This window comes from Gouania willdenowi, chromosome 16 (assembly GCF_900634775.1).
Source record: "Gouania willdenowi chromosome 16, fGouWil2.1, whole genome shotgun sequence".
NCBI lineage: Eukaryota > Metazoa > Chordata > Actinopteri > Blenniiformes > Gobiesocidae > Gouania > Gouania willdenowi.
In genome coordinates, this window is record NC_041059.1 from 33,457,018 (window position 1) to 33,601,196 (window position 144,179).

General features: G+C 40.0%; 2 protein-coding genes across 2 annotated transcripts; one reads left to right on the forward strand and one right to left on the reverse strand.

The window, feature by feature from the left end:
- Positions 1-2,168: 2,168 nt before the first annotated feature.
- slc6a20 (solute carrier family 6 member 20) lies at positions 2,169-41,128 on the forward strand. Its single transcript, XM_028471598.1, has 11 exons — positions 2,169-2,627; positions 27,308-27,448; positions 30,697-30,788; positions 31,646-31,873; positions 32,689-32,799; positions 32,899-33,140; positions 35,284-35,446; positions 38,054-38,255; positions 38,332-38,491; positions 38,562-38,727; positions 40,075-41,128. The coding sequence occupies exons 1-11, from the start codon at positions 2,504-2,506 to the stop codon at positions 40,243-40,245; spliced, it is 1,800 nt and encodes a 599-aa protein (XP_028327399.1). The 5' UTR covers positions 2,169-2,503; the 3' UTR covers positions 40,246-41,128.
- A 1,931-nt stretch (positions 41,129-43,059) lies between these two features.
- Positions 43,060-76,192, reverse strand: sacm1lb (SAC1 like phosphatidylinositide phosphatase b). The gene is made up of 20 exons (XM_028471599.1): positions 76,071-76,192; positions 70,472-70,569; positions 65,696-65,770; positions 65,494-65,621; positions 64,093-64,242; positions 63,828-63,887; positions 60,842-60,875; positions 60,614-60,715; positions 60,188-60,273; positions 58,730-58,816; positions 58,587-58,655; positions 58,332-58,411; positions 58,126-58,224; positions 57,889-58,027; positions 57,015-57,084; positions 53,177-53,249; positions 52,941-53,034; positions 48,027-48,119; positions 47,864-47,921; positions 43,060-45,824 (listed from the first exon to the last, which is right to left on the reverse strand). The coding sequence occupies exons 1-20, from the start codon at positions 76,097-76,099 to the stop codon at positions 45,688-45,690; spliced, it is 1,761 nt and encodes a 586-aa protein (XP_028327400.1). The 5' UTR covers positions 76,100-76,192; the 3' UTR covers positions 43,060-45,687.
- Between the last annotated feature and the right edge of the window lie 67,987 nt (positions 76,193-144,179).

Consider the following 144,179-nt stretch of genomic DNA (forward strand, 5'->3'; position numbering starts at 1 on the left):
TGTGACCGTTGTTGTGTTTGTAGCAGTAAAATCCATAGTTCCAGTCAAAGTCAATGGGAGTGGCATTCTGTTTTATCACAAAGCAAATCGACACCTGCACAGATTGAGATTGCAAAAGGGTCTATTACAGGGATGCCATGTGTACGGGCCCGCATAACCATGGCAGATTGTACATCCATCTGGCCCGTGGTTGATATAGGAGTTTTTTTTTTTTTTAATCTAATGTTTAACGTAAGCTGTGTGATCGGAAACAGGAGCTGGGATGCCGAGCAGGGCTAGCAACCAAGCTCCAACCATCCTGGGTTCTAATGTCTGCTCCCTGGAGAACAAACTGGACTACCTGAAGCTGGATTTAAATGCAAGACAGGAGATGAGAGTGGCAGTGTTTGCATGAACACCAATAACAACTGGTGCAACAAAGGTGAGCAAGTCTCATGGTAAATGGTAAATGGACTTGATTTTATATAGCGCTTTATCACCACACTGAAGCAGTCTGAAAGCGCTTTACATACCACCTGAGCCACGGTCGCTCATGTCACTGCTCTCCTGATGTAGAACTACTGACTATAAAATGCAGACATTCTTCTCCCTGATTTGTTATAACTTTTGGCAGTCTATAAAACTCCGCATTTTTGACGATCTGACCGAATAATACAGCCAAAAACACGTCAATAACTCACCATTTCCTCTCAAAATTCGGGATTTGTGAACCTGCTCCTTATCTCCAAAATGGCGACTTCCGGTTGATGACGCTACGTGAAAACCCTCTGTATCGAAACATCTGAAAGGGTAATAGCAACACAGCGTCACTCTGTTGGATAGGCCACCTGTCCAGGGGCCTCATTTATGTGCCTAGGTAAGCACACTTCAGCTGGCGTATGCTAAAAACCAGGAAGTGCGTGCAATTTTTTTTTTTACGATTTATAAACGAGGGCACATGAACGTCCCACGCCGTTTATAAATCACAATCAACTCGAAGGTTGGTGCACGTGAAGAAACACCGTGCTCCGCCAATTTGGTGCCCATAAAATGTCCGGTGAACGCCCGAAATCAATATTCACTAATACGAATTTCATAGTGGACCGAGGGGGAAAAGGAGCAAATAAAACAAATTTCACTCAATGTGAGGTGGACGTATTAATTGTTGAGGTGGACACACGCAGAAGAGCGTAATTTGGTGACACAGTGTCCATTACGAATGATAGGAAGGCAGATCACGTTGTGTTGCATCATCAAACTGTGACAGGTGCAAAATAAACGATCACACATAAAAGCCGAGGAGAAAATGTGGATCAACTCTCCATAGGAAGAACATCTGTTCAACAGAGGAAGGAAAGGGGAGGAGCTCAGCCTCACAAAAAGCTGGATGATTAGTGGGGATCCCCTCTGTGTAACGGAGGTGGGGGACACGCAGAACCACCATATACAGTATATGCGCCAAAAACTTGGGATTAATCTCCGCAGCAGCTCATCTTCCTCCCATTGCAGCCTCCCTCCCACAGCCCCTCGTCCTCACGGGGGTCCTGCCTATAGGTTTTGCTGGACTCTGGTATCTTTCCCTCCAGAGTCTCGCGTGCACCATGTCCTCCAGCAGTGCCAAATACGCCATTGTACGTTTTTACGCATTAGATTCTGTTCCTTTTTATAACAGCTACAGGTGTTGCTGCCAATTGAACGGCAGTTTTGCGCAATGATCATGTGATTTTGATTACAATTATTATTATTATTATTAATAATAATAATAATAATAATAATAATATAATAATATAATAATAATAATAATATCTCGCCAGGTTTTTATTTTTTTTATAAATCCCAAACTTTGCTTATATGTGGCGTAGGCTTTCTTTTGTACGTACGCAGCGTTTATAAATGAGGCCCCAGGACTATACCTTTAACCTCGTGCCCTACAATAACTTATAGGGTTAGCAGACAGGTTTCAGGTTACTACTTTTATGATTTTACAGCAGTTTTTTTTTTTTTTTTTTTTTTTTTTACTACTTTATGACTTTAATGACCCATCCTTCAAAACGTTATATACTTTTCAGTGACACAAGACGCACATGATATAGTCCTTACATAACTTATCTCTACAAATGATGCCTTGGTGATTTATGGCTGCCGAAGAAACTATAAGAGCCAAAAATCCGAACAAGACTGTTAGTAATCGCACTTTTTTCATGTCCCCTCAGAGAGGTGAGCTCAGTGTGCAGGTGATCACATCACTAGGATTAACAGCCGCCTCAGAATACTCGACACATAAACAGGCAGTGAAATAGTTTACAGTAGCTCTTCTGCACCGAGAAACGGAGCATCACTCACTACACGTCCAAGAAGTCCCAGGGCCACGAAGGCTCCCTGAAGGTGTGGGCGGTCCTGAGGCCCCGCCCTCAGACCCTAAGCACGGCTCTGTCCTCGAGTCTCCGGACAGCAGCACCGGCAGAGCACGGCCTCGGACGCATGACACAAGTGCTTATTGTTCGACACTAACGTGAACTCTGGAATGGATAAAGAGGCAAGAGCCGAGTGGGGCAGTCCGATGCAGTTCGTGCTGGCTTGCGTCTCGTACGCCGTGGGGCTCGGAAACGTGTGGCGTTTCCCGTACCTCCTTCAGATGCACGGGGGAGGTGAGTGAGGTCCGCGCGCACTGTCACGCGCAGCCGCTCTACTCCTCAGTCCAGCTCGGCTTTCTGCCCCTCATGCTAAATGTTTCTCTTTCTCCACACTCTGTCAAGCTGCTGGAAATGTGTAATCAATCAATCAATCTATCTATCTATCTATCTATCTATCTATCCATCTATCTATCTATCTATCTATCTATCTATCTATCTATCTATCTATCTATCTATCTATCTATCTATCTATCTATCTTTAAACGGAACTTGTTTCCCCATTCCTAACTTGTAGAAAACAACAAGTTTGGCTTCAGAGTGACCTTTGATTTATGATAGGAATGTAGCGTTGGGCTTTGATTTTAAAAACACTTTATTACATCACAATAGAGTACTACTGTGCTATTGTGACCAAGCCGTTTATGGTCTACGCCTTTGATCAAGTATTCCAAAGGTAAGTCTATACAAAAATATTTTTTTAGTATAGTTCATAAAATAATATTGATATACTACATTTTCCTAATCAAAACAATAAATGTTTGAGGTCCTGCTGTGGGAAGCTAAAGACACACTGTGTGATTGCAGATGTCAACCAAGGCTTTATGCCAATGATTCTCAACTGGTGGGTTGGGACCCAAAAGTTGGTTGCAGACCTATACTGGGTAGGTCACAGTCAGAAATAAATAAATAATACGTAATGCCTCATGTTGGACTGGTCTTTTATTTTGGAAGAAACTTTTCTTTTGACAGGCATGCTGTGAAATGCATGTTGCTCAGGGAAAAAAAAAAAAAAAAAAAAAATATATATATATATATATTTTAACAGCCATTTTTGAAAAACTAACTTTGGTTAGTTGAGTTCTATATAAAAAAAAAAAAGTGTGTCGCGATTTAATGACCGTGGCAAAAGTGGGTCCCAAGAGAGACCAGTTGAGAACTGCTGCTTTAAGCAAAGTTGTGCTCATAATTGACATTGATGGTAAAGGTTTTAGTTTATTGTTTTTGTTTTGTTAAACAGTTGTTTGTACAGCTCTTATGTTCTTAACTGCATCACCACATTACTTTAATCACTTTTTACGGTGGCTGGGAAGTGTCAGGTGAATGCATTTAAAGAAATGAACACAAATGCAAAAAGGTCACAACACGAATGCAAAATGGCCACAACGGAAGTGTTTCCGACGGACCGGTATTACAGACGGACACGTTTCTGGCGGATGTTTTTAACCCACCAGAACAGAGAAGAACAAGAAGAAGACATCGAAATGCATATGAAAGTAAGTGAAAGTTGATTAGGATACTCTTATATTTTTCATATCGGGCTATCATATCATAATACCCGTCCGACTGTAATACCGGTCCGTCGGAAACACTTCTGTTGTGGCCGGTTTGCATTTGTGTTCGTTTCTGTAAATGCATTCACCTGACACTTCCCAGCCACCGTAACTTTTGGATAATTGGATGTTTGTTGGCAAATTAAAATGCAGGTGTGTTTCCATCAAATTTTAACCATTACTCACACAATGGCAGGAGTCCCATGTTGTATCATATAGCATTTGTTTTTGATTACATAAAGAGACACAAGGATTTAATACTAAAATTTATCATTATTTATCATTGTATGTACTTTCCCCTGCTGCCTAAGATGTATAATAGATTGGTAGAACTATTTGATTCTTCATCACAGTGATTGTGTCGGCTCTGTATTTACTTTGTCTTGTGTGTGTTCACTTTAACTGAAAAGTTTTGTCCTTCATTAGTAAATGTAGTTAAGTTTGTTCCTCTTCGTGCATCTCAGTAATACCTAGGGATGCACATTGTTAACCGGTTTCGTTTGGGAACCGGTTCTTTGTCAAATGATTCTTTGGAATCGCTAACAAAAAGTCTTTACGATTCCGCTATTGATTGTTCTCGGGCTTCACTGTAAACAAACGCACCCCACTCGAAAATTTGCGATGATGTCACACACACACAAGCTGCTGCAGAGCTGAGCTGCTTCATGCGATGCCACAGAAAAGGCCCCAAAGTTAAGATAAATACGTACTGTTGTTTATGGAGGTCTCCTTTATATATGTCTGATGTGTGTGGAATATGATATTCACCGCTGGTCATGCCAGAGGTGAACTTACTCACATGAGATCAGATCAGTATGATATTCCAAATGAGGTGTTACACAGAAAGCTATTGACGAGCTGACTAGTGGGCTTTGGCGGTGAAATGATAACTTAACTACAAGTTATGTGTGCGTAAATGAAAGCGTGAGTTCCCACTAGGGCTGAACAATTTTGGAAAATATTCTAATTGCGATTTTTTTCCTCAATATTGCGATTTAATATGCAGTTATTTTTCAAGGGCCTCTTGTCATGTATTTTTCAATGAACACAAGCAATAAATCTGTTTCATAATAAACAATTTCAGATCTATTTAAACTTTAGATAAATATAAATATAAATTTTAAAGCACAGATTACAACAATAAAGCAAACAAATCTGTGGTTTTACCTCTTCATCATATCTAACTAACTTCACGTTTCATGAAACATGTTAACATGTGGACTACACTCCTTAAACACTCTCTGAACTTAACAGGACAGTACAAGACAGGACCAAGAAAAAAAAACGCAGCCTTTGCAATTGCGTTTTATGATATCGCGAAATATCGCAAATGCAATTAATCGTTCAGGCCTAGTACCCAACTCTTGCATAGTTTGTCATATTGTTGGTGTTTAGGGCTGCCAACTTTGGTCGTTTAGTCGACTAATTGGTTGATGCCGTCGTGGTTGACCAAGATTTTCATTGGTCGACCAGCAATGGTATCAGTTAAAATACCGTTTAAAGAAAAAATACAATGTGCCTATATTGGTGATAAGGATTAAATATCAGTATAATTTATTTAATGCCTAAACATGATTCTTTGTCCAGCAACAGCTCTGTGTAAGTGCGTTCTGCGCTGGCAAAAAAAAAGAAAAAAAAAGTGTTGTGCTTCAGCTGACAGTGCGCTGTCCTCAGAGCAGATCAGAGAGGGAATGAATTAAGACAGGCTTGAAACAAGCATCCACTGTTAAATCAATCCTTTTTCTGCACAATAACATAAATGATCCTTATATTTGATATGTGGATTGTGTAAACAGATCCACTGCTGTCTCTGGCGCAGCGGGACACACTGCGCACTTGTGTTTGACGTGCGTTTGTTTCCCCGTGCGCTGATCTGATGTTGACATTGTTTATTAAAAAAAGCAGGCTTACCTCTAAAACAAAGTAAATATGCCGTTTGTATGAGGGAAAAATAGGTTTTAAATGTCGTATTTTCAGGTCGGGTACAAATATAAATACCTAATGTCTGTCGGGCCTGTAGGTTTCACTTTTACTTTGTCGGGTTCTGGTCAAAGCTTGAATAAGGTTCATATTGTGAGCGCTGCAATTGGTACTGTGTTGTTTTGATGCGCCGTGTATGTGTGACGTCATCGGCGCGCGTCGGCTCGGGGAAGAAGTAGTGTGTGTGTGTGGGGTGAAAATAAACGGAGACGTCTGCCCTGGCGTTCCAAGAGTCTAAGTCGTGTGTTCTTGTCTACAACAGCAAGTGAGAGCCCCTATAACTCGGACGTTACATTGGTGGCAGCGGTAACTGGAGAGTGTGCTGGCTTTGACTGTTTATTTTGTGGACAATTGCTGGACTTTCTAGTCGGAGTTTTTTTTCTGGCTAGCAGTGCTCGTGTTTGCCCGGGTAACAACATGTTTTCGACGCGGATGCCCGAAACGATGGACTGTGACATGGATGAGGATTATTCCAAACCTGCTGCTTCATGGGCTGCTGGCGTGAGTAGTGTCAAAGTGGAGCTCCCGTCGCCATTTCGTGGGGACGGTCAGAAGCCATTCAGCACGTGGATTAAGCAGTTTGAAGCCGCTGTGCGCGCCCAGACGGGACGCGCAGGCCGCGGTGCTTTTCATGCTAATTTGGTGAGTCTTCTGCCAACCAGACTGGATGGAGTGGCTTTTCTGTTGTGGGATAGCTTTGCCCCGGATGTACAGTGTGACTTTGAACGGATGAAAGAGAGATTAAAGGAGGCTTTTGGACAGAAGCAGTTCCTGTTATACTTTCAGACGTGTGTATCTGCAAGACCTCGCCAGGTGGATGAAAGTTTGGAGGTCTATGCTGCTGACATCTCCAGGCTTGTAATGGAGGCTTTTCCAGACTATGACAAAGCCGCACTGAACGGTGAGAAATTCAGACGTTTTCTTGCCAGACTTGATCCTGCTCTCCAAGCTAAATGCCATGAGCAGGGAGCGACGGACATGGAGGAGGCACTGATAATAGCTGGTCGCTGTGAGCGGGCGAGGTTGTCCCTGAAGGCGACCGTAACTGCTGCACCTTTTCCTCCATCTCATGTTGCTGTGGTTTCCTCTCTTGATGGTGTTGTGGGCGCTAATTCTGGTGGTGCCGAGTAGCTCTTCGATGCTGTTGAAAAACTCACATCCAGGATGGACAGCTTGCAGATGGAGGTGAGAGGCCTGAAGGCACAGCGATGTGAGGATGAGCGTGGTGGTCGTGGTCCATCCTCCCTGGGCGATCCACGGACACGCAGGGACTGGCGGCCCGTCTGTCACTGTGACTGTGGCAGAGTTGGTTGCAGGTCTGTTGACAGAGATTTCCAGAGGGATGATCAGCCAAGGGGTCGTTCTCCACAACGCGGATATCGGAGTGGATACAGGACCAATGAATGGTCGCCTCAGGAGCAGATGCACCGGGACGCCGCCGCGAGCTTCTCGCCACGACGGACGGAAGATCGAAGCTCAGGAGCACCCCTTCCTTCCGAGACACGACAGCCGAGACGGGAGGTGAGGTTCTCGTCTCCTTCTCGGCGCACTCCATCTCTTTCCCCCCACCGGCCGGAGAGGGGAAACTTCCAGTAGCTGGCATTGAGGCCCGGATACCAGCTGCTTCGCCGCAGGGTCGACCTGAGTGTTCAACTGTTTCGGCTCCGGATCCAGTGATGAACTCATGTATGGTGAGCGAGTCCAAAGTTACAGCATACGTTAAAGGTTTGGTGGAAGGTATGGATGTTACTATGCTGATTGACTCTGGGTCTACTGTTTCATTGATTTCTGAGGAATTTAAGATGTCTGTCCCATCACTCCGTAAACGTGTGTTACAGACTCAGTACACATTTGGTCGGGCTGTTAATGGAAATTTACTGGACACCTTGGGGACTGTGACTCTCTCTATACAGTTAGGGGGGAAATGTTATGAGCAGGTTGTTCATGTTGTGCGGGGATCCACACAGACTGTCCTGTTAGGTTTTGACTTTTTGCTACAAACTCATGCTATTTTAGATGTGGGTCGGGGTTTTCTCCGCTTCAGTGACACTGATGTTTCTCTTATGTTGTCTGTGGACTTCATTCCTATGTGTTGTAACATTTCTGTGTCTGCTGATGTTATCATTCCACCTTTCAGTGAGATGATTGTGCCTGTGCAAGTGGAGTCTTCTAAATATGTGGAGCCTCCCATTGCCTCTTACTTGGGCTATTTGGAGCCTGAGCTTCGGGACAGTGTGGGTCTGGTGGTTGCACGTACAGTGGCGCCGGTTAATAATGGGCACACTGTCGCGCGGCTGTTGAATCCTACTGACCATGAACTGGCTCTGCATCCTGGCTCGCATTTGGGGGTGTTACACCATGTTAACGAGTGTGACATATTTGCCTCCACGGAGTTTGTTGGTTCTCATTGTGTAACTGATCCTCTACCAGATTTATCTGACTCTGCTGCAACAGATGGGCAGAGGCAGCAGCTGCGGTCCTTGCTGGAGATGCATCGGGGCGTGTTCCTCCCTGGTAGGAATGACGCTATTGGGACTGATTTGATTAAGCATCACATCAACACAGGTGACAATCTGCCAGTTAGACGACGAGCTTATAGAACATCCCCAGAGAAAAAAAAGGAGATTGAGAGGCAGGTCCAGCGTCTTCTGGAGGACGGCGTCATTGAGGAGAGCTGTAGTCCGTGGTCTTCCCCTGTGGTGCTGGTGAGAAAAAGAACAACGCATGGCGGTTCTGTGTGGACTACAGGGGCCTGAATGCTGTGACAATTAAAGACTCTCATCCGCTGCCGCGGGTGGATGACACACTGGACGCCCTGGCGGGGACCGCCTGGTTCAGCACACTGGATTTTTCTGACGGTTACTGGCAGGTGGAAGTGGCGGAGCAGGATAGATTCAAGACTGCGTTTACCACTGGCCAGGGCCTTTATCAATTCAGGTCAATGCCCATGGGTCTCACCAATGCGCCTGCGACGTTCCAGCGGGTTATGGAGTTGGTATTGAAGGGGCTGCCATGGCACATCTGCATGGTTTATCTCGACGACATTCTGGTGTACAGCAAAACATTTGAGGATCATCTGGGGGCCCTGGGGCAGGTTTTTCGGCCGCATTGGGGAAGCTGGACTAAGACTAAATGCCAGGAAGTGCCATCTTGCGTGCGACAGTGTTGTCTTCCTGGGTCATGTCATCTCAGCCGAGGGGCTCCGCCCGGACCCTCGAAACACACGCAAGGTTATGACCTGGCCGGTACCCCAGTCGGCAACAGAAGTGCGTGCGTTTCTGGGTCTCTGCTCCTATTATCGGAGATTTGTCAAAGGTTTTGCTCAACGTGCCGCTCCTCTCAGTCACCTCACGGCAAAGAATGTCCCATTCCAGTGGACGGGGGACTGCCAGATGGCATTTGAGTTCCTTAGAGACGCTCTCTGTGCAGAACCGGTCGTCTGTCACCCTGACTTTGCTAAGCCTTTCAAACTGCACACTGATGCATCTCAAGTAGCAGTTGGTGCTGTGCTGGCGCAAGACTCTGACGGTCAGGAGAGGGTGGTGGCTTACGCTAGTCAATCTCTCACAACGGCTGAACGCCGGTGGTCCACATTCGATAGAGAGCTGTGGGCGATTGTGTGGGCTGTCCGAAGTTTTAGACATTATTTGGGACTTCATCAGTTCACTATTGTCACAGATCATCAGCCCTTAATGGGTCTTCGGAAACTCGTTATTGACAATGACAGGACGGGGCGTAGAAGTCGCTGGGCCCTGGAGCTGGACCCCTATGATTGGGTGATTGTGCACAAAAAGGGGGCCCAACATACCAATGCTGATGCTCTGTCACGCAGACCCGGGGTCGATGAGGGGGTGCTGGACAATGGTGCCCCGTGTGCCTCCACCACTCTCAGAAGCACCAGCACACAAACAACATGGACAGTGACTCAGCCGTTGTGTGTTCGGTTGAGTCTCCCCAACCCGATTCACCCTCGGATTCGACACCACTCCCGTTAGTTGTGCTGTTGATCAGGATCAAGCCTTGGTGTACGCCTGTCACATGATGGCTCCAGTTTGAGAGAACTCCAACGACAAGATGCGGACGTTGGCCAAGTTTTGGCCTGGCTGGAGGAGGATCTGAGACCCCCTCGGTGGAGGCTGAGAGGTGCGAGCCGGGGTTTGAAGAAACTGTGGCACGAGTTTCCACGGTTGAAGTTGGTTGATGGTCTCCTGTACAGAACTGTTTATCTTTCTGAGGCTGGCTTGGCCACCCAGGTAGTGGTCCCTTCCACCTTGGTCCCTGAGGTCCTGCAACTTCTTCATGGCACCCCTCTCACGGCTCACCTGGCTCATGAACGTGTTTTGGCGCGTGCGAGAGCTGTGTGTTATTGGCCCTACATGCACACGGACATTCTTGCATGGTGTGAACAGTGTTATGCCTGTCAGAGGAGAAAGTCCCCGGTGCCAAATCATCAAGCCCCCATGAGGACTTCGCAGTCTGAGAGACCGTTCCAGCGTGTTGCTGCTGACATCCTGGAGTTACCTGTGACATCTGGTAACCGCTATGTGTTGGTCGTTGAGGACTATTTCTCCAAATTTGTCAACCTTTACGCTATTTCTGATCAGAGGGCGGCCACTGTCGCTGAACGTCTCTTTAAGGATTATGTCCTGGAACATGGGGTTATGGAAACATTGCACACTGACATGGGCAGGCAATTCGAGTCGGAGGTCGTGAAACATTTATGTTGCAAGTTGGGTGTGAGGAAGACCCACACCACGCCTTATCATCCGAAGTCTGATGGGATGGTTGAGAGGTTCAATAGGACCCTAATTGATCAGCTCGCTAAGACTCTTCTGTCATGTGAGGGGGAGTGGGACTGTTTCCTTTCAGAGGTGGCCTTTGCCTATAACACCAGTGTGCACTCGAGCACTGGGTTCACACCTTATTTTCTCACGCATGGCAGGGAGGCCCGTACTCCAGTGGATGTGCTGTTGGGTCCTTCGGGGCAGCTCTACGCGGGGCCTGTGTCTCCTGGAGGGGTTTGTGGAGTCCCTCACTCAGCCTTGGAGACATCGTTTGGTCTGACACGGGACAATAACCTTTGGGGCGAGTTTAAAACAGAAGACTTTTTATACAGCAGGATGAGGCACGAGCCCTATGAAAGTGGGGGATCTGGTGTGGCTCAACGACCCCCACGGAGAGTCGTCGCAAACTTTGCTCTCATTGGAAGGGTCCTTTCTTGGTACACGGCCACTTTTGGAACACGGCGATGGCATGGTGGTGGTCACGTATCGGATAAATAGCCCTTTTGCCGAGGACCCTCCTCACCAGACTGTTCATTATAATAGACTCCGCCGCTATGGCCTGCCGCTGCCGTGCCTATGGCTGGTTCTTCGGAATCTGGTCACGCCCCTCTATGTCCCCTTTGCGGCAGGAGTTGGTACCCCCCACGGCAGCCCGGGTGCTGTTCCTTTGCCTGGCTTCCGCTGGGGGGGTGGCGGCATGGGGCAGGTTGGTGTTTCACCTGGTTCCCCTGTGCCTGCCCTGGGTAAAGTCTCCCGGGCTGGGAGGCAGTCACGGGTTCCGTGCTCGTTTCCGGGACTATGTCTTGGAATGATTTTGTTTTATTTTATTGTTTTTATTTAGGAAGGTAATTTCCCGTGTTGTTCGGTGTGAAAGGGGTGGGTTGTTGTTTTTTTGATTGTTCTGTTTTTTTTTTTCTCTTCTTCTTCTTTTCCATAACGGCATTGTGTGTTTTCTCAGGTTGGTTCTGTCATGTTCATGGTGCCTTGTTTTCCCCTCCTTGGGTTGTTTATGTTTTGGGGGTGTACCCACTGTTGTTTTTTGAAATGGGGACATTTCTTTTCCTGAGGGGGGACGCATGTGAGCGCTGCAATTGGTACTGTGTTGTTTTGATGCGCCGTGTATGTGTGACGTCATCGGCGCGCGTCCGGCTTCGGGGAAAGAAGTAGTGTTGTGTGGGTGTGAATAAACGGAGACGTCTGTCCTGGCGTTCCAAGAGTCTAAGTCGTGTGTCTTGTCTACAACAGCAAAGTGAGAGCCCCTATAACTCCGGACGTTACAACTATCATAACTGGTCTGTGGTTTAAAAAAGCAAATCAGCACCACAAAGCCAAAACATTTTATTTGTCTTTTTTTTTTCTTTCTCCTCATCCTCTTCTGCACCTGCTCATGTTCATTCTCCCGTTTTTTGTATTTTTTTTGGTCGACTAATCGCTACGTGTGCCATAGCCTTGGTCGACTAACCATTTTCCTTCGTTGACTACAGCTTAGTGTTCACTCATGTTATGTAGTTTGGTTAGTTATGTGAATGAAAGCGAGCCTTCCGTGCTCGTTGTATGTGTGTTCATGATAGCGCACCCTGACTCAGTACGTCAGTTCTACATTAAAAGCATTTTTCTTTATGCACTTATAGCATAGTGTTAGGATGGTTCATGTTTGAGCTGTAATTCGTAGTGGTTAGTGTGTAGTGTTGTTACTTTAGGCTGCTATTCAGTTAAGCTAATTTGGTGACAGGATGTATAGCATACCTGATATTTACAATAAAAGCAGCCAGCAGGTTTCGGCAGTTAGCAGTAAGGGATTTATATATTGGCCAACGTGTGAAGGTAAATGAACAAAAATTAGGTTAATTTATTGTCCTCAGCCAATAAACCACTTGACTTGTGGACTCATTTTTATCATTTGAGTATTGGTTTATTTGTTTGTTGAGGACTCATTTAGGTGTTGTTTATTCTGAGCGGTGGATAATTAAAATGTATATTAATAAACCTGATATTTATTTTAATAAACCAGGCTTGTATTCTTTTCTGTACTCATGTACAAAACTATGCAACACTCATCACGCACTCCTACATACAGAGCCTAGCAGTTCACGCCTAACTTTAGTGTGTACATGGTAAATGGACTTGATTTATATAGCGCTTTATCACCACACTGAAGCAGTCTCAAAGCGCTTTACATCATCAGCTCATTCACCCAATCACTCTCACATTCACACACCAGTGGGACAGGACTGCCATGCAAGACGCTAGTCGACCACTGGGAGCAACTTAGGGTTCAGTGTCTTGCCCAAGGAACTTCGACACATAGTCAGGTACTGGGATCGAACCCCCAACCTCTCAATCAGAAGACGACCCACTACCACCTAAGCCACGGTCTGAAGCTACACATGTTTCTGGTGAAGTTACAAACAGGGAGGCAGGGGCTGAGCAGCCTCCGTTAGCTTCACCTGCTCAGTGTTTTAATATAACAACATCTCATCAGTAATACAAAAGATCTGTGGGAAACAAGTTTTGTGGACAAGACTAATTCCAGAGATGGTAGAATCTGAAACATCGTAGGTTCATGATAACTTCATAGATTTTTATATTCTGGCCCCGAGTGGTGAAATAACTGATGCATCTTGTCTATTTATTTTTTGTCTAATCATCTGAGGTGTATTCCATAAAGGAGGGTTAACAAACTCTGAATTTATTCATAAAATCAGGGTCAACATACCCGCGATGGAAAATTCTGAGTATCTGATTCCATTACATAAATAATCAATAAAAATCCATCATCAATGGATCGAAGGTTAGACGAACTATCATTGTAACCACCCAAAAAAGAGTGATTTATTCACTCTGATGGGTGAAATAAGCCATCATAATTCACTGCGCCACTATAACTTCAAAGTACAATGATCTATAGATCAGAGTGTATTATAAAATATAAATATAAAACATTCTCCACAGGTTTTTACAAACGTCAGTCGGTGTTTTAATGCAGATGAACCTCTCAGTGTCTTTCACTTAATGATCTGTATCCACAATGTTATAAGAAAACAAAACGTTTGCACAAAAAAAAAAAAAAAAAAAAAAAAAGTAAAGCAACACAACATTAGTAATGATGTGAGCACATCTGTGGTGTGTGATGTTACTAATGTGTTTCAGAGAAGAGTGTCAAGGTACATTAAAGTGTTAAGAAGTGGTCTTCAGGTGGGCGGAGCCAGTAGAACCCAGGGTTTCTTTGATAAAACTGCCAGCGAGCAGGACAATGTGCCATGGTAACATACTCAGAGAAGAACATACCTTGCGTTTAGGAATGGGATACTCAGAGTTTCCCTAATTTGAGCCTGAACATACTCAGAGTTTGAACATAAACCCGCTTTATGGAATACCCCTCTGGAATGATATCATCAGGATAATTTCAATCAGGTTATTTTAAATTAAGTTGATCTAAACTTAGTAAACCTGCTCAGACACAATACCTTCAAACTTCTTTGAAGTAAACCTGCCTTGACACAATACCTTCAAAACTTCTTTAAAACTGTTTTAAAGTCAATTGTGACTGATTTGTGTCATCTCAGTCAGGCCAAAATCGCTGGAAGTAGCTGCTGTGAAACCTTTGTTAAAAAAATAGAACACTGTGATGCCTCTATAACTGACCATCTATAGACCATCAGAAACCTTCCTTAATGGCCAAGATCATTGAGAAGGTGATCTTCAACCAACTGAGACAATTCTTAACATAATATTTGATAAATTTCAATCAAATCTTCTCATCCCAGCACAGCTTTTATCAAAGTTCTAAATTACATAGTATTCCCATCCTGGCTGCTTAAAACACCATCTAAACCACCCGAAACACTGTCTAAACTGCCAAAAAAAGTTGTTCTGTTGTTGTGGACGAGACCAATTATGCCAGGCATTGTAGATTCTGAAACATCGTAGGTTTATGATAGCTTTTAATACTGTAAAATATTCTGGCCCCTAGTGGTGAAATGACTGAAGCATCCTTGCGTCCATTTGTTTTCCTTTAATCATTACGGTCTGGAATTATGTCAACAGGACAATTTAAATTAGGTTAATTTAAAAAATTTACGTAGAAAACACGGAATTTGGTTATCCTAATCTCTGACCTGATAGTCCCGTCCCCTGCACCCTAATTCTACAAGATATGATAAAACCATGCACAAATTGGGGAGTGAACCCTTTATTATTTTCTGAGAAGGAGTTTTGTGAATATTTAAAATCCGAAATGTATCTTTATTTCAAGACAAATGACATTCCAGAAACTAAGCCATCCATTCTGTGGGAGGCATTTAAAGCTTTTCTCAGAGGCTCTGTGATATGTTATAAGGCCTCCAAGAATAGGAAAAATAAGGCCAGACTATTTGATGAGAGAGTCAGATCAATCTCCTAGATGAGGAAAATACCCATAAACCTTCTACTGAATTACATTGGGAAATATCATCTCTGAAATATGAATACAATAAAATACTCTCAGTGAACGTCCATAAAGCCTTTATATACACTAAACAGAAATACTTTGAATTTAAAGATTCAAAGTATTCACAGACTTCTTGCATGGCAACTAATAAAACTACAAAATTATTGTACAATACACAAAATTAAGTCTGACAAAGGTAAGATTTGAATAAGACCCAAAGACATTAATGACCGTTTACTTCAGTATTACAAAAACCTTTCCAAGTCAAAAAAACAATACAGACTGTGATGTTATGCATGACTTCTTAAACAATTGTAATCTCTCTTGCTTAGAAGATAAGGAGTCTTCCCTGAATTGTGAAATTTCTGTTTTAGAAATACAAACGGCCATTACGTCACTAAAAAATCCCCCTGCCCAGATGGCCTGCCCGGAGAGCTTTATAAAAAGTTTAATAATACCCTCTCACCATATTTACACAAGTTTTTAACTCTTCCATGTCAGCCATTTTCAAAACGGGCTACCCCCTCAGTGCCAGCCATTTTAGAGCATTTTGACTGATTTTTAAAAGACACAGAATATTTTCTACTATGACAACCTATAGATTAAAGTCTCTACTTTCATCAGAATTTTTTTGTTTTATTTCTGGCTTGTTTCCTTCTTCCATAATCAGCAGTTGAATAGAGGCATGTTTCACACAAATAGCCAGTTTCTGACCATAAGCTGGCTGAGAGTATCCGTCTTCTGACCCCTTAATTCATGGTTTATAACACAAAAAACCCATGACAAAATCTTGTTGTATGCGGATAACGTTTTATTGTACATCATCAATCCTCGGTCTACTATTCCAAAAGTTCTGGAGAGAGTTGACATGTTTGGAACCTTCGCGGGTACAGGATTAAAGTGGAATAAGAGTGAGTTGATGCCTATCTATGTGAACGATATACCCTGGTTACAGACCTTTCCTTTTTGTCTAGAGAAGTTAACATACTTAGGGATTCACATAACTAGAGAATACACTTCACTATTTAAGTCAAATTACAATACAGTTCTGGAAGACGCTCCCAATATCTTTATTTAGCAGACTAAAACTCAATTATACTACCTTTTCTGTGGGACTACAAAATGCACAAAATTACAAGAAACATCTATGCAAATCTAGAAAGGAGGGACGCGTGTCATTACCAGCTTTTTTTTACTATACTACTAATATTGAAATGAAGGAATTTTGGCTTGATGAAGCAACAACCCCGCCTAACTAGATCTAGAATGAGAAGCATGCTTCCCTTATTCCATAGGTGCCATTAGGGCTGGGCGGTATGACCAAAAATGTATATGATGGTATTTTTAAAAATTCTAAAGGTTTCACAGTACAGTAGTCCCTCGTTTATCGTGGGGGTTATGTTCTAAAAATAACCCGCAATAGGCAAAATTCGCTAAGTAGTCAGCTTTATTTTTTACAATGAGTATACTTGTTTTAAGGCTGTAAAACCTATCACCACACACTGTATACACTTTTCTCAGACAGGACTGAACATTTCTCTCTTGTTTAAACACTCTCAAAGTTCAAACCTTTATAGATTTTAGAACATAAACCTGTTTTCAAACATACAGCACTTCAGAGTCACACTGCTAACGATCAGACATTGACGCTGAACGCATTCAGAGTCTTTGTTTTGATGATGACGTCACGTCAACACGGACAAGGGTCTGTTCACATATTCAACCATGGAGTAGAAGCTGTGTGTGACCACCTGGAGCTGTATGACAAAGCCTTTATAACCGGGACCAGACTAGAAAGGATTAGGTGTGGAGGAGAATCAGCGAGGAGGTGGTAGTAGCAGCTAAAAGTTTTTTCTGTAGCACTGAGCTAGGATAGCATAAGCCGCTAATCACACCAGCTCACCTAGTTGGATGTGTTGCTAGTGGGTGAACGCAGCATTAGCCAATCAGGACGCAGAACACAATGCGCGTTCATACACTGTAAAACAAATGCGAAACACCGAGGCCGCGAATGGTGAACCGCTATATAGCGAGGGACTACTGTATATTTTTATATATAATATATATATATATATATATATATATATATATATATATATATATATATATATATATATATATATATATTTTTTTTTTAAAATGAATAATCATGGTGTTCATAGCAATTTTTTACTAGTTGAGAGAGGAATTACTGCAGTAGATTTACTTAGGATGGTCTATTTTACTGTCATGATGAGTGAATTTTAAGTTGTTTTTTTTTTATCACATATGACGGTATTTTGAGTGTCCACCAGCACACAAAATATGAAATAAAACCATCCAGTCATTTGTTTGTGGTCGGTGTAAGTCTTTTAACACAGATAAAATGGCTCAGTTTCAAATTTTCCTACATTTGTGACGTCACAAAGTAAAAAGTTGCCAGATCAGATCATCTTAGAACCCGCCCGTTCCAATAAAAACAGCTCAAACCTGAACCACAAATCTGGCACACCCCTGTGTTTGTGACACAAAGTGACCGCTGTGGCTGCACAAAAGAGTGAACTATTATTACCTTGAATGGACTATTCCTGTAATTTCTACATGAGATGGATGACAATAAAGCAACGTATCAGCTCTGGTAAGTGTTTGAAGCAGCTGAAACAGCTCCTTTTACTGTTGAAGCTGCTGTTGCTGCATGGCGCTGCACTGCGCATACACGTCACAAAACATGTTTTTCTGACTCACAATCGCAATACCCACCTTGAATAGCCATATGTTTTACTGTAATGTGGCAATTTTTATGGCTGAAAACAATAACAAGAGTGTCTATATTGCAAAAGAAAGTTGCTAGTGATCAATTGTTGTGTGGAGTCCGTGGTGCATAGACACGCCAACTCAAACAGCCCAGTTTCAGAATTGGTCAGAAATGTGACTTTTCAGAGGGCTAAACTCCAGAAAACAGGCGCGTTTGGGAAAATTAACCTCAAATACTATGTTTTGGGGGTCTTAGAACAAATGGGGATGGGTGGAAAAATAGCATAATATGCCCCCTTTAAATGCTGCAGTGGTGTGGTGGTTTCTTATGGTGAATAAAGTAGCTTATCCTTTGCTCTCTTTTTTGTGTATTACTGCCGAACTGCCGACATGCTATGGATGTTGACATTTTGTAAATAACGTGTGAATAAAAAGTTTCTACACAGCTAGATAATCGTATCTCATCTATCAAACTACAAAAATGGCCGAACAGGGTGGAGTTGAACCGGGTGTCACCTCTGCAACCTGGAGAGGGGGGGGGGGTATGAAGTGTCTCATTTGCATTTAAAGAGACCGCACCAAAACGAGTTGCTCTCAGAAGCACATCAGAAAAGGGGTAGAAAAGAGGCCTGTGGAGCTATAATAATGAGGAATTCAGACCCAAGCATTGCAGTTCCGCTTTATATAGACCACAACTGTATGATTATATGTAAAAAGGAAGGTTTAAAGGCATGATATGTCTCCTTTAACAACCGCATTAGATATTTTGTTTTCGGCCAATCGTTTATATTTTATTCGACTTCGGTCACAAATTTTCATTTCGGTGCATTCCTATCTATAATACTTCACAGTCCATAATACCAGGTTGATTCAAATTTAATTAAAGCAAAATGGGAGGAAGAGATGGGCTTACAGATCTCAAACTTACTTTGGGAAAAAGAGCTTGAAATATGTCCATGCTCTAACAATGTCCGACACTGTTTCATTAAATTCCAGATTTTGCATCATCTTCATTATTCTAAGATAAGACGACACAAAATCTATCCTGAAATCTCTTCCCTGAGTGACAGATGCTTAGTCGCGGACAATACTCTTGTACGCAGTTTTGCATTGTTACCCAAAGTATACAACTATTGGATTAATATTTTTAGAATATTATCTGAAATCTAGTTCCTGACTTAAAGATTATTATACTCAGAATAATATAATATTGTTTAGTTGTCTGTTTTACTTGAAGAAAAGAAGACCACACAAAAGTTGATTAATTGTATGCTTACAGTGTATGTTTATATACTGCCTAAAATGCTCTAATAAAAACATTTGAAACTAAGTTATGGTTGATAAATAGCACTCTGATTTCCTATAATTAAACCAGATTAGTTTTGATGATTAAAACATTAATCTACCGAGAGCAGTATTACCAGGATATTTTGGTGTAATAATCACAATAGTTACGTTACCGTTTAATGGGGCCAGCTTTGTCTTTTGAGCATGTTAAATATAATTAATAAATACTGCGTTTCACAAGTTAAGACGAATGAATAGTGACGCTAGTATTGGGCTAACATTTATTTCACACAACGTGTGACATGTTAGCTTTTAGTCTTCCATACAAGTTTTAAATCTTACCATAAACAAATCAGTGGCTCTTTGTGGTTTGATGACAGTAAGCCGTGTACTTTTACTTTGTCTCTTCCTTTTATAAGTCATTAGCGTGACAGGCAGACAGACAGACAGACAGATATGCACGCACACGCACACACAGTCGCGTTCGGTGTGAATGCACCCTGAGCCTTACATCATATTTTTAAGATAGTCACGGTAATACCGTATACCGCTGTGAAAAAACTACAGACAATGCCAGTTACATTATAAAGCATAATGACTGGCAAATATTGCACTGTTTTGGGCATGGACTTCATCTTATCATTGGTGAGATGAAAGAACATATTTTGAAACTCATTTCATTTTACTTTATTCCACTTTAACATACAAAACATACTATCTTTTTTAGAGATGCACTGGAAAGAAAATAAGTGGCCGAAATGGAAAAACTAAAATCAAGGCATACATTTATATCAATGCGTCAAAGAATAAACTAATTTAAAACATGAAAATATTAATTTTGCTCCGATATTCTAACAAAGCACAATATAAAATAAAATGTTTAATGTAATTGTCATGTGTACATTAAATAATAATGTACAGGCCTATAACTGACTTGACGGCTGAAAGAGTAAAATTAAAAATGTTATCATAAAAACACAAAGTGGATTTAAGTTGTTGATGAAGAGCAGCTTCTCTGCTTTTGTCACAGTGAAGTCTGTTTCTCTTCTCTTTGAGAACATGAGCTGCAACACTAAACAGTGTCTCTCTGTCAGCGATCTGATCTTTTCTCTGTCTCCAAGCGGGTTCTCCGCATTCATCCACATTCAAGGAATGATCTTTATAACGCAGATCAAGTACTGTTGTGACGAAGTGCAGAGGATACAAATATATCTCAGTGAAACACGAGTTGACAGACTCTAAAGCCTTATTTAATGCTTCAACGCAGAGGGCTATGCGTAGCCACGGCTTCACCTGTATCGGATGTATCCTCTGTGCTGCTCTGCAGAACAAAGTAGCTGTGTGCTCGCCCTGACCTGCCCTGGCGACAACATTAATGCCCTGGCAATTAGAATCTGATGTTTTTCAAACATTAATGGAATTGTACCTTTTTCTGTACAGGAATGGAAATGTATCTCTAGATAGAGCTTTAATCTGGACGTGCATTCAGTCTAGACGTCTAGGAATGGCAAAAAACACACTTAACTAGTGCCTGCTTGTCAGCTTTGTACGGGACTGCCACGTACTGAGACATACTGTACTCTTGGAAGTGCATGACCCAGAGAGGATTGTGGCATTTCTGACCTGTCTCCTCTCTCCCTGGGATGAAAATAATAATAATAATTATACATTTTATTTGTAATGCACTTTACAAGTGAGTACTACAGGATTAAAACATTACAACACAACATATATTAAAAGACAGGACTTAAAAAGAGGCATTAACTGTTAGAATAAGTTTCTGTAAAAAGGTGATATTTAAGTTATTCCTTAAAAATGTTCACCGTTTGCGGGGCCCTGAGGTGGTCTGGGAGGGCGTTCCACAGGCGGGGGGCAGCGGCTTCAAAGGCCCTGTCGCCCATTGTTTTGAGCCGTGTTCTGGGTGTGACCAGACGATGCTGTTGGCCTGACCGGGTCCTGGTTGACGTGTGTGGTGTGAGTAGTTCAGTGCAGACAGTGATGGGTGTGCAGGAGGATCTTATATTCTCTGCGGGACTGAATGGGGAGCCAGTGCAGTGTACGGAGGATGGGGGTGATTTGCTTGTGTTGCCGCACCTGGCAACACTGTTCTGCACATACTGGAGCTTTTGGAGGCTTCTGCCAGGGATCCCTATGAGGAGTGCATTACAGTAGTCCAGCCTGGAGGAGAAAAAGGCATGGACGAGCTTCTCTGCAGCAGGAAGGGAGAGGGAGGGTCACAGTTTGGAAATATTACGGAGGTGAAAAAATGAAGTTTTGCAAATGGAGGTGACATGACTGTCGAAGGAAAGGTGGGGGTCAAATTTAATGCCAGGTTTGTTACAGAGGGAGAGAGGGGAATGCTGTGTCCAGAAAATAAAACAGAGGTGATTGGGGAGGAGCAGAGTTGATGAGGGGTTCCACTTTGAATGACTTCTGTTTTTGAGCCTTTTAGCTGCAGAAAGTTTTGACTCATCCACACCCCTATCTCCTCCAGACAGGAGCTGAGGCCGGCAGCTGTGGCAGAGGGGGAGCAGGGGGGAGTGATTTTAAAATATAATATAGTTCTGTGTCGTCAGCATAGCAATGGAAATTAATTCCATGCCTGCTGACGACACGACCCAGGGGGAGCATGTAAATGGTGATGAGGGTTGGACCGAGTACGGAGCCCTGGGGGACCCCACAGGTGACAGTGTGGTGTCAAGATATTGCATCCCCCATTGCTACGCACTCGGCTCTGTCAGTGAGGCAGGAGTGAAACCATTGAAGGGCGGTGCCAGAGAGACCTGTGTAGTCTGGAGTCGGTGCAGGAGGATGTGGTGTCAACAGTGTCAAACGCAGCAGAGAGGTCGAGAAGAATGAGTAGGGATGTGGAACCGGAATTGGAGGCCATCAGCAGGTCGCAGGTGACTTCCTGCTACGTTGTGGCCAGAACTCCAAGTGCACTTGTACTGTAGAGGCACAGGATTTGACAGACGTGTGTTTACGCTAAGTTGTGGCTCGAGAATCTATCTATAAAAGCAAGAAAGTTCTGTGTGCGTGTTTGCGGAGTGAATATCTCCCCGAATATCTGTTCGACCTGAAACTTTGTTAACGGCTTCCAAATACCCCAAGTGTGTGCATCTGTTATTTTGGAGTCATTTGGTAATTTCAAAACCTTTATTTTCATTTTTGTTCGACTACTCGCTTTTAAGACCAGACGGACGGGAACTAAAAGTTATGACGGGATCCGGAAGTTATTGGGGACCAATGGCCACGGCTGTGTTGAAAGCGAACGGGGAAAAATGCAAATTTCTCTTATGAACAGCTGCACATACCCCAAGTGTGTGCATTAGGGCTGAACGATATGGACAAAATTTCATATCTCGATTTTCATGCCAGATATCTCGATTTCGATACGATATGATATGACAACGGGTTCGATGAAAACCAGGCATTTTTCAGAAAAATAAAAACATCATGATACAAAAAAATGTGGAAAGTGCAGTTTTATTTTTAAGAACTCACTGCCAGTCATCAACATTAAGATAAATTATGAAAAAATAAATTAAAAATCAAACATTTTACTGCAGCTCTGCTTTAACAATAAATAACAAATGCAGCAGCTGGTGGAACATTGAAAGTGCATTGAAGTGCAACAACATTTATATTCTTCAAAAGATCACATAACTGTATACAGAAAATGCATTTGCTACTAACAGAACAGAGGTAGTTACAGGCAGCACAACTTCTACAGATTCTTTGCCAAATAGATGTACAAAATAATTAATTATTATATTACAACAGCTAAATAACCACATAATAATGCACACACACACACACACACACACACACACACACACACACACACACACACACACACACACACACACACACACACACACACACACACACCCCTACCTCTTTCTGTCTGAAAGTAATTAAAAAATAAACATAGCAAAACGTACCTATTGCCAGGTGTAGCCTGTGTCCAAAGCACTGTGTCCAACCATTCACCTCCAAAGCCTTTATCATGTTCGATGCGTTATCAGTCGTTACACAAACTTGTTGGTCCTCCTTCAAGTTACAGTCTGCTAACGCACCTCTCATCTCCTCCGCTATATTATCCCCGGTATGCTCCCCGGGGAAGAATGATGTCTGCAGACAGCGGGTCTGGAGTTCGAAGTTTGTAGTAATAAAATGGATCGTTAAACTAATGTAAGGTTCGGTTGTCCGGCTCGACCACAGGTCCGTGGTTGTGGCGAAATGATCGATATCATGGAGCACGGATTCAACATTCATTTTACACTCATTATAAAGTTTCGGAATGGCCACTTGATTAAAATGTGTTCGGGATGGTATTTTATAACGCTTGTCCAGCGTCCGAACCACGACCTGCACAACACCTCACTCTGGTTAACATCGTCCTTTCTGAATCCAAAATACCTCCAAATTATGGAGGATCTATGTTTTGGCACCAAATCAGATTCTGCACTGCCACCGGCCGCATTATCTCCCGCACTCATTTTCTTTCTTTCTCTCTTTCTTTCTTTCTTTCTTTCTTTCTTTCTTTCTTTCTTTCTTTCTTTCTTTCTTTCTTTCTTTCTTTCTTTCTTTCTTTCTTTCATCCGCTGTCTCTGTCGTGTGTGCGCGCTGGCCTTAGCGGTGCATTCAAGGGCACTCGTTAAAGTGATGTTTGTTGTAACTGCCAGAGTTGTATGCAGGGCGAGCGGGAAGAGGAGGAATCTATATCGTCTATATCGTTACTTTTTTCGATATTCATATCTTGAAAGTTCATATCTAGATATAGATACGATAACGATATATCGTTCAGCCCTAGTGTGCATGCGTCATTTTGGACTTATTTGGTTATTTCAAAATGTTTATTTTTATGTTTGTTTGACCGTTCGCTGTTTAGACCGGACGGACGGGACCCTGAAGTTATTGGCGGGCAATGGCCGCGGCTATGTTGAAAGCGAACAGCGAAAAATGCAAATTTCTCCACGTATACGGCATTATAAATGCTGATATTTTCACCACATGCTATATAACCAAATGCGCACCTTGGATGTACATGCTGAACGCACACAGAGCCATTTAGAGGGAGCGTTGTGACAACGGAAGAGTTTCCGGAAGTTTCAAATAGTTCCCGCGGGTCAGTTTTTTTTCTCTACAGAAAAATACACCAAACGACAACAAAAATATGATAATGACTCAAAATACACAAAACTAAATATTTATACACAAAATGACAACAGAAATGCTCAAAAGTACACAAAAAAAGATTTAAAAAAAAATACACAAAATGACTCCAGAATCACACTGCAATGGCAACAAAAAAACAATAATTATACAAAAAATCGCACACATTATTTTACTTTGCACCTGCAAATATAATTAAGCCTCGATGATATGGACCAATATTCATATCTCTATATTTTTTCTGAAAATCTCAATAGGCGATCTAAACTCCATTTATTTTTTTCAATAGTTTTACAAGATAAACTCAAATGGGTCAAAGTCAGTGGAGAAAAATGCCATAAAGACCTTTTGGTTAATCACTAGCAGCACAATCACAACATTTTGTGTCACTTTTGACTTTTTCCTTCATTAAGGCCAAAATATGTGATTACATTCTATAGTGTTGCTTCTTTCAGGGTAGCTCTGAGTTGCTGAAAGTAGTTTTTAAAGTAAATCCCATTCAGGACACTGTTCCTTTAAGAATGTGGAAACAGCCCCGTGAGAAGCAGAGCTGCTGAGCGACAGAGAGTAACAGAAGAGAAACACGTGTAGTGTTTCCTCAAACGTCTCTCAGTGCTTCAACACTCAGAACTGATGGAGTTTTACAGGACAGACAGACATCTGCACTGAGCCTCTGACAGCACAGAAGAAGCAGCACACCTGTGTGTTCCTGCACTGGGGAGGGGGAGGGGGAGGGGAATGTACTTCTGCGCTGTTTAAGCGCTTAATAATTCTTCAGTGTCTGTAATGCTGACATGCTGACAAGCAAATGGTGTGATTTGGCAGTGAAAAAAACCTTTGGATGTGCTGTGTATGGACTACAGACATATGACGTAGGCACGGCACCGCAAGGGTTAAAGTGTGCACGACAGACGGTTTTACGATCTCCGTGATTTGGGAAATTGTCGTCATGTTGTAATCTTTAATGATCTAATATCGTCAGATCGCACACCCTTACTACAGAGTACCGAGTATGTACACCTCTTTGTACATCCAACCTTCAAACACTTACTCATTTGGCCATAATTGACAAATTTACTTAAGCCCCCACTATATGAATACATTCTTCCAACAGGCACTGTACTAGTATTACATTATTCTAAGAGCACAGCCTGTGGCAATCTAAATCAGCTCAGAAGCCACTCATCTTTGTCTGCAAATTATTCTGCACAATCTTTAAACATGTGCTCTCCTCTTAAAGCCTGCTTTGCCAATGTATCTAGAACAATAGGTAAGACATTGTTTAGATGTTTGACCTGTTAAATAATCCCAGGGCTTTTATTGTGGTGACTGGGTTCAATGGGACTTTTTTAAATAAAAAAGTGATTGCCATACTTTTTTATTTAAATAAAAAATTAAACTAAAATCCTTTAAGATATGTAATAATGTAAGTTAGACTATATTACGCAAGCTTATTTTGTTTCTTAAATTTGAAACATATGTTGTGATTTGGACAAATATTTATTAGGATTTAATGCCTTCTCATATCTCAGCACGAGTGCTCTCCCCCACTTGCCTAAGATAAGGAAACAAATCCCAAAAATCAATGGCAAAATCTCAGACATGAGTATTTTTTCTCTTATTTTCATTCTCGTTTCTTGCACGAGTCCCATTGTCCCAAAATACAGTATGTAGGTGTGGTCCAGCCCAAATCATATGGCTCTTTTCATTTCTGGAGGTAAACTCTGGTATTTTACAAACTTACATAGCACGAGAAATGAATGACCTTCAGGGGTTTCCTTAAAGGTACCATATTATACAAATTTTACTTTAGTTTTCTAACGGTAATATGTATCCCCATAGCCTCATTATGAGGCTCCAAAACTGAAAATGTATGATACCTTCATCCCTTGTTCGCTCCTCATTTTGTGAAATATGTGCTCAGATAGGAGGGTTTGAGTTTGCTCCATTTGTGACATCATAAGTGGATTAACTCCTCCTCCTACCCCTCCCACAGGGAGGTGGGCTCCACTCTCACTATTTACTTTGCTGGTAAACTGACATGGGGGAGGCAAGACGAGCCATGCACAAATTTATTTTTCCTCCCCTCAGCACCCCAGTGGATATATTTTATCTTTGCTGGTTGTTACCAAAATACATTCCCAAACGTTTGTATGTGTGTGTCTGTCTTTTCATTTCACGGAGGACTGCTTTGAAAACATTGGCTCGTACAGAGCTAGCTTAGCTCAAAGATAGATAAAGCACAACGCTCTAGCAACATTTTGTGTTTACATTGTTAGATTTGTAATGCATAGTTTGAAAGAATAAAATTGTTGTTTTAAGAACTTGCCTGTGCTTTAGAAAACCTGGGGCTTGATCATATGTCAGTCGATAAAAGCTGCTCAGCTGCATTGTTGGGGGAAGAGTGCTGCATGAACTGAGCTATGTTTGGAGCTCTGCACATGTTTTAACCTTGTTTTTGCCTATTTTCTTGTAAATACTTTTCTACTTTGAAGCAATTAATAAATACACTTTGGTCTGCACCTGGAAACGTGGCCTCAGCTCTACTCTGTTCCTCCAACCGCTTAAATCAAACGGCCTACCGATGACAGACTGTCAGAAAACAGAGCAGTTGTGACAACTTTCTTTTAGCATCCAAAATGAACAATTAACCTAATGAGATTGTAGTTTGTTAGCTTTTAAACATCCCAGCTGCCTTAAATTGTTTATTGTTCCAAAAAACATTACCATATAGCAATCATTCTAAAAAAAAAAAAATGAGTGAAAAATATTTAGCACCCCCAGCAAATTCAAACTTGTGATTGTTCTTCTTCAAAACTCATGAAAAACACAAGATGTGCAATCACATATATTAGAACAGCAATGATATAGTAATATGAATAAATATTACTAGAAGTAGAACGTGCACCATTTAGCGTGTTCAAAAAAACTGCCAGCACAGTAATGTGTCTTTTTGTGTCTTTCTACTTTCAGGGGGGTTTCTGATTCCATATCTTATCATGCTGTTTCTGGAAGGTCTGCCCTTATTCTATTTAGAGCTCGCCATTGGCCAGAAGATGCGTTTGGGAAGCATTGGGGCGTGGAATGCCATCAGCCCTTATTTGGGAGGAGTGGGTAAGTGCTAATTTATGATCGTCATGATGTTATTGTGCATAACTGCTTTTGGCTTTTTGGTAAAGTGCAACTAGTATAGACAACTGTCAGGAACATACTGTACTGTCATTAAAAATATATAAATATATTAAAATATGCATGTTATTACTTAACAAGGAGACTTGTTGAGACGTGTCTTGTCCTCCTGTATAGCCAGTCCCAGCAGTGATGTGTAAAAAGTCCTCTGTCAAAGCAGTAAATATATACTCAAGTTCGGCCAATTTTCTGTTGAGAAATGACAGGTCTTTATTTAGTGTTGGCCCTGGTTAGCAGAGTAAACACTTACACACCTAAACCACTTGGGGAAACATATTTTTATTGTGTTCTTTGGATCAATGAGCTTTTCCTGTTTTTTTTGGAAAGTTAATTTTACGGGGGGCTAACAGTGACCTAAGAAGCCACCAAAACATCACGAACTACCGTCCTCAGCCAACAGCAAAATTCTATTTTAATGGGTTTAATGGGTTTCAACCCATGGAGGGCAGTAACTCTTATATGTTTACAACAAAATACGATAAATGGAAAGACTTTGACTAAAATATTGGGGTGGGGGAAAAAATCGATTCACATAAGAATCGCGATTTTAATCATCCACAATTCTGAATCGATTCATAACCTTCCAAAACCGATTTTTTAATTTAATTGAATTTATTAAACAAAAACAAAACTCTGATTCAGAAGATCCGCTAAGAGTCTTTACCCAGGAAACACTGTAAACTGAACATACAAATACATATTAGTGTCCTTATAAACATAAACGTCTATAGGAAAACCCATGTATATGCTCATGCTAACATCTACCCCAATCGGCGGTGATTTACTGTATATAAGACATTGTTTATGCTTAACTTTCACAAACAGTCTTAGGAGTGTTATCAAGCAGTACACTTACAGGATCACGTGATCGGAAATCGGACCCAATCACATGGTTTCAGACTCGATCGGAATTGGACATTATCCCGATCAGGACTCGGATATATATGTATTTTTATTATCAATATACGGGTCGGCAGTATACCGGTTCATACCGAATACCGGTAAATATTTTTGTTATGATATACATTTTTAATATACCGTCGTACCGGTATAATGATTACACAACGTTTGGAACGCTATGCTGCGCCGAGTCAGACCGGAGCCTTTTCAATGTTGCACTGCGAAGGTAAACAGTAGTGCTCTGGTTACAGTGTAAATGGATGAGAAAGCTTTGAAGTTGCAGAACTAGTAGAACATGATGACACAGAAGAACTTGTGTCAAAAAGAGGAGCCCTGTCTGTTGTTTGGACGGCAGAACAAGTTGGATGCAGAGCGGAGGTGGAGAGTTAGACCGAAGTTCTCAGATGTGCTCCCACACGTTTGTGAATAAAGGAGTTCAACAGCAGGTAAATCCCTACAGCATTTATTCTGTTTAGAAGAGACCAAACGTATCGTTAGCCTCTCTGGTAACTAGCCTGATGCTAGTGTGTGTGCGCACTGTGCACAGATGTTTGAGGACGTGTTTGTCTGCTCTGCACAAGTGCTTGTTTGCGTATGTTTGTGTGTGAGAAGAGATCATCCTAAGTAAGGCAAGGCAAGGCAAGGCAAATTTATTTATATAGCGCATTTCATACTCAAGGCAACTCAATGTGCTTTACATGATAAAACATTCAATACAAATGAAATCTGGTTCTATAGTAAACAATGCAGAACTGCTTAATAGTTATTTTTCTTTTTAAAAGTGCAACTGAAAATGTATTTTGTGCCTCAACAATTGGACTTAAAAAAAATAATAAATTACGTCAGATATTTGTTTGGACCAGCAGAGAACACTGGTAACCCAGTGGTCGGTTGGCATGCAGAAATTCTAGCAGTGAAGAAGAGATGCTATGCGCTAGCAGACAGAGCTAATAGAAAAACCTGACTTTTACGTATTCACATAATATTACAGATATTCTTTCGGTGCTGAAGGGGTAAGGAATCATTTATGAACGTGTTTAGGAGCCAGAAAGAAAGTAGTAGCAGATTCTGCCCATCGCCAACACTTCTGGACAAGAGAAGGATAAATATATATATATATATATATATGAGTGCACTTCATAAAAGCACATTACTGGCCTTACTTTACAGCACTGTGGCACTTTTATTTTCTTATTTGTTAACATGCCTGTTGGGTATTTTAAGATGAGGCACTATTCATTTTTATATTAGACATTTTTATCTAATATTATTTAATCTTGAACTAAAGTCTAAAGTGAATCTTTAATTTATTGCTTGATTGATCAAGCTACGTCACAGAAGTGCTCTGTTTAGGGTTGAATGTTAAAATAAGTTGAATAAAATAAATAAGGGACATCCTGGATCTGTTTTTCTTCTTTATCTTTTTATTGTATTATAGAAGTATCGGATCCTTGTTATCGACCAATTCTCAAAATCAAAGGACCCAGACACGGACTCTGGGGCAAAAAAACCTGATCGGGACATCCCTACTCACAAGCATGTTTTTTCAAGCCGAAAATACAAGAACTTAATTAGTAGAGACTACCAGGGCATGGGCTTTCAAGATGGCGACTTCCGACTACTACGGCAACAGTGTTAGGTCAAAACACACGAACTCACCCAGACCTTTACAGTCTATGACACGATCTCAACAGGAAACAACAGCGACCCCAACTTACAATGTATTACATAGGCAGCACAAGGAGTGTGTGTGTGTGTGTTTATTAGTTTAGCATGAATAAATGTTACCTTTTGTCTTAATTTTGCCTTTTTGTGACTACATCATTGGAATCAATTTATTTAAAATTATCTTATACAAACTGGATTGTTTTGATATCATAATTTGCCTTAATGCACTAAGGATTGTATCAATTTTTGAATCAAGAATCGGGTAAAACAAGAATTGATTTTGAATCGAATTGTGACCCTAAGAATCGGAATCGAATCGTGAGACAGCCAAAGATTCACATCCCTACTGAAATATCAAGAGCTGGATCAGAATTAACACTACTTTATACCAAATATATTTGTTTTCAATTTTGGGCTTTAGTTACTCTTTAAAGGGGAGCTTAGTGCAATCCTATCGTGTCTCAGTTATTCTCTATATATGTAACACGTGACTGTCCAGATTGGAAACTATTGGGGATGACGTGCAAGGCATTCAATGTTAGAAATACATATGTACTGCACTCTGCAACTTATTCTATTTATTTTCTTTAAATTTTTTGTTTCAGGTATTGCTAGCATTGTGACATCCCTTTATTTGTGCCTGTACTACAACATCCTCAATGCATGGAGTTTCTGGTACCTCTTTCATTCATTCCAAGTAAGCTTCTATTTAATGACTACTGTTGTAATTTTTATTTTAGTGAATGTTCTTGCATTGGGTTTTAAGCATGTACATTCACACAGGCGATGTGTAAAACATCTCAAAATGTTTAGCTCAAATTCACACAGGCTGGGGAGCTGCAGTTCAAGTAAAGTTAAAAAAAAGGTAGGCAGAGCGCTTTCTCTCTTACCAAAAATCAGAAGTCTTTTTCTCGGAACCTGGCTCTTCTCAATGCGGAGGAACAGCGGCTCTACTTCGAGCCCTTTCCAGATGAGCCCAGCCACCGTACAAAGGAAGCTCGTTTAAGCCGCTACAAAGCAAGCCGTTTAAACCGCTTCGCACTCGGCTGCGAATCGATCCAGTGAGAACTGAAGGTCATGGCCTGATGGAGCCAACAGGACCAGATCATCTGTAAAAAAGCAGTTATTTAATCCTGAGACCACCAAACCAAACCCCCTAGCCTAGAAACTGTCCATAAAAGTTATGAACAGATTGGGTGACAAAGGGCAGCAAAAGTTAAAAAAAAAAAAAAACATAAAGCAATAAAAGTGTCTTGAGGAGGGCAGGCGTTAGTGCATGTGTGTGGAAAATTGTACAATCTTAGTTATTAATTCATCTAAAGCAAGCAGCTCTATTACTGACGTGGTTTACCTGTCACTTAGGAGTGATTTATAAAGTGCGCTATGAACGCAGAGTCAAATCAAAAGTGATAAAATTATCAGTTGTTCTTTGCCCACTTAGCCCTTAGACCGGAACTATGCAGGTGTGTAAGCTGCCTAGGTAGTACATGCAAAATGTTTGATCAGAATAACATAGAAACATATTCATTGGTTTGTGTTCTTTGCCCTTTCCAGTCTGTCCTTCCCTGGGCAGTTTGCCCCTTGAATTCCAACCAGACAGGATATATAGAGGAGTGTGACACGGCCACACCTACTCAGTACTTCTTCTACAGAGAAACACTCAACATCGCACCATCTATCGAGTACAATGGAGGCTTACATACAGGCCAGGTGCTGTGCTTCCTGCTTGCCTGGGCGATAAGCTATCTGTTTGTTGTCCGAGGGGTGAGGTCAACTGGAAAGGTAAGTCTCGTTTTACTTTAATTGACAGTTGCCTGTGTCCTTGATATTGTATTGCTAAATCAAAAATATATAACACTCATTTGACGGTAGGATGATGTTTTTAACACCATCTTATTCTATGAATAAATCATGCTGATATCTGATAAAAAAAAAAGTGCCAAACAGTGTCTCCTCTTTAATCATTGTAGGAGTGTCACAGAGTTAAAGTTAAGCTGAGGTTGGACTTTTTAACAAGGATCAACTAGGAATTCCTGTACAGAAAGCATTGCAATGTTCAGAAATGGTCATCCCAGTGTGCAGACTGGAATATCTTTAAAACTCTGGGATGCTCTGAACGGGCTGTTCATGGTTTGAAACAACCATAGTTAAATTACATCCAGAATTCAGACACTCATTACATGCCTCAGGAAACAAATAGTAGCCGTTACTTTTGTAAAAGGAGTCTAAACTAAATATTGATCGGTTCGTTCCGTTGGAGTGCCCAGATTTAAGTACTGCTCTTGTTTTGTTTGGATGCATTTTTCACATTTTCTGTAGATTATTCCTGATACTTGATTATCTTTTACAGTGTTTATCATAGTAGTTTACATAGAGCAGGAACAGATCAATGAGTCATTAGCAATCAAACAGAAGCATCTGCTTGTTCTTTTAGAGTAATGGGTAATTTCCAATGTGATATCTAACTACTCTCCTGGCTACTGTTGGCAAGTATCCTGGTGTTGTTATCCAAATTTGCCCCAGGGTTGCGCAGAGCATATAGTTTACAGACACCTGGTCCAGCAGAAGATTTATTGGATGGTTTCATTTCTCTGCAGGTGGTGTACTTCACAGCCACATTTCCTTACCTGGTCCTTTTTATCTACCTAATCCGGGGCTTCACTCTACATGGAGCCATCAATGGCATCCTATACATGGTGACACCAAAGGTAAGGTGCTGCTGAGAAGACTTCTCTGGATGCTTCAGGCTTTTGCTTTCCTTAAGGCGTGTACGTTAAAGCTTGTTGATTTGCATTTTTACTTTTTAGATGGAGGAGCTCGCCAGCCCACAAACATGGATCAATGCTGCTACTCAGATCTTTTTCTCTCTAGGCTTAGGCTTTGGCTCACTCATAGCCTTTGCTAGCTATAATCAATATAACAATAACTTTGAAAGACAGGCTGTCATTGTTTCTCTTATCAACTGTGGAACTTCCATCTTTGCTTGCATTGTCACATTTTCCATCTATGGTTTCAAGGCTACTGTCAACTATGAGAAATGTTTGGACAAGTGAGTTTTTATACCATTTCTTTACCCAACCTTGCATACATTCTCATCACATATGTATAGTTTTTGCATTACTTTATACAATACTCACTGTTGATTATTATACTGAACAAAAATATAAATGCAACACTTTTTGCTCCCATTTTTCATGAGCTGAACTCAAATTCTACATACATAAAAGACATATTTATCTCAAATATTGTTCAAATATATCATTTGTCTAAATCTCTGTTAGTGAGCATTTCTTTTTTGCGAGATAATCCATCCCACCTCACAGGTGTGGCATATCAAGATGGCTGATTAGACAGCATGATTATTGCACAGGTGTGCCTTAGGCTGGCCACAATAAAAGGCCACTCTAAAAAGGTTCAGTTTAATCACACAGCACAGTGCCACAGATGTTGCAAGTTCTAATGGGGGTGTGCAGTTGACATGTTGACTGCAGGAATGTCCACCAGAGCTGTTGCCCGTGAGTCAAATGTTCATTTTTCTACCATAAGACGTCTCCAAAGGCGTTTCAGAGAATTTGACAGTACATCCAACCGGCCTCACAATTGCAGACCACGTGTATCCACACCAGCCTAGGACCTCCACATCCAGCATGTTCACCTCGATGATCGTCTGAGACCAGCCACCCGGACAGCTGCTGCAACAGTCGGTTTGCATAATCAAAGAATTTCTGCACAAACTGTCAGAAGCCGTCTCGGGGAAGCTCATCTGCATGCTTGTCGTCCTCATTGGGGTATCAACCTGACTGCAGTTTGTCGTCGTAACCGACATGAGTCACATTTGATCGCGTCTGGCACGTTGGAGAGGTGTTCTCTTAACAGATGAATCCCAGTTTTTACTTTTCAGGGCAGATGACAGACAATATGTGTGGCGCCTTTTATTGTGGCCACCCTGAGGCACGCCTGTGCAATAATCATGCTGTCTAATCAGCATCTTGATATGCCACACTTGAGGTGGGATGGATTATTTTGCAAAGGAGAAATGCTCATTAACAAAGATTTAGACAGATTTGTGAACAATATTTGAGAGAAATAGGTATTTTGTGTTTTTAAAAATTGTTTAAGATCATTGAATTCAGCTCATGAAAAATGGAAGCAAAAACAAAAGTTTTGCGTTTATATTTTTGTTCAGTGTAAATATGGCTATTGAATGTTTATTAAGAAAACCAAAAAAAAATAATTTGCAGATGAAAGTTACATTGAACAGAGAGATCTGATATTGTCCAACACTAAACTTCCAACTTCCGATAATACCCAATACCGATATATACACAGGCCCAGATTTTAGGTCACATTAGCCTATGTAGGTCTCCAGGGGAAATAACAGCTTAAGCCTACCTTTAAGGCAATGTCCCTCTTAAAGGATTCCATGAATAAACATCATCTGTGCAAAATAAGAAACCTTATTCAACCTCAGAAATGGAAAAAGTGTCATATTGGTTTTTGATATGTGTAAACAGTAGCTCTTTCGGCCTTGTTAGTCATCCAGACTAATGATCCGAACAGTTTAACAGTTTGAAGAACGCCACAACAAATGAAGAGTCTCTGAAGTTTATTGTGAAACTGTAACAATAAATAATACAATAACCTTTAGAAATTGTGCAAGAAACATTTCTTATGTAGTTTGTACAAAAGGTGCAGATCACTTAAGATAGCTGGCAAGCTAGTGAGTTACTGTTAGCTTAGCGGTTAGCCCATGACATGAGCTTATTGAAACAACAAGTATTAATCTAAATAGATTTGGACTGAAAATTACCCAAATTGAAAGGTGAGACCAGGAAACCCAAACAATATGGTTTTCTACCAGAAGCTGGAACACTAGAAATAAAGTAAATTCAGGAACAAAAAGCTTGAGGCAGAGCAGCACACATCGGTTTATCAATATTGGTGGAAAACCGATACCAATGTTGACCGATCATACATACTGTACATTATATGGCAAATATTGCCCGATAATATTGGTGGGCTGATATCCTTTATTTAGTAAGCTACATATTAATTGTGTTTTTGGTTGTCTACATTTATAAAATTATGATGGTTATTGAGTGTTAAATAATTAGATTTTCAAATTAGGCAAAAAAATATCAACATAAAATGTAATATGCCATGTTAACGATGCCTTTGCTTTCTGCTTTTAGGACACGCCTACTATTGCTGAACTTTTTTAATCTAGCAGAAGACACGATTTCCATAGACAATGTCTTGGAGTGGATCGAGAAGCTGAACGCGACATACCCAATGGAGTTTGCCCAAATATCCACTAAACTGGAAAACTGCAGTCTAGAGCGTGAGCTGGACACCGTATGTTTCATATCACTGTTTATGCACTCATACAGCTCCAACAATAACATTTTATTTCTTTTTGTTTTTTTGAAACTTACGATAAACATGTCTGTTTCAAAAGTGGAATAGCCATTTGTGAAGTGTAAATACATCATAATCATTAATGGTAAATGGGTGGTAGCCTGTCATGCTTCCAAAATTCTTCTCAAAATATTGAAAAATACCTGTTTTCAAGTATAAAATCATCTAAAATGTATTGAACATGCAAAACTAAAACAAAAAGAACAAAAAAAAACATATTTACATTATTATTCAGTCTTTACCATGAAGCTCCAAACTGAGCTCAGGTGCATCCTGCCATGTTTCTGGAGTGTCTGGAGCCGAGATACACCTCCATTTCTTACATTTTTGGGGGTTCAGAGATCACAGCCAGGTTGTTCCACATTGATTTTCTAGTGTTCCGGTGGTTCTTTTATACTTGCGTTTGGAACACAGTGACATCACAGAGGTGACGCCACCGCCTGTCAACATCAGCTGGTTCCGTTTTAACTTGGATTAATAATTAATATTATTAATTATTAACTCCTTGGGCCTATTCATCCTGAGCTGGGACATCGAGCTGAACAGTGACATACTAAACATATGATTTGCACGTTTAACAGGAAGGTGGTAACTGACAGACTTACACACAATGGCTGCAGACATAACTGAGAAGAGACGTTAAACAAGTAACCCTACAGACGGTTCTCGCCACCCGACACTTTGTGCACTCAGCGATACCACAATCAATCAGTATAGAAATAACCAGAGCACTCAAACCTCTGCCAGCATCAAATCTCCTCTTTGCCAGTTATTCACTGTCATGTGGATCACCACGATCATTCATGGTCACCAGCAGGAGGTGCTTTAGTACCAGCTCAAAGAGCTGATCATAGGGAATCAATGATTTTCCAAACTGATCCAAAATCAATATATTGATGGATTCAATCACTTCTTCCTTTTCCCATTTTTGATATTTCCTGAGAATTTGATCAAAATCTGTCCTCTAGTTTTTGAGTTTGACTGTTCACAAGCAAACAAAGTAATACACAAATAAACACCGACAAAACTATAACCTTCTTGGTCGTGGTAATATCGTACCATGCGCTCACATCACAACTGAAGAATACCAAAGCTTGCGTGGATATAGTGTCTCCTTTCACTGCAACTACCTAGTCAAATTCCTCGTATTGTTCTAAACTGTACCTGGTCAATAAAACTGATTCTGATTCTGAAGTGGCTCAAAAAAGGTGCTGGTACTCTATTTTGCATGTGTCAATGTTAAAAAAAAAAAGGAACGCGCCTCTTGATACAAAGATTTCTCAATGGAATCCCTGCCGCAAACTCATGTTTTCCCCATTAAGTTGCAACAGCAATGTTTATTGTACTTTTCCTCTCCAGCAGTTAGCAGATCATGTATACAACAAAAGATCCTTAATATTTTGTGTATGAGTTACAGGGCAACTGGATGGAGTCAGACAGAGCCTGCACTGTTAAGGTTAATGAGCACAACCTCCACCCGATAGAGGCCCTTCCTCTCCCCGTGCAGCATGATTCCCAAGACCCAAAAGGAAAGGGACTAACTTGGCTCAAATCCATTCAATTGCCTCAATCAAATTGAGCAATTTTTTTTAATGTACTGTATATAGAATTTAAATAATTCAAATGAGAACACAGTTACATTTTATTAGATTTTTTATTAACAAACAGGTAAGTTAACAGTGAGTGAAAAATGTAAACTGTCAATATATAAAACTAAGATTTTTTTTTTCCTGCTCTTGAATTAGTTTAAAAACAAAGTGCTGAATATATCCAGTAAATTAAAATGATTTGAATGAAAACCAATCATACATTTATTAAATATTTTAATAGTACACATTTAAATATGTGACTGTTTTATGGTTTTTTTAATTGTTAATTAAAAAAATAAAAATAAATTAAAAAAACGGATTAAAACACAATACACAACATTGACAATCAAAAACCAAACAGAAAATAAGATTAACACCAACATAAAACGGAATTCACTCAAAGCATAAACTTCTAATTATTTTTAAAAAGCAGGATTTTAACCTTTTGAATAATACACAAACTGCCGTAAAATAGGCCGACCGGATGGAGACGCATTTCGCGCATGCTTGCCGGACCCTGGACTAATTTGGATGCCCAGACACATTTGGTACCTACATCTGCACTGTGAAGGCTGATGTGCTCTGATAAGCGGTGGAGCAGCTATTTGAAGGATTAAAATAGATGCGCTGGTGAGGGTACTGGAACGCTGAAAGTATGTTCTTGGCACTTAGAGAAGTGCCAGGACACTCAATTGACATTTTTCTAAGTCTCGGAACTCCGTACTGGTGCGTTCCGACCCACTTAAACCACTGGTGGTACTTTCATCACACCAACATTTGATAAATGAGGCCCATTGTCTTTATCTGATTAAAAAAACGATTGTCTCCAGCAGCTTTAAGTTAAAGGTGAATGAATGGCTGTCATCGAATACATTAGACTTTATATAATGTGGTTTAATGTGGATAGATAAAAAGCAGACATTGTTGAAGTATACGTTTTCCTGCTCTGTTGAAGGCTGTGGAGGGAACGGGCCTGGCCTTCATCGTGTACAGTGAGGCCATCACCAACATGCCACTATCTCAGCTGTGGTCAGTGCTCTACTTCATCATGCTGCTGTTGCTGGGAATGGGCAGCATGTTGGGAAACATAATGGCTATCATCACACCGCTCCAAGACTTCAAGGTGTTTTCTTCTATAAGTACGGAGCTATTTAACGGTGAGTGGATTAAGTTCATGTGGGCGGTGGGAGCTGAGCAGCGTGCTGGTCAGTGACTGTGGGAACATTCTTGCAGGTTTGGTGTGTTTGTTTTGCATGCTGCTTGGTCTGGGCTTTACAACCCCATCTGGAAACTACTGGATTACCATATTTAATGACTATGGAGCCACCTTCTCTCTGCTCTTTATCGTCCTCATTGAAGTGGTGACTGTCAGTTACATCTATGGAATTAAGAGGTTAGTGTGCTTATGTCTGGAGAGCCCATTAAATACAATTGAAGCTAAGCACTTACTTCATGTTTTCAAGGTTTGAAAAAGACATAGAGGACATGCTTGGTCATCGTCCCAACTGGTACTGGAAACTAATGTGGATGTTTGTCAGCCCTGTTCTCCTTATTGCCCTCTTCATTTTCTACATTATCAACTACATCCTGGGAGGAGTGCCTACCTACCAGGCATGGAACAAAGACACAGTGAGTTACGACTATTCTTGCCACGTTAGAAGAATCAGCTTCATGTTTCATTTTGTCCTTTTATTCTTATTTATTTCCTCTGCCAAGGAGCTCATATTTTCACCAATCTTTGTCTGTTAGCAGGAATACGTCCAGAGTACTTCACAAATTTTGACTAAATTGTAACCAAAGACTGACTTTAGCTCGTGTAAATTCCATTAAATTTTGGAGGGGATCTTGATCAATATACTATTCTGGATCAGTTTGAAAAATGGAAAAATTACTATTTCTTATTATTAGGTAAATTTTTAAAATTGATATCTCAGTGTGTAATTGACTGATCTTTATGAAAATGTACTCTTATGTAGAGTTGGTTGCTCAATTATCTCACTGAGTTTCATCTAGATCAGATCTGGGTTTTCCATTTCATCACTATTTTTTATTTGGGGTGTCCTTACATTGTGATCTAATGTATGGTTATTAATGGGGATATACATGTCTTCTGAGTCTTTAAAGTGTGAATGATATTGATACCCTGACCAGGGTCACTGATCAAGATAACTGATGATATCTGAGAACAAGGAGATTTAGAATGGATGCTAATATTATTTATTAAAAATTTACTCCCATTAACAAAGTTAATGTTTTTGTTTTTGAATATTCTCCAAATTCCCGAGCTTAACTTCTTGTTCAAATTTACCCGAATTGTTCTGTTCCATTGCAACACTACTTTTTGGAGTCTTTCTGTGTGTTTTTGAAATCAGTTATTGTGGGTATTTTTTTTTACTTCATTTTGCGTGTGTGTTTGTTGTCTTTTTGTGTATTTTTCTGCTGTTTTGTATGTTTTTGAAGTAATTTGTTTTTACATCATACATACTTTTATTTTTAAAGAAGTCTTTCTAAAGACTTTAGAATTACGACATTCCCCTTCAACAACATCACAGAGCCTCTTAAAAATCTAAATAAAATACTGCTTCTTGAATTAATGTTTAGTAAGAGAAGCCACACATCAAACTCGAGGCCTGTGGGCCAAATCTGGCCCCTTAGATCATCCAATGTGTAAATTACCAAATAATTAAACTGTATGTATTTCAGTTTCTCAAATACACAAATACAAGGAAACTCCACATTATTTTTAGGGGCTGGCAGTTTTCTCATGCCCAGACCACATGACTGCAGCCAATTCCAACTGCAAATTGTAGAAAGAACATGACATTTTTCAAAAATTCTACAATTTCTTATAAACAATCCCAACAGATTTCTCTAAATGAAATGAAAATGTGATGAAGTGGTGTTTGTGTATAATAAAAGATGTAGGTCTACGTTACGTTTAAGATGTGAGAGTAACTGAAGCTGGTATTTCCTCAGGGTAAATCCGAGGTTGTGGAGTACCCGCTCTTTGGACAAGTCTTCATTGGGCTGCTGTTGGTGTCCTCGATCAGCTGTGTTCCACTCACGGCTCTCTACGTGTTCTGCAAGGGGAGAACAAACAAACGCCATCACAAGAGGCCGCTCTCCATGAGCACGTTGTCCGATTAGTAAGCGTCACACACTTTTACACTCATCATAATACTTTATTAACAGCCACTGCCAAAAAACCATAACCATAAAAGAAGCCTTTTCTTTTATCAGACTATATGAAGCTCTGTTTTGGATGGAATCAGTAAACAAATCGAGTAGCTGTCATTCTAAGTCTTTTCTGACAAAATCTGAGTCATGGTCACTGCAAGTTCTGATCAATTTACCAGTGAAGTGAACAAAGTGTGCCTGTGTTTGCTGAATGTTTACCATCAATGCCTTTCTAAGTAACTCCACACCAACAAGAATAATAGTATATATAGATCTATGTATTAGGCTTATTATTAGTAAATTACACTTTTATAGCACTCCAGCAATATTTTCCTAAATACTAAAATAGTGTTCTGATGAATGTCTGTAGTAATGTGTAGTTCATTGAAATAGTGTTTTCGTGTTGCCATCTTTTACACTGCAAAGTGTCAGTTTGGTTGTATGATTTTTAATTTTTTTTTATCAATAGGGATTTGTATGATTATCGCACTGTTAATGTCAGTGTTGGCCTTTTATTTTGCTCAGGTTTCAATAGAACAGGGGGAAGTCAAATAAAGCACAGATATTTTTTTATTGTAACAGACAAAATTATTGTGTATTTTCATTGTTGTAGGAAGGTGTCAATTACAGAACTGAACTATTGTAAAGGATTGACATTCTGTTAATTTGTTCACTGTTGACCATGTAAAACGTGTGTGTGTGTGCGTGTGTGTGTGCGTGCGTGTGTGCGTGGTAGAGATGTTTCCTAAAGCTTTTTGGTGCCAATCAACTGTAAATTGTAAAGATATGAAATGTTTTAAACGTATTCTTGTACTTGAGACTTACTTTTATAATAAAGAAATGTTATGAAAAAGTCTGTGCATCATCATTTTGACGTCTTTGTCTAATGTTATGCACCATGTGTGAGGTTGCATGTTGCAGTGATGTGCAACATCACAGTTCTCATGTGAATACAAGCTTTTATGTCATTGATGATTTATGTCATTGTGTCCTATGAGCGCTGAAGGCGAAATGTTTCAAATTCAAATACAGCTGATAATTAAAACTTCCTCCTGTCTTTGTGGCCCAGTGGTTGGGGAGCGTTGCACTGGAATATGTCAACATTATTGATTGGTAGTAATGGTTGTTATATTCATAATAAGTTGGTACCCAGAGTAATTATGTCCAGAGTTAAAGTCAAAATGAACTGAAATTTTTTAAATATTTTATTCTGTCACAAAAACACTTTGTTATCTAAAGCCTATTACTGAATATCGTCCTGTGAACTCTCGTGAAGCCTTTCTAGCACATCATATGTTAGTTTCATTTATTCAGACAACTTTTTTTCAGGAAATGTACTTGAATCTCCTGACATGTTTCAACTCCGAACTGCCAGTCTTCCTAAGAGGCATCTACTGATCCTTTTGATGTTTCCTTTTGAGTTCTTTCATGGTGTGGCCAACTTGACAGTTCTCTCAGACTGGCCATGCCCCCTGTCGTCTGATGGTCTCTGGAGAAGACAGTCCCAGGTGTGGGAGAGTAAAAACATTTCTTCATCCCTGTTGATGTCAAAGCTCCACTTCCTGATCTCAATGGCTTCTCTAATCCAGGGTTTGTGTTTTGTACTGTTACAATTATATTTGCATTCTCCCAAACCATGACATGATTTTCTGCACTGCAGTGGTCTAACATTGCAGACTTGAGATTTTCTCTTGTACATGTTGAAGCAATACAGGATGATTCTTGGTGTCAAGCCTTAGTAACAGGAGCATTGGAGCAGTGATGAACCTAATCTGCCAGTGGTTCAATGTTCAGGCTTGCTCATTTGTGTCTGCTGTCATTTATTGTTTTTAACTGTGGTTGTTTCAGCCAGCAGGCTTTTCCTTCTGCTCACTCATACTAATTTGAAAAAGCATTTTAAGCTTATTGCTCAGCGTCATTTCAGCCACACTCACAAATTTTGGGTCCACCGACAATTAGGGCTACAATCCTCTTCATGAGCTTAGGCATTAGCAACACCAAAACCGTGCAACACTAATGAACCTGCAAACACTTGTACTAACTGAAATATGTGAAAGAAACGTTTGAGTCTCACAGGAGCTCCAGCTTCTATAGTTTTCTGTTTAATGATAATTGGATCACCCGCACAAATGGATGGAGGCTTCCCATATTACCTAAACAGACTGTTGTATGTTTTATAATTTTTTTGTCTTTTCTGACATGTATATATAAACTGAACACACACAGGTCATTCAGTGACTGATCACAGCTGTGCAACATTAGCAGTTATTAGTACAGGTAGTGGGAGCGAGAACACAGAGAATGATTATATTGTAAGTTAATGTTTGACAAAGCAGTTGTACACACACACGTGTTAATGCTTCTCAGTGGGACTCATTGAAGATCTTTGAAGTGAAGAAAAGGCAGTCAGACATGTTTTTATGTGAACTTTGTTACTTTTATTTCTAGTTGTATGTAGGCTATGGACTTCCAGGTTGTGGAGGATTTCTTTCTCATGTTGTCGACACCACACATGCACTTTACACAAGGTGATGAAGTGCATGAGGCATTTCTTGCACTTTGACCTGATCCCAGTGTGCAGTGTACCTGCATGGAAGCATAAAAGGAGGTGGTGACCCACATGTTTATGAGCATTAGAAAAAGGGTCCGACTCACCACTGGCTTGAGGCCAGAACTGCTGCTGCTGCTTCGTGTGGTGCTTTAAAGAAAACCTTAAAAGAAAAAACAAAAACACATGACTGTGCCATGACACTATTTAGCTGGGGTATACATCTAAGGCTCCGGTTGACAAAGTAAGTAAACTTTATTTATAGAGCACTTTTTTACAGACAGAGGTCATAAAGTGCTTTACATCAAATGAAGCAAAAACAATGAGATACAATTGCTTGTGAAAACAGATATATATATATATATTTAAAAAGTAATTTACATCATCCACTAGCCTGCCTGAACATGGATCTTTATGAAAGTTTTGAAAAAGACTAGGGAGTCAGAAGAATGGATTGACATGGGTTCCAGATTTTTGGTCCACCTTTGCACAGGATTTAAGTGAGACAAACTAACGCCTCATGCTTATCTTGTTTCCTTTGGGATGGAAAAACACAAACCTGGTCAGCAGCGTCCTGAAAGCAGCCGAGTTTCCTCTGCAGGTTTCACATTAAAACTAATTATTCAGGCTTCTCAGTGGCCTGTGGTCCCCTAAAGGGAACTGTTTTTACAGTTACATGTCATGTTTCCAGTGCGCGTGCGCTCGCTCTTTGGTTTCTTTACCTGACAAGGACAGTGATTTCGATTGACTCCATTTTTTTGCTCTAGTTGGTTCCCAGTATTCCCAGTGATGTCACCTCACTCCATCACACATCCAATTTTTTAGGGCAAACAGAAGAAATCACAGTAAGAATGAAGTAAAAGCACTTCTATGTATCCATCTACAGGACTCCACATCCCACAATGTAATGCACCAAGCTTTTCCAACAATGAGAAAATGTTTACATTGGAGATCAAAACCAACTTTCGAGCAACAATTTAAACCTTTTACATTTTTTCTTTGTGCAAATTATCTTTTATTTATTGATCTATCAGGCCGACACTGTTTTTTAATCTAATTTAAGAATTGTTTCCAGCAGCTTTAACTCAATACATTATTAAATTAATTAATTTTTGATCATTTTCTTCCTAGCCTTTCACTTTTAATAGGCTTAGTTACTAAAATAACTGAATTCTCAGCAGAATTAATATTGCCATAAAGTTTTGACACAATTGTCCTCTTTCAAAGAGTGCATTTGAACGGTATTGTGTGCGTGTGTGGTTTAAGGTCCTAAGATGTCTCTCTTTCGGCAGAAGATGCAGTCCAATCAGAATCTAATATTCTGGAAAACCTTAAAACGTCATATTAGGTCAGAGTGGAATCGATAACATTGACTGGAAAGGTTGAGTGTCTTTGGTCACAGCAGGAACGGTGGAGAATTCAATTCAAACAAAAATTAATTTGGAGCCTACATACACTGCTTAGCATCAGATATAGAAAAAAAGAGTAGTACCTCTAAACCTCCGATTGTTCTAAGAACCCCAACAATGTAGTATTTGAGGTTTATTTTCCCAAACTGGACATACTGAACAAAAAGATATTAACTGTAATATCAACCTACCTGAGGTAGTTTGAGAGGGAGGAGCTCACATTCTTATGTAAAGTAGGAGGAGCAAGGATTGGCAGGAGGAGAAGTTTCCACATTATGACTTCATAATGCGAGAAAAATCCAACTCACCCGTTTTGGAGCTGACTTTTACAAAATGTGGAAAAGCAAGGGAGGGAGAAAACAGAACTTTTTCAACTTTGGCCCTCTGAATGAGGCTAAAGGAATGCAGCAAAACCAGTATAAAATTATTTTTCACAATAGTGCCACTTTAACAGTGATAGCTCAAATGTCTTCTAAAAGTCCAACACAGCTCATCTAAAGGAACATGGTGCCGTAGCTAGCGAGCAAATGTATAAATATTTACTTTTAATCGGAAAAACCCGAGTGAGCCTTTATACATTCTCACTGTGACTTCATCCTTTTTCTAAATCAGTGGGAAGCTTTCCTTTCATAAACACATTCCTTCTTTTCAAAGTGACAGGCAGGCGGAGCCTTCAGTTGAACAAAGGCACCACAACATTCGCTTCTTCTTCAAAATATAAACAAACTTACATTTATTTGATACTATTGGACATTTACAGATGAAATAATAACATTACAGTGTTTGTTGTTGGACAAACGCTGCCTGGCTCTGCATGCTTTCTGTTCCCACAGCCAAACATTACCTTTACTAATGAACCATTTACAACCAATTTAAAGCCCCCTACTGGGCGGTTACTACAAAGCAGCGTTCATGCCTGTGATTGTCAGTGGGATCTCTCCCTCCGCAGGACTCCGAAGGACTCTGTGGATCATGGTTTACACTTCTATGGTCAACATCTTCATGCTGACTCCACTCAGCTGTGAGTGTTCTGCAAACTTTCAAAGTGTCCTGATTAGGAAGCATGAAGAGAATGAGAACGCAAACTTTCTATCATATCAGTTAAAAAGCTTTGGGCAGTGACTTCCATAAAACCAAATGTGTTTATTTGAAATATTAAAATAATTATGTAAGCTGCAGTGACAGTCCTGAAATGTGATTGGTCCTGAATTACAAATGGAACAAGGCGACAGAAGCACAAACTGCAACAATAAGGCAAAGGAGCAGCGCATGCAGTCATTAATCACATGGTTGAGCTCCCAGAGTCAGTGTCATGTGATGTTTGGGGGGTGTGGAGAGCAGCCCGACCCAGCAGCCCCACAGTCTCCCTCGCTGTCAGTAGAGACTCCACGCTGAGGAAGCTTTTCCTGAAGGAGTGAGCACACCTGGGCTTCGCCACTTTCCACACACACACATTCAGTCCTGCCGCTCCAACCGAACCAAGCGCGGCGAGTCCACAAAGTCCAGTCCATTAAACAGGATGAAGCCTCCAGTCACCATGCCGGCCACGCCCCAAAACAGCACATAGGCCAAGGTCTCGGTCCACGTGTCACCTGACCAGTGACCAAACACCAGAGGAAGCTATTAGCATGTTAGCAGCATTTCATGTGTGAGCAAATTGATCAGTGTGCTATTATCAACAATAACTCAATGGTAAATTAGGACACAAAAAACAAAAACATTACCAACAAACCTCAAACCAGCCATATTAACATGTTCATACAATGAAATTTTAAAGATATTTCTCTCTTATCAACAAGTCAAAAACACATTTTAAACCTATTGCATTTGGAGGAGAAGCCAAAACTATATTTGTATTATGCTCCGTCTTGGTGATGTCATCAGGAGGCATGGAGTGAGCTTTCCAGTTAAGCTGATGATACACAGCTATATATCTCTATGGCTGTGTTCGAAATGTCATACTAATAGTATTTACTAGACAGTATATACTCATTGAGTTTATAGTGCATAGTACGGAGTGTGACATTTCAAACACAGCCTGTCTTCCGATGACACCAATCCAATGAATTCTCTTTTTCCCTCTGCACAAGTAAAAACCCTGGGTGTTATTTTAGACTCTGACCTTACATTTATCTCCGACATTGAACATATACCAAAACTAGGTTTTTATCATTTAAAAAATATAGCCAGAGTCTGTCCCATTCTCTCTCAGGCCAACACGGAGAAGTTAATGCATGCTTTTATCACCAGTTGAGTTGACTACTGTAATGCCCTGATCCCAAAAACGTATGGTAGGTCAGGTTTACAATTATTAAATTATTCAGCAGCAAGTGTCCTGTTGAAGACCAGGAGGCGGAAACACATTACACCAATTCTAGAATTGCTGCATTGGCTCCCCGTGTGTTTAAGGATCAATTTTAAAGTTCTCTTATTGGTTTTTAAGTGTCTTTTTTTAGTTTGGGCCTTTTTATCTTTCTGCTTTTAACTTATGAACCTTCACGGGTCCTGAGGTCCTCCGGTGCTGACCTTTTAGTAATCCCTAAACCAGGGTTTTTCAAACTTGGGGTCATGGGGTCACCTGGAAATAAAATGGAGTTGCTTGAAATGTTTACTGATAATACAATTTAAAAAAAATTACTCATAAATGTATATATTTTTTAATAAAAATTTGATTTATTATTATTAAATTTATTTTGCACAACTAAAAAACAATGCATAATATCACAGAAATGGATATACAGTGCAGGAAGAGGAAGAAAGTAAAATAATTATTCTTTTTCAAATGTAAACACCACATGCAATCTCAAACAATTGTATTTCTATACTTTTACTTTCTCAAATAAAAAGTTAAAATAAAATAAATAATAAAAACATCTAAGCTGGCACATATTGTCACTATTGTGCACTAATACTGGCTACTCTGTATTTGTAACGCAGTATAATAAACATGATCAAAAAATCGAATTTTAGAGAAAAAAAAAATTCTCTAGGGGTCGTTAGAAATTTGTGATAATTACGTAATTTACGTGATATTTACGTAAAAAAAAAAAAGGTTGCCCTAAAATCGGGACACATACACTCAAGGTGAGGCATCGTTCCAGTTTTACAGCCTGACTGTGAAACAGTCTGTCGTAGCACTTCAGGGCTGCAGAGAACGTTCATATTTTTAAGAAAAGACTCAAGACCCATTTTTTCAATTTAGCTTTTAACTAGTTATTTATTTCATTTTATTCTGTTATTTATTTAAATCATATTTATTGTATTCTACTTTCTTAATATTATCAGGTAACATATATTACCTTATTCTTATGTTGTTTTCATAATTTTAGGATTGTTATCTTTTAGGATTACTATTTATGTTTCAGTTTTAATCTCTCTTAATGATTGCTTCTTTCTTCTCCCAGTGTTTCTTTGGTTTTCTGTGTTTCTTTCCCTTTGCACTGGAGGCTGTGACAGTAGTGCTGACAGTGCTGTGTGTGGTGGACTGGGTGTTTTAAACCTTGTAAAAGCATTTGAGCTGCATTTTATGTATGAAAAGGGCTTTTTATAAATAAAGATTTATTGAGTGATCGATTGACTGAAGGAATGAAAAACTGGCAGCATTCCAGTGTCTCGACGGTGGTACACTTACCCGCCATCAGCAGGCAGATAATACACATGGAAAAAGCTACGACCATGATGATGGGAAGCTAGAATGAAAAAGGACAAAGGTCACAATATAACACAAATATTAACACTTTGTATTGTTCATCAAACTCAACTTAATTCTTTGTTAAGCTTTGGAGGTCTCTTACTGTCAGGAACTTCCAGTCATGGGGGTCATGGAGGGGCGTGTTCCCGTTAGCTTCATCCACAACATAGTTACCCAGGAACAGATCTATGGAGTCCTGCACACCAACATAACTACGCTAAATTTCATAAAATATCAGTAAATTATGAACCGAAATATGCATTTTTGAAATTTTGCCAATGATGAAAGATAGGGATTTTTCCATTTTTTGAAACTGATTCAGAATCAGCGTATTGATCCAAATCCCCTCCAAAATCTAATGGAATCTTCTGATGCCTAAGGTCCATCTTAGGTTAAAATTTGGTCAAATTCTATGTAGTACAAACAAATAAACACCAATGAAAAAAACAGCTCACTGGTGGAAGTTATTACAATAAAACATTCACTAGAACAAAAAAAACACAAAAATAACTGAAAAATATAGAAAATGACAACAATAACTTAAAAAAATAAATAAATCAAAAATATACAGAATGACACAAAATGACAACGACCCAAAATACTTAAACAAACAAGACACTAAAAATAACAGAAAAAAAAAAAAAAATACACAGTGACTCATAATACACAACAAGCAAAAACACACAAAACATTAAAAATACAGAAAATGAAATTAAAACATATAAATCAGAAAAGACACTGACAACCATAATCTACTAAATCATTGCAAAAACACACAATGACAATAAAACAACAAAAATATACATAACAGAAAACAAATTAGACAAAACAACTCATAATACACAACAGCAGTAAAAATACACAAACTGTTGTTTCCAGTGTTAATGGTCGGATTGGTCATTAGTCTAAATGCTGACATGAATGCTGATCATGTGTCCCTGTGAACAGATGATCACTTTTTTGTGCGCCACGGGGCAAAACCCTTTGTTGCGACTGCTCCTTTAGGGGGTATGCTACAAAGCTAGATTACCTCTTATCACACTAACTTCCGGGATTTAATCAGTGTGTGCTGGACTACAAAGCTGGCTAACGTCTTACGAGCTAAATCACCATGGTAACTTAGGCTGAACGACTAACCTGGTCGGGAACAGGTTTTCTTCTGGCTAGGATCTTAGGGAGTGCTAAAGTCCCGCCTCCTGACCAATTAGTTCTCTTAGAAAGCAAGTTGTCCAATAAAAGGTGGTGTGAACACGTCACTGCGAGAGAGGGAATATTTGGACATCGATGCAATCCTTTCATTTACCAATGACATCTTATAGGAAACAGAGATTTTTATCAAATGGATAAAGTAAAATAAGTCAGCTGAGAAAGCCTGCATGCAATGGGCACTTTCAGACCAATAAATCCATTAATTAATTATTTTATTCATTCATTCATGTATTCTGGGATAATGCAAAGAGCTTCAGACCTGTTAAATGATACAAAATATAAATATATTCCACCCTATGATGTACACTGATCTGTAAAAAATACAGTAAGCAAAACTTTCAACTGTGAGCCAGATAGCACAATAATAATTTTTCCATCAAAAGCCTTGCCTCAGTGTTGTTATTTTTTTCCTTTAGAAGGAAAACAATGTTCAGATGTTATAGTTTTCAATAAAGCAAAAAAAAAGCTGTTTTCTCAGCTTATTGTTCTGAAAATGGCGATTTGTGTAAAACTTGCTCTATTTAACGGCTGATTACAGAAGAACTAAACAAGCTGCTACAAACATTTTTTTGATGAAAGTAGAGACTTTGACAATCTGAAATCTGACACCAGATTCTGAAAGATTATAGTACAAAATATTCTGTGGGTCTTCAAAATGCTCTAAAACAGCTGGCACTGAGGGGTTAGAAAATCTGAAAATGGCTGGCACTGAATGAGTTAACATTCATCAATTCCTGCATTCATTACTTTCTGCTCTTACTAGGGATGTAACGATTAATCGCAAGGCAGTTAAAAATCGATTCATAGGTATCACGATTCACATCGATACTGTGAAAATTGAGTCGCAGTACTTTTTTACTATCCAGAAGTGTTGACGGCAGGTAAAATCTGCCAATACTTTCTTTCTGGCCGCCTTCTACTTTTAAACATGTTCATAAATTATTCCTTACCCCTTTAGCACCAAAAAATATCTGTAATATTCCGTGAATGTCTGTAAAAGTCACGTTTTTCTATTAGCTCTGTCTGCTAGCATAGCATCTCTTCACTGCAAGATATCTGCATGCCAACCGACCACTGGGTTACCAGCGCCCTCTGCTGGTCCAAACAAATATCTGCCCTAAATGCAGTAAAATTACTGTTTTTGTTTTTTTTAAGTCCAATTGTTAAGGCACAAACACATTTTCAGTTGCACTTTTAAAAAGAACTATTATGCAGTTTTGCATTGTTTACTATAAAACTAGAATTTAAATTAATAGGCTTATCCTTCATTTGTATTATTCCTTTATTTATTTCATTCAGGATTTATTTTTAGTTAAATTGCATTGTTTTGAATAGTGTATCAAGGGATTCTTTTGACAATGAAAAATAAAAGGAAAACAGTATAGTTTTTCCCCCCGCCAAAAAATAAAGGAATATTTCTCAGTCATCATTCTTCTACCGTCCCATTTTGTAAAATAAATCGTGAGAGAATCGTATCGTGAACCCAGTATCGTGAATCGAATCGTATCGGGAGTTGAGTGAATCGTTACATCCCTAGCTTTTACTGCAGCAAGTGTGTTGTTTTTGGTCTGAATTATGAATTAAAATTCTTCATATTTTTTAAAGAATTATTCCTCAATAGTAACTTAAGTTGCTCTCATTTCCTCTGTGATTGTGATTGGTCCGATGCTGAAATATTCACCTCTGTCACTAGAGCGCACCAGTTAACCAGACTGAAATCAACACGCTTAACTCAGCCTGATAAAATTATCTAGCATTGTAGCATAAGCCCATTCAAAATGAAACTAAAACAAAACTTGACGCTGTGCGCTAAAGTGTGTGTGCGTCATCAGTCACACCCCTTGGTCTTAGCCCCACAGCGGTTTAGTTTAATTTGGTAAAGGAACATCCGCAAAAAAATGTTTTTTAGGTTTGATCATCAGTTCCAATGAATCATCAGAATATTAACCACAAATATTATTATTATTAATAAATTGATACATACATGAAACATACCAATGTAAAGGTATATTGTGAGGTTTTTTTTTTATTTTAAAATGACCTAAAACCAAGAATGGTTTGCTTTGAGATGACTAAAACGTGTTACTCGCACAGAAGTGGAGGTGATGGAGGAAGAGGTGGTCACTGTGAGGAGCACAGATGGCTTCCTTTGGGTAAGAGCTGGTGTGTTCAAGACCACACTATTTTTTTTTTTATTTTAAAAAATATATAAACAAATAAAATCGTGACAAGTTTCGACAGTTAAATAACATTCTCTCTTTAGTTTTAGTTTCTTTTAAATGCATTTGATGGACAAAATAGGTGCCTGCCAAAAATAAACTAAAATATTAAAACTACTACTGCTACTGATAAATTCACAATTATTCTACATATTTGAAAACAAGATTTTTATGTCAGCTGAATGTACAGCAAGTGTTTAAAAGTATTTCTGCCAAGAAATAACATGGCTGCAGAGTGTTCCCTCTTTGCTAGGGTTGAGCATCGTTTGGATTTTAACGATTCTGATTTCAATTCTCAATTTCGATTTCTGTTTTAAACGATTCTCGATTCCGATTCTTTGAGTTGTGCAGGTCAACAGGTCACAGATTTCACAAGATAATTTTTTAGCTTGAAAAAGCCTTTACACAGGCCATTTTTTATTAATTCACTTAGTTGATATAGTTTAGTTTGGTTGCTGTAATGTAACTAGGATATTCAATTAACAAAGGTTTCCAGCTGTAACTGTAAAAGTGAAACTTTCTGAAATAAAACTACAAACAAGTTGTCATCAGTGTAAAAAACATAGAGCTACAGGTAGATGTGAAACTAAATAAAACAAACTCAAACCTTGGAACAGTCATGTGACAAATCAATCAATAGTTCTGGTTGAGAAAGATAATTATTATTCTGGATACAGTGGAAACAGAAACTATAAAAATAGTTATCTTGTGAACCTATTTATATTGTAGGGAACATATTATATACATAAATGTAATTGGAGTCTAAAGCCACAAGCTTGCGCGACTTGTGGCGATGACGCACTGGTGAAGACATAATCCAAGATGGCGGCGGCCCGGACTACAGCTGACACTGTTTAATATAAGCCTTAAAAGACATGGATATAATGAAAAAAGTGGATGGACGGAGGCATAAACATGCAGACTTTCAAACAGACTTATTAAACACACACGGACCTCGGTGAACAGAACGGGCTTCACCGGGCGCTGGCACTAGGACCCAGAGGTGGAGTAAATGTGTCCCCGTACTGCATGTACAGGCTGTAATATCATCAGTTTATCATTTTACCAGTTGTTAGAGCTACTGTCTTTACCAGGGAGATAATATTTATTACTGGTGATTGTTTTCTGGAGTTTTACTGGGCTTTTTACCGGTGATTAGTTTCTATCTCTCTTCCGCTCTGCGGTCTAAACTGACGAAATGCAAACATCTTCGTAACAGTTCTGGAACCGGACGTACAGAACTCAGTGCCCAATTTCACAACCAACAAGTTAGCGGACTTGTTTAGCTCCAGGCTCTCTCTCCTGCTCGTGTGTGTGTGTGTGTCACACACGTCACTCAGTCACATTAAGGAAGGTTGTGGTCATTATACGGGGTGGATTAAATAATGAATAAAGGATTGTTTTATCCCGTTTTCCTCCTTGTTATTATCACAATATAAAAAAGTTTAAAAATAGCAGGAATTAGTGCTGGTCTCAACCGATCTTGAGGGAAAATCCCGAGTCCGGGCAGCCCGAGTCAGAGACAAGACTGAGTCAAAATGCTTCCGAGACCGAGACCGACAACACTAGTAAGAGCTGTGCATGATGACCTGTCTGAAGCCGTCTGAGAAGTTATTTTTGAAGTAACGAATCATTGAGTTCCAGCCATCCATCAGCAAACCCCACACGGTTCTTTTTCCAGTCCTGAAAGAACAAAAATTCAAAAGGTCACCACAGAACAATGATGAAGCTCTCAGAAGATCAACACTAATGCCTTCATGCTGTCTATTCATAGATAAATCTCATTGGTGGAAAGAGAAGATAAATTAAATTCAGAATAATTGACCTGGTGAAGTCAGTCTTTAAGGCTCCAGTGCCTGCGTACTGTTTGGCACAAGCATCAGCATTGTCTGCCCAAGCTGCAGGAAAACAAGAATTCCCAAATGAGTAAAACATGCAAATTGTCATGGGGTGCGTGAATAGAAATGAAAAACATTGGGACAACATTGGAAACTAGAATATAAATAGAGCAGCAGTCAGGAGCCTCCATGCGTTGCCACAAATTACACATTAGCCTTTAGAGTTACACCTGTAACTGACTGTCTCTCATTCCATTGCGTGGAGCTAACTGATGAAAATAAATAAGATAAATGCCCTTCTACATTGACTTCTACCACTAGTCAACTCACGGTTGAAGCATCACCTGCCAGTGATAGCAATACGCAATATTCAAGGTGTATGGCGGACCAAGATGCTAGCAGCGCAACGATTGTGGATAGCCGAGCTACTAGCATGGCCATGGACAGGAGAGTCCCCTCATGCAGCCTCAGACAGTGAAACAATCTCATCAAAAAAGGTCAAATATGAAATTCAACCAAACATTGAGTTATGTTCATCCTTTCAACCTCACCTTTTCATTTAAGTTGTAGCGAGTTGTATTTCAGAGTTTGAGGGTTATGAATATGTTGTATTACTGCTATATGCTCAATCAACAAGTTTGGTAGATTTATTTTTCCAAAAAAAGAGATTGGTTTATCACTAAAAATGCCAGTAGGCTAATTAATTAAATAAAGCAAACAAGTTCTGAATATGTTGTTTTCTTGTGTGTTTACAGGTTATTATTTTATTTTTTATTTTTTATTTTTTTTAATTATATGTTATTCCTCAACAGGATAGATACAATTCAGAGACAAATTTCACTGTATAGGCTTGTATATGACATTATATGATTATGTTTTTTAAGTGTGCAGAAGGAAGGAGTTTATGGCTTCACGTTAACTGAAAAGTTTGGGAACCACTGGACTATAGGAGAACAGTAACAGCCTTTGCTAGCATTAGCTCAGAAAGGCCTTTGGTAGATGGATCTGTTGGATCTTTCCTTTGTTATTGAAGTGATGTGTTGGCCAACAACTAACACACAATCATCAAACCCTGAGCTTGAGTGAGGACGCGATGTGAACTAGCAGAGCAAAGAGTCACAGGAAGTCCAACTAACATCTGAGTGCCACATACCACAAAGCCCCGTGAACGCCTGAGCTGCTCTGAGGACAACAGAAACGTGATCGTCTTAAGGACACAGTGATGGGGAAGGAGGCCACCACACTGGTTGTGTGTGTGTGCTGACCAGAGATGGGAGATATCAAGGCCGATATTTGCCAGAAAATGAAATATGGGTTGACATCAGTATGGGTTTTTCCACAGGTATTGAAAAACTGATATAACCTGTGGAAACAATTCCACAGGTTCAAACAATTTAGTTTGTTTATGATGTTACAGCGCTAACTAGTGGTGGGTAAGAATATTGTTTGGATTTCCCACCCTGACCTTTCAACATGTACCATCATTTATCTCCAGATGCATCAGACCTTGTAGAAATTCCTTGTTAACCTCCATTCTGTCACTAAAGCAAATGTCTGTAAGAGCTTTTAGTTATAGACAGTATTTATTTGAGTTTCAGTCATTTTACACACTAGAATAGATCACTGTTGCCTGTTTCATACATATTTAACTAGCTCACAGCTATCTGCTAAGGTAACGCAAACTCACAAACTTTTTTCTGCCATCTTAATTGACCTGCACCTCATCTACAAACAAATGTTATATGTGTGATGCTTGTATCAATCAATCAATCTTTTATTTGTATAGCGCCAAATCATAACCAATGGTATCTCAAGACACTTTACAGTAGAGCAGTCTTAAGGACGGACTCTTCATTTTATGGATACACACATATGCATATATACGTATATACACATACATATGTATCCCACACCCAACATGAATTCATCATGGCGGCAAGGAAAACCTTCTGTTAAGCAGCAGGAACCTTGTGTGGATCCCATTCCTATGATGAACAGCCATCCACGTTATGCTGTGTTGGGTGTGTGCAGAGGAAAGGGTGGAGACAGAGTTGTTGAGACTCTGTAACTCCACACTGAGGATCCCACGGACCTGCAAGACAAAAGCCAGAAGGAGTACAGGAGCAAACACACAAGGGAAGAAGCAGACATAGAGGGAGTGTTTGAGAGAGGAATGGGACCCTCTCCGGTCCCTCTCTAGCCTAAATGACCTCTCTCTTAACGCCCTCTCCAACCTCTCTCCAACCGAGCATGCCAGACCCCCCCCACCGGCAGTCTATGCCTATTGCATCTTAATTATGAGCTATGAGCTGGTTCCTAACTAAAAGCTTTACCAAAGAGGAATGTTTTGAGCCTAACCTTAAAGGTAGAGAGGGTGTCTGCCCCCCGAACCGTGGTTGGTAGATGGTTCCAGAGAAGTGGGGCCTGATAACTGAAAGCTCTTCCTCCTATACTACTTTTAGAGACAAATGGAACAACGAGTAGTCCAGCATTTTGAGAGCGTAGTGTTCGGGAGGGATTGTATGGCACTACAAGCTCCTTGAGATAGACTGGTGCCTGTCCATTTAGGGCTTTATATGTGAGAAGAAGAATCTTGAATTCTATTCTATATTTTATGGGAAGCCAATGCAGAGAGGCTAATACAGGAGTAATGTGATCTCTTCTCCTAGTTTTAGTCAGTACACGTGCTGCAGCATTTTAAACCAGCTGAAGTGTCTTAAGCGACTTGCTCGGGCAGCCTGCTAAAAGAGAATTACAATAATCCAGTCGAGAGGTAACAAAAGCATGGACTAGCTTTTCGGCGTCACCCTGAGACAGGATAGATCTGATTTTAGCAATGTTACGGAGATGAAAGAAGGCAGTTCTTGAAGTTTGTTTTATGTGAGAGTTGAAGGATAAGTCCTGATCAAATAGAACCCCAAGGTCTCTAACAGTTGTGCTTTGTGCCAGAGTAATGCCATCTAGGGCAGTTAGGCTAGCATAGGTTTCTCTAAGGTGTCGTGGGCCCAGTACAATGACCTCAGTCTTGTCTGAGTTAAGAAGAAGAAAATTTTGGTCCATCCAGGCCCTAATGTCCTTTAGACAGGCCTCAAGTTTAGATAGCTGATTTGTCTCACCTGGCTTCATTGATACATACAGTTGGGTATCATCAGCATAGCAGTGAAAGTTAACAGAGTATTTTCTCATATTGTAGCACAATATTAAAAGGTTGTGTTCATCTGTATTGTTCCAGTTTCACAGTAAACCTTGTTTGTTGTGGAGTTCTTCCAACTGTTTAAAGAGTAACTAAACCCCAAAACCACTTTTGTCCTGTTGAAAATGTATTTGTTGCTATTGATTAATCCTGGTCCAATTCTCAACATTTTAGTCAAAATATTTCAATTTGACGTATTTTGTTGTAAAATGTGAGAGTGACTGTCTTGTATGGGTTCAAACTCGGCTATTACAATTTAATTTTGCTATTGGGTGAGAACAAGATTTTGTGACGCCATTGGACCATCATGCATCACTGTTGGCTCCGCTCCTCCAGTTTAGTTACTCTTTAACTGCTTGGATGATTGGTCTGGACGACTAAAGAGGCTGTAGTTGTCCAGTAAAATGAAATAAATAATACATTAATATAAAAACATCACTGAATAAGGTCATTTATTTTACACAGTTGAAGTTTACTTGTGAACTACATCCAGTAGGACATCACATTAAAAGTAGGATTAACCTGTGACATATATAGGCTAATGTGACCTAAATTAGGTTGGTTTTAGGGGTCATTGTATATCAGAACTGGATATTGGCAGAAAGCTGATATTGTTCATTTCTAGTGCTCACCATTCCTGTACGTCTTCTCCAGGTCAGTCTGCTCCTCAACCCGCTGACCCTGGTGCAGAACTCCCATCCTCTGCACACACATACACAGGCTGACCAAAGTCTATGTCTGAAAACATCCCTCTGCTGTACTCCTAAAAAGTTAATGTAGCACAATCTCTGAACCACTGGGTTCAATCAAAACTTATTAAAATAAAGATATTGTTCATTATAACAATTAATGTTCAAAGCTAAATTAAATGCACTTCCAGAAGGTGTTCAAAAATACTTATCTCTACAGACCAGCAATACAGCCTAAGGGATCAATTTATATTTAATGTACCAAAGGCAAGATTGGAAGTAAAATTAAGATGTCTGTTTGTTCTAAGGGTTAAATTGTGAAATAGTGTTGATAAAAAAAATAAAAAAGAAAATGTCACAATGTATTTTAGAAAGTTATGTAAAGCATTAGGGTATAAAGTGCACTTGGTTACATGTTGTATATATAAAAAATATTTATACATACAATATATATATTTGCATTATTTGAAAAAGGCAACTCAAATGTACTTTGTTGATTGGTTGCATTTCTTTTGTGTGTATTATTTGAGAAAGGTAACTTGAATGTAATGATTTATGTCAGGCATATAAGCATTTTTGCTTCTGCCTGATTCAGTCCCGTTATATAATTTTAAATTGTGATTTATGTTTGAAAGTTTTTGTTGGACTGAAACAAATAAACTGAACTTGTGGTCCCATGCAAAGTAATACATTAGTCACGCTCGGTCGATTGCATTGATTGTGTCCCATGTGCTGTTTAAGGTTTCCTTTCCTATTCATTACAAGATTACATTACAATTTATTTCACCAGATACTTTCATCTATTGCTGGTCCAAACCTGCAGCTGGGACTGAAGTGAGCGCCGCGCTAGGAGACTCTGAACCACATTGGTGCGGTCCAGGCAGTCCATGCAGTTGCTTCGAAACACCCCTTCCTGGTTTAGGAGCACCATCCCATCTGCATCCACAAGGAAGTATCTAAATCCATATGGCCTTGGTTAATTGGTGTTCTCTGTCAGCCAGCTACACACAAGGACAACAGAATGAGCAAGAACCAATGAGAAAGGCACACTGACCCAAACTCCTCCTGCAGCGCAGCCACCATGTCCAACAGGATGTAGAGGCGGTGCCACCTCATCTGACTGCACTCTTTATGGAAGTCAAATGCGATGTACCTGCAGGTAAACAGGACACTTGGATCAGTCATTTCACAGCTGGAGAAACAAACGAGGCCCATTGTCTCTGACATTAAGTCTCATCTCAGGTTGGAAGAGAACCTTACTTGATCATGCCATTTCCCAGGCTGGTCACCATTCTGTCAAAGGCAAGTTCCAGAGGCTTCTCTGAGCCCTTTTGGTTGATCTGGAAACAAAAAAAACAGAAACAAGTGACTTCTTTTAGCACAATTTCAAACTTTCCTTAGAAAAACCAAGCTTAATGTTTTTGTTCTGAAGCATGTAGAATGTACACGTCATACAAAACCATGTTGACAAATGGTTAATACTAGAAGTACAAGGAGGTTTTTTTTTCTTCTTACCAAATTTAAAATGACTTGTCGTCCATAGAGAATAATCTGAGAGTCAAAGTGTCTCTGGAATCCATCTAACTTTGAGGAAGGAAAAATAAAATGTGTGAAAAAGAAAGCTACATGTGGTAAAACACAGTTTGGTGTAAACTTACGTGGTTGACTGTCTTGTTAATCTGAGGTTTTGGCTTGTACCTGAGATTTGGCCTTTGGGACCAGTAAAAAGGAATGGAGCCTCTAGTCTGTGAAAAACACAAGCACGAAGCATGAGCGTGGGCGGCCTCCAGTAAACTTCCACATGCCTCGGTAAAACATATCGGATAATTTGGACATTTGAGTAAATAGATGTGTATCATGTAAATAAATGATGGAATTAATTGTATGTTTTCATTATTCTGAATACTTATACCATTATGTCACCAAAGCATTTATAGCTATAGGTAATGTAGATCATACAAATAAAGTGCCTTCCCTTATGACTCATACATGCTACCCCATAATTAATTAAATAATAATAATATTTAATTATTATTATTAATAATAATAATAGTAATAATAATAATAATATCGTGGCTCAGGTGGTAGTGGGTCGTCTTCTGATCGAGAGGTTGGGGGTTCGATCCCAGTACCTGACTATGTGTCGAAGTGTCCTTGGGCAAGACACTGAACCCTAAGTTGCTCCCAGTGGTCGACTAGCGCCTTGCATGGCAGTCCTGTCCCACTGGTGTGTGAATGTGAGAGTGATTGGGTGAATGAGCTGATATGTAAAGCGCTTTGAGACTGCTTCAGTGTGGTGATATAGCGCTATATAAATCAAGTCCATTTACCATTTAATAATAATAATAATAATAATAATAATAATAATAATAATTATGGGGGTGGTGGCGTGTTAGTCATAATAAGATTTTACACAAAGTCTGCGATTAGCTTTCTGGTCACTGTATGTTTTGGTTGTTAGATTTTCCTTTCAGTAAAGGCTATCAAAAACAAACAAAAAAAAAATGTTTTTTTTTTTTTTTAAAGCGTGTCTCAGTGCATTAGTCGTCTAATAATCGAAGGGTTGGGGGTTCGAATCTTGCTCTATCCAAGTTCTTGTTGTGTCCTTGGGCAAGGCACTTTACCCACATTGCCTTGTATGAATGGGTATAATTGTGCACGAATATTGGTGGTCGTCAGAAAGGCCGTAGGCACAAAATGACAGCCACGCTTCTGTCAGTATGCCCCAGGGCAGCTGTGGCTACAATGTAGTTTACCACCACCGGTATTACTGATGTGAGTGACTGGTGTGAATGAACAATGGTTTCTGTAACGCACTTTGAGTCTCCTACAAAATCTGACATATTATTCAAAATTTTTAATTGAAATTTAAGGTATTATTCTTTATCAGGATCAAGAATGAATGGATGTTTCTAAAAACAAAAAAAAATGAAATGTTTGAAGACAGCAGCAACAAAAATTGCCCGTTTTCAAAGTAAGAGAGATTCATCATTTTGTGTTTTAGAAAAAAAACAAAACCGTGGTAAGAACCATTTACTATACATTTTCACATCTGAAAATATATAAAATCTAATTCTACACTTCCCATAATTGTGTAGAAATCCTACACGACTCACCTGAACAAAAGAGGCTTTTGTACTGCTGTATTGGACAATTTGCTCAGTTTCCACATAGTTAGCAACATGTCCTTCTGAATCAATGCCTTAAGACAAAGTCACACACACACACAATGAACATCAAGAACACATGTACCGTATGTAGTACATATAAGACAACAAAGGTGATCTGTTGCTCGTTTATCCTACAAATCTACCAGAAATTAGCATGACCTTCAGTCAGTGATGCCTCTTTAGATTTTAAGATTAAAAAAAACAAAAACACAAAACTTTCTTCATGGATCTTCTCTTGCCCTCTATGGTAGTTGGGCACATTAGGACATGCAAAAACAACAAACATCTGAATAGCTTGTAGCACAAGAGACAAATTACACGCACATTAGCATTAGCTACATAAAGTCTTTTCTGTGGTGCTGTTGAACATACCTCGGATATAGTAGCGAACACCAGCTCTGAAGCAGCTCCTTCTGGAGATAATACTCCACTCAAACACTTTGCCATTAACACAACTTGACTTTATGGAGATGACTAGGCAAGCAATGGGTTAAAGACAACAACTATGCATTGTAAACATAATGGATCTTTATACTTTACATGATGGCTTCCATCAGGATGTTTGAGGAAGGTTTAGTGGTCAGACATTAAAAAGGATACAGCCGTGAATGACAGGATACACAAACTTGTGGAGCTGTAAAATAAAAGCAGTATTGGGTGATTCTTCAACAGTGATGTTCAGGTCCTCACCATGAACTAAGCTCCATGCAAACTTGGTATTAAAGCAATCGGGAGACCGTTTTCCTTGTTATTTCTCACATTGTGTTCCAGAGTGATGAAATTTGAAGCAGTTTGATTTCAAGTGTGCCCTACTTTGCACTTCTACGTATTACTGATAAATAAAGTATGTAAGGAACCGATAATATCCAAGCAATAAATGAGGTATGAGCTGCTGCAGGATCTTCTCTTCTTTTATTGTAATTTAAAGGGATTTTTTTTAGAAAATTGCAAGATTTTAGAAAAATGTAAAAAGTAACTGAACCCCAAACCCTTTTTTCTGCTGAATACATATGTATTTGGGTATTAAGTAGTGCTGTTGATTGATCCTCGTCCCACTTTCAACATTTTAGTAAATTTATTTTTATTGTGCGTATTTAGTTGTAAAATGTCAGAGTTACTGGCCTCTAAGGGTTGAACGTCGGCTATTACAAGTACATTTTGCAAATGGCTGAAATGGATTCTTTAGATTTCCCTGCGTCATCAACTTTCACTGTTTTCCCCACCCCTCCTATAAAAGCTGAGAGGAGACAGCAGGGTTTCCTTCAGTCACAGCCCTCAGTGAGCACTGATTGACAGTTTTAATGAGTTAGTCTAATGTTCCGTGTGTGAAACAGCACACTGTAATGGTGATGTTTTTAACTCTGTGTTTCTATAAAGAGCAGATTCAGCGCTAATCAGAGGGTTCATCAAGCTATGTGTGTATGTACAGACAAAGTGTGCATATCTCTGTCATTCTCTGCGTGTGCGCAAACGTGCATGTACTTCTCGCTGCAGTGTGTCTTTATATGTGTGTGTGTGTCTGAGGCTGCGGTGTTCTGAGGCTCATGGCGAGAGTAGAGCAGGGACTGTTTGTGAGTAATATATCGTCTGTGGGGCTGTGTGAAGATGCTTGTGAGCTGTGTATTATATATAGTAGTTGAGCAGGCTGAAGTCAAGGCATTTTTTTAAAATTACCCCTCTAGTGGCAGGTCAGCAGAAAGCAGGGGTTTTCAGTTAGAAATGACTGCTATCATGTGAAAAAGAGCAAGAAATTAGCAAGAACATGCAAATATTGTAAAGTTTAACTAAATTTGTGAATGCGGGGGGTGGTAGCTACCACAGTTGGTCATTTACACAATGATTCACTTTTACTTTCTCCCACATTGGATGATCTATGGCAGGATTTGGGCCCCTGGCCTTGAGTTTGACACAAGTGGTTTAGGGGGTTCAATAAAGCCCTCTGAAAACAGCAATAGTCACTGTTAAAGAACCAGCAGCTTAAGAAGCATTCCATTTAATAATCACACTGCATGGAACTGGCCTTGACAAAAATGATGGTAACCTTAACTTAATATTGTTTATAATATTACAAGCTTGAAGACACCTGTGATGCTTATTCTAGGACACACGTTAGTTAGTTGTACCATTATTTTAGGCCAGGCGAGTTTCATTATTTAGTTTTTTTTAAAGGGGACATATCATGCTAAATCCACTTTTTTAGCCCTTAAATGCATTTTGATGTATATTTAGATTGTTTAGAAGCACAGAAAAGTTCAAATTAATCTCTTCAGGTGCTCCGTTGATATCTTTATATTCTGTTTTGGTCATATTTTTCAATCTGTTTCGATTTTTCGATTCTCTATTAAGTATTTTGAACAATAACGTCAGTGGAACTGCCAAATTAGGACATCGACTCCAGGCCCAACACTTCGAGCAATCCGCCATTTTTATTTCTCGCTTTTATTTTGTAGTCCAAGCTCCAGGATGCAGAAGTTACGAGAGGAGAAATCAAAATGTTTGGTTGTTGGATGTAGTAACCCACACGCTTCATTACAACGTCTCCCAGCATCAGAACCTTTTCAAAGTGCCTGGTTGAGTTTTATTTTTCTTTATACTCCACCAGTATAAAGAAGGATTTGCTGAAAGACTTTGTCTGATTGAGGGTTCAATTCCTTCTATCTTTGGAGACGACGAACAGAGCACTTCGGTAAGCTGTAAATAACGCTAAAAAGTGTAATGATAAGACGTCCCTGTCATTGTTTTGTTAGCATTGGCAGTTGCACCATCTTCATATGTTAGCGCTGTGTGCTCGTTTTAGATCCTTGATGATATGGCCTACGTGGTTTAATTAAAGTCTAAAGTTTTCATTAGTCATTTCATTTTGCCGTTTTTGTCTTTGAAAAGACTGTATTAAAATGCATTTCGTGACGTTAGCTTGCCGCTAGCATTAGCTCGGCGCTAGCGTTAGCGCGGTGCTTGTGCTAGCTCACTTGTTAGGGTTCTGCAGGTTCATCATCTTCATTTTCATCTCGCTCCGCTGGGTCAGACTCTGGCTCAAACATGTAAAGCTGGATGAACAAGTATTCCGTTGTTGACATTGTGTAAATAACGTGTGAATAAACTTTTTCTGCGCCACTACATAGCCATATCTCTTCTATCAAACTACAAAAATGGCCGAGCACGGTGGAGTTGAACCTGGAGAGGGGGCGGGGCATGAAGTGTCTCATTTGCATTTAAAGAGACCGCACCAAAACGAGTGGCTCTTAGAAGCACATCAGGAAAGGGGTAGAAAAGGGGTCTGGGGAGCTATAATAATGAGGAATTCAGAACCAAGCAGTGCAGTTCCGCTTTATATAGACCACAACTGTATGATTTATATCTAAAAAGGAAGGATTTAAAACCATGATATGTCCCCTTTAAATGATTGAACCACAATTCAAAAGCAATGTCTGATTTTCATTAGTTAATTTTCAGTTTATTATTACTTTCATCAGTTTCAAGTTATTTCTCTGACCATTGTGGGTTTTTCCTTTCTTTAATGGAACAATTTTGTCCCCGTGTTTACCCTGTAGTGGAAGGGCCTACGCAGCAATAAAGAGAAGCTTACCTCCGGCTGAGTCATGAATTCCCTTAACAGGTGACCATTCCAAACAAATCGCTGATCTGCCTGAAATAAGCAGTGAACATGAGGATAAACACACCTGAAAATACACCTACAAAAGCCCACACTGAGCCTTACGCACACGACTAAACAGTATCTAATTAGGAGTCGTTCCGTGAGCTAAACGATAAAAGCAAACAGCATCACAGTTTCACAGCAACTCCTCCTGCCCACTAATGATGAAGACATCGAACAGAATGAGACGGCTTACCCTCTCCAGAAGACTCATCTCCTGAAACTCAGGGCAGGTGTTGGCCAGGCGCTGCAGGGTGTGCGTCAGGTCGTAGTCAGTTGCAAAGTAAAAACCATCTGTATGAAGCACTCTCTTGATCATAGACAAGAGTGTCTTGTTGTCCAACATCTGCATTAAGAAAAATATGTCATGACATGTCAATAGAGCCAACATGACATGTCAATAGAGCCCAAATTAAACTAATAAAAGTTTACAAAGAAGAGAAACACATACCAAGCAATGATAAATGATCAATTTGGGCTTCATTCAAATGTGGCCAAAATCTGAACGTTTAGCCTATATCCAATCTGTAGACACTTTGAATATTACAAATCTGATCTTTTCATGTTACTCTCATATGAGCTCCTAAATCTGACAAGCATCTGATATTTTACGATATGACTGCTGAGTGAACGATGCTTGGAAATAATTAATATTTATTTGAGTTGCACCAAAATGAAAATTTTTGGCCAAAACCGAAATTCCGAAAACCGAAACACCAAACAAAATTATTATGCAAATTATTAGTCCCTCACTAAAATTAAAACATTTCAACTGTATAATTAATAATAATGCTTCAAAAAATAAATCAATTAAAAATATAAAAATATTTATTTTGCACTGACATTCCAACAATGCACAATATCAAATAACTGACTGGGCTGCTGAAAGAGAGTCAAATGGAATCTGTTCTCTCTTTATAACACAAAGTGTATTGAAATTTTTGATGAAGATCAGCTTTTCTGCTTCATCACAGTGACTGTGAGCTAGGCTCTCCAAGCATGTTCTCTGCATTCATTGCAGCGTACATAGTTTCTTGGTTTAATCCCATCCAAGTAATGATCTTTAAAGCACGGACCGAGTACAGTCGTCATGAAGTGCAGGATCAGATTAATGCTGCTGATATGCAGCCATGCGTCAGGCTGTGCGGTCCGTGTTCACGAACTGCTACATGTAACTACAGCGTTGAAGTGACACAGAAACATAAATCACACGTGTGCCTTCTCAAACTTTGCTCAGTAGACGTTTTAGTGCACAGATGTATTGAAATACAGCCACTCCATGAGCCTGCGGACAAGTTGGGCTGTTTCCAGACAAGCGTGCATGCTGACCGTGGTGTTTGCTCGCGTATTTACAACATCCTGTGTCGGCCGGCTTGTTTCGGTGAGAAAAGTGTTTGAAAGTTTTCCGTGAAAAAAGGCCCAAAAGTGCATTTTCGGTATTTGGCCGAAAATTTTCAGTGGCTGAAATTTTGGTGCATTACTAATATACATATATTATACATATTAACAGTTTCAAGACGAGAGGCCTCAATATTTATCTCTGTAAACAAAGAGCATATTATGAAATGCAAAATGTTCCCAAAGGAAAGGACTGGACCTGGTTTTCCGTCAGGTGGAGGATGGTTTTTTTATAGGAGATGATGTCAAAGTCCACTGCCTTCCACACAGTGTGACCAAGTAAATCTCCCACTTTCTTCTTCTTTGTGATGACAATTAAATACATGCCTGAAACAAATACACACACACTTTGGTCCATGGGAATGAAGAGTTTGAGTGGAACACACACGGACATGGCTCACCTGCCACCAAGCGGATGGTCCCCATGAGTCCATGTATTTGCCTGCCGTCGCCTGAAGTTGGGACATCACTCTTTACTAAGGACCCCAGGGAAACAGCACTGGTTAGTCACCATCCGACTCGGTTAAGTAACCCCCTAATAACAGTGGACTCTAAAGCACGTTCACAGTTTTAGTGCAGGACATTAGTGCTTTGAGGCAAACTGTTTCCTGTTCACAGCATTCTAAGCACACAAGTGGTTCTAGGGATTTTTAAAGCAGCAGTAAAATGAAGAACAGCATAAACTACCTCAAAGCATTTGTTTTTCATTTCTGGATGGCCCAGGGTTGCACTGTGCATGCAATTAATGCAACTGTGGTCTGAACTCTGCCTTTTATTTCATGTTAAGGATCTCCTCAATAAGAACATTTTGAGAATTTGAAGATCTTTTTATTGATCAGCAGCTTCTAAATCCCCTCTCAAAGTTTACATTTTATTGATTTTCATTTCAACTTTATTTCTGACCAATTCAGTCCATACAAAAGAGGTACAAACAACAATAAATACAATATATTCATAAAGCCCAAATACCGTATTTTGCGGAGTACAGTACACTATTTTTTTTCTTTAAAGTTGAAGGTGCGGCCAATGTGACGGTGCGCTCTATGTGTGGATTTTTCAGTCAGTCGCACGCGTGTCCAGTGAAAGCAGGAGTCGGGAGGCAGAATATTACTGACCGTCACCCTACAGCGAAATGACTGAACTGTAACAGCCACTGAACATCACGGTGAACTGAACGTTCAGAAATGAGCTTCGGATAATGTGAGGAAAGTGAAAGCACTCACAGGTTTAATAACTCACATGTGAGCGAGTGACAGCACAAGTCCTACATCAGTTGAATATTTGTTTTTATTTATATATAAAATAAGATTGCTGATTGTTAAATAAAAATAAAATACCTAAAGTTGTCAAATCACTGCATTAGGTTAATGAGGAGCAATCGCACACTGGACTCTCAGCCTGACAGCTGATGTAACTGACATCCACCCAGGGGAAGGGGGGAGGAGAGAGAGCTGAAACACTCCGTATAAAGTAAAAATCAGTAGGTTTATGATTGAAATAAACAATAAACAGCATAAAGTTACCAAATAACCACGTTACGTTTGTTCAGAAGCAATCGTGTCCGGACTCAAAGTCCGATCAATGTGATCACTACAAGCTGGAAATGGACTAATATGTAAACACGGGGCAGTGAGGATGTGATTTTATGTGGGGATGGAAACTTATCCGTTGAAACTGATCAGATTATATGGAAACCTCCGTTAACAAGAGTACAGCAGCCCGCCTACCTGCCTGTTCTGATTGGCCAAGTCTTTTGAAAGGCACTCTCATCAGCCAATAAGGTGCTGCCTATGTAACGGTGCAGCCTTTCTGAGATTTTTTTCTTGGAAATTCAATAGCCTGGAAAATACGGTGGTTAAAACACATAAAAACATTCCAACCAATGTTTTGAATAACAGGAGGAACATCTTGTGTCACCTAAAGCTTCAGTATGTAAGTATTTTTTTCAAAATTTGGTCAAAATTCATTTGGTTATAACTCCATAATCATTTTTGAGCATTTTGTAATCTAAAGTGTTCTGAGTGGACAGCAAAACTTTTTTCCTTTCCTTGGCTTTATATTTAGACTTTAGAAATCCAGGAGTGTAACGCTAATGAGCCAATGACAGATCTTTCTACAAACAGAGTGCTCCATGAGCTGTTTTGGGCGTTACTATTGGCTGCATGACTGAAGTCAAGGAGGGAGTGTAAAAGTATATATATATATATTTTTTTTTTTTTTTAAAGCGCTATAGTGCATTGCACATAGCCCTAATGTGCTTTGTCTCTAAATCTTTTTAATTTAAAGTGCTACAGTGTATTGTGCACAGCCCTAAGGTGCTTCTTTCTCTAATTTTGTTTATTTAAAGTGCTATAGTGCATTGCACACAGCCCTAATGTGCTTCTTTTTCTAAGATTTTTATTTAAAGTGAAACAGTGCATTCCACACAGCCCTAAGGTGCATTATAAAAATATTTAAATCACTTGTAGTCACAAGTCTGGGTTGATCTGAGCCACTCTTTTAAATGACTTTTAAAGTGTTAAAGCTGGGGGTTTCCCTCACTGTGGTTAATAAACTGTTCCACTGAACGCTGCCTTTGTAGGACAGGACGTTTTGACCAAAGGTAGTTTTTCTCACGGGTACCTGACAGTCACCCCTGCTTATGGCCCTAGAGGTCCTCGAGGCAGTTGTTCTGTATTTAATGTAGTTATAAGAGGCGGTGGAGCCAACCCATGTAAGCTCTTATAAATAAGACTTACATTTTATTAAGTTTTCAAAGCTCAGTAGGTTATACTTTGAAAGAATACTGCAATGGTGGTATGTAAATGTTTTTTATGTCTGGAATTTTCAATGCTTTTTTATAAAGCCTCTCAATTGGTTTTAGAATTGTTACACCTGTTAGAGACCAGCTGGTTATACAATAGCTTACATGAAAAAGGATCTTACAGTGCAAAAACGTCATAGCAGCTTCATTGACCTTCTTATTTGGCTAAAGTTAGACAAATTGTATTTAATTATTCTTGTTATTTTCACAGGACTCTTAAAGGAGAGTGTAGAGTAGCAACACTCCTAAATATTTAAATTCCTTCACTAATGGCACTAATGACTTCTTGATCTCCAAAATACACATTGGAGCGGGTAATATTGGAGGCCTTTTTAGAAAAAAAACATACAGAGTTTTCTGTGTATTTAACTGGAGACAGGAACTGATGAGCCAATTCTGAATGTGAGTTAGGGTTGATGTTCGAGTTTGAGCTGCTTCCTCAGATGTTTTTGCACTTGAGTAGATCACTGCATCGTCGGCGTATATTTGCATGTCCACACCCTTGCAAACATCTGGCAGATCATTAATGAAAAGTGAAAATAAGATGGGCCCCAGCATGGATCCATGGGGGACCCCTAGTGGACAATCCAAACAAGATGATCTCACTCCATTGACCATGGTGGCTTGTTTTCTGTTTGACAAATATGATGCCATCCATTTTAAGGCTTGTTCAGAGAAATTAAAAGATTGCAACTTTGACAGGAGTATGCTATGATTCACTACATCAAATGCTTTTCTCAAATCTAAAAAAACTGCTCCTACATAATTTTATCCAAACATTGCTATAGCAGATTCAGTTGAGTGATGTGCACGAAAGCAAAACTGCATGGGATGCAAAGGAGTTTGTCCATACATTAAATGTTCAGTTAACTGTTTAGCAACCCATTACTTGAGGACCTTTGAAGACACTGGCAGTATTCTAATTAGTCTATAGTTATTCATATTACTTTTATCACCTGCTTTAAAAATAGGGGTAACTGTGGGTATGCTGGTATTTTTAGGTTTCCTTGAGTGGTTGGGAAAGCAGTGATCAAAGCATTGTTGAGTTAATTTTCTTGTGCATAGAATAGTATGATGGTCTGAAAGACCAATTAATAAATTATACGTCTTAGTAATCCTTTCCGGTTTATTTATGAAAAGCAAATCTATTCTAGATGTTGAGTGATTAGTGATTCTGGTGGAGTTCTCAATTAATTGAGTAAGATTAAACTGATCAGTTATTAATTTCAGATTTTTCCTGTCCTTTTTGTCATCCCAGTTTATGTTGAAATCACCTAATAATATGATTTCTTTCTTATGATTGCATGTATTAAGGAGATCTGTGAGTTGATCATAAAAATCATTTTTAGAAGTGAGGTTAGAAGATAACCTCAGCATAATTTTAAACATAAAATTTCTGAGCACAGCATAAAAAGTTCATGTATTATTACTGGCAAACAATTGACTAAATCGAGATACCTGGAGCAGGATTCTAAAGGCATCATTATAAGCCACCAGCATTTTTTTAATTTTAGCTTTACTGTAACTGCTCCACAAATGGGCGTGGTGTGCAGTCTGCTCTAAAAAATGAGCTATTTTTACATCATCATCACATAAATGACCCAGGTGCCTCACTTTATTAACAACAATCAACTCCTGGTTGCCTAAAAAAAAATGGAGAAAAGCTTAACTTCTGTTCCTCATTAGTTTCAACTATCGTAAACAGTCTTTATGATGAGCTCTTCGTCATATTAGTTTAGGATCCCTTCAACAACTCCTCAACTGTTTTTGATAGGTGTAAAAGTTTTAAATATAAAACTTTTAAGAAACTGACAATATGAACTAAATACACGAATGCCATTACTACTTGTTAAAACAGTTTGCACACTTTAATAAAAGTGGGGGTATAGTAACATTATAGTGAGAAGTGATTATCAATGAAAGAGGAAATCAAGCCCACTGACTCGTACATGCTCAGTAACAAACAGAGCTCTACTGTAGTTCTACCACTTTTGAGTTTTTGTCCAAACAATATATCCTATTGTGACCTGATGGTGTAGTGATTAGCATGTTTGGATCACAACTAAAATATACTAGGTTTAACCTCCAGGTGTGAGCCTGAACCTTTCAGTGGGGAGTTTGCATGTTCTCTTGCTTGCATGGGTTTTCACCTTTCCCTCTTCAATCTAAAACATGCACAGTAGATTCATTGTAGTCTAAGTTTGATGCATGGTGGACTAAATAATGTTGATCTGATCTAATGGATGTATTGGTCTATCATTAGAATGTGATCTATTTCATCCATTATTCATCTGTACAGATCCCACAGTAGTTATTTTCCAGTCATTTATTGCATTTATTTATCAGTAAAACTTGCTTTATCCTACAGTTCTACCTGTTAGGGTCATCTCGGTGGATACTCTGTCAATGGCCAGGATGTCCTCGGCTCCATCGTCGTACGCCTCAATGTAAAACTTTTCTGGGGTGGTTCGTCTGTTGGGACATTGGCAGATTGAAACCTACAGCCGTCAACTACATGCATTACTGTAGCCAGGCTGGTAAAGTATGAAACAAACACAATTGACAAAAGAGGGCAGAGTGGTTATGTCATAATTGAGTCATTTGAAAAAAGTAAATTATGTAAAGTTTGATTGTTCATCCCATAAAAGTTGACCAAGATATTTATTAGTTAACTTCATAGCTAACAATCCTATTTTAGAAAGTACGTGAAGTAGGCCTGGGCAATATATCAAGATTCAAGATATAATGAGATTTCTGTTTTGGCGAGACAGAAAATTACTGATATGTAATTACAGAACTTTCTCCTGGTCAGACTGACCTAAGCAGGCCAGATACCACGTACACTGATAGCACACACCAAGGCCTCTGCCTGAGGAGGCTCTGCTACGTAGGTTTTGACGAGGGATGTCCCGATACAACTTTTTCAGGTTTTGATATGATATCAATATTGCGGCCTTGATTCGTATTGGCCGATAAAGATATTGATCTGATACGTTATCAGCACGAATCATTTATACTTTTATTACTTATTTTGTAGTGTGGAATGTTAGAAAAGGCTTGATCAAGTGATGTTACTCAGAACAATAGTCAGCAACAGTAGGTATGAGAAAAACTGACCCATTTATTATTAACCAATTGTTTACACAAATGTTAACCTTCAAATTAATATCTACAGTATTCTACAATTGAATACATTTAATATTATAAATAAAAGAGATTTTTGATGCAGTCAGATAAAATCCGATATTCATTTTCTGACTGACATCGGACCGATATCCGATATCAATATCAGATCGGGACACCCTAGTTTTGACTACGGCTATCAGAAACATACATAACACTGAGAACACTTGAACAGCAGCAACTTAACTAATGCACAGACGCTGAAAGCTGGTTAACCTCTGAGATCCCAGGCCAATCTATCCATCCCAAAAACCTTTTGACATAATCTGACCATTTCCTCTGACTATTAAACGTCAGAGGAAAGCTCCGTGGTTTAGCTCTGAAACTCACACACTCAAACAAACAACCCGTAAATTAGAGAGAATGTGGCGCTCCAATAAAACAGAGGAGTCACGAATACTTTGGCAAGAAAGCCATAGTAAATACATGACAGCCTTAGGACATAGTCGATCTACATACTACTCCTCACTAATTGAAGAAAATAAAAATAATCCGAGGTACCTTTTCAGCACTGTAGCCAGGCTAACACAAAGTCAGAGCTCTATTGAGCCCATGATTCCTCTAGCCCTCAGCTGTGAGGACTTTATGACATTTTTTAACGATAAAATTCACAAGATTAGAGATAAAATTAGCCACTCCCTGCCTTCACCTGGGCCTGCTGTACCATTAAATGTAAATAGGCCTAACCTAAACTGTTTCACACATATAGGACTTCAGGAACTTAACTCTATTATTTCATCCTCCAAACCATCGACCTGCCTTTCAGATCCGATCCCAACTAAGCTGTTTAAAGAAGTTATTCCCCTAGTCTGCCCATCTTTGTTGGAGACAATAAATATATCCCTATCAATAGGCTACGTGCCACAGTCCTTTAAAGTAGCTGTAATCAAACCCCTTCTCAAAAAACCTACTCTTGATTCCAGCACTTTAGCAAACTACAGGCCTATATCTAATCTTCCTTTTATTTCAAAGATTCTTGAGAAAGTTGTGGCAGCTCAGCTCTGTGAATTTCTTCAAAACAACAGCCTGTTCGAGGACTTCCAGTCAGGCTTTAGAGTTCAACACAGCACAGAGACTGCTTTAGTTAAAGTAACTAATGATCTACTCTGGGCTTCAGATGAAGGACGACTCTCAGTGCTGGTTTTATTAGATCTTAGTGCAGCTTTTGACACTATAGATCACTATATTCTACTAGAGAGATTAGATAAATCACTTGGAATCACAGGGACTGCCCTAAACTGGTTTAAGTCCTACCTATCTGATAGGTACCAGTTTGTACACGTGAATAATAAGTCTTCTGTGTACACTAAAGTAAGCTACGGGGTTCCTCAGGGCTCTGTGCTAGGTCCAATCCTCTTCTGTATCTATATGATCCCCCTTGGTAATGTTATGAGAAAATACTCTGTTAACTTCCACTGCTATGCTGATGATACCCAACTGTATGTATCAATGAAGCCAGGTGAGACAAATCAGCTATCTAAACTTGAGGCCTGTCTAAAGGACATTAGGGCCTGGATGGACCAAAATTTTCTTCTTCTCAACTCAGACAAGACTGAGGTCATTGTACTGGGCCCGCGACACCTTAGAGAAACCTATGCTAGCCTAACTGCCCTAGATGGCATTACTCTGGCACAAAGCACAACTGTTAGAAACCTTGGGGTTCTATTTGATCAGGACTTATCCTTCAACTCTCACATAAGACAAACTTCAAGAACTGCCTTCTTTCATCTCCGTAACATTGCTAAACTCAGATCTATCCTGTCTCAGGGCGACGCCGAAAAACTAGTCCATGCTTTTGTTACCTCTAGACTGGATTATTGTAATTCTCTTTTAGCAGGCTGCCCGAGCAAGTCGCTTAAGACACTTCAGCTGGTTCAAAATGCTGCAGCACGTGTACTGACTAAAACTAGGAGAAGAGATCACATTACTCCTGTATTAGCCTCTCTGCATTGGCTTCCCATAAAATATAGAATAGAATTCAAGATTCTTCTTCTCACTTATAAAGCCCTAAATGGACAGGCACCAGTCTATCTCAAGGAGCTTGTAGTGCCATACAATCCCCCCAGAACACTACGCTCTCAAAATGCTGGACTACTCGTTGTTCCATTCATCTCTAAAAGTAGTATAGGAGGAAGAGCTTTCAGTTATCAGGCCCCACTTCTCTGGAACCATCTACCAACCACGGTTCGGGGGGCAGACACCCTCTCTACCTTTAAGGTTAGGCTCAAAACATTCCTCTTTGATAAAGCTTTTAGTTAGGAACCAGCTCATAGCTCATAATTAAGATGCAATAGGCATAGACTGCCGGGGGGGGGGGGGTCTGGCATGCTCGGTTGGAGAGAGGTTGGAGAGGGCGTTAAGAGAGAGGTCATTTAGGTTAGAGAGGGACCGGAGAGGGTCCCATTCCTCTTTCAAACACTCCCTCTATGTCTGCTTCTTCCCTTGTGTGTTTGCTCCTGTACTCCTTCTGGCTTTTGTCTTGCAGGTCCGTGGGATCCTCAGTGTGGAGTTACAGAGACACAGCGGCTCTGTCTCCACCCTTTTCTCTGCACACACCCAACACAGCATAACGTGGATGGCTGTTCATCATAGGAATGGGATCCACACAAGGTTCCTGCTGCTTAACAGAAGGTTTTCCTTGCCGCCATGATGAATTCATGTTGGGTGTGGGATACATATGTATGTGTATATACGTATATATGCATATGTGTGTATCCATAAAATGAAGAGTCCGTCCTTAAGACTGCTCTACTGTAAAGTGCCTTGAGATACCATTGGTTATGATTTGGCGCTATACAAATAAAGATTGATTGATTGATTGACCAGCAACTTCGTCCCATTCATCAAAACCACCACAACAATTCGCCTATGACGATCATTTTTTATTTTATAGCTTATTTTGTTAAAATAATCTTCTCAGAACGGCATGATAAGCACAGTTAGATGGATTTCTGAGTGCGTCGGTCCTAACGCAGAACTTCCCCTAAACAAGCCACACTACAGACCTCAATCGCATGTGCTGTCCATTAGAGAACAAGCCAAAAGTGGCTCATTTTGTACAGCTGTTTGTTAATGAATGTGTCTATGAGGCATTTTTCACATGCAAATTTTAACCCAGATTTTTCTTCCTATAATACTTTGAGTTGAAAAATAATGTATATCACTATTTTGAGAAAAAATATGGAGATATGAATTTTGTCTATATTGCCCAACCCTAACGTGAAATTATTTTTTTTTAAGAAACTTAAACGGGAAGTGATGCATTTAGCCTCTAAATGAGGTGATACACCTACACTCACACATATACAGTATATAGTGTCTACGATTTACTCAAATCAATCAATCTGAAATGTTTTTCTCTCTCTCTTTATTTAAAACCAGGCCCAACATTACACAGAAATCCTTCAAGTGCATGTTTTGGGACAATATGACACATTATAATTATGTTTCACCAGAAAACTGTCCATAAATAGCCTGGAAATCAATGTGTGTTACAGCTAGATCAGGGGCTGAGTCTGAAATTGTTCCAGGCTAGTCCATCATAGCACAGAGACTGCCTTAGTAACAGTAACCAATGATCTCATAGCCTCAAACAGAGGGTTAGTATCGGTTCTTAGATCTCAGTGCAATACAATTTATTAGGGCTGGGTTTAAAAAAATCTCCAATCACACTAATGAGCAGGATTTTGTTAAAAAACTGAATGTGATTCACCAGTTGGCTCTAAATAAAGGTTTCACAAATAATCTTTTAGGACCATATCACACATTTCAATAGCTGAGGGCTAGCTGTGTGGCTATTGATAACCACGCCAAAACCTTACGTGATTTCAGTGTAGGCACACTGTTTTTGTAAATTATGTGAAGCATATAAAATATACAATAAATAACAGTAGATGACACCATTAACCCTATTTAACATGTTTGGAATGACTTCACAAAATTTAATAGCAATAAAGTCATCTAAAAAAGGAAAAATGATGAACCGAAAAAGAAAAGGATAAAGTGCAAAGTGATGCAGGAATGGCTAAACCCTCAGTCCTCACTTTAAGTCCCACATTTTTTAATGTAGACAATAATAGATTTCTGCAATATTCACTAAAAGCAAGTGAAAACACAAAATGACTCGAAAAACACTCAAAATGACATGAAATGTACAAGATGACTACAAAGAAAAAAAAAAGTTACACCAATATCACCCAAAACAACAAAACACAATCACAATCACAAAATGAGAAAAAAAAAAAACGCTTAAAATGACAATGAAAAAAAAAAAAAAAAAAAATTGTCAACAATTACGCAAAACAACAAAAATGATCAGACTGCTTTGATTTCAAACACCTACATGAATGTTAATATATTTATAATGTGGCCCTCCGAACAGATGATCATATGTTTGTGACCCAGCTGTGATAAAAAATGCAGATCTCTGCTTTGATAATCTGGGATGTGTCAATGTTATTAAGCAAAATCCAAAAATGACTCCAATAAGGACTGTAAATCAATCAAGTTCATCATGTTAATCTAAATATCTGGAGGTAATGTAAGTTGTGCTAAAATGTACATTTTAAACTCAATGCTGCTGCCTTCCCACAGTGAGTGAGTGTGTGTGTGTGTGTGTGTGTGTGTGTGTGTGTGTGTGTGTGTGTGTGTGTGTGTGTGTGTGTGTGTGTGTGTGTGTGTGTGTGTGTGTGTGTGTGTGTGTGTGTGTGTGTGTGTGTGTAAGAAAGAGTGAGAGCAAAGGAACAGTCTCTGTGTGCTGGAGAAAACCTTCTCCTGATCGCTCTACTTACAGGACGAACGTTTCGTAGGCGCCCGCCATCTTTCCTCCGGATGATGGCTGTGACGTGTCTGTCACTACCTCGGAACGAATCCTTTCAATAATCCTTCAACGCATGCGCGTAGACTACGTAACTTCCTTCAGCTGCTGGGACGTGATATTTGAATGTCAAACGACCATACGATGTTTGCTAAATATTTAAACAGTACACATGTAAATATGTGACTGTTTTGTGGTGTTTTTAATTGTTGATTAAAAAAACAAAAAACAATACGCAACATTGGCACTCAAAAACCAAACACAAAATAAAATAAAAAAAAAAAACTAAATACATCGGAATTCACTCAAAACATACATTTCTAATTATTTTTTCAAATTGCAGGGTTTCAACCTTTTAAATAGTACACAAACTGCCGTAAAATAGACCGACCGGATGTAGACCCATTTCGCGCATGCGTTAAAAGGATCTGAAAGGATCTGCTGCGTGTTTTTCTGACACTACCATAGTCCCTCCTATCTCCTTTCTTATTCTGGTTTTTCCTGGCTTTTTAAACAGTGACCAATCAGCTGATTCGTACGGAGCCCTGGAGATGACGTGGATGAAAAAATAAATAAAAAATTATCTCGAAGTGCGACTTCATAATCTCGCACTACGAGTTACAGAGACTGGTTCCGGGTCAAAGTTCATCACAATGGCGTCATTCACAGTGCTGGATGTTTTACTTTGAAAGCGAGTTAAAATATAAATATAATATATTTAATATATTAAGGATTTGCTTGTTTTAGTTACTTTACTTTTATTTTAGTTCAAGAGGACACAGTCGTCCTTAAGCATACTCGGAGCTTGGAGTTCTGGTTGAATTTATTAACAACCACTACAACACAACAGGTAACAATAATAATAATTTTATATATATATATATATACACGTTGGTCAGCTTACTACTTAACATGCTAGAATCTGTGCTAGTACGTACAGAGCTACACAGTGTGTATGTGAGCTAATGATGCTAATGATGGTGAACAGCTACATGATGATAACTAGTGTTTATAACACACAGTGTGAGGAAGTTTTGTGCCCAGAGACGTAATTATTCATTTATAATTTAAATAGTCTTTGCAGACATATTATCAGTCATCTTTGCTCACTAAATTCCTGGAAACCATTGATCTAGTACAGTAGTTCCCAAACTTTTCACAGTCTCGTACCCCTTCAAACATTTAACTTAAGGCCATGTACCCCTTACTTCTGCACACTTATAATGAAATGCAGTGTTTTTCAACCTTGGGGTCATGACCCCATGTGTGGTCGCCTGGAATTCAAATGGGGTCCCCTGAAATGTCTAATAATTTATAATGGAAAAAAAATATACTGAAAAAAAATGTTTTTAAAATGTTTTAATTTGTTTTTTTCTTTTCAAACTTATTGTACTGTACTGTATTCTATGCTTTCACTTTCTGAAATATAAATCTATTTCATATATAGTACAGAATAAAAATATCTGAGCTAGTGCATCTTGTTACTTTGTCACTAATCCTGGCAACAACAAACATTGTCAAAAGCTAATTCTAGAAAGAAAGAAATAAGTCTCACCAAAAATATGTGATATTAAAATGGGGTCAGGACCCCAAAAAATTGGGAACCACTGATGTAATGTCGTATATAATGTAGCCCTACAGTGAAATTTGTCTCTGAATTTTACCTATACTGTTGAGGAATAATATATAATAATCATAATTTAAAAAATAATAATCTGTAACCATGGGTAGTCTTACATCGGTTAATGTGTAATTTGTAGCAATGCAGGGAGGCTCCTGACTGCTGATTGATTTATATTATATTTTCCAATTTTTATTTTTTATTCATGTACAGTTGTACACCCATGACAATTTATGTACCCCTGGGGGTACCCATACTACCCGTACTCCACTTTGGGAACCTAGGCTCTAGTACAATCATACAGCTTGTCTCTGGGCTTCACTCTCAAAGTTACAAATCTTGTACACATGCTTAGGAGGAAATAAATGTGTGGCTTTATTCTTTTTTCATTTCAGATGTGATTGATCCACTGAAGCAGAGGATGAATGCTGTAACCATCACTGCTGTGTTACACATCTACCAAAGTTTTCTCTCAGCCTGTTGCTAATATAAATAAAACACTTTCTCATCTGCTTCAGTTCATTTGGGGCCAACATTATTAAATTGATTGATCACTCACATTTGACACTACACAGATATACAGTATGCATATGAATGACGTGCTACAAGTAGAGAAAATAAGACGAGTATTAAGGAAATTAGTGTTTTTCTTCTTTCTTTTTTTAATGTAAAATCTTTATGTAGGTCAACCATTGCTTTGGGTTGTACATGTGAGTGACATATGAGATTCTGTCAACTGGACCTTCCATGCTGTGGTTGGTGGGTGGGTGGGGGGGTTCATGTTTGTACTGACTGGTAAGGAGGGCAGATCTGTGGTGGACACAGAGTTGGACTCTCTGGTGACAGAATGACAGACCCTGGAGAAGACTCCATCCATCCTGGAGAAGACAAAGCCCCCACTGCACTGGACCATGATCACACAGAACAGCTGTTTAGTCTCTGAGCTGCTCCACAAACACTCAGGAAGTATTTTTATCCCCCTGGACATAAAACTACAACTGATCAATGTGTGACAGAGGAACATGATCACATTCGATATACACTGCACAATGTTATTTTACTGCTGTATGTAACATCACTGCTTGTGTTACTTTGAGGGTCAGTAACTAAGGCTATTGTCTACATCTGTAGAAACGAGGTAATGCTGAAAAACTCTAATAGAACCATTTTCAAGTCCATGTTCTCTGCATTTGGTGTATATCCATCGTATGAATTAGGGGTGAGTATTGGCAAGGATGTTGTAATACAATACATATCGCGATACTTGGGTCATGATACGATATTGCAATATTCTACCCAGTTAATATCAAAATTAAACGTAGAGATGAAAAATCAAGTTGCTTTATATGTTCATCAGAAAATATTGATCATTCAGAGGACAAATTGAGTCAAAACTGCTTCAAAACATATTTGTTGTTTATTATTAGTGTTTTTGCACATTTTCCCTGAAAAAAAGAAAATGGGATAATTACTTTGAAGGGTGAATTACAACAATGTGACTCAAATAATAATTTTTTCATAATGTTTACATAAGTTTTATTTAAGAGTCTCAGAAACCCATTTTGTCTTAAATACATGTGCTCGGAGTTAACTGATTTGTGTTTGAACTCACACACTCCTCTTGTTTTTACAACTCTTTGCTTGAAAGCACATATGGACATATCCCCACCATTTTGTCTTTTTACATTATAGTTAAGACTCCCGCTCCCTTCTGCTAACCAATCAGAACTACACATCAAATCACCTCGCTCCCTAATCCTCACTCTCTCTTGTTTTTCTGCTCTCTTGTTCCTGCGCTTCTTGTCCCTTCTCTTGCCTCTCATCTTCAGATGAGAGAAGTCAGAAGTTTTCAGTTTTTGTAGTTATGCAGATTTTTGCGAAATTATATAGTGTTCCTCCCCAGTCACAAAGTAGCCTCAGGCCACTTCTGCAATAACTAACTTTTATTTTATCTCTGTTTTTGAAAAATCAACAACTTGTCTTTCATTTTGGAGCCATTTTTATAGCTATAAAAGTAACCTTGACCCGAACGCTAGTGCTTGATTAAAAGGTTCATTTTTGGAACGAAAAGCCTCCTCCCAGATGTTGCAGCACGTGAAAAGCCCTGAACCTGCGAACAAGCCCCAGACAGTATCTCATACGAGTCGAGCCAACTCGGACGGAAAAAACTACTCCTCCTGGTGTAGCTAGACATGCTTCTCCCTTTATCGCCAACCACGTGCCGTAGAATCATTGAAGTCCAAGGCTGGCGCACAGCAGGGTAAAACACACACTCAACACTGGTGACTGGTGGCTTAAAACCAAACGAAACCTCTTTATCAAAACCCTAGATACATAGTCCATAATTACATTTTTGTTAAAGTTGGATTTATTACTTTAACTTTACCTTTCTCTTTTTCTCCTCCTGAGAGCATTAGTCAACCCATATAGGACATCTCCACAAATCCAAAATTTGACACAATCTCAGAAGGTGTACATACAACAAATCGGTGTACAAATTTACATCATGTGGATATCAATGAGTCAAAATAACTTGTGAAATAATTGTGAAAATGCCTACCTTTTTTTTTTTTTTTTGTCTGCACATGCTGTCAAATGTCAACACTACAAAAAGTGCAATAATTATGAGACAGCAATGCATGTTTTGTTATTGCAATAAAATAAATAGATTTATTTTATTGCTTAATTGTGACCATCACCAGCCCTCCCTAAGGAAGAGTAAGAAATCTTTTATTATAAGGAGGATATAAAAAGGGAGAGCAGCGCTACACCTAGGTGGAGGGGTAGGGGGAGGGGAAAGGGAGCAGGGAGGAGAGACTCAAGGTAGGAAATAGAACGGGTGGGGAAGAATAGATTATTTTACAGTGAGGGTGAGATGTGGAGTTGTAGAACATATTGTATTTATTATGTTGTGTAATCACCCCAGGAACTTCCCCGGGCACGCAGATGCAGCCAGGCCAGCAGAAAGAGCGGGGGCCAAGAGGCCCCTGGCCACCCCCCCACGCCCGGGCAGCCCCCCAGACACTACCGAGATCCCAGGCCGAGAGGCAGCCACCGCACCCCACACACACATCCGAGGAAGCCCAAGCAGCCGAGCACCCAGCGCACCCCGCCAGCATCCCGCCCCCCTTACCGCAGAGGAGCCAAGGCCCACGCCCAGCAGACGGACAGTGCCGCGCCGAATGGGCAGCCTACTATTTATCATCATCCATGCTTGAAAATTTACATATTCTAAACGTTTTGATTGACATTCAAACTTTTATTAAACCTCTATTCTTAAGGACAAAATCCTACACTACAATGGGAACTGTAACAATGAATTTAAATAAAGTTATCTCCTGATGTATTTTGGAGAGCAGCCTCTTTCAAAGGCTGAGTGTCCCCTTGCTTGGTGATGGGGGATTAAGGCTAAATATCTAACCCTTGCATCATTACCAATGCATTCCAGCTACCTCTACAGACTCAGAGCTTCTTTTCTCTGCTGCTGGAAACATCGCCTCTAAGAAGAGCCTAAGCATGTTGACATGCTTATGTTTCTACACTTTAATTCAAAGAAAAAACCTTTTAAGTTTCCTTTAGTCAAGTTGGCTTGTTAATCTTAGTTTGACTGTTTGGACTTAATAATGCCAACCTTCATGCTGTTTTTAACTCATCTCCATTTGTTCTAAGAACCCCAAAAACATAGTACTTGAGGTTTATTAGGGCCAAAGTTTTAGCCTTCCTGAAAAGTCACTTTTTGAGCAACTCTACACAAACAGACTGATTTGCGTCCTACTTATGCATATTCATGACTGGGCGTCTCTATAGACGGGACACTGACTTCCTCCTCCCCGCACGGTGACGTAGGGCCAGAGGACGGCCCACCCACTTTGTAGCCGAGCTCATGCTGCTTCATAAACACCAGCCAGCGCGTGGGGGCGGGGTGTTTGCCGGTACATACTGTACATAGACTGTATAAATTACATACACAGCACTGCGCGAAGGACGCTGAAATGCTCACCTTTGTGGGCGTGTCTGTTTACATGTCAATCACAGTAGAGAGCTTCCTGGAGGCGCGGCTTCTCCATCTCAGTGCCGCGCCAAATTCGTCATCAAAGTGGGAACGCATCATCAAATTGGAGTGAGAGCAAATGACCCTCTAACTAACGATTGAGGGAATCAATGAAAAAAACACTTTAGCCCAAATAGCACTTCATGATGTTTAAAGCACAGAAAAGTTGATTTAGCTTAACATGGGCCCTTTAAGCTTTAAGTAAAAGCAACTCTTTAGTTGGTTTAAAGTACTTACCACCAGAATCTGTAAAGCAGGTTAGCAACATCTTTTGTTACTTTTTTGTTTTTGTGTTTCCCTTATGAGTAGTTGTTCAAGACCACATGCACTTTGTATTATTTAGTCTATTCATTTTTTATTGTAATCACAATTTTTCATATTGAAAATACAACTATTATAAATGCAATATTTTGTCATTGTTTTATTTCCTTTCTGTAAAACATTCTGTCAGAGTACAACAGGGTCACTTTCACAGGTGTGAGGATTTAAACAGGTGGCTTAAAATAAGGATTCAAAAATACGTGCTTCAAAACAAAAAAAAATTGTGATTAGTCGACTAATCAAAAAAAAATTATAGATTAGTCAAAATACAAAAATAATCGTGAGTTGCAGCTCTAATTACAATATCTAAATGTGAAGACACAAAAGCATGAATGATAAGCTCCAAATCATTCTGTGACACCATTTTCCTGAGTTTAGAGATTTTCCTTAGTTGAAAGAAGCAGTTCCTCGTCAGCTGCTTACAGTGCTGCACTAATGACAGGTCTTTGTCAAATATAACTCCCAAGTTTCCCTCTATTCAGAGGGAAACATCTAGATCTAACATTATTGGTGACGCTACTAGCACATGGTCATGTATAAAGGAGTCATATCCATGATATGAATTCAGTGCCTAATCCAAATTTTGCCAGGACTGCAAACAAGTAATGCCATTCAACTCTATCAAATGTCTTTTCTACGTCAATTGATAATACTACTTCTGGGTTATTAGTGGTACCTTTAGAATACATTATATTTAGCAGAGTGTGAACATTGTAAAACAGCTGGTGCCCCTTTATGAAACCTGTCTGTTCCTTAGAGATAATGCTTGGAAGCACATTCTCCAAACGGCGAGCGAGAGCCTTAGCCAGTATTTTAGAATCTATATTCATTAAAGAAATAGGTCTATATGAGGAACATAAATCTGGATCTTTATCTTTTTTTTGGAAGGACACTAATAGAGGCTTGCTTCAGTGTAGGGGGAAGATTGCCACACGATAAGGATTCAATATAAACTGAATGTAATATTGAAAGGAGAAATCTGTCCGGGCCCGGTGCTTTATTATTTTGCATATTTTGTAAAGCCAAATTAAGTTCTGCAACTGTCAGTTTCGAGTTTAATTGATTAACTGCATCTGAGTTTACAGTAGGAAATATAAGGACCTTGGATCTTTTAACAGCACTTCCCAAACCTTTAATGTTCCAGCTAATAAATCTGATATTTGAGCTTGTAGTGTCAGTCATGTGTATTAAACATTAACACAGAAAGGACAACTTGATTCCAAACCCCCAACCCCAAGAGGGAGAGAGTAGAGAGAAGAAGGAAAAAAAAAAGGGAAGAAAAAACACCAACATGAACAAGTGTACCCTGAAATCCACACCCTCCCCCCAAAGCACTTACTAATACCCCATCCCCAAACGATAGAATGCCAGTGCAAACTCCAAAAGGACAGACTCAAGGCTATGGACCTAAGAACCTTCTTCATACTACTCCAAACTCTGAGAAGCTCCCGCAGAAGAACTAAATGATTTAACTGTAGGGCAAATATATTTTGAAATATACACAGATATATATTAAACAAAAGTAAGTTATATCTATTCACATTATTACTAACAAGAACATTATTTAAGTGTGCAAAATATTGTTTGAAATATTTGTTACAGAATCACATCAAATTGAAAAATATGACATTAAATAATAATAATAATAATAATAATAATAATAATAATAATAATAATAATAATAAAATGATACAAAAATAAAATAAAATAAATAAATAATAATGCAAAAATCACACAACCACCTTTAACAAAGTACAATAGCGTTCTTAACACGTAAACGTCATGAAGACAAACCAGGATAAACAGTGTTTTTTAATCTTGATCCGCTGCTTGGCTCTGGCGCGTTGTAAAATGTCAATGCAGTCCCCATAGTAGTGCATTCGAGCTATGATGGGACGGGGACGTTCACCAGGTTTAGGTCTGGGCTGAAGTGACCTGTGTGCGCGGTAAACCAGCGGGGGTTTTTCGAGTTCAAAAGCTTCTTTCAACCGGGTGGAGATCATGGCTGCGGTAACAGGACCATCTTCTTCAAGTAGCCCCACAATCCTGATATTGTTGCGGCGTGATCTCGCTTCCAAATTTAGTGTTGTGTTCAAGACCGCACTATCCGAGACCAAGACTTGCCCGAGACCAGAATGCACCGAGACCAAGACAAGACCAAGACTTTCGGGAGCCGAGACCGAGTCAAGACCAAGACCGAGACAAGCCGAGACCAAGACCAAGACCATAAACATTTTTTTTTCAATTTAAAAAAATATATAAATAAATAAAATTATGGCAAGGTTCAACAGTTAAATAACATTCTCTCTTTAATTTTAGTTTATTTTAAATACATTTGACGGACAAAAAAGGTGCCTGCAAAAAATTAACTAAAATATTAAAACTACTACTGCTACTGATAAATTCACAATTATTCTACATATTTGAAAGAGATTTTTATGTCAGCTGAATGTACAGCAAGTGTTTAAAAGTATTTCTACCAAGAAATAATGATTCTTGATTCTGATTCTTTGAGTTGTGCAGGTCAACAGGTCACAGAGTTCGCAAGATAATTTTTTAGTTTGAAAAAGCCTTTACACAGGTTATTTTTATTAATTCACTTAGTTGATATAGTTTAATTTGGTTGCTGTAATATAACTAGGATATTTAATTAACAAAGGTTTCCAGCTGTAACTGTAAAAGTGAAACTTTCTGAAATAAAACTACAAACAAGTTGTCAGCAGTGTAAAAAACAAAGAGCTACAGGTAGATGTGGAACTAAATAAAACAAACTCAAACCCTGGAACAGTCATGTAACAAATTAATCAATAGTTATTGTTCAGAATTATAATTATTCTGGATACAGTGGAAACAGAAACTATAAAAAATAATTATATTGTGAACCTGTTCATATTGTGGGGAACATATTATATACATACATGTAATTGGAGTCTAAAGACACAAAAAAAACACCACTTTAAAAAGAAAATAGACTAATATAAGACCTCTTTACAGTTATTTAAGTCATTCTGTGCTAGTGCAACTCTGCGGCGATGACGCGCTGGTGACGACATAAACCAAGATGGCGGCGGCCCGGATTACAGCCGACATTATGTAATAAATCCTTAAAAGACATGGATATAATGAAAAGAGTGGATGGACAGAGGCATAAACATGCAGACTTTCACACGGACACACACGGACTTATTAAACACACACGGACCTCAGTAAACACGGTAAACGGAACAGGCTTCACCGCTCAGCTGGCACTAGGACCCAGAAGCAGAGTAAGTGCGTCCCCTATCCAGCCTGCACAGGCTGTAATATCACCAGTTTATCATTTTACCAGTTGTTAGAGCTACTGTCTTTACCAGGGAGATAATATTTATTACTGGTGATTGTTTTCTGGAGTTTTACTGGGATTTTTACCGGTGATTAGTTCATATCTCCCTTGCGCTCCGCGGTCCAAACTGACACCGTAGCCACACACACGTCACTCAGTCACATTAAGGAAGGTTGTGGTCATTATACGGGGTGGATTAAATAATGAATAATCACATTATAAAAAAGTTTAAAAATAGCAGGAATTAGTGCTGGCCTCGAACGGTCTTGACGGAAAATCCCGAGTCCGGGCAGACCGAGTCCGAGACAAGATCGAGTCAAAATGCTTCAGAGTCCAAATTGTCGCTTTTACTTTCAAACACAAGAACCTTGGCCGATAAGCTCTCGACTTTTGTCTGGAGTGAAGTCACGTCATCAGTGCACACAGTTAATGAGCCCTCCATAGCATGTACTATCCCCTGAGGTCAGCAACCTCAGCTCTGATAGCCAATATGCTACCACTTAGCTCCGTCGTCACAGCTTGCAACTCAGACTTTATTTGGGCTAAAGTATCGGTCATAGCTGTCGCCAGTTAAGTTTTAAATACTCCTACCATCTCTTCTCGAAGACTAGCGAGCAAATCCGCTTTAAAATCTGCAGTGGCTATGTTCAGTGAGGGTCCATATACGTCGGGAAGAGGCGGCAGTGGGGCCAGAGCTGGATCACTAGGAGCCGAGGATGAGGCAGTGGTAGCAGGCCGCGACATCGCGCCTCCCGAGCTGTTCATGGTGGCATGTTGGTTATTGGTGAAACAAAATACACTTAAAATAATCTAATTTCTTGTCATAAACACAAAGAAGTGCCCTGAAATTGTTTAAAAATCAGATCCACGAGAGCCTCCCCAAAGCACGTACTACTCCATCAAACTCCGCCTTGAATCCCTCCACTGCATTAATTCATTTGCATTTACTACTCCCATTTTTTCGCTCCACATGTGAGATACGCCTACATTACATATTCATCCGAGGGAAACACGCTCAATGGATTGTGGGCGCATTGTGACGCGCTGAACACACGAAGTCCTGATTCCATGGGGTTTGTACCCCTTATTAGCATGTGGAGTGACATTTGCACACGTTTTATTAGCCCTAAACCTTTAGTGAATGATCATGACACTGAAAACACACAACACACACGTTTTCATGCTGAAAACCAATAAACCTATTGACATGACTGAGAACACTTTACCCTGAAGAAACTTCAGAATAAAACATATTCAGTCATAGCTTCCTCTCCTCCATTCAATGAATTTGGAAAGTGTGATTAAAGTGTAGTTAAATAAAAAGTTTTGTGCTGTAGTTTGTTCCTATTATTTCCAATCAATGGGGATTTGTATTGTACACCATCTGTTTCAGTATTGCTCCTATTTGGCACATTCAGGGTGTCTGGATTGGTGTTTGAACCCGACTAAAACACATTTAGCCTGTATTTATATCAAATATTAAATCCAATTTAAATACATAATCACTACGTAAATTATTGAGTAAGAGTTTAAATATTTAATGCAAGCCCTTTACTCTATGTGTTGTCCTTATTACCATGCAGAGCTTGTCCTTAATGGGCTTTTCAGTTTTCCAGTAGGGGACAGTGTTGCACTGAGCTGCTTGGAGAAATTCTTGGGAATGAAGACTGTGAGGTGCAAAGATGAGCTGACAGCCACATTTTCTACACACAATGGACGTGTGTGTGGATGTGTGTGTGTGTGTGTTTTTACTTCCGATAGCTGCAGGTCCACACCTTTGATCTGTGTTCCTCCAAGCCATTCAGAATCCACTGCATATAATCTCAAAAATTAAAGTTTACTCTTTAAAAAGTAATTTGAGTGGAAAAAACAGGTCAAAATGTATTGTCCCGCTCAAGTCATTTTCTGTTTCTGTTGAGGTTGAAGCAGAGGTGTGCCACAATTTGATGTCACTCAGCTTCATAATGAAAGTGGTGTATTGCGTAAATAATGTAGATATTTTATGATTGAAACAAAAGGTAAAGAACAGGTAGTTTGATAAGAAGAAAGAAAGATGGAGGAGTGAAAGAATCAGCAGAGGGGGAGGTGTAGGGTTAGAGCTGCGTGGGCACACAGCTCCTCCGAGGCAAGGCAGGGAGGAACATTAATCATTGGGAGACATCTGTTCATTCTCCCACTTTACAATTCTGTCAAAGTGATCAGACTGCCCCCGCCCTAACCATCCACTTCAACGTGTCCCCTGATACGCATGGACAGACACTGTGAAACATCTGAGCCAGTCTCTGCCAAGAGCTGCCTTCATTTCCCATTTCAACCCATTTTAGATGAACAAACATGGGACAAGATAAAGGAGTGGGGTATAAATCAGTGCAATTATCTCCCAGCGTCAGCTTTCATGGGCTAATAGACCTGTAAGTCATGCAGCTGGCAGCGTTTCCACTACGAGAGATGAGCCAGGAACAGAAAAGCCAAGACTGTCAGAGGAAAAGGCGACCCTTACTGAAGGAAATCTGTTTGGATGGGAACATTTTGGTGTTATAACACACTCAAGTATGTTTTATCACTCATTATGAAAATAATCAAACCCTGCACATGCTAATGCACCAACATCCAAACATAGATGCTCACTAAATAAGGTGATAAAAAAAATAAAGAAGTGACTGATGTTGAAAAGAGTGAAAGTCTGACTTCTCTAATGATTAGAGTGCACTGTGGTGAACAGCTTTCTATAACAGAGCAAATAATCCTGATTAATCAAATGATGGAAGATCAAAAAATGGGAGATCAAAAAATAATTGTGCAAAAGTAGCATCTAATGCTGGGATTATCTTTTACTATTATCACAATGGGGGCTACAAATGTGTGATTGCATCTGATCTGGGGGTCACATGATCAACATTCATGTCAACATTTAGAATAATGACCAATTGGAGCATTAATACAGAAAACAACAGAGGCTTTGTGTGTTTTGTCTGTTTTGAAGGTCATGTGTGTTTTGAAAGTCACGTTGTGTGTTTTTGTTGTCATTTGGAATATATTCTGTCATTTTATTGTTGTTTTTGTGTTTTCGAGTAATGTTAGTTTTTGTTGCGATCTTGTATATTTTTAAATTTTTGGCATCATTTGTCTATTTTTGCCGATTTTTTTGTATTTTTTTTGATATATTTTTTGTTTTTTCTTGTGGATTTTTGTCATCAATGTATGTTTTTTTTTGGTTATTTTGCACCTTTCTGTAATTAAGTATTTTCTTGTAGTAATTTTGTGTATTTTTACAGTGATTTTGTGTAATTTTCTGTCTTTCAATTATATTTTTGTGGGAATCATTATGTGGGTTTATTTATGGAGGCCACACAAAATTAAAACTGAGGGCCCCATTTTTTGTGTGACTTTTTGTTCCAGTTTTTTATGTTTTTGAATCCTTTTGTATGTTTATCTTAGTTCAGTCATTTGGAGCAATTTTGTGTCATTGTTTTAGCATTCTCCTCCACCACAGAAAATCTCACACAATCTAACAACATGATTTAATGCTGCATTCCAAGCAATTCGGAACTTGATAAAATTACCACCTGAAGTCAGAGCTCCTACTCGGTAAAGTGAGAGGAAAAAATCTAATATTGTAGCAGTCAGCCATGTTTGAAATATTCCCACGTGCTTAGTCTAAAACTGCGTCGCTGTTCTGCTCAATTTATTTGGACTACCTTGAAACAAGATGTTTTCTTCAGATTTGACCTTCCCTGTAATTATAAGCCTCATAATGTTACTTATTGTTTCTGTTCATTTGAAATGTGATGTCCTTCACAGCAGTGTGAGATATGGTCACACTCATGATAACAACCTGCTCGCGTTGGTGCTCATCTCACAAATACATGGACATTTGGGAAGCATTCAAACACCCTCCAGGTTTTTAATCATGCTTGACTAATTTTAAGGCCACAACTCCCCAAATGTTGCCTTGTAAATGCAAATCACAGGCAATAAAAACAGAGTAAGATCAAAACCTGAAACAGGTCCTTGCTGCCACTTCTTGCTTGAACAGGGAACGAATGGCTCAGTCTCATAATGCACATAAACCGCTAAGCTCAGCTTGAATTGGACAATACTTAGCTTGATTTACACACCCAGAGGATACGGATGGCAATCAAGCTACAAGTGCAGGTATGCCATCAGCTTTATTTCAGTCAGACATAGCGTTTTGCGCTCGTTCTCCAACAACCATCACTTAAGAAGAAGGAAACTAATGGTGTGAGAAAACCACAGCGCTTATAAGGAAACAATCTGAATCCAGCTGATACTGAATGTATGCTGGAGTGAGGTGATATCACTGGGAATACTGGGAACAAACTAGAACAAAAATGGAGTCAAGCCTATTACTGTCCTCCTTGTCTGGAGACGAAACACAATAAATCACAGAAATAACAAGTAAATACACTTTTATGCATCAGTCTACTGGACTCTACATTCTACAATGCGATGCATCAAACTTTTCCAACAAAGTCAATAAGAGAGCGTTTTCTGTAAATAGACATAGAACCCAGACGTTCAGGTCGACCACGTCATTGGCCTCAACAGCTCCAATATTCAGTATTTGGTAATCTACTAGTTTTGGTTGTTCAAACACTCTTTCATACTCTGTCTAAATTTTATACCAAAGCTCTTCGTTGTGCAGCTGCAGCAGATACCGTCCCTAAACTGTCACAATCTTGTAGTTACCCTGCAATGTTTAAAGGGGGAGGGTGTAACCCTGCTGCTCCCCCTCCCACTCTTTCAAATTATGTACATTATATTAAGAATTTTATTTTTTTTTAATGAATTTGGGAAAACTTAAATGAAAACTTTTAATCACTGTGTAAAAACTGCTGTGTGTTCGGTTTTCGCTTAGTTTTGATTGATTATGACATTATAGACTTTTGTATTAAACTCATCTAAAATTTTATCAACTGTCTCAGCACTCAAGGTTGCTGTCATTGCTATGGCTTCCATAAACTGTGCGCGTGTTGTCATTTATGTACCTTTTCTTTAAACACACAGAAGTAGGGGGAACAGATGTTACAGTCTCTAAGTAAAACAAGACATAAATGATTGGATAGAGCTAAGTCTCTTACATCAGCAGAGATATCAACACCTTTAGAGATAACCAAATCCAAAGTATGACCTTGAGTGTGTGTCGGACCAGTCACATGTTGTATGACCAAAAGTGTCCATTAAAGCATACAGTTATTTGGCAGTATTGTCCATGTTATTGTCTATATGAATATTAAAGTCGCCTGTTATTATTAAAAAGTTGTATTCAGTGCTCGAAGTTGAACACAGCTGGCCTGAGGAGAAGAGTGATCCTTGGCCTGGTATTGTCGAGGACAGATGGATGGTGCTGATTGGTTCTTTAGGGGAGAGAAGATGGGACCATGGTGGGGTAAAGGGTGGGGGGTCAGTCTTGTGCTAGCAAGAACCAACTTGTTCATTTGGGCAGTTAAATCCAAGAAGGCAGGGGTAGGAGAGAAGCTGGATGAGGTGGAAGTAGGTGAGTTTTGGGGTGAAGAAGGTGGGTCCTAAGATGTGGGGGGTGGGTCGACCTCTTCATTTTGGCGATTTTGATTTTCATTTCTTGATGAAAGCTCTTCGACTCCATGTTCTTTCCTTGTTGTTTTGTTCTCCGATAGTACACGTTGTCCTTTGTCTTTAGAGAGACTGATAGCAGTGTGACTGGTGATGAAAAACAAGTTGGATGAGAAGAGTTTCACTCCAGCCTTGGTTAGACACAGTCCATCTGCTCTAAAAAGATGATGATGTTCCAATAAAATCTGAACATTTTCTATAAAATTTAGTGAAAGGGCAGCACAAGCCAAATACAAAAATTTATTCAGAGAGTAAATCCTTGAGAATTTAAGATCTCCTCTGGCGGACTGGAGGTATCGGGCCACTGATGAACACTTTAGGCTGCAAACAGCTCACAGTTTTTAGCAGATGGGTGAAATCCTGCTTTAACACCTCAGACTCCTCCTTGGCTAAATCATTTAGGTTTGTAGGTGAGACAACCTTGAGTGGCTGGCTTTGGAAGCCAAAGATGATAAGCGATTTGTTTTCGATTCAGGCTAGCTCAATTTCAATAGCCTTTTGTCCCGGTCTCCCAGCAGGTACTTCAGCTAGATCCATTCTTCAGAAATGACTGACAGCCTTCCTAAAACAGCTGCCGACGTAATGCGGACTTTGCGATAGATCAGAAAGCTGCCAGCCCCAATCAGCAGCAAGCGTACTACCATAATTCATATAGATGTCTTCCACGTCTTCCACGAAAATAATTGACAGAACCACAACTCGCCATTTGTCTCAAGGGTTGAGTGCATATACAGCTGCAAACTTACCGCTCGGACAGATGGGCTCATCATTGCTCGTTCTTTTTGTTGAAAACATTTGATCGATTGCATTGAGAGAACAACTGATTAATTCCATTCTTCCAGATTTGGATGAGATGGAAAGAGAGGTTCCTAATAGATTCACAAGCCCAGACAAAACAAAGCAGCAGCAAGGACAGGTATGAGTGGGAGAAAGGGAGCAGAAAAAATGTGACCTTCCTTGTCGAGAAACAGAAGAAAACCAGCCCAGCATGGCTGCTCCACATGGATTGGATTTAAGGTAGAAAATCCTTCAAAAAAGTAATTCAATTGTGTGTTTTTCTTTTTTTTTCCTCCAATAAATGTGCACATAATTTGTTTATTGGTAATACAATAAACACATTTCATGTTATACTAAAGATGCCCATTAAAGGTCCAGTTTTATGCTATTTTTTCACCCATCTCCATTTGCTCCAAGAACCCCAACAACATATTATTTGAGGTTTATTTTCCAAAACTCGCCGGTTTGCTGGGCCATCATGCATATGCATGAGTAGGCATAAACACACGCTGCTTACACTGCTTCAGCGTGTCACAGCAGCAGCAGCAGAAAATCATTAACAGTCTTCCTTCTCCTCCTTACTCGTTTCACCACAGGAATAGTCCATTTAAGAGGATAATCCATTGTTTTGTCCAACCGCTGCGTCGCATTGGCTCACAAACGCATCATATCATCCCATAAAGGCGATACGAGACGATATAACGGCAACTAAAAATGGAACTGATTGTAACCGCTCGCTCTACACCACAGGGAAGTAAACTCTCAACTATCACCTGTCAGCTCATCCCATAAAGGCGATACAAGGTGGTATATACCTGATTATCTATATAGATATAAGTATAAGTATATACTGGATTATCTATATACTGAATGTAAAGATATTAACTGTCATAATAACTGTAATATCAACCTGCCTTTGTTATGTTTGTTTTGCAAGAAAAACAAGAGAGGGAGGAAACAGAACTTTTTCAACTTTGGTTCTCTGAATGAGGCTATAGCAAAACACTATAGCAAAACTATTATAAAGTTTCATAATACTGCCCCTTTAATGAAACATCACATTGTAATTAATTTGTATTATAAACATGTAGCAGATGGTTTCTTTTTTGTCCTTATGATGATGAAAATTAAGTTTGAGATTGTATATCCTTTTCAATACTTAAAGGTGCAGTCCGCAACTCTCAGATCCCTCTCTCCCCCTCCCTCCCGCTGCTCTCTTGCCCTGCCTCCAAACTTTCTAAAGTCCCTCCCTCAGAGGAGCTAACAAGCTAACTTTAGTCTGACAGCAACATAACATGCTCTGTTAAAAGCATATTACTGCAGCGCTTCTCTCTCTCTATCTGCACACACCATTCTAGCAGCAGCAGCAACAACACAGTGTCACTTACAGCACCCAAACGGAGGCTGCTGCGCACACATGAACAAACACATGCACTACAGAGTTCTAGTGTAACAATTACAAATCAAACATGTTCACTTCACCACACTCCCAGCTGGTCTGGCTCACTCACAAAATGCACCACACACCCATACCCAACCCTTGGGGGGCTGGATGGTGGGGCTGGGGGTGGAGGGGGCCGCCACCTGTGTTACTATGTAGTGGCGTGGGGGCGGCACTCCCACCCTAGTTGCCCTACTAATCCCTCCAATTTTAATCACATCTCAACATGCCACCCCCCGGAGGGTGTATTATCACTTACACCCTCCGGCCTATTACACCACATACACATAAATCCACAGAGGCTGGATGGGGAGCACCGCTCCCCTCCATCCCCCTTCTTTTAATCACACCCCATACATTCACCAAACACACACATTCACACAGGGGATCGGGAAGTGCCTCTCCATTGGGGAATGGAGAGGCACCATAACAGGGTGGTGGGTTGGTACACACATTGGGCCTCTCCGGTGGGGGCCTGGCCCCTCTGTTGGTGGCTGGGCCACTGCATAGAGTAAAAATACATCACGATGGTGCGGTCGGGCGTGGCGGTGGGTCTCGGAGGGGCTTTGCCGGGGTCTCTCCTTGCGGGGTCTTTCCGGGCGGTGTCGGCCTGGTGGGGCGCGGGGGTGCCTCTCCCCTTGGGTGTGGCTTGGTGCTTGTTTCGTCTCCTGGTGGCCTTGGGGGCGGGCCCCGCGGTGTGCGGGCCCGGGGCGGCCTGCCTCGCCGGTTTGGGGGGCGGGTGTGCTGGGGGGGTGCTGGTGTCCTCACCGGGGTTGGGGCGGGGTTGTTTGGCGCCTCGGGCTGATGCTGTTTACTGGGGGGGCGGCGCTAGCTGTTCCGGTGGTTGAGGTTGCTTTCGGCCGCCTGGTGGGTACGTCCTGGCATCTGCGGACTGGTGGGTGGGTCCGGGGCATCTTGGGCTGGGGGCTGCTGTCCCTTACTTGATGTGTGCCGTTGGGGTGCCTCCGTCCCCGCGGTGGGGGTCGCCGGTTGCTCGCGGGCCGGCGGGGGCGCTGCCCCGTGGCTTGCGCCGTCCGGGGGGCGGCGGGCCCTGGGCTGCTGGCCTTGTGCCGTCTGGGGCTGTGCGGTTCTGCTGGGCTGTGGCCGGGTCCTGGGCCGGGGTGGGGGGCGCGTCCCGGGGGGCTTGGCCCGGGGGCTTGCCCTTGGGGGGTCCTGTTCCCGGGGGTGCTCCTGGGGCCCGGGGTGCTTGGCCTGCTGGCCGGGCCGGTCGTGGCGGGGGTCTTTCGGGGCGGGTGGCGCGTGCCGCGCCCTTGCGTACCTACTGGTACGGCCCCTGCTTGGGCAGTGCCCCGTGAGGCAGGGTGTCGGGGCCCGAACAGGGGGCCACATCCCGGCGGGGCGGTCTGGCTTGGCCCTTGGGGGGGCCCTGGCTTTAAAAAAACTGAAGCTCGTGGCGCGGGCGGCATCAGCAGGGGGTGATCTGGGGCGCCATGGGGGGCTAGGTTGGGTGCCTGGGGGCCGGCGGGGGGACTCCCAGCGGCCCCTGGTGCCTTATGCGGCTTGGGGTGTGGTCGTCCTCCCTGGGCGGGCTTGCTCCTGGTGCTGCATCCATTCCGGGTCCTTCTGGCCTGGGGTCGGGCCCCTGCTGGCTCTGGGCTCGCCGGCGGGTGCCCGCCGGCTGCCCGTTCTGCGCGGCTCTGGTCGTCTGCTGGGCGTGGGCTTTCGGTTCCTCCGCTGGGGCCTCGGGCAGGAGTTCTCGGGCCCTCCCCTCGGGGGGTTGGGCGCGGGGGTGTGTGTGGGGGGGGGGGGGGGTCGGTGGGGTGGGGGTCTGGGGGTTTGGGGGTGGGATCGGTGGCGTGGTTCGCTGGGTCCTTGGCTCCTTGGGGCTTTCTCGGGTGTGTATGGGGGGGGCGATGGCTGCCTCTCGGCTTGGGACTTGGGGGCGTGCGGGGGGCTGCTGGGCCGTGGGGTGGTCGCCGGGGGCCCTTAGGCTGCCCGCTCTCGCTGCTGGCCTGACTGCTTCTTCGGGCCCGGGGGCGGCTCGTGGGTTTTGCAGTGGCGGTTCTTGGAAATACATTTGTCATGTATGCACTGGCCTTGGGCTGTGGGATAACACTCATACTGGGCTCAACCTTAGACACCTTGCACCTTGTTTCCAAATACCTGTTTTATTGGAATTTCCACTCACCTCTTCCTCTGTTCACAGCCACCACTATTATTCCTAAAACCGCACACTGGTCACCAAACTGCACATATACACAACCACAATTTCACATCGCATCACTTGGAACCTAACAACTATTCCCCACTCATTCCATATCCTATCTTGTATCCCTCTTCCCTGTTAACTTCCCCACCCCCCTCCAACCCCTCACCTTGGTGTAAACACTGCCCTCTCTTTTTTTTACATCCTCCCTTTAATAAAGTATTTCTTACCCTTCCCTAGGGAGGGCTGGTGATGGTCACAATTATGCAATGAAATAAATAAATTTATTTAATTGCAATAATAAAATATGCATTGCTGTTAAAAGATTGCACTTCTTGTAGTGTTAACCTTCGACAGCATGTGCAGACAAGGTAAAAAAAAAATTTTAGAAAAAAAAAAAAAAAAAAAAAAAAAAAAAAAAAAAAAAAAAAAAAAAAAAAAAAATTACAAATCAAACATAATGTAAATCAAGCAGCAGTAAATACCTTTCAAGCATAAAAATCAATTATTCCATCTTCTACTCCTCCAGACCATACACTGTAAAAAAAGACAGCTCTCCAGCCCCCGGGAAAGGGGCGGGGCCTGTGAGCAACAGCTGTCAGACAGCCCATCAAACACAATTCTGGCTCTGATTGATTCTTTTTGCTCGGTCGCAGTGCATTCTGGCAATCTGCCAAAGGCGGCAGGAGCAGCAGGAGGGACTCACTGAGCCTGTTTTTATCACACAAAGTACTAGTTTCATGTAAAGCTGTCCTTACATAGTGACAGCTTTAGAAAATATGACAAAAAGTCACTTTTCTGAGAGTTGCAGACTGTAAATAAATTTTTACAAAAATCAGTACTAGTAATATTTTGACTGAGCTACTTTTCTTGTATTGGAGTAGTTTTTGACAAGCTTTCACTTTTTCCACCTCTCATTCACTCCCTCATTCCCTCCTATTAAGAAAGTTGTGCATGTGTTTGAATTGTTGAAAGAAGCCACAGGACCATGAGAAAACCCATACAAGCAATGCACAGAAACATCCTGGGCCACGATTTGATTCTAGACCTTACTCCTTAGAAATGATGCTAACCTCAGTTTGTTTCACAAAATGAATGAAATGTGTTTTTTCACTTTTGTTAATATGTACAGATATTAGAACCTTTGTGTGCTCTCTCAGACTGATCCAGTGTGTAAAGACGTGGTGAAGGTCAGGCCTCAGTGGTTGATTTGGTGCAGAGCTGTTGCAGAGCACCTTCCTGCATGTTGACCTGCTGATCGCAATTACAGCAGCAGTGAGCAGGAGTTGCTGGCCATTTGAGAAGCAATTTGTATCGAAATCTAGTCATTTTGTGCTGCCGAGACTTCACTGTGAATGTGACTGCAGATTTAAGATAATTACAGAAATGACTGTGAGCAAGCTGACGCTGCAGTTAAAAAGGATGAAGTACAGGATGAGCCATAGGGTGCCTGACAGCTCTTCCAAGTGTGAGACCAGGGAGGCTTAATCCAGTCCAACTCAGTCAATGTCAGCACTCCACGGATCTGACAAAAACAGCACAAGCATACCTTCCAAGGGTGACAATGACAATCACTTAAGTACACATTCCATTGGCTGTCATTACGAACAAGATCCAAAGGATTAGGCTCAACTGAGGACAAAGCATCACAAACTTTTACTTTTTAAAAATCCCTCACTTTATCTGGTTTGCTTAAAGGGGACATATCATGGTTTTAAATACTTTCTTTTTAGATATAAATCATACAGTTGTGGTCTATATAAAGTGGAACTGCAATGCTTGGGTCTGAATTCCTCATTATTATAGCTCCAGAGGCCCCTTTTCTACCCCTTTTCTGATGTGCTTCTGAGAGCAACTCGTTTTGGTGCGGTCTCTTTAAATGCAAATGAGACACTTCATACTCCGCCCCCTCTTCAGGTGACACTCGGTTCAACTCCACCCTGCTCGGCCATTTTTGTAGTTTGATAGAAGAGATACAGCTATGTAGCGGCGCATAAACTCTTTATTCAGAGGTTATTTACAAAATGTCAACAACAGAAGACTTGTCCATCCAGCTTTACATGTTCAAAGCCAGAGTCCTGACCCGGCGGAGATGAAAATGAAGATGATGAACCTGCAGAACCCTAACAAGTGGAGCTAACACAAGCACCGAGTTAACGCTAGCGCCAAGCTAACATCACGAAATGCATTTTAATACAGTCTTTTCAAAGACAAAACGGCAAAATGAAATGACTAATGAGAAATTTTTACTAAATTAAATCACGTAGGCCATATCATCAAGGATCTAAAACGAGCACACGGCGCTAACATATGAAGACTGAAGACGGTGGCAACTGCTAAGCAACTGCTAATGCTAACAAAACTGACAGGGATGTCTTTATCATCACACTTTTTAGCGTTATTTACAGCTTACCGAAGTGCTCTGTTTGTCGTCTCCAAAGATAGAAGGAAATGAACCCTCGATCAGACAAAGTCTTTCGGCAAATCCTTCTTTATACTGGCGGAGGTTGCTGAAGCAGTCATCCTTGAAGTGCTTTGTGCACATAAAAATGATCTTACCCACAGATGTGGGTACATTGTCATAAAAAATAAAACTCAACCAGGCACTTTGAAAAGGTTCTGATGCTGGGAGACGGTGTAATGCAGCGTGTAGGTTACTACATCCAACAACCGAACATTTTGATTTCTCCTCTCGTAACTTCGGCATCCTTGAGCTTGGACTACAAAATAAAAGCGAGAAATAAAAATGGCGGATTGCTCGAAGTGTTGGGCCTGGAGTCAATGTCCTAATTTGGCAGTTCCGCTGCAAATACTGTGATGTAATAGTTCAAAAAATGTAATAGAGAATAGAAAAATCGAAACAGACCAAAACAGAATACAAACATATCAACCGAGCACCTGAAGAGACTAATTAGATTTTTTCCGTACTTCTAAACACTAAATATACAACAAAATGCATTTAAGGGCTAAAAAAGTGGATTTAGCATGATATGTCCCCTTTAACATTTTAAAACTTTAAGCCGGCAACTCAGAAAGTGTATTTGAGTTCTAATCTGCACCAAAGTGGAATTCTCTTTGCCCTCTAAACAAGAATCAAGAGCAAAAGTTAGCGATCAACAATATATTTATCTAGCTTTTATTAAGTAGTGGCAGGCTGTGGACTGGAGACAATGTAGATCAGACATGGGCAACTGGCGGCCTGGGTACCACATGTAACCGTCAGTCTAAGTTTGTGCGGCCCGTAAAGTAAATGTGCAAAAAAAAACACACAAAATGAGAAAAATACACAAAAACAACTACAATCACATACAAAATCACCACACATTTATTCCAAAAACACAATTAAACAACAAAATAATAGAAAAATACGACAACAAAATGCACAGAATTACTCGCAAAACACAACAGAACTGCATGGAAAAATATTAAAAAACAACGATAAAATTACACAAAATGTCTGCAAAAACACACAAAATGACAACAAAAACACAAGAAATGTTGTGGTGTGTGTGCGTGTGTTTTTCTCCAGAAGTCAAACTTTGCTGTTTTTTGGTGTAAGTAAGTCAATTTTAGTTCTATAGTGCTTTTCACAGATAAAATCACAAAGTGCTGTATATGCAAAAATTAAACTAAAGCAGCAACATCACAAAAGGATAATAAAATGCATTTACACCCCATTATATAGCGCCACCTAGTGGTGCACTTTTTGGTATGGGTGATCTGTGTGCTCTTCTATAGTTACCCTGTAAATTTCACAGCCCTCAACATATTACTTTCAGCTGAAATAAAGATTTGCTTATTTATATTTATGTAGTAATATATCACGCCCACTTTGACCATCGTGATTAACTTCGAGATGCGGTCCCAGGAGCGACCCAAGGTCATACCCACCAAATTTGGTAGAAATCGGTCGTGCCATTTAGGATATATACATTTCTCACAGTCACATGCCACCAAGGATCTCAGATTTGGTGTTGTTAGCAAATATTTTGACAGAGATATGCAACAGTTTGCATTTTTATAGCTCGCTAGAAAAATTTACTTAATATTTTGCACATATTTTGCCCGAACAAAATTTTTTTCTGAACTGTAGAACAAATCCAATGAAGACTCTCCTTGCCTAGTTTTCACGCTGATGGGACAAAACCCCAAGGAGGATTTCGAAACAGTAGGTTTTTCCAGTTTTTGCTCCAAGAAAAGTTTAGGGCGGAAATGGGCGTGGCCTAGCCCAGGTAATTCAGTGCTATTCAAGGATCTGGGATATGAAGGTTTTAAAATTTGCAACAAACGGTGTGGGGGTTATTGGCCAAAACGCGGTGACCTTTGTTATAGCGCCACCTGCTGGCGGATATTTGTTAATTTTTGCATCCAAGGGTGGGGGCTTTGGACCCAACCACCAAAGTGCACCGCCCTACCTTGCACGGTTTATCTGCAGCACCCACTTTTACCACCGGAACTATAAAAGGTAACAATAATAATAATAATAATAATAATAATAATAATAATTGGAACGATTACAATAGGGTTCATAGACCGCTGTACCACATACGCAGTTCCCTGGCCCGCGGGCTTGCCCCCTAAAAATGCGTTGGATTTTATAAAGCACTATTTCATAGACACTCAAAAAGCTTACATTGATGTGCCTTATTCTTTCACTCCAAACAAGGTAGTGGGAAGTTACTATTGTAGCCACAGCTGCCCCGGGGCAGACTGACAGAAGCGAGGCTGCCATAGTGCACCCTCAGTCCCTCCGACCACCACCAACACTCACTCACACACCACATTCATACTAGGCAATGTGTGTTTCCTCAAGACACAATGACAAGTGTTGCACTAGTTACTAAAAAAATGTCACTAGTTACGATTACTAGTTACTTCATTCACAAAGTAACTGACTTACACCAAAAAATAATGAGTTACTGGAAAAAGTTACTTTTATGTAATTTAGAATTAAAGATTGTATTATTTTTTTGGTCATTAGTGTCCATACAGCTTCATATCAGTGCTTTATCAGAAAATAATCCACTGTTGATCAACTCTGCGGTGGATAAATAGTGGTTAAGGAAGCTGGCTTGTAATCAGAGGGTCAGTGGTTTGAATCCCTCCTACCCCTACTGCTCCTGTATTAACAATGCTTTGGATAAAAGCCTTTGCTAAATGAAATTGTATTGTATCCAACCCTACAGTTTCTAATCATTTGCATTCAAAGTACTAAACTCTGCTCAGTAGTAGTCTTTACAAACACCAATCTGACTGAAACACAAAGTAGTTTTTCAAAGCAAGTTTATTTACCTGAGACCAGCAGAAACTGAAAATTTTACAAGGAATTCTGAAATAAATAACACAAAACAACCTGAATATTATTCGAAATCAAAGATAAAAAATAAAGTGGCTTCAGCATAATAAAAACGGTTGTGTTTAGACCTTAGAATGTCCCCTTAAAGTACAAAAACCAGCAACAACGTACAACATAAACACAAAAAACTTTCTAAGATATATAAATGAAAGCAATCTGAATTAACATTTGGAATACATTTTGACCAACTCTGCTTTGCAAAAACTGCTATAAAACAACCATTAACTATGTGCATATAAAGCACAAAACAGCTGCTCCAAAATTAAAACGGCAAATTTTCAACCTTAGCACAGTAAAGTAAGCTGTGCATATTCCAAGTGAACATTCTGCTGTTGAAAATGCTTTTTTTTCTCATCTATACAAAGCAGTGACTCCACAGTAGTGACAGGCTGTACAGTAGTCAATACTAACAGCCAAAAAATGAGAAAATAAAAAGTGAGCAAAGTGTGTGTGTGTGTGTGTTTGTGTGCATGTGTGTGTGTGTGTGAGAGAGAGAGCAAAAGCTTCACACCTCCGGAGGTGTGTTTGGAGTCTGGTGACGCTGCGGTGGGGAGAGGATGCTGCTAAGGAGGTTACACCTGCTGGATGAGGGTCTGTACATCATCTTCAAATGGTGCTGATCGACTGATTGACAGACTGTGTTGCTGTATTTACTCAGATCAATGGCATCAACAGATCAATAGGACGGTTGCTGTCCAGATCTGCCTATTTTTCATGGACTGATAAGAGCAAAGTTACAGGACCTGATGGAGCACCCACATTAAATTAGGGGGAACAAATATCATTAGGTTTTGAAGTTGTTGAAAAAAAAAAATATCTGTGCTTGTGCGCACTGACATGTCCACATTAAACGAGCAAAACACTCATGAAAATGAGGCGGTCTGCACCACTTCTGCACGCACACTAATCATTGCTGCAATCTTAGTGAATTCCTTGCAGCAGGTAAGGAAACTGCATCACTAAAGGATTTAGGAAAGCAACTGGCTACATTCTTTCTTCCCTGCTTATTTTGCAGCAACAGTGTTGTTTTTGATCTAAATTATGGATTTTATTCTTTATATTTTTTAAGAATTATACCTCAATTGTGACGTAAGTTGCTCTGCACCACCTCTCAGTGTTTGTGATTGGTCTATCTCCGCCGCTTTCATCCCCTGGGTTAAGTTAATGTGTTGATATCCTGCTTTGATATCCTGCTCTGCTCTATCCTGCTCTGTTCAATTCAATTCAACTTTATTTATATAGCGCAAAATACAACAAAGTCATCTCAAAGCGCTGAACAAAATATAAAGTTCATAGTTCAAAAGAAAGAACCTAACAAGATCCACATGAACAAGCGTTTAGCAATAATGGGAAGAAAAAAAATCCCTCTTTATGGGAAGAAATCTCCAGTGGAACCAGGTTCAGAGGTGGTAGCTATCCGCTTCGACTGGTTGGGGTAAGTGAACAGAGGGACAAACAGAATAGAATAGAAGGATAGTCCATCCGAGTGTCCCAGACTAGTTGAGCCGCAAATCATTGATCAGTCCATCTGGGTGTCCCAGACTAGTTGAGCAGTGAACCATTGATCAGTCCATCCGAGTGTCCGAGGCAATTGAGCTGTGAACCATTGATCAGTCCATCCGAGTTTTCCACACTAGTTCATCCGCAAACCATAGATCAGGAACCGCCAGCTCCAGCATCAAGACACCTGAAACCAAAAGAAGGACTCTTGGTTTCAGCAATATTTAATTAGCAATATACCATCTGCCAGCGTGGGTCCTTGGGCAAGACCCTTCACGCTACTGCCTACCTCATACAATGATGAGAGACAATGAAATGAATGACATGCCGGCTCAGACGTCGCCCGCCCAAACAAGGTCTGCGTCAGGTGCTGGTTAACCAGTGCATCTTGATGAAAAATGGGCTACTTGGACAAGAACTGAAATGGGCGAGATGCATAACAGGGCTCTGTTGGAATGCTACTACTCCCAGTAACCCTAGTCAGAGGGCTACATGCAAAGGATGTGGGAGAAATGGTTACTACGAAACCCACAGTCCAAACTCACGGCAAAACACCTAGTAACTCAGTGTTCCAACATCCACAAAAGGCAACAGCTATCACAACTTGAGATTGATGAGGTACAACACCAATGCTACAACAAAAATGGAGCCATGCGGCCAGGTCAGAGCGGAGTTAACACCAAGCCCCCCCCCCCCCCCCCCCCCCCCCCCAGAGATTGGGTACGAAACTCCAATAACCGCAATTACGCTGAACAAGGCAGCAACTGACCTGAAAAATAAGATCATGGAAAAAAGGCACCAGGCAACCGCAAAGCCAATTACAGAGGGTAAGTGAAGTACCACCAGAAAGTCTTGTAGAAGATGTGAATTCAGCTCTGAGCGTGATACCTACATCAACCATCACAAAACCAATGAGCTGATATACTCCACAGCAGCAGTGATCGTAGAGACACTTGGCTATCGTAAGAGCAACCATGAGATGAAATATCCACCATAGAAAAGGAGGCTGGAAGCTAACATCAAGGCAGCGCAGAGAGAAGTGAGCCAATTGACAGAGGCCCTGAAAGGTGCAATGAAAAAACAAGTCCCCAAGAGGTACACCCAGATGCCCATACCTGAAGCATCGGAAACTGCCAAGCAAAGGCTCCAAGCCTTGGCCAGCCGCCTAAAGAGGTACACGAGAGACAATGAAGCCAGACGAATAAACCGGCGAAAGTGTACGCTCAATGGCAGGGGAGCAATAGAGCAGACCCACCAAGGATGGAAACTGAACAGTACTGGAAAGGCATATGGGAGAAGGAGGCAACACACAAGAGTGGCACAGTGGCTGGTGGCTCTAAGAGAAGACCACAGCAACCTCCCTGAACAGAATTCAGTCACCGTTGCAGTGGCAGACATCCAAGAAAGAGTCTCAGGTATGAAAAACTGGACAGCACCAGGCCCTGATACGATACATGCCTACTGGCTAAAGAAACTCACTGCACTTCATGAGCTCTTGGCAGCACAAATGAACCAGATGCTGAGAGATGGAAATCCCCCTGAATGGCTAACCAAAGGGCGCACAATCCTGATCCTCTCCACAACAAGGAAGCTCATGTCTGGCATTATAGCGGCTAAGATGAGCGGGCACATGGATCAATACATGAACACAGCTCAGAAGGGAATCGGTAAAAATACCAGAACGGCCAAACACCAGCTCCTGGTTGACAGAACAGTCGCTAGAGACTGCACACATATATATATATATATATATATATATATATATATATATATATATATATATATATGGGGTGGTCATCAGTGTAAATGGTGTGAAGCAGTTTGAGCAGTATGATGGGTTATGCAACGAGGGACAGAAGTGGGGAGTTATAGCTATGTGTAGATGGTGGATTGTGTTTGCATATAATGTTGGTGTTCTACTATATAATCTTAGCAAATAAGTAGGTTTTTAGTTTAATTTTTAAAGGTGGAGAGAGTAGTAGCCTCCCATACTAAGACTGGGAGCTGGTTCCAAAGGCGAGGAGCTTGGTAGCTGAATGCTCTGCCTAATGTTCTACTTCTAGACACTTTATGAACTTCCAGGAGACCAGCAAACTGAGAGCGGAGTGTTCCGGACAATAGGGCACTCACAGGTCTCTAAGAAACACAGGAGCTTGATCATGTAGAGCTTTGTATGCTAACAGCAGAATTTTAAACTCTATTCTCGATTTTACAAGAAGCCAATGAAGGGAACACTGGAGAAAGATGCTCTCTCCTGGAGTTACAATAATCTATCAATCAATCAATCAATCTTTATTTGTATAGCGCCAAATCATAACCAATGGTATCTCAAGGCACTTTACAGTAGAGCAGTCTTAAGGACGGACTCATTTTATGGATACACACATATGCATATATACGTATATACACATACATATGTATCCCACACCCAACATGAATTCATCATGGCGGCAAGGAAAACCTCTGTTAAGCAGCAGGAACCTTGTGTGGATCCCATTCCTATGATGAACAGCCATCCACGTTATGCTGTGTTGGGTGTGTGCAGAGGAGAGGGTGGAGACAGTCTAATCTAGATGTAACAAATGCATGGACTAGTTTTTCAGCATCACTCTGGGCCATGATATTCCTGATTTTAGAGATATTATGGCAGGTGGAAGAAGGCTGTCCTTTTTTAATATGAGAGTTAAAAGATCATTCAGTATCAAAGATAATGCCTAAGTTTTTTACTGTGGTGCTGGGTGACAGAGTAATGGCATCCAGAGACACTATTTGCTTTGATAATTTATCTCTAAGGTGTTTTGGACCAAATAATATCACTTCGGTTTTATCCTGGTTAAGAAGGAGAAAGTTAAAGCTCATCCAGGATGTGATGTCTTTAAAACAAGCCTAGAGTTTTAATAACTGATGAGTTCCATCTGATTTCATTGAGAGATAAAGCTGTGTATGATCTGCATAGCAATGGCAATTTATATTATGTTCTCTAATAATGTTACCTAGTGGAAGTCAATATATTATGTAAAGAGTATTGGTCCCAAAACTAACCTTGTGGAACTCCGTGATTAACTCTGGCGTGCGCTGAGGAGAGATCATTAACAAGAACAAAGTAGGTTCTGTCTGATAAATAGGATTTAAACCAACCCAGCGCTGTTTCTTTAATCCAAAAAACGCTTTCCAGTCTCTGCAGCAGTAGATGGTGAGCCACTGTATTGAAGGCTGCACTGATATCTAAGAGCACCAGAACTGAGACAAAGACAAACCACGTATAGTTTGTCACTTTTATTATTGGATATCACCATGATATTTTTTCATAGAATAAGATGTAAAAATGGTGACAGGGACTTTAACTGGGTACATCCCACCTTCCAAAAACATGTATGGTAGTTTCATCTGAAAATGTACATTGCCCGTATTCATGTTTGCCATATAGACAGATTGATTACCTGTGTGGTAGGGTGGTGATGGTTAAAATAATAAGAAAAAAAATCCAATAATTTTGTCAAAGAGGACAAGTAATAGTTGATTTATAAGGAAACCAGAGCTTTACCATTTACTAAAGTGGTTGACTAACAAGTATCAGCAGTGAAAGCCTAAGAAAGAAAGAAAGAAAAAAGCACAAACCTTCATTTGACATTTTTAAAAAAGGTAGTTGGAGTGGATTTCTTTATATTGCCATTTCAGACATAAGCAGGCAGCATCATGGTGGTGTGTGTCTGAGCCTGAATGATTAGTTTTGTATTAACGAGGTAATTTGTGTATGAGGGCTCTTGTTATGACCCCAGCCTCTTACCACAGATTGCCATGCCACATTTCATTTACTGTGAGGAGAAGCAGAGTCCCTGCAGAGCACTGTTTTCACAGGGTGAGAAAACAACGATCAAACTCAAACAATCGCTTCTCTTAAACAAATCAAGGCATAATGAAGGGGAAAATGAAGCACCACAGACACAATAAGGGACATTTGCTCTTGGAATCACGCTCTATCTTTGCAAAGTACAGCTATGAAGGCAAAATAAAGAGAACAATCCAAGACTATGAACAATTTATGATGTTACTTGAAGCATTGTCATGACAAGTTACAGCAGCAAGACTTTGTGTCTGACAGGCTTAATGTTATTGTACATCTAAGACAGAGACAGGCAGCTGCTATCACAGTTGGATTGTTACATCTGAGGGTCCCATAATGATAATTGTTTCCAAACTTTCTTCTTTTAGACAATCAAAAAATGTCAGCCCATCCCCTAACCTATCAACACAATTTTAGAAAAAGGTAGGAAATTGTGACTATTCTCCTGTGTGCAATCACATATTTTACAACATATTTTACAACAGAAATAATAAAGTTATTTGAGTTTATCTATTTCCATGCTTAATGTTTCTGCAAAACGGTTCTAGCGTTATGACATGAGCTGAGCCTGAACAAAACCTACTCCCAACCAGGTTAGGTGTTCAGCATACTGTAAGCCTGAGCCTAAAGTAACTCCAGGGAATAAATCCAGGGAGTTAGAGTGATAAGAGGAGATCCAGCTTTATAGTACATGCCCTTCATGTGTGGTTTTGTGTTGTTATTTTGTTATTGTTTGTGTATTTCTGTAGTCATATTGTTTTTGGACTAATTTTGTGTGTTAAAATTTGGCATGTAGGCCTCGGCCCTCATGCAGTCTAACAACAAAAAAATCACAAAATCACTGCAAAATCACACAAGATTTCCCCTTGGCGGGAAGCACGGAGTCCTGTCATCCAGCACCCATGACTGTATTGGCCCCAGAATTATTGTAGCAACCGGTATTGCCAGCACTGACAGTGAAGTTAGTTTCTGTGGCCCACATTTGACCACAAAATGCACCAGCTGCGGATAATTATCCTACCACAATACTAAAACAGAAGCAGTGCACACTTGGAACTCTAAAAAAAAAAAAACCCAACGGAATTTTGGGACACATAAATATCAGAGGCATATTACGAAAAATAGATTAGATACAGCACTTATTTATTGAATCCAACTTCGATTTTCTGTGTGTATCTGAGAGTTAGTTGAATAGTAACATTCCAAATGACCTGATTAACTTACCAGGATATACTGTACATGCTACAGGAGAGATAGGCACAAGAAAAGGGGAGGTGGTGTTTTAATCTATATCAAAGGCTAAGTACACCCCTGCCTTCTGCTGAGCTACCACCAGGAGGGAAATTTAAAAAAAGCCTGATTATGCTACTTTCAGTTACCCGTCCTCCCCTCTGTCCCTGCACACACAGAATCAAAACCCATCACAACTGATAGCTAACAAGCTAAACATGGGCGAGTCCGACAGTGTGGACACTTTTGAGTCTTCTCCCAGCAGTCACATGTTTGAGCCTTTAGCACAGATGGGAAACGGTGGTGAGGAGAATGAGGAGGTGGTGATGCAGGAGAGGATGGGTGACGTTTCCGAGTGGTAGATAATAGGCCCCACCAGCAATATTTTATTGTTGTGGTTAATAAAATAACCCTGTTTTGGGTGGGGCCAACAGGTAAAGTGCCAACAGTGGGTTTCAAGAGCTTGCCGTTCCACCAATAACAAAATTCAGTTGTAATCAGTGTTGGGAATGTTACTTTAAAAAAGTAATTAGTTATAGTTACTCACTACAAAAAAGTAACTGCGTTAGTAACTAAATTACTCTATAATAAAACTAACTCATTACCAAGGAAAGTAACTATTTGCGTTACTATTAAAAAAAAAAAGTGGCTCTATGTCAAATAATTCACATTTTTTAGATGCGTGTGTCGTGAGGTGCTTCATTAATTTTGAGTTGCTTACAACTGATGTCGACAAAGTCTTCTTTCCTGGATATAATGAACACTTCACATGTACGTTCTTGCCTTTGACCACAATTAATTTAAAGTGTTGTTTGTATCGTCACCTTAAAAATGTCAACTTTTCATCAGATTGCTCCACGCTCGCCATCTCTGCTGCTTCATCCAATCTGCTCTGTGTGTGTGTGTGTGTGTGTGCGTGTGTGTGTCGCGTGTGCTGGCACGTCGTCTTAGCCAATCATAATCGCTCACCTTGTTTTTCACCCGCCTCCTCACAACAGCTGAGTCAGAAGCCGGGGATGCTTTCGGATAACATTTTATTCAATCAATGTATGTAACGCACCGCATTTAACGTTCAGTAACAATAACTGCGTTGTAACGACGTAAAAAGTAATTAGTTAGATTACCCCGTTACTGAAAAACAAACGCCGTTACATAACGCCGTTATTTTAAACGCCGTTATTCCAAACACTGGTTGTAATTGCTGGCGCTCAACCTTTAGAGGCCAGTATACCGGACATTTTACAGCTAAATACGCAAAATTAAAATACTTTTACTAAAGTGTGAAGAGTGGGTCTAGGATCAATCAACAGCGCTACTTGATACCCAAATACACATATATTCAGCAAAAAAAGCTGTTTTGGGGCGTACTAAGGCTGAACGATTAACCTTAATCGCATTGATATTTAGGTTTTTCACTACTGCGATAATGTAACCTCAGATGCTGGAGGTTTTTTCTTTCATTTCTATCATTTGAGTGATATATATGTTCACCATTCAGAATTGCCGAGAACCGCCTTCCTGGGCTGCTGGCTAATCAAAAATTGTTACAGGACACACGCTTGTATGCGCTGCAGTGAGTATCTAAGTGTGCTAACAACTACACTAGGGCTAGGGGTGGGCGATATGGGAAAATATCATGTCACAATTTTTTTATTCGAATCATTTAGACTATCTTAAATTTATTTACCAATAAAACAAACCAAATCACCTACTTAAAATAATTGCCCTAAATGAAAAAAAGGAACAAAAGATAATTTAGGACAAGGTAATTATCTTTTTTTTTTAATTGTATGTAAGCAATTATTCAAACTGGTTCCTAGTACAATTAACATCAAACAAAAAGGCTGACAAGACTTTTTATTTTGTTGAACTAAAGTGGTGGTAGCATTAGCAATTAGTTTTAAGTAGCATTTTAAAGCATGCGATAAATGTGAATTTGGAGTGCCTAGGATTGAATATAATTATCTCCGCAAACATTAATTTAGCAAAGTTGTACTTTATAATCCTCCATCTCATGATGTAAATTTCTGCAAAGAACTGAAAAATCTCCTGTCTGTTATTGACAAGATTGTGAATGCACATTGTTTTGGAGACTTCCACATTTATTGGAAGGATATAAATGGCAAAAACTATACTAAACTAAAACTAAAATTAATTATGGAGAAATTTAAATACAACAGCTGATTGATAGACCGACACGAGTCACGAGAAAGAATGAAACCCTGATAGATCCAGGCCAGAGAGAATAACAAAAACATACAATCTTATTACTGGTCTCTCAGATCATACTATGAGACTAAAAAACGCCTAGTTTACAATAACAAAACATCATCATCATCATCAATCTTTTATTTGTATAGCGCCAAATCATAACCAAGGCACTTTACAGTAGAGCAGTCTTAAGGACGGACTCTTCATTTTATGGATACACACATATGCATATATACGTATATACACATACATATGTATCCCACACCCAACATGAATTCATCACGGCGGCAAGGAAAACCTTCTGTTAAGCAGCAGGAACCTTGTGTGGATCCCATTCCTATGATGAACAGCCATCCACGTTATGATGGATGGCTGTTCATCATAGAAACAGAAAGTCAAACTTTAACAACAGGAATTTCAAAACCAAAAATGTCTGACATTGAACGTGATCTGAAGGAAGTCAACTGGGAAATGGTAACTAAAGAGTCTGATTTGAATCATAGTGCAAACAATTTTGTTTTGAACCTTTGTGATCTAATAAGGAAACATACACACAAAAACCTGGAAAAATAAACCCCCAAAAAGTCTCTTCCCTGGTTCAACTTTGACATCCTCCAGCTCACTAAAGAGAGGGATCTTGCACTGAAAAGGTCTCTAATATCTAAAACCAATACAGATCATTTTATGTACACTGGCCAGAATCAGCTGATCAGCGATGGGACAATGTTCACAAATGAGTGTGCGTGACAAGCACTGCCCAGGAGCTCAGACCTGCTGAATGATGTTCAGTAGATCATCTTCAAATGGTTCTGACTGATTGACAGACTCTGTTGCTGCATTAACTCAGATCAATGGCATCAACAGATCAATAGGACAGTTTCTGTCCAAATCGGCCTGTTTTCCATGGACTGATAACAGCAAGGTTACAGGACCAGGCGGAGCACCCACATTAAATTAGGGGGAAGGAAAAAATATTATTAGGTTTAAAAGTTGTTTTAAAAAAAACATTTTTATTTGTTTATTTTGTTTTCTACATTATTAAATGTTTGTGCAGCAGACAGCGAAGTCCACCAGCCTCCAATTGAACTTCTTCAAATGTCATTTTGATGTTCAGTGCACTCACCTCTCCAGGTTGAACAAGCAAAATGTTCTTTTAAATAGGGTGGTCTCAACCACCTCTATACACCCAATTACTAGTGCCACAAGTGAATTCCCCACAGCAGGTGAGCAAACAACACCACCAAAGGATTTAGGGATGCACCTTAGAGTCTAATCAATTGCTTTATCCACAGCAGTTTGGATTTAGACAAAATATTCCACTGCTATCTGCTTGAGAAAATCAAAACCTCTCTTGATAAAATAAATGTTGTAGGGGCAGTATTTTCGTATCTAAACCACGGGATCTTACTTAATAAATGAAATCAATTCAAATTGTCACCTGCTGCTTTGAAATGGTTTTGATTGTACCTGGAGGGGAGACTCAATGCAAATAACATGGACCAAGGATCTGTTCTTGGTCCACTGTTATTTCTAATGTAAATAAATACTTGCCAAGCTGCTGTATAAATATTTATTTATTTTTTTCCTTGTCTGCACATGCTGTCGAAGGTTAACACTACAAGAATTGCAATCTTTTAACAGCAATGCATATTTTATTATTGCAATTAAATAAATTTATTTATTTCATTGCATAATTGTGACCATCACCAGCCCTCCCTAGGGAAGGGTAAGAAATACTTTATTAAAGGGAGGATGTAAAAAAGAGAGGGCAGTGTTACACCAAGGTGAGGGGTTGGAGGGGGGTGGGGAAGATAACAGGGAAGAGGGATACAAGATAGGATATGGAATGGGTGGGGAATAGTTGATAGGTTTCAAGTGATGCGATGTGAAATTGTGGTTGTGTATATTGTGCTTATTGTCCGCAAATGGCAGGACAGACCCACCAGGTGGCCGACAGCAACCTCCACCACCGGAACAGCTAGCGCCGCCCCCCAGTAAACAGCATCACTCCGAGGCGCCAAGCAACCCCGCCCCAACCCCGGCGAGGACACCAGCACACCCACCCCCCAAACCGGCGAGGCAGGCCGCCCCGGGCCCGCACACCACGGGGCCCGCCCCCAAGGCCACCAGGAGACGAAACAAGCACCCAGCCACACCCAAGGGGAGGAAGCACCCCCGCGCCCCACCAGGCCGACACCGCCCGGAAAAACCCCGCAAGGAGAGATCCCAGCAAAGCCCCCCCGAGACCCACCGCCACGCCCGACCGCACCATCCTGATGTATTTTTACTCTAAGCAGTGGCCCAGCCACCAACAGAGGGGCCAGCCCCCCACCGGAGAGGCCCAAATATGTGAACCAACCCACCACCCTGTTATGGTGCCTCTCCATTCCCCAATGGAGAGGCACTTCCCTATCCCCTGTGTGAATGTGTGTGTTTAGTGAATGTATGGGGCGTAATTAAAAGAAGGGGGATGGAGGGGAGCGGTGCTCCCCATCCTGCCTCTGTGGATATATGTGTATGTGGTGTAATATGCCGGAGGGTGTAGGTGAAGATACACCCTCCGGGGGGTGGCATGTTGAGGTGTGCTGCTGTATAAATAGATACTGCCAGAAGTATGCTAATGACACAGTCATCTGTGTCCACTAAAATATCCAGCCTGGCTAGTGAGCATTTGACACAGGCATTATTGGACATCTCTGAATGGCTCAAGTTATCCCACCTAACTCTAAATAAAAATCTCTTTGCGTAACAGGCTCGCACATGATGAATTTCAGGTCATTATTAGGAATGGCATCATCTTGGACCAAAACTTAAACTTAATCTTAATATACAAGCAAGCAATACAAATTATGGACCAGAAACCAATGATGTGGCATCACTGCCACATTTTAAGAAAACACAACCTCCTCACCTTTGACAAATTCATGAATTTTAGTCCTGTTAATTTGTTGTTTTTTAAATGTCTGAACAATTATGAGTCACAACTGTTTTATTAACTGATAACCAGGTGTCAGAGCTACTGCAGAGCAACCACACAAGCCTCCATCAGCGGGGACTGCCTTGTCTTAATGCAGGACTGCTTTTTGTAAGTCTACTTTCTGTGTAAAAGGAGCATAAATGAGGAACTCTTGTACCCACACATCTAAAATTAGAGACTAGTAACAATGCTTTCAACAATGGACTCTAAAATGGCTAAAATCAAAACAACAGCGTTCACATTAATAGTTTTACCTGTTTTTTTGCTTGCCCTTGTTGCCTCAGCCCTATAACTAATGATTGTATTTAACTTTGAATATTGCTTTTGTTTTTGTAATATTTTGTGCAGTACATACTTCCTCCTTACTTTCGTATTATTTCTGTTACTTTTAACCTTTTTAAAAGCCTCCTGTGGACAGGTGTAAATTAGCATGTGCTTAAACACTCAAAATAATACCAATGTATTTGTAGTGGTAAGTTATTCTATGACTCCAAAAACACAAAACAACAAAAATATACAGAACAAAACATTTACAACAAGAATATACAGAAAAATGACTCCAACCAACAACAAAAAACACATTATGACAGGCAAATAAGCAAAATGACAACATCAAAACACAAAAAAATAGCTCAAATTGTTCTTTAATCTTATGCTGACATGAATATTGATCATGTGACTCTCAGATCAGATGCAATCACGTTTGTGGTCCCGCTGTGATAAAAGTTGATAATCTTTGTCGAATTTGGTCTTCATCAGTAAGAACATTCTAGTTGTTTCGTTGTGCCATGTGTGCAATGAAATGTTTGGCCACGTCTTCACTCAGAGTGATCTCAGAGTATCTTTTTTTGTGTTACTTAAGTCAGAATCATTCTGAGCTGTGTTCCAGCTAATGCACAAAAGGAAAGGAAATGGAAATTTGAGCTGTGTATGATAAATTACTTCTGTGAGCTAAAATAATCATGTACTTTTTTTTTAGAACAATATCGTAATGTACCATCAATTTCTCCTCCTCGCCTCCTGCTTTAAGGTAAGGTTTGGTTCTATTCATTGGTGCTTTTTTGATGATTAAAAGGGGCTGTAAACCAATTAGAAGAACCACTCTGAAAACACCTCTCCTTGTTTTCATCACTGTAACCACAGAATGTGGGAACTAGCTTAAAACTCCCTCATTGAAACATGGCAGTCTTCACAACTTTTGTACCTGTTATCAACTGTGTTTACAATCACACACTAGGTGAACACACAGGGCCTGTACTACAATGCTGATTACATTCTACTGGGGTAAATAACCATGGTAACTGATACTGAACGGCTGACCTGGTCCAGAGCAGGGTTAGTTCAGGCTAAATGATCAGTGAGTATATTAGCACTATCTCCTGACAAATCAGTTCGCTTGTACACATTGCTGCACGATCTGACAGCAGGAGAGAATATTTATGGATGCAATGACATTCTATAGGAAAGATATATATATATTTTTTAATCTGATGGACTGACCAACATTTGTCAGCTGATTGAGGATGCGTGTGTCTGGCACTCTTTGTGACCACGGACAGATGAAATCATTCGTTCATAGCTGCCTTTATGCACGCTGTTGGCAACGCCTAAAACCTCAGCAAAAACACATGCTGGGCTGCTATACACAAAGTGGGAGGCTCCTGTAAGATAATATAGGATATATAAAATGCAGATAATTTCCATCTTTTGATGTAGGCTGACTGATCGGAATGAATGTAGCCTGTCCCTTTCACAGAGTTCACTGAGTAATCAGAGCCACAGACTGATGAGGAGGATACATGAGTGAGGAGGATACATGAATAGTGAAGTAGCAAAGTGAAACTGGGCGTGTGACCATTTATTATCAGATTAATTCATATTGTGTGAAGTGTAGGAGTCTGTTTCTGTTCAGCCTGTGTACTGTAGACGTCTCCTACCACATCCACCACCACCTGCAGAAGTTTACTGACCACTAAAGAGATGGTGGTGGTAGGTGTGACGGCAGACAGGAAGTGACTGGAAAGGCCGTTCAGAAAGAACAGCTCTGTCCTGGGCCGGCCCCTTAGTTCACTGGAGGAGGTGGGAGAGCACAGGATGTTAGACAAGCTAACATCCAAGATGGACAATGACTCAGTCATCTGACACAACTGGAGAGATCCTTTAGCAGTAGAAAAAGACAAGAAAATGATTAACTAAAATCAGAATGTAAAAAAATAATAAAAATGTAAATGTTCCCAACTCAACATTACATTAATTATTATTTACACAGTTAGATAAGTAATGAACTAAAAAACAAATGTGATTAATATAATGATGATAACGACAATAAAAAACCATAAAGAAAATCAATCATTATTATTTAAATGCCTTTAAAAAGCAGATAACATAATATAAACAGCCATGAAATGCATGTCACCCAACACAAACACTGTACAATAGACAGTTCTACCCACACTTTTAAAACAAAATATATCAATCAATACCTTTATTGTTAATACATTAGTTAAAGTAACAAGATAGAAAATTGGTTACTCTGGGCCAGAAGAATAATTGGTAACAGTAGAAGGTCACAATATATCACAACATACTGTATCATGTAGTGAAGTTCTTCTCTGCATTTTTACCCATTTTCCCCGAGGGCTAGCAGTGGGCTGCCAACTGCAGGTGCCCGGAGAGCAGTTGGGGGTTAAGGGACTTGCTCAACATCCCACAGTGTTGGCTTGCGTGAGACTCGAACCGGCAGCCCTCCTGTCCTTAACTAAATTTAACAATGTGTAACATCCTGTACATACATTGAGGTTATTTTGAAGTAACTTACTGGGAATCCTTAGATCAGTCCAAAAGTTTTCTGAGAGTGATGCATGTTGAGAAAGTGTCCTCAAAAGTCCAGAAGCCAAAGTTATGCGTAAGGCTGTAACTTTAAAAGCACATTTGCAGGTGTAGCATTTGATCAAAGGAGAAGCCGTTTGCCTGCCTTTGAAGTGAAGTTGAGGCATTACATCAGCCAAGTGCACAAACGCCAATTCAACCGTCTGACCTGTTTACACAGCCTAGAGCTATACGGGTCAAAACAGGCGTCTTTCATGATCATGATTCATAGTAAAGGATTCAGTAAAAAGCAGTCAGTGTTTTCTGGAAATCCCCTTTAATCATTTAAATGTCACAATCAATGAGCAAACTGAGATGTTCACCGAAGGAAAGTTTTGACTTGAGAGCTGCTAAACAAATCCAACAGGTAAGCATGTTATTTCTGGGATGCTTCTTTCACACCAGGATAGTAACGGCCTGTGGTCGAATGGGCGGAGAACAGCTGATAATTATTTGATTACCCTGACACTAGCTGCGTTTCCAACCCCTGAATTTAAAAAAAAAAAACACTCAAATATCAACTAAAAAGTTTTTACGCTCTAATGAGGAGGTTTTTCGATGTTGAAATGTATCATAAAAGCGCAAAGAAAACACTTTTTCTGCAATTACACGTCACAGAACGTGACGTACCTGGTCACATGACCACTTCTCTCCGAGATAACATGGTGCGGTACGTGTGGACAGAAGAGGAGACTGAGGCATTTCTTAGTATTACTGTATACTTTAAAATGATTACTGCCACATTAGACAGCAAACAACAAGGGAATGCAGTGTTAATGGAGCTTTTGAGCACCCATGTCTGGAGCAAAATTTCGTGAGGTGAGATTTCACGGGAGTTACAAGACTCCAAAACAACCTTCAATGGAAACACGTTCAAGGCGCATTTATATTTTGTCAAAACTTTAGAAATATCACATTTATTTATTTTGAAACAGCTTCTGTAGTTGCACACTAGTTAATCAAAGTTGAGCTAATTTGAGGACAATTTTAACTTTACTGTGGTTGATATCACTGATATCAAATTTATGTTCACATGGCGCTTCCATTCAGTACAGGGAACATGTTCAGGTGAGACTAGTGTGTAAACAACCACAAAACTAGTCGTCCTCAATATTTATCATGTCCCCTCCTTCTGTGACTGCTTTAGACAGATGTCTATGTTGTTAGCTTCTGTCAGGTGATAACTCAGTCTCAGCCGGCCCAAACCCGACAGAGCAGAGACCAAAGCTGACCCAAGTTCGATAGACATTAAGATATTTTTGTCCAACACAGTAATTTTTTATTTATTTTTTCTCAAACTAGTAACGCATTTACCTTTGCATGTGTGGAAAGCTCACTTTCATTAAAGGGGAGGTATGATGAAAAAAATCACTTTACATTGGTTTTGCTACAGTGATATACATTCCTTTAGCCTCATTCAGAGGGCCAAAGTTGAAAAAGTTCTGTTTCCTCCCTCCCTTGTTATTCCACATTTTGTAAAAAGTTAGCTCCAAACGGCCGAGTTTGATTTTGCCCTGCAGGTGATGTCACCTACCGGAAAGTCCTCCTCCTGACAACCCTCTCTCCTTCTAACATGGATATAATACACGCCTCCTGGAATGTGAGCTCCTTCTTCTCAAACTATCTTACAGCTAAAACAAACACTGTGGTTCATTATAGAATTGATGTTATACTTTATTGCAATATATGTAAAGTGCAGACTGTACTGCTGGATGCCTAAACTGCACTACTTTTTCTGCTACTTGTGTCTGCAAGCAGCGAGAGTCACTGCTCAGAGGCACAGACCCATTTAGTTTACACCCATCAGCTGTTAGCACAGTCTCACAGATTTTTGTGCATTAACACGACAGTATATCTATTATTTTGTGCTATTCGAGCACAAATAAAGTGTTGTCTTCGTGCAACAACAGCATGATGTATTTTCGTGCATTAGCTGCATGAAATTCAACGGGCTGAAGTCAGGTCACGTGACTGCTGACAAATTGCCTTACTTCAAGATAGACCCCCTTTGTAAACATGCAATATTAAGAGCGCTTGTGGCTTTAGCTTTGTTTTGACGACATTTCTAGAGAGAAATATACCCTTAACTTACAATATATCCATTCGGTTTATGTATAGGATCCGTAGTTTGTTTGTTTTGGCAACATTAATTATGCTTTATGCTGTTGCTATGGTGCTAGCATGCTAAGAAAGGAAGTGATGTCGAATTAGGTTTTCATTTTTTAAAACCCTGAATTATATACTTATTATTATTATTATTATTATTATTATTAATAATTCACATTTAAATATATTTCCACATCTTGAGGCTAAAGTGAAATTTAAAACTGTTTGAAACCTTGTAATGATGGAACAATGTGAATAAAGCTTTTTTCTTTAAAAAAAAAAAAAAACGTGTTGTGCTTTCACTTAAAAATTAGATTGATAAAGTAAGAAAATAATTATTAGACATGCACTAAACAATATATTTTTAAATTTTTTAAATGAGCTATATTTTAAAAGATATTTAACTTATTTCTGTAAAAAAATAAACATTTTATTTCTGTTAAAAAATTAATTTGTCATGTGCACGAGCATGATGAAATAACATCCCCAAGTTCCCAGTTAAGCCCTTAAAGAATAAATAGTGTAAAGAATAATAGTATAAATGAATAAAAATAGGAAAACACCATTCGTCCATTAATCAATATTCTGACCCACTTTTATCTTTTTTCAAAATCAGTTGAAAATATTTAAAAACAATGCAGACTTTGATCTGAACCAGCTGTAAAAATGTCCTACAATGTTGGGATTAAGTTGTAAAATAATCCAATATCATGAAATGAGGCTTTTGTTGGCACAAATAGCATCCATGCTAATAGCAGGTGTAAAAGTTCATTGGAACATGCTATTAAATGAGTTGCTCCTAAATGTGTGAAAATGCTCCAAATGATATGGGGTCATTTCCCTCTTCATGCTGTTAGTGTTGGAACAAAGATACATGTTTAAGGGGCTCTGAATATCTCTCTTAGCTCTTTCAGGCTTAGTGCTAACTTGAAGCCTGTTAACCTTTTTACAAACATGATTGAGAAACCAAGGTTACCATGTGCTGTGAATTTCACTCATCTAGGAGTTAAGATGCCTTTACAATGTCTTAGAGCAGGGGTTCTCAACTAGTCTTACCCTGGGACCCAGATTTTTTCCACGGCCATTAAATCGCGACCCACATTTTTCAAAAACAGCTGTTGAAAACACACACTCTCTATTTTAAAACATAAATCTATACATTTTCCTATGCAACATGCACTTCACCGCAGGCCTGTCAAAAAACAAGTCCAACATGAGAGACTCTAAGTATTTATTTATTTTTGACCAGCTGTTCGCGACCCACTGAATACAGGTCCGCGACCCACTAGTTGAGAATCACTGTCTTAGAGAACCTACTAACATAGGTGGAGGGAAATCAAATGTAGCCCCTTGTAACTCATGTAACTCGTCGCTGTGGACACTTGCATCGTAAAGATAGGCTCAGGAAGATCCGATGGGGGTGGGGCCTCAATATGTTGTAGAACCCACCAGGGGCATCCCAAATATGCCCCAATGAAGTCTCTGTGATGTAGGGTACTTGAGTTAGAACTCCTCAAAAAGTGGATTTTCCTAGGTTTTGGTGGACTCTAGTGGCCAAAAACTGCCCAATTTGAGAACGTGAGGCCCGAGATCCAAGATCCTCTCAACGGCTGAGGACCTGATGTGGTGTTTTTGGTAAAGTTTGATGTGAAGAACTTGAGCAAGGAACCTGAGTTTCACATATGTCGTAGACCTCTGCGAGGCCTTTCCAACGGTAACCGTCACGTGTCTCAATGACCTTCCGTTAAGGCACTACGACCCTCTTTTGGTTGGAGAACCCCCAACATTTGGAGGGTTCTAGCTCCTCAGGGGAGGGCGCCAGAGCGTTGTTTCTACCACAGCCACACTCGGCTTGGCGAGACCTTTCGGTGGATCTCTTATTTGATGAGATCAGAGCAAGGATGAGCAAGTTCATCTTGGAAGGCCTAGGCCTCAGGCCTGTGATGTGGGAAACGGCCGGTCACATATGGTAAGGGCCCTGTTAAGCCAGTACAGGAACCGTTGCCCCCATCTCGAGAGCACCTTGCGATCCTGAGTTAAAGCCCAAAGGTCAAGACAAAATGGCTACCCGAAAAGGTGATTCGGGGGCTAGCTTGGTTATGTTTCAACATAGCAGGATGCAACCAAGTCTGGCTTAAAGCAGAGATTGTAAGGACGCTGTGTATGAAATCTTAGCCCTTAAGCTCAATATTTGAAATGAATGCCAACGATGTTCATTTTAATGCTAGTGCATTGTTTGGGATACAAAAGTGGTGGAGAGAAATCAAATGTAGCGCCTCTCCAACCTTTGGAAGGTTCTAGCTCAAGAGTTGACCAGTGAAGTATTTGGCCCTGTTACAACCCAGGCTCGGTGGGAAGCAACACAATGAGACTCCAGAACCCAAGAGACTCTACCCGTTAAAGTAGAGAGGAGGATCATTTCAGAGACAACAGCAGATATATTCTGTGACAGTTTTGACCCCTCTGTTTTTAATGGCTGCACTGAAATTGATGAATTCCTGCATTGTTTTAACAAGCACTGTACTATCCTGGATCAAGTGGCGCTTTTTAAATCTAATACTGCGTCCCGTCAACAGTATTGTCCTTGGATTAACGACAAGATTGTGAATCTACGGAGATCATGTCGTAAAATCGAGCGCCTGTGGCACTCCTCCAGGCTCGAGGTCCATAGACTCCATCTAAGGAACTTGTTGCCTCCTTAAACAATCTATTATATAAAGTTACTTTCACCAGCTGATAGCCTTAAATAAGAGAAATCCTAAAGTACTCTTCGACACAAATAGTTCTATTGTCCCACCTGCTGCTACCGCTGTCTCTGCACAGTCCAGGGATGGATGCAATGACTTTCTGAACTTTTTTATTGACAAGGTTAGGAAAATAAAATAGAATATTGCTTCTCCTCCTTCCTGCAGTCAAGTCTGTGTTGACCCTCTTCTTCATAGTTGGTGTTCTTTTAAGTCAGTCTCTCTAATGGATGTCCTATCGACCATAAAAAGCATGAAAGTATCATCCTGTTGTCTAGATGTCATCCCAGCTAGGCTTTTTATTAATGTTTTGGAATTAATCGGCCCATTGATCACTAAAATGTTTAACATTTCTTTTGCTGCTGGTGTATTCCCATGTTCTCTTAAACATGCTGTTGTGGAACCTAAATTGAAAAAACCCAGCTTGGACCCAACAGAACTTCAGAACTTTAGGCCAATTTCAAAGATCCCGTTCCTGGCTAAAGTTTTAGAAAAGTTTGCCTGTAATCAGCTCACATCATTTTTGGAAGCAAACAAAATTTTTGACACTTTCCAGTCTGGTTTCAGAAAGTTCCATTCCACTGAAACAGCACTGCTGAAAGTGTCCAGCGACATCATGATGGCTGCCGACTCTGTTAAATGGTCCGTTTTCGTTGTGTTAGACCTCTCGTCTGCGTTCGACATGGAATCTTGTTTAAGTGACTGCGGGGTGTGGTCGGCATGTCAGGCCCTGTGTTAGAGTGGTTCATATCTTACCTGACTGGTAGAACGTTCTCTGTGTCCTCTAACAATATGATGTCAGAAACTGCAGACTTAAAGTGGGGTGTACCCCAGGGTTCGGTCCTTGGGCCGCTTTTGTTCGTGATTTATTTACTCCCTCTTGGCGAGCTGATCCAGGTCTCCTATCACCTGTATGCTGATGACCTCCAGCTGTACTGCTCTTTCAAGTCCTCCGAACCTCAGAGACTGGCTTTCCTCACAAACTACGTGGTTAAAACAAAGCAATGGCTAAGCGAAAATAGCCTCCAGCTGAATGCCTGTAAAACAGAATCCCTAGTCGTTGCGCTGGACAGTATTGTGCCTCTTATAAAGCAGCACCTTGGCGCCCTAAGTAGCTCTGTAAAAGGTAGTCTGAGGAACCTTGGAGTAACTTTTGATGAAGGGATGTCCCTACAACGGCATTCTAAACAGCTTATTAGGAACTGTTTTTTCCATCTGAGAAACATCTCTAAGCTGAGACACATGGTCTCTCATCATGAGCTTGAGATGATTGTGCATGCGTTTGTTTCCTCACAATTAGACTACTGTAACAGCCTGTTTACATGCCTTTGTAAAAAGGACTTGGCTCGCCTACAAGTAGTCCAAAACTCGGCTCCTGACCCACACCCACAAGACAGCCCATATTACTCCTATTTTAAAATCTCTACATTGGCTCCCTGTCATATACAGGATTAATTTTAAAATCCTGGTACTGACGTTCAGGGCACTCCATGGTCAGGCACCTGGATACATTAAAGGCCTGATCCAGCCCTATGTCTCCAATAGGAGCTTGAGGTCCTCTTCTCAGAACCTGCTGATGGTCCCCTGCACTCGCTTGAAAACTCGAGGAGATTGATCGTTTAAAGCGGTAGCTCCTCGCCTTTGGAATGAACTTCCACACACTCTGCGCATTCTGTACTGCTGTGGATGTTTTTAAAAATCAACTAAAGACATACTTTTTTAGGGAGGATTTCCAGCCACACTTTTTATCTGCTCAATGTAGGCTTTGTATGTACTCTTTTATTTCTTGCATTCTACTGACACTGCACTGTACTGGCATATGTACTCTTATTGTTATTGTTTTAAACAGTAAAATGTAAAGCACTTTGTGACCCTGGTCTGTGAAAAGCGCTATATAAATAAATTTTACTTACTTACTTACTTTAAAGGGGACATATCATGCTAAATCCACTTTTTTAGCCCTTAAATGCATTTTGTTGTATATTTAGAGTGTTTAGAAGTACAGAAAAAATCAAGTTAGTCTCTTCAGGTGCTCCGAAGATATCTTTATATTCTGTTTTGATGATATTTTTCAATCTGTTTCGATTTTTCTATTCTCTATTACGTTTTTTGAACTATTACGTCACAGTATTTGCAGCGGAACTGCCAAATTAGGACATCGACTCCAGGCCCAACACTTCGAGCAATCCGTCATTTTTATTTCTCGCTGTGATTTTGTAGTCCAAGCTCAAGTTACGAAGCCGAAGTTACGAGAGGACAAGTCAAAATGTTCAGTTGCTGGATGTAGTAACCTACACGCTTCATTACACCATTTCCCAGCATCAGAACCTTTTCAAAGTGCCTGGTTGAGTTTTATTTTTCACGGAAATGTACCCAAATCTGTGGGTAAAGTCATTTTTATGTGCGCAAAGCACTTCAAGGATGACTGCTTCTGCAACCTCCACCAGTATAAAGAAGGATTTGCCGAAAGACTTTGTCTGATCGAGGGGTTTAATTTAAGTCTAAAGTTTTCATTAGTCATTTCATTTTGCCGTTTTTGTCTTTGAAAAGACTGTATTAAAATGCATTTCGTGATGTTAGCTTGGCGCTAGCGTTAGCTCGGTGCTTGTGTTAGCTCACTTGTTAGGGTTCTGCATGTTCATCATCTTCATCTCGCTCCGCCGGGTCAGACTCTGGCTTGAACATGTAAGGCTGGATGGACAAGTCTTCTGTTGTTGACATTTTGTAAATAACCTCTGAATAAAACGTTTATGCGCCGCTACATAACCGTATCTCTTCTGTCAAACTACAAAAATGGCCGAACAGGGTGGAGTTGAACCGAGTGTAACCTCTGCAACCTGGAGAGGGGGCGGGGTATGAAGTGTCTCATTTGCATTTAAAGAGACCGCACCAAAACGAGTTGCTCTCAGAAGCACATCAGAAAAGGGGTAGAAAAGGGGCCTGTGGAGCTATAATAATGAGGAATTCAGACCCAAGCATTGCAGTTCAGCTTTATATAGACCACAACTGTATGATTTATATGTAAAAAAGGAAGGATTTAAAACCATGATATGTCCCCTTTAAAACATTTTTGTGATTACATTTATAAAAAAGAAAAGGTAATATCACATAATGAAAGTTACTCAAATCAATATTAAATATTTGATGTGAGGAATCATCAGACAGGTAGATATTATTTAAAATGTGAAATTATTTTCTTTAGCCTTTGGAGAGTTCACAAACACAAATATCTTGTTCGAATAATCTGAACAATATTTTCAATTTATTTGTTAATTCTGTTGCTGTAGGGGTTCTATTGTTTTTGTATATTATTGTATATTTGTATTATTTTTGTATATTAATAAATATATATATAGTACCCCCGCCTAACGCCCAATGAGAGCTGGAGATAAGCACCAGCAGACCCCCGCGACCCTGAAAACAGATAAAAGCGGGTCAAAAAATGGATTAATGGATGGATGGTGTTTTTCTATAGTGTGGAAGAGCCGTGAAATAAGGATTACTGAAGCCTTGTCAGAAGTTGCTTTTAATTGCTGGTTTCAGAGCAGCAGAACAAGCACACACAGTGCTGCCAAACAAGCATCCACACTGTCAGAACATGAACTAACTCTTCGCCTCCTTCCGCCACCACTTACTAACTCTCGTTCTACTCCCGCCAACCTTGAACTAACGCGAGAGTGAGGACACAGTCAATAACAAGAGGAAACATTACAATCACATCCACTAACTCAGGTGGCAAATATACACGAGAACACCCAACCTGGCAACCCAGACCTTCCAACACAGAACAAGCATGAATGCTAGATTCACCAGCATCACACTATTTTTATATTTTGTTGTATTTCTATTAATTTATACTATTGTTCTTTACTCTGTTTATTATTTAAGGGGTTAACTAACAACTTGGGGATGTTATTTCATCCTGTTCGTGCACAAATAAAATTCTTTAATTTTTTTAACAAAAATAAACATTTTTTTTTACTGAAATAAGTGAAATATCTTTTAAAATATAATAACAATGCATCAATTTTATATAGCGCTTTTTTTGGACACTCAAAAATTATTCTTTCACTCCACGCTTAGTGGTGGTAAACTACTGCTGTAGCCACAAATGCCCTGGGGGAGACTGACGGAGGCAAGGCTGCCAAAGTGCGCCATCAGCTCCTCCGACCACCACCAACACTCACATTCATACTCATACTAGGCAATGTGGGTGAAGTGTCTTGCCCAGGGACACAATGACAGATACCATTGAGGTGACTGCCACCCCACTGTGGCACCTGGAATTCTTGGTGGTCTCCCATCCACCTACTAACCAGGCCCAGACCTGCTTAGCTTCCGAGATCTAACGGGATCGGGCAAAGACAGGCTGGTAGCTCATTTAAAAAGATTAAAAATTATTATTATTATTATATTATTAGTGCATGTCTAATAGTTATTTTCTTTCATTATTCAACTAGTTTTTAGGTGAAGCCACAACATGTTTTTTTTTAAAGAGAAAAACTTTAATCACATTGTTCCATCATTACAGTTTCAAACAGTTTTAAATTACACTTTAGCTTTGAGGTGTGGATATATATCAAATGTCAATGAATATAAATAATAATAATAATAATAATAATAATAATAATAATAATAATAATAATAATAATAATAATAATAATAAAAAAAAAAAAAAATATGTTTACAAAGGGGTTGACAGGTAGTAATGTGCGCAAATGACGTGTAGGAACACATTCAAATGTGAAGGAATATAAATAAAAATATTGATTATGAAAAAACAAGCAGTATTTACAAAATCCAATGGGCCCGTGCGTGGATATTTATCTGCTTTGGTTTGATGTGTTTCGGCCTCTATATTGTATATTGTATTGTATTGTATATATGTTATAGTAACCACAGAAGTACGTCCATTGTACCTTAAAAAATACAGATTGTTTACATAAACCATATGGATACTATGAAAGTTAAGGGCACATTTCTTACTAGAAATGTCATCAAAACAATTCTAAAGCCACAATCTATCTTGAAATAAGACAATTTGCCACTAAAATATACAAGATTTCCACCGTTGTTTTTCATGAGTCAGCAGTGACGTGACCTGACTTCAGCCCGTTGAATTTTGTGCAGTTAATCCACGACAATACATTGTGCTGCTGTTGCACGAAGACAACACTTTATTTGTGCTCTAATAGCACGAAACAATAGATATACTATCGTGGTGTTAATGCACGAAAATCTGTGAGACTGGGTTGTATTGCTACACCAGCCTATGCAGCGAGACCCGATATCCCTCGTGAACTGAGGATGTGTCGCACGGGGATGTTTATGGATTTGTGGCTGACAACACTAACACCAGACTCGGTTGTGGAATTGAACGGCATACAACTTTTACGTGGTGACAAGACGACCGTATACTGAGGGCCTCTGGTGTTAAAGTTTAAGTGGCGACCATTTTAACTGACAACCTACTTCCATTATCATAGCTAGTGGCTGCAGCAATGGCAGATGTACTAAGCTGCCCTTGTCGATGCCGGGCAGCTTTTATTTACAACTGTTTAAAGTGCATATTGCAGGCTTGCATATCGGCCTTTACTGATATTGATCCATATCAGCATGAAACATACATACCTTTTTTTCTTTAATAAAAAATTATAATTACTTATTTTGAAGTGTGGAATGTTAGGAAAGGCTTGATCAAGTGATGTTGCTCAAACAGAGAACAATATTCAGCAACAGTAGATATGAGAAAAACTGACCCATTTGGTTACATGAATTTTAACCTTCAACATAATATTTGCAGTATTCTGCAATTGAATAAAATAAAATAAAAATGAAATGGGAAAAAAAAAATTGAAATTCGGAAATTTGAACAGTTTGTTTTCAGGCTGATATTGGCCGATTGACCGATATCCGATATCAGTATCGGGACACCCCTACACAGAGCGGACATGTGGTTAGGTCTTTGTTCTTGGGCTATGCAGTGTCTGGGTCTTGCTTTGACCTCAGTCCTCAGTATGTAGGGTATGAAGTATCCACCAGTGTGAGTCAGAGGAGCAAAAAGCAGGCCACTGTGCATTGTAAGATGTAATGAGGATTAAGAGACACATGAAAATGCAGGGAATTGGGTGTTGAGGGAATAAATGTGGCAATAGAAGTGCCTGCCACCTATAAAATGAGTTATTATAACCGTGGTCACAGCCATTAAGAGGATGCTAATGAAAAAAATCCCAAACATGTATTTATGTTTCATCCAGAGCGTAACTGTGTGACTGCTTTATATGTAGCAATTATCCCTCCGTCTGTGTGTGTGTGTGAGAGAGAGAGAGAGAGAGAGAGAGAGAGAGAGAGAGAGAGAGAGAGAGAGAGAGAGAGAGAGAGAGAGAGAGAGAGAGAGAGTTGGTAGGATGGTTGCATGCAAAACCAATTGTTTCAGCTTCTGAATGAACAATTACCTTTAATTTACAGAGAGGAGCTTTTTTCCTTTAAAGCACCTGCATCAAGGTACAAATTCTCCCCCAACGTGTGCATCCCTTCAAGGTCCACGTTTTCTCTGTTTGTCCAGAGGACAGCATTATTGCTCTTGTGTAATGTGGATGTGATGTGGGTGCATGCTGCTTGCCGGCAGCTACTCAGGCAGCCCTCTGAAGTGTGAAAGACTTTTTAAGGCACTGGGATGAAATTTTCTTTGGAGTTTCCCAAAGACTGCTACAGACTACAGGATTATGATTGCCACAGGGGTGTTTGCTGCACTTTGACATTATGAAACAAGCTGAGCAGCCCTAGGACTGGCACAACATGGAGGTACACCTCTCACATGAATTCAGTTTATAATTGAAAGGATTACTGCTTCACAATATGCTCTGAACTAGATTTAAGTGCCGCAAAGCATCATTTAAAGATTTGTTGCACGTTGCAAGTGTTCAAGTAACTCTTAGATCTAAACTCACATTTAGCTGGCACATCAAGCTATCATTTTAAGAAGATTAAATGAAACCAATACTGGGATCGCCTTTTTAGATAAATGTTTATAATATGACTGTGTCTTGTTTATCCTCTTTTAATCAAATCAACTGCAAAAGGATCATTAAATTCACCAGCGATTTAAGAATATATACACTTAATTATTAGTCTACATTGTTAAACTTTAACTGTTGACATATCCGTGTGTCAGCTGAGATGGACCCATACTGGTTGTTGAGTTTCCTACAGCAGATCAAATGTTGGAATGACTTCACCTAGGCCTAGATCTTCAGAAGTTTTCCCAGGCTGCATTAGCTTTCTCACTCAGTCCAAAATGTTTGGTGTCTGCCTCAGCTGTGGAAGAAAACAAATGCTCTTTTTCTTAGACAGTAGCTGTGTTTCCTTTACCATTGGAAATGTGCAAAATCGAAATAGCTCAATAAGAAATGGTAATGGAGACAAGTTAATTCTGAAAAAAACACTCTTTCACGCCTCATGAAACGCTTTCATGAGGAGGTTTTTCAGAAGTTTCAATATTGAAACACTTTTTCTGTAATTACTTGTCACAGGATGTGACGTACCTGGTCACATGACCAGTGACCACTTCTCTCCAAGAAAACGCAGTACGTGAGGGCAGAAAGGGAGACCTTAGCATTATACTTTAAAATTATTATTGCCACAGTAGACAACAATCAATAAAGGAATGCAGACTGTTATATGTAAGGATGTACTGATCTGATATTTGGTATTGGTATCGGTTCCGATCCGAAGAAAATTCTGGATCCATTCAGGCAAAATCTATGCTCGGCATCAGTCACGTCATGTGGAAGTTACACACTGAGCGGAGCTTACATTTTCACAATGGAGCAAGGAAAAGTGTTTTCTAAACTACCTCAGCCTACTAACCCGATGGCTACTTGCAATACATGCACTGTAAATGGTCCAAGGGGTGTTGGAAAAAATTTCAGTTACAACACAATCAATTTCATCAAACACTATAGATTTCATGCCAGGGAGTTCAGAGGACTGAATAAACAACAAAAAGAAGATGGTTTGAAGCCTGATATTTATCGTTATGGAAGGACAACCCCCGTCTGTTGTTGAGGACAAGGGATTCCGGCTGCTCATTAGCCACGATACGAGACGGTGAGCCGAAAACATTTATCCAAGACAGCGCTACCTGAGATGCATGGTAAAATGTGCAAACGCATATTAGAGAAGATAAAACAAGTTAAAGCTCCGAGTTTCACAACTAATATCTGGAGCTCTGGTGTTTCCCCCGGGTTGCTCTTAAGTTTAACAGCACACTGGCTGGATGAGAATAATGCCACACACTGTGATGCTAAGGCTAAATGCTACAAACTTCTGTGGATCACACACCAGCAACACTCTTTAAAGAGCTGATTTCTGTTTATTTTCAATGTCTTTCAACCAGCTAATGTTTTTTTTTTCTTCTCAATTTCAGCTCCTTCATTTATTTTTTAAAATGTAATTTCACATTTTAAATTGCACTAAACCACTTTAAAGAGCTGATTTCTGTCTTTCCACCAAGCAAGTGAAACTGCTATTTTTTCTCAATTCCAGCTCCTTAATATTTTTTTTTAATGCACTGACTAAAGCAGTGGTAGTTGGGAGTCAGACAGTGTATTCTTTATTTACCAACCAAGTTAAGCTGTTTTTATCCCTCTCAATTTCAGTGCCTTCATTATTTAATTTTTTTTATTTTATTTTACATTGTCAATTGCGCATACTGAGCCAGTTAGATTAATTATGTTTTACGTGTTGGATGACCAAGCTAGAAAAACTATTAGTTAGAGATTGCTGCACTGGTGCAGAGTTATTAAATAAATTAGTAACTCAGTACAACTGTTTATATTTTTTTTTAAAAATACATAAGACATGTTTAAGTCAAGTCTGATGCATGAAAGATAAGACATACAGTTTGTTGGGTAATTCAGCGCTTTTTTATGTATCGAGACCAGATCGGCATTGGCCAATTACAAACACCAGATATTGTTATCTGATGTGAAAAAAGCGGATCGGTATCCCTAGTTATAAGGAGGCTTGGAGCGGCCATCGCCCTGCAGTGAAGTCTTGCGGATTGAGATTTCACAAGAGTTGCGAGGCTCCAAAACAATTTTCAATGGAAACACTTTCAAAGTACAATAAAATTTTGGTGAAATGTTTTAAATATCGCATTTTTTGTGTGAAAAACTGGAATGGAAATACAACTTTCTGACACGAGCTGAGAATCAAACCCAGCACCCTAAGCACAGTGTTGTGCTAGTTACTGAAAAAACCTAACTAGTTACTGTTACTGGTCACTTCATTCACAAAGTAACTCAGTTACTATTTTGATGACTTACACTAAAAACTAATGCGTTACTGGAAAAAGTAACTTTAAAGTTACTAAGAATTAAAGAATGTATTATTTTTTTGGTCATTAGTGTCCGTACAGCTTCATATCAGTGCTGTATCAGAAAAGAATCCACTGTTGATCAACTGTGCAGCGGAGAAATAGTGGTTAAGGAAGCTGGCTTGTAATCACAGGGTCAGTGGTTTGAATCCCTCCTACCCCTACTGCTCTTGTATTAACATTGCTTTGGATGAAAGCCTCTAATAAATGAAATGTTATTGTATCTAACTCTACAGTAATCATCTGCATTCAAAGTACTAAACTCTGCTCAATATTAGTCTTTACAAACACCAATCTGACTGAAACACAAAGCCGAGGACATGGAATCATGCTAACAACCTGCTGAAAGCCGGTAACTTTGTTGCCTCTTGTGGTGTGGATGGTGTAGACAAAAAAGGCGGTGTAGAAAAAGTCTTTGGGACATGTGATTTGTAAATAATAGGCAGTTTATTAATACAATCAATGTCCTAAACAAGTAACAAAAAATGAGACCTGCTGAGAGCGGCGGCCCGATCGAGGCCAAATGTATATATCTTTCATGCATATGTCTTTAACATTAGCTCATCACCTATAAGGAATCAACTTACTCTGGACTATATGGAGAAAACAGTCTATTAATCAAATAGAAACTTGGACTGGAATACAAGTCTGTCTGGCACCAGCAGATAGTGTATACAATTTTCAAGAATGAACGTCATACATCTGGTATCCTGTTTACAGAATCATCTATGCACTAAAGGTCTTCCATATAGGTCTGAAAACCCTGGACACATCCTGTAGCAGGGTTAAATGAACATTGTCCTCCCTAACAGAGCTACACTTCATTTTAGGGTAAACTTCACATATCCTGAGCCTTAAAATGTACTGCACAAAGATGGAATTAGACACAGAGTCTGGAAATAACGTTGTTCCAACATTTATCATAACACTCCCAAATTCTTGTGGAAAACCTCATGGTATTACTACTTGAATCAAGGCCTTTTGTTCATACACATAATGTCACTTATACATTTGGATAAAGTCAATTCTTTATTTAAAAGGAGTATAAACCTTTTAATATCACATGTTAAATGCTTTAATACACTTCAACTTCACAGTAGCGACAGGCTGCATATTTTCAACAAAATGCTGAGCAATAGCTTTGCTGATCTGTCCCTGGATAACAGTCACAGTCTGGTTAAAATCTTGCCGCTGTTGTTTTGGTGCAGAAGCTTCACTCACATCCAGTGCATCCACCAACGCAGCGTTAACTTAGAGCTTCACCGATGCATGTGCATGAGGCATATTGGTAAAATAATGCTCGTATTTCCCTTTTAAGAAGCTTGTCTTGCTCTCGCATTGACTCGCCATGATAGTAAACAGACACATCCCGCAAAAATATGTAGCGCCACTGTAAACAGGAAGTATACTGCAGCTAGACAAGTAACAGACAAATGCTCCATATTGTAACCAAGTTTATTTCTTTAAAAAATATTGCGTTAGAGTACTATCTACTGTTAAAAGTAACGTTGGGGCAGTAACGCATTACAAATAACGATTTACCACCAAACAACTGCAACTAGACTGCTTTCTGCCCAGCACGGGGTAAGAACCAACATTTTACTTTTAACTTATCCATTAGTTTACATCTCTCGCTTTCACCATGGGTTTTCAAGGCTGCAGAAAGACCAATAAAGTAACTTAACTTGTCATGATGCTGTGGTATATTGTCTGCAAGTTTGTTTTGGTCTGTTAAATTTAGGCACACAAAACTAAACATAAATACAATGCACTGGCAAAGTTTATATTTAAAATACGGCTTTATTCATTTTAGGCTTGTTTTTCAAAGCTTAGCTCAGACATGGGCATCAGGCTGCCTTCGGACCCCAAAGTAATGCACAAATTCCAAAAACACACAAAATGTAAACAAATCCAAACAACAAAAGCCCTTTGTTGTTTCCTGTGTTAATGCTCAGATTAAATGATGAATGAATGTTGATAATGTGACTCTTGGATTAGACAATCACATTTTTGTGGCCCTCCTGTGATAAAAGTTTCTCTCTGAGTGTCAGAGGCTCTACTCCATAAGTTTGAGTGAAAAGCGTCCACTAAAAACTTGCCACCAATGATTGGACTTGAAGCCTTATCTTTAAACTATTAACACTATTTTGTACAATTTGTTTGTATATAAAGCACATTTAAAGTGGCTAACTTAAGCTGATGAATCTAAAATAAAAAAAGTATCTCTCACACATGCGCACAAACTCACGCGCACACGCAAGTCACACCAACACTGGCCTGCACATGCACACACAAATATAGGCGCACTTACACAACACGCACACACACACACTGGCATCAGACAAGCTACCAGAGGTTAACAATACTTTGGCCGAACGACGCAAACTATTGAAGATGAAATTTGTTGCCAACGCTTTTAATCATCAATTTTTATCAATTTTATTGATTTGTTGTTGCAACCTTATTATCAAGGTAAAAGCCCTTCTTCTTAAGTTCCTGCAACATGCACAAGCACAATGTGATCACAGTCTGCCATGCACACTCTTGCTCCTGATAGAACTAAAGACGTATTTATTTAGGAAAGCTTTTCAGTGTTAAATCTTGTGTCGTGTTATTGTGTTTCTAAATGTAGCACTTTGAGATTCCTTGGAATGAAAAGTGCATTATATATTAAATGTATTATTATCATTACTGTTATAGATTGTACATGATATGCTCGTGGCTTGCTGTAGAACAGGTGTTTATTTACTTGTCTGTCATCATTGACCAAGACTATAAATACATTGCAAATTTTAATAGAATTACACAAATCATTAGGAATTATAGTATATAGAAATAATTTATTTAAGTGATTTTGTGCCTACTGTATCACCTTAATGATTAAGCCCATTGAGTGAAATAGTGGCAGATTTGCTATACAGGATACAGAATCAGGCCCTCGACTGGAGGGAGTACTGGAGAGTGCTGCTTCTGGAGATTCCCTCGTTCTGCTGGGGGACTTAAGACATTAAGGACTACAGAGGCATGATTGGAAGGAATGGCTCCTCCTGACCTGAACCCAAACCGAGCTTTGTTATTGGACTCATCACAGATTATCCGTCCGTCACAGATTATACATCTGTGACGAGTCAAATGTTGAAGTTCTAAGTTCAAGTCCATGCCCGGGCACCTGATTGAGATGCTTCCCTGGAGAGGTGTTCAAGGCACGTCCTACCAGTAGACGACCCTGGCGAAGGCCCAGGACACAATGAAATGACTATGTCTCTTGCCACGCCTCGGGATTCCCTGGGAAGAGCTGGATAAAGACAGAAGTCTAGGCTTCCCTGCTTAGGATGTTGCCCTGCTACTCAACCATGGTCGAAGCGGGAGAAGATAGATTGATATGTTTCATGTTTTAACAAGATCTTTGATGCAGCTGACACCACACGTTGCTGATCAGTGCACGTGTTTGTTGGGGTTTATCTCTGACTGTGATGCTGTCCCTCTGCCTTTACAGACAGTGTTGGTCCACCTCCACTTTACTTGGGTTGTCTTTGTTAGATATTAGGATTTTGTAATTAATTAGTAGGTAGGTGCATTTGTAACTACATGCCTGAAAAAACACTTTATGAATATAAATTAAAGAAAAGAAAACAGAAGAAAAACATGACTTAAGCTCCATGCTTTTTCATTCATCTGGTCACGTCAATTAAGATAGTAAGTTGTACAAATCCAGCGTTCCACATTTAGCTCCAGGGCCTTATCTGAAATTAAAAAGTCCCCTTTTCCTTAGCTTTGAAGTTTCTTTAAGCCACTCAAATAATTTCGTTTGCAGCGCAGAAGCTAAAGAAGGCTTTGATTTTTGAGTGTGCTTTGCCTGTCACTTTGTGTTACATGCTGGCTGATCCAAGCATTGCCATGTTGTCAGCCTTCCCAAACCTCTGTTAAAGAGCCTTTTTCACCCAATGGTTGACTTATACATGACCCAAATAATTTACATTCTCCTCAGTAAAGCTGAAAAGAATAAAAAAAAATTGTGGTGTTGGTATTTACATCTTGGGAGCCTTTTAAAAAGAAACAAAAACCATCAACATCAGTACAACACATTAGAGAGAAAAATGGCTGAAAGAAAAGTGAAGACATGGGCTGTATCTGAATAGTCCCCCCTATCTCCTTTCCTATCCACTTTTCCATAATCATCCACGGGGGTTTAGGAAAGGTGTTAGGAGAGGTCACTTTGTTCACGTTTGTTTTGACTATCAGACGCACTTCCATTAGGTGACGTAATAATTCTACGGCTGCCCCTTCTTTCCTCAGAAAATTTTAACAGTGGATAGGAAAGGAGATATTTAATATCTTCAAGAGTTTTGTGTGACGTTTACATTTGAATAGCTTGTTCTGCTCTACTGTAGCACTTTTAGGAGATGCAGTCTGAAAGCAAAGGCAACAACACTGGCATGCTAAACTTGATTAGGGCAGAAGTGGAAAGAAATCCATCCATCCATCCATCTATCCATTTTCATACCCGCTTATTCCTGTTTAACAGGGTCGCGGGGGTCTGCCAGTGCCAATCTCTGGCTCTCATAGGGCGCTGGGCGGGGGTACACCCTGGACAGGGCGCCAGTCCATCACAGGGCAACACAGACACAGACAACCATTCACTCTCTCATTCACTCCTATGGGCAATTTAGAGACTCCAATCAACCTTACGGTCATGTTTTTGGATTGTGGGAGGAAGCCAGAGTACCCGGAGAAAACCCACACAGCACGGGGAGAACATGCAAACTCCACACAGAAAGGACCCAAGTCCACCCCAGGGCTTGAACCCAGGACCTTCTTGCTGTGAGGCGGACGTGCTAACCACTAAGTCACCGTGCGCCTTGAGTACTGAAATATTCTACTCAATTAACAGTACTACTACTTAAAGGAAAAATTACTTAAGTAAAAGTAAGAGTACTGGTTCAAAAGATATTTTAAGTAAAAGTAAAAAGTAGCTTGTGTAAAATGTACTCAGAGTAATTACTTTTTCAATGGTATTGGGGTTCTTTCTTTTTTTTTCCAAAAATGAAAAATGGGAACTAATTGGTTTTATTTAAAGGTAAATCAACTTCCATCACATCAAATAAATGCCATCTATCAGACACTTCCACTATTTAACTAGTAGATGGTACATCTCTACTACAGTCAATATCACATTCTTATTAAATGGACAGTTCAGGCAAACTTTGATAATACCACAGAGAGAACTATTGTTTACATATTTGATCTTTCAGACTGTATATTAAGTTGTATTCCTATTTGTATTCAAACAGGCTCTGACTTTAATGGGGCAGACATTTTTTCAGCCAATTATTAGTTGTTTCTGCTGATCACACCAGAGAAGCACTAGCTTACTTAATTAGTCACAAGCTATTAGTTACCAGCAGATTGCTAGAGCCAAACAACAAAAGCAATCTGAAGCATTGATGTGCCGATTCAATGCAGAATTAAAGAAAAGCTCTTATGATCCTAATTGTTAAAGCCAAAAAACAAATAATAATAATAATAATAATGTAACGGTCCAAAACTATAGTTTAATTTAGCCCTTGTTATTTATATGTTTATAACGCCCTCTAGTGTTTTAAATAAAGGTGGAACTTATGTTCTAAATATAGTTCCGCCCGACCTCAATTCGGTGCGTACAAAGCCCAAACAGCGCCAACGGCAGCCACGATTTTCCTGACTTTAGGTAAAATAATAAGTGTTTAATAAAATGTGAAATAATAATAAAGCCCAGTTATTTATTTCTATTCTTTGTTTAAACAGCCACTGAGAAAAAGCAGTGCAATTTTCGAGTCTTAGATGAGCATTTTAGCCCCTCATTGGAAGACAGCTCACGAGGTTTGTTTCTTTTTATTGTCTGTAATTTTCTTTTCTTGTAAATGCACATGTTAATATATTTTTGTATCTGTTTTTGTGAGCAGTTCTCACGGGTTGTCAAGAGCTAATAAACCCCGTTTTCTCTACCTCGTGCCTATGCCATTCCTTGAGGGTGCTACAGCGAGAACTCATCTGCTCCGCATGGGTCGACGAGACGGTACCTAAAGTCTCTGGATGATGTAGGACTGTCTTGGTTGACACGTCTCTGCAACATCGCGTGGCAGTTGGGGACAGTGCCTGTGGATTGGCAGACCGGGGTGGTGGTCCCTCTCTTTAAGAAGAGGGATCGGAGGGTGTGCTCGAACTACAGAGGGATCACACTCCTCAGCCTCCTCGGCAAGGTCTACTCCAGGGTGCTGGTGAGGAGGATCCGGCCGATAGTCAAACCTTGGATTCAGGAGGAACAATGCGGTTTACTTTTGTGGACAGAATTTCTAGGTGCAGCCAGGGACCGGAGGGAGTCCGATTTGGGAACCTCAGGGTTTCATCTCTGCTGTTTGCAGATGATGTTGTTCTGTTGGCTTCCTCAAATCAGGACCTTCAGCGTGCACTGGGGCAGTTTGCAGCCGAGTGTGAAGCGGCCGGGATGAGGATCAGCACCTCCAAATCTGAGGCCATGGTTCTCCACCGGAAAAAGGTGGCTTCCCCTCTCTGGGTCAGTGGAGAGTCCTTGCCTCAAGTGGAGGAGTTCAAGTATCTCTGGGTCTTGTTCTTGAGTGAGGGTCGGATGGAGCGTGAGATCAATAGACGGATCGGTACGGCGTCAGCAGTGATACGGTTGCTGTATCGGACTGTTGTGGTGAAGAGGGAGCTGAGTCGGGGGGCAAAGCTCTCAATTTACCGATCGATCTACGTTCCTACCCTCACCTATGATCATGAGATTTGGGTAATGACCGAAAAGACAAGATCAGGGATACGGGCGGCCGAAATGAGTTTCCTTTGCAGGGTGGCTGGGCGCCCCCTTCGAGATAGGGTGAGAAGCTCAGTCACTTGGGAGGAGCCCGCAGTAGAGTCGCTGCTCCTTCACGTCGAAAGGGGCCAGCTGAGGTGGCTCGGCCATCTGTTTCGGATGCCTCCTGGTCGCCTCCCTCGGGAGGTGTTTCAGGCATGTCCTATTGGGAAGAGGCCTCGTGGAAGGCCCAGGACATGCTGGAGGGACTATGTCTCTGAGCTCGCCTGGTGTCGCCTCGGGGTCCCCCTAGAACAGCTGGAGGAGGTGTGCGTGGATTGGTAGGTCTGGGCATCTCTGCAGACTGTTGCCTCCACGACCCGGCCCCACTTTACATTGATGTGCGTTATTCTTTCACTCCACACACAGTTGTGGTAAGCTACTATTGTGGCCACCGCTGCCCTGGGGCAGACTGACAGAAGCGAGGCCATAGTGCACCATTGGTCCCTACGACCACCACCAACACTCACTCACACACCACATTCATACTAAGCAATGTGGGTAAAGTGCCTTGCCCAAGGACACAATGACAATGACTTGGCTAGTGCAGGATTTGAACCCCCAAATCATGGTAAAATACAGAGTCATCCTTATCTGAACCGATACGGGACACAATTTGTTCTGGATTTTAATAAATGTCCAATACACATTTTTGACAGGCACAGCGTGCACACACACTAGGACAAAAATTAACAAAATAAAACAGTAAATAATTATAGGAAAACTTCTGTGTGTCTGTACCTGCTTGTTATTCAGATTCACAATTACATGCACAATTTTCATGTGTTTTTCAGATCCACAAATATATCCAAAATTTACACGTGTTTTACATGTTTTATCATTTGTGTGTGCGTGTATTTATTATGACTTATCATGTGTTAATCTTCAATTGTGCTTGTGGATTTTGTAAAGTGTGTTTGTGGATCGGTCGGCGTGTGCTTCACTCACAGATCTACACACACAGAGCTACCACATGTGTGTAAAGCACCACCCCTCCATAGGGGGAAGTATTGAAGTCTGTGCTGATGATGTGAAAATCTGAAAAACACATGATAATTGTAGATACATTTTTGGACTTGACAAAATAGCGCAAACAATGTAGGCTGTGAGCGGACTCTGAACTGAGGCATCGCAGGGCGACCAGACGAGGCGAGAAGAGAGGAGGTATCAGGGCGCTCAAGCGGCAGGATTCTAGTAAACAACGGACGCTGCCGGCAGTCGTACTCGCCAACGTCCGCTCATTCAGGAACAAAACAGACGAGCTCCAGGCTAACCTGAACCATCTTCATTGGAACAGGAACGCTTCTACCTTTGCGTTTATTGAGACCTGGCTACGCAATGAGACGATAATAACACGCTGCACATTGACGGATTTGGCTGCCCCATCAGGTTTGACAGTGACTATCATTTTTTAAACAACATATTAGTTTTTAGCTCCTGTGAGTCAATAAAATAAATACTAATCAACAAAACAAAAATGTATGTCAAAAATAAAGTAAGATACCGTTAAAAGGTAGATATAAGTTGTAGTGACATAGATTATTCTGACTGCTCCTTTTTAGTTATTCATATGTCAAATAAAGATGTATGAGAACAGTGTTAATGTCACTCAATTTCCTCTCAGGGATCAATGGTTTACTGAATCTGAGCAGGTTTAATGATGAAGTTTTAATCAACTTAGTTTAAATTGATCTAATTTAAATTATCCTATCTTCTGTAGTTCTAATGAGATGTTGTTCTAATAATGTTGCTCGAAATGACTTTTATTTTGTAAACCAGAAGTTCCCACTGAAACGGTTGTACTTGAGGTAGCTATACCTACTATTTACATGGACAGAAGGCACAACAGTTCAAACACTGAACATGGAAAGAAGATTAAAGCTGATCATGTTTTCACAGAGCACCGCTGCGCTACACAAAAAATGGACGGAGCTTTACAGGCACAGCAAAATTAAACAGGCGTTGGACTGGCGGCTCTGTATTTAGGAGTCAGTGATGATTTGCGTTGTTTTTAGACAGTTTGTGGTGTTTTAGTCTGAGTTTATTGCAGCCAGGACAGGCTAATAAGAGGTCCCCGGAAACATTTCCCCATTAAAATTGTTCCTTGCCCCACAGTGCCAATTCTGACCATTTTCGCATTTAATCGTTTTGATTGGTCGATTCCGTGATTCCATCCACGATTCCGTTAATGCTGATTTTATAGGTCCCGACTCTCCATCCCTTTTACTTGCCCTGTGAATTCCCCCAACTTTTCTTTGACCTTGTTTACATTCACTCCAAAGCTAACCCCACTTTAGCTACTGAGCTTATCAAGAGCTCACTGGTAAATTTGAACAATTAAATTTTTTCTTGGAGATTTTAATAACTGCAACCCTAATAAAACCCTGAAAGGCTTTCAACAATGCTCCACCCACCGGGAGATGACACTCGACAGATCCTGCGGTTCAGTTTCTGATGCCTATAGAACTGTTGCCCCCACTAGGCTCTGCTGATCACCTCACCATCCTGCTTGTTCCAGCCTACATCCCAGTATTTACAAGAGTAAAGAAGGTGACCAAGACTGTCAGGCAGTGGACCAGTGAAAGCATAGCCACTCTTCAGGGATGCTTGGAGTCCACTAACTGGAGCAACCTCCTTTCATCCTCTGATGACCTCAATGCCCTTGTGCTGACAACATCGGAGGGCGGTCCTTAAACACTGTGATGAGCAGTTGGGGAGTGTTTTCCAGAGACTGTTCCAGACCGCCATCAGCACTGGAACTGTCCCCAAGTTATGGAAACACTCCACTATCAGCCCCATTCCCAAGATGAGCCCCCCTGTCCTGAACGACCTCCGCCCAGTGGCCTTTTCCTCCCAGCCAATGAAAACCACGGAGAGGCTCGTCAAACATCATGTTCTGACCCTGACCGACTCACAGCTCGACCTGCTCCAATTTGCGTATCGAAGTCACAGAAGTATCGACGATGTCAAAGTCTTTATCATCGACACCATCCACAAACACCTGGAGCTGCCCAACATGTCTGTCAGGCTCCTGTTTGCTGACATCTCCTCCATCTTTAACACCCTGCAACCTCACATCCTCGCACACAGACTCCAACAGAACTTCAACATGAGCAGTCCGGTACGGTTCTTTCTTATTTTCTTTAAAACATTACAGTGTTTTATTTCGTTAGACTTTAAACAAGCTTGTCCAGAGAAGAAAAACTTCCTGTTCTAACTGCTGCTGACTGAACCAAGAACCAGTCCAGCTGTGAAGAACACCAGAAGAAAAAGTGTGCATGAACTGAACACTGAGAGTCAACACAAGAAAGTTAAGCAAGCTGAAACTGAGGAAGTCCACGCAAAGTCAGTTTTTGACCTGTGGTGAAGCACACACAAGTCAGAACCAGTGGACACCTGCTGACTGAAAGAGCTGTGAAAAACCAGCTAAAGGCTGACGAAGCCCAGAACCAGGTTCAGAAACGGACCCTTTTGGACACACTCCAGAAGTCCAGAACTACACTTTGCTGCTTCAGATTCCTCTTGCCAGTCCACTCTGCCCAAAGAAAAGGACCACAGACTTCAGAACCAAGGTACTGTACTTTCTGTATCAAAATTCCAATTGGGCCTAATGTAACTATAACCAAATGGTTCCATACTGATCTTATCATAGGTATCACACACGCACGCACGCACGCACGCACGCACACACACACACACAGAAATCATGCTACTTTTCTTTCTTTCTTTACTAAGTTTTTACCTTTAGGTTGTATGTAAATGTATCCTTAGTTTAGTGAGCGTAGCGCCCTCTTTTAGTTTAATTGTGTCAGTAGGTTATAACTCGTTTGATTAATAAATATTTATACTTTGAGAAGTTGTACAGTTTATGAAAATATTACAATTATAAGGTTTGTTATGGAGAGTAGATAGTCTTGACAAGTGTTCACAACCCTGGATGACAAGGTATTAATAACTAATTAAGTGATCTGAAACACTTTTAACTCAACTTCGGATGGCACCTCCTCAGGCAAATTACTGTAATATTAATAATAATTAATATTATAATTCTTATCACTCCTTGTCTATGTCCCCTTACAAGACTAATATGTACAAGCCTAAATAGCATAATATAATACGGCTGTGACAAACAACTTTTTTAATAGTTGACTAGTCTTTGATTAGTGAAACGATTAATAGACTAATCGGATGACAAATCATACATTTATTTGCTCTATGTTGCTACAGTCTTAAATTTGGCTTGGGTCAGATTACGACAAATAAAAATAATAAATAAATTAATAAAACAATTCCCAACCTAAAGTGTAAACAGGTTCCTTACAAACACAAAAGGAATTGCGTAAATCAACACTAGAATGTGCCCTCAGTAATATAATTTACACATTGAAAAAAAACTACAATAGCTGCTGACTCAAAGAGCTTAGTACAAAGTACAAAGCTTAGGGAATCAGGACTGCTTGTCTTCACTGTGTCAGAATGCGCCCTGATTCCATTTAGGGTGTTTCCCTCTAACTAGTACAGTGCCCGTTGGAAGTATGTATTCATATAGTGGGAGCATAAGTAGAATTGTCAATTATGGCCAAATGAGAATATGTTTGATGGTTGGATGTACAAAGAGGTGTACATACTCTGTACTCTGTAGTGTTAAAAGGGTTTATTTGCAGGTGCAAAGTAAAATAGCGTGTGCGATTTCCCTGATTTGATTTTATGGGACATGTGCATGATAAATGTGTTTGTTGTTTTTTTATACTCATTTTTATATTTTTTTTGTTTGATGTATTTTTCTGTAATGTATGTTTTTGGTGTCATTATGTGTATTTTTGTATCTTTCTGTTGTCTTTTGTGCATTTTTTGTATAATTATTTTTGTTGCAATTGTAGTGTGATTCTGAAATCATTTTGTGTACAAAATCTGTAATGTATGTTTTTGGAGTAATTTTGTGTGTTTTTTGGAGCCTTTTTGTATATTTTTATGCATTTTTATGCATTATTTTGTGTACTTTTTGTATTGTATTGTTTAGTTTTTTGTTTTATTTTACTCATTTAGTATATTTTATTATAAATACTGTGTGTGTGTGTGTGTGGTGTGTGTCTACATCCATCTCCTCCGTGCGTTATCTCACACACGCGCGTGTCTTGCACATAATCCGTTGTTAAGAGAGACACGGAAGCACCACAAAAAATAAACGTTTTGCAACACCAAAGTCGCAAATCTCTCTAAACGGCTCTGTGTGAATTCATTATTTTCATCCAGGTGTAGTCCACGCACGCGCATCAGCCGTGTGTGTGTGTTTACATTGTAGCTGCTAGCATCTTTCTTAGCACGTAGAATAATATAGGAAGAAACACTCACCCTTGAGCAAAATAAACAATAATCATTAGTGAAGCCATGTTGTGGACCCATCCGCCCACAAAAACGTTACATTCCTCTGTCTGAAGAAGCAGAATGCAATATGGTCGGCTTATGGCCCTCAGCACAGCCACCGCCCACAGTCATGGAGACGAAGGAGGAAGTGAAGTCCGTGACCCGAGATTTAAAGGAAGTTTGGAATCACGGGAATAATATTAAATAACCATGAAATATTAACTTAAATGACTGTTAGCGGTACAAAAAAGTTTTTAATATTGACCTTTTTTTCCTTTTTTTAATCCAAACAAACTGCAACACAGTGACGTCATGAACCCGGAACCGGAAGTAGCATCTACTATCAATTAAATGTCATTTGAATGACATTGAACTAATGTCATTCAAATGATCTAGCAGGCAAAACTTTCTAGGTTCAAGATATTCCAATTCATTATGAACAATAATCAATCTGACAGCTAAATTTTAAATATACAACACACTATTTTCTCCACCTACCAAGTTTAGAGCAAGCAACAAAATTATTATAAAACAAACCATTAGAATATTGAAAAAGGTAGTAGTAACTATTACTAACCAGCAAGTACCGTGAACTAATCATGGTCATCAATCACTCACTGTGACACAAATCAAACAGGCCAACAAAAACCCAAATCATACCCATATTGTTCATCTCCTCTTCTGAAGGGAATAAGAGCGACTGCATGTAATGTTTGAGGGATCAGAAGTTGCGTGGGTACTGTTATGGGCAGCTGGGCTTAATCTAGGCAGCCTGAGTAAACTGCATTTGTAATGGATAATCAGCCTCTGCTGTTCTTTCTCCTGGAACGCATTCCTCATTTCATGGCTGACTTCTGATCGCTACAGAGGTGTACAATGTAGGAAACTGAGCATGCACCGTCTAATCACTCCTGGCACCTGTCAGTCACATGGACGATGTCCCAAAGTCTTACAGCAAAATGTTTAAATGTGCTGAGTCCATGAGGGACCAGAAGGTTTGCCCACAGATAAATTGACATTTAGTAGAGTTCTTCAAACTCTTGATAACAATATTAAATTAGAGCTGCTGCGCAGTAGTCGGGGACAAGCACTTTTAGGTTCTAAAAAAAAAACATTATTAAAGGTGCAGTCTGTAACTCTTATAAAAGTTACTTTTTGTCATATTTGCTAAAGCTGTCACTATATAAGGACAGCCTTACATGAAACTAGTATTTTGTGTGAAAAAAACAGGCTCATTGAGTCCCTCCTGCTGCTCCTGCTACCTTTGGCAGATTGCACCGCGACCAAGCAAAAAGAACCAATCAGAGCCAGAATTGTGTGTGATGTGTTTGACAGCTGTTGCTCACAGGCCTCGCCCCCTTCCGCTGTGGCCAAAACACAGCAATGCTCATAGCAAGGTAGTGCCTGGAGAGCCGTCTTTTTTACAGTGTGTGTTCTGGAGCTTGAAAGGTAATTACTGCTGCTTGATTTCCATTATGTTTGATTTGTAGTTGTTACACTAGAACTCTCTAGTGCATGTGTTGTTTGCTCCTGTGCGCGTTGCTCTCACTGCAGCCTCCGTATGGGCTGCTGTGAGTGACACTGTGTTGTTGCTGCTGCTGCAGATAGATTCGTGTGTGCACACTGAGAGTGAAGCGCTGCAGTAATATGCTTTTAACAGTGCATGTTATAGTACTGTGATGTTGCTCAAAAAATACACAAATTGTTTCTAGACAGCATGGAGATGTTTTTAACATTTCTTGGCTCCATAATTGAAAATGATGTTTAACCCAAGAACACTATAGCTAAAATTAGTAACACCATCACTAATGCCGGATGATTTTTATAGATATTATACCCAATAAAAAGTAGTTATAAACAAAATGTATCAAAATATGACAATACATGACAAATTGTTGTTTTCTTTTGTTTCAACTATGCCAAGCCTAACAAAATGATTTTCAAATTGTATTTTGGACTAACCAAAATTATTAAAAAATTAAGAATATAAGAACAAAACAAAATTTGAAAAAAAAATAAATAAAAATAACTGTAAACTTGGTCTTTGGTCCACCAATGGCTATCACGGTGAAGGCATTGTCTTCTTTACACATAAACTGCTGCAGGGGAGTGGAACAAAAAATGGTCATGTGACTAAAATATTATTATCACCATATGAATTTCCTTGGAAATCAACACTTTTATTTACAGTATTTACAACTGTTTGACTAAATAAAGATAGCATGGACATTTCAGGATCACTTTTAATTATTTAATTTTTTTAAATGCAGACAGTACACACAGTGTATTAATAACAGGACACTAACACTATAGCTGGGTGGAAACCACCCGAACGTGTGCCAGT

Excerpts from the sequence above, each read along its gene's own strand:
- sacm1lb (XM_028471599.1), bottom strand. The coding sequence starts at position 76,099 with ATGGCGGGCGCCTACGAAACGTTCGTCCT. Across the intron at positions 58,412-58,586 it reads GACAAGTCATTTTAAATTTG|ATCAACCAAAAGGGCTCAGA; the intron begins GTAAGAAGAAAA and ends TTTTGTTTCCAG. Across the intron at positions 58,225-58,331 it reads CTGGGAAATGGCATGATCAA|GTACATCGCATTTGACTTCC; the intron begins GTAAGGTTCTCT and ends GTTTACCTGCAG.
- slc6a20 (XM_028471598.1), top strand. The coding sequence starts at position 2,504 with ATGGATAAAGAGGCAAGAGCCGAGTGGGGCAGTCCGATGCAGTTCGTG. Across the intron at positions 31,874-32,688 it reads GGGTGAGGTCAACTGGAAAG|GTGGTGTACTTCACAGCCAC; the intron begins GTAAGTCTCGTT and ends ATTTCTCTGCAG. Across the intron at positions 33,141-35,283 it reads TATGAGAAATGTTTGGACAA|GACACGCCTACTATTGCTGA; the intron begins GTGAGTTTTTAT and ends TTCTGCTTTTAG.